A 127,867-nucleotide genomic window follows, 5' to 3' on the forward strand; every position below is an offset into this window, starting at 1 on the left:
GATGTTGAAAGGCGGAGAAGCGCATCCACCATTTTTGTCAGCTAAAAGTTGGTGTTCATTCATTCCTTGGTTTCTTTTTTCTTCTTCAATTTAATTCCCTGAAATTCTTCGATCCTTTTGATCCTCTCTCAAGTGCTTGAAGTGTCTCAGATCATTCAAACATTTAAAATTCTGATCCTTGGATCCTTGCGACCCTTAAAATTGATCGATCTATCAATTCGTTGCTCTATTTTTAATTTTTTTATTTTTCTGAATCCAGATTCGTCTGAATTTCTAAAATTATTTGGACCTACAATTCCTTCAACTTATTGGATTTAGATTGCTTATATTTCTCGAAGTCGTTAGATTCATTCCTTTGGGAATTATAAGACAAGAATTGCAGTAATTCCATTGAAAGACGTTGAAAGACTGAGACGCCGTTCCGCTGCTGCTAATTAAGAAAACTGACAAAACTATCCTGTTTTAGCACGGCGCATCCACCATTTTACTAATAAAAAAAAGCTATCGTCATGTTATTTTACAAATGGGTAACCTCTCGACATACATGTGCGGATATAATGTAAGTAGACAACTTTATGAGTCTCCAACTACTCTTCTATAAAATATCGCCAATAAAATTTGGAAACTGCAATAGACATTTAAAGCGCTTTACATCAAGAGCAAACAACCCTCGTCAGAATCTTAATAATAATCCACACATGGTGCCACCATTTCATCTTAATCTCAGATTTGAATGTCGATAAACCCCATCGGTGGGGAAGAACGATTTGTACGCCTTGGTAATAATCCTATTACAGGTGATGGAAAATGCGTCTTCTTATCTTCAGGATCGGAGTTTATGCAAAAACCTGCTTTTAGGTCCTCGGATTATGGCCACTTTGGGGAAAACTTAATCGATCCGAGTCATTTTTATGCTTTGTATACGCAGTATCCACAGATTAAGATACATTCGAAGAAGCGGCCATTATTTTTGATGTACTTACGTGAGGACATTTCAAACGGTTGTGTTATACAGCGAAAAGCGGTTTGATACCTTTGGAGGAATTAATAAGCGTTGAGTTTTCCCGATTGGAAACTTTGGCATCAGCTAAAAACGGAGGAAACATGTATTTTCGTTTCTCACAACTCGCTGAAATGACGTTTTCACACAGTCCTCGAGAGTATACACGAGATGAGCCCTATCTCTCATTCGTAAAAACTTCTAGACAGACATCCAGATGCTGATATCCCCAGAACTTTTATCTTAAACATTTTTATTCGATTTCGAACTCGACCCAGCTTTACACGTTTTGAAACGTTGCTCCAGGCGCTTAGAAATCAATTCCATAAAATCTGATAAAGGTACGCTTTGACCACAAACCGCGACTCGAGTATACCTAATATCCAACAATTAATTTGCTCATTGTGTTGTGTTTGTGTTTTGGTTATACGGCACATTTCGGAAGAGATTAATGTAATTTGCATTAACCTGGATGCATTATATGAACTCCTATGCAAATTGTTACGCTCGGTTATTCGAGGATTGTGTTTAATCTCATTTGAGACTACCGAAGCAGGTGTGGAATCGCTCCGCAAAAAATGTTAATAAACCGTGTAATTAATTTTCCCTAACTTAGGTTCCAATCATGCAAATACGTGCCACTGTCCTAGAAAGGTGTCGGAAGGGTTGCTATAAATCTTGATATTACAGAAGCTTGACAGGCTAGGAAGATTTAGTGCGAATTGTTACCTAGCGTAATTTCAGTTCAAGTATAAATTTTAGGAATTTGGAGCGAGGATGTAAAAATGTTAAATGGAGTTCAAATATGAATTACTTGACTGTTTTCCATATTAAAATCGCAGTTTCATTTGAAAACTGTCAGGATTTAATTTCATCCAGCGAAATTGATGCGAAGTTCGAGTTAAATGTCCCGAAAGTTACTTCAACTATTATTTTTGTTGCAGGGCAGTTTTTAGGTAGGTTAACCACCTTTTCTTTGTCACAAAACACATGACTGCTTTTCCCTACCGTTAAATATTTATCCCAGAACGAAGTAATTAAAAGAAAGTAAACATTTGAACAATCTAAGCAACATTTTAATTAAGTACACTTCTTTATTTTTCTTTCGCAGCTGCTTATGTCTCGCCTTACTCGCTACCTGAAAGCTCTCCGACTTTTTTATTCCATTAAAACTTTTCCGACATCAAATTGTTTCACCATAATTCCATTAAAAAATTTTAAACTGCTATATTATCTACTCGATGTTCTTTATTTGTTGCCCAATTTAATTTATCCATCAGCAGCCAATGTTTTAGAGTTATGCAGAAACTTGGAAATATTTCGGCAAAAATTTTAAAAGCTTTTTATCGTTGTCCGTAAAACAAATATCCTGAAGGGTGAGTTTTCCACACATAGCACACAAAAGAGATTTATCAAACTCCTCTAATTAATTTCTAAGTTGTAATCAATTTTAAGGCAGCCAGGGGCCGACATGTGTTTGCCCATTCAATTGCTCGCTGATATATTAGAACGGTTTCATTGGTCGAGCGTTTTTATCTATAGAGGTATTATGAATAAGAATTCCAGTCGTTCCATTTCAGCGAGACGTGTAAATTACGAAGCTCTTGACTAATTGGAACTTCCACTTCATCGTCATTAATAAACGGATTACTAAAATAGATTAATAATACAACGTGTCTGTCTTTTGTTAGAATTTCACTTCCCAAGCAACAACCTCTCATGTAATTTGGATGAGTCTCTGAAGGCTTTAAACGAGCAGTGTCAAGGACACGCCAATACAAAAATAGTGTCATATCGAGCTTCGTTTAATAATTTAAATAAGTAAACTTACCCAGACCTGAATATGGAATGAAATAAATGGAATTACATCTGCTTTAAATTCGAATGGCATTCGAGCTGGATTTTGTTGACTATGCAGATTTGGTGAACCTGCTATGCACGAATTTAATATTCTCAACTAATGTGCGTAGCACAAGTAAGCAAACTTACTTAATCGTCAAGATTTCTCCATCATCGTTTCAAGACGAATTTGAGTACAACGTGGATGTCTGAACAAATGTTTTCCAATTTCAATTAAGTTTAATTGTTGTACTCGCAAGACATTCTGATATTAAACTTGACAACAAGAATTTATTACCGAATCTTCGGTCCAATCGATTTTTAGAAGTGGTTTGTCCCTAAACCACACTTTTGTGTATTGTTGCTAACCAGATCGCAATTTATATCCTTCGAAGTTTCGCTTTCTCTGGCTTGAGCTTTATCACTTGAAAATCGGATTTTATTGCAAGGGTTTTTCACTTAGATCAAAGCCAAATTCGACCGACAGCACAAAATTGCTACAATTACTTTGCCAGATTTGCAAATACGGCCCCTATTCAATTACTGCAATCATTACAATTAAAACGGAATGGAATTAGATGTCTGAAATTATGAGCGATGGGAAGGAAGGCAGAAATTAATCTCGTGGAAAGAAATACTCTCCGAATTGTTAAAATGAAATGTGTGAGACATTCTTGAGATATTTGTATGCCAAATCGCAGGACACAAGAATGTAATAAAGCGCATTCGTAAATCAGCAGCCCGATAATTTATTGTTTTGTTCTACCATAATTATTTGAGAAGGAAAGAAGTTACTGACAGTAATTTATTGGAATAATAACTAGTGTCCATTATCCCGAGCATAAACATCTCACTAAAAGCAGTATTAACCATGGAAATAAGGTCAGTGATTTGACAATAAAAAGACAATAAAGTATTCAAGCTACAGTCACCACATAAAACGTTCTTGCAAAAGAAAATATTAATTTCCCTGAGGAAGAACTATTTCATATGAGAAGCGCCGCAAATATCAAATTAAGCTTAAACGAGTGCTCAAATTATGTGTTGGTTTTGATCGACCATCAGTATTATTTTAATCCACTTCTGAAAACAAAAGCATTGAATGTAACGTCAGACCAATTTCCGCCATCGTTTCGGTTTTGTTTATACCGAATTCAAAAATTTAATTTTTTTGAAAAACAATTATGGCTCAAACTATGTAAATTTATTCCGATCAATATTTAGCTTATTTCTAGAGCAAAAGTTAAGACAAAATTTTACGCAGAATCCAAATTTTAATGGTTAATTGGACATAACTCAGTCATTTGTTGCAATTTTGGGTAATTGGTTTTTATTTTCGAAATTTTTATTGCTTAATTTCTCGGAAACTAAAACAAAAAAAAATGCGGTTTTTGTCATCGTTTTTCCGCGCATTTGTTGCTTAAAATCCCTCTCAGATATTTACAATTTTATGGTCGATTAGATCTCGAGTTGATAGATCTGAAATTTAGCTCTGAGCGACAAACACGCCGACTATTTAATTCATTTAGCAGAAATGCTAAGATAATAATTCTTTATTTCCGACGTTTCCCTAAGCCGAATTTGTTGCCTCCAATTCCGAAATTTTAAACTGATATTCTGACATAATTAAACACGAAAATGAAAAGAATGACAGATAGAGCGCTAGGGATTTGTCTTAACCTGCGAAAGTAAAATTAATAAAGCAAAAAACTCCGTCTTGTTTTTGCTAATCTTCCTTGTTTTCTCACAAAAGGCAAGAAATTTGCTCTCATCACTCCCGTGGAAACATTTTTAATTTAACTCGCAAATGTCACATTAAGCAGCTTATTCGAACCAGAGGTAGGTGGTTTCAGGGAAGGTGTTCACAGCGTTTCAAACACCCATTCATGCAATAATGCAACTCCGCCGCGTCACACAGACTATCCTAATTGGTATTCTGCAGTGGTGTGTTACAGGAACAAAACACGAATGTCCAGCTAATGGAAACAATGTTGGTGTCGAAAAAAACAACGTTCTCAACTCAAGTTGGAAGTTTCAGCGAAATCGGCTATTGGTGCACTCCCCAAAAGTATTTGTATAGCGGAGAATATTTTACCCGAGTTGAACATGCAACCAATGTTTTCAGAGCTTAGATTTTTGTTTACAAGTGTAATGAAAATAGTCGGACGGTTGCGCTTTTCCTCCAGTAGAGTTTGGAAAGATTCTTGGGAATTCTAGCGCTGCAAATGTATTGATTATTTTAATTAAATCTCCTCTTTAATAATACATCAGCTGCTTAATACAAATTAAATTATAAATTGTCATTATTAAAATAAAGTGACCCGGCGCATCCACCATTTTTGAAAAACGTGTTTTTCACATATTTCGCTTGAACGTGGATATTCAATGAATAATTAGCAAGCTATGTATTTTACGATACCGTTCTAAATAATCAACACGACCAATTTTCGAATAATGTTTTATTCAACATTCACAAAGGAATAGCATTTAAGCTGAATTTCATTTTGCAGTATTTACCTTTATCTAATTTTAGATTTTGGTGAGTTTGTGTTATTTAATTTTAACTAACAGCACAAAGGAATTGAGAGCTAAAACAGTGAATAAAGAAACAGAATTTTAGAATATAATAAACTGTGAAACCAACCAGCAATGTTAACACCACGAAAATCTGCTATTTCTAGAAACTTTGAATTAAATTCACGACACACGTTATAATCACAACAGTTACAGAAAGCATTGAGTAAGTTTGCAGATGTCCACTTTTGATTAAAATAAATTACATCTAAATTCACTGCTCTTTAAATAAACCATTTGGTGTCAAGTCAGCAACGCATTTCAGTGATAATGCATGGCATCAACTCCTCGCTCTAATTAAGTAACACGACATCCGTCCTCATTTATCTCGGTTCAGCATAATGGTTATAAATAACAGCAAAGCAAAATTACAGCGTTTGAATCATTTTGGATGTACACTATTCTTGTTGCTTTCGAAATTACTAATTTCATGGTATTCAGCTACGATTAATTAAAGCATTCATTTATTAGTGTTTATATAACGTAAGCCATCATGCATGAGTTGTACTAAACGTACGCATTAAGCAAATATAAAATACTTTGTACGACCATGTAGCCCTGGACTAAACTCCCTGGTATAAAACTGAATAAAGAAATTTTAAGGCCAGTTATTTAAACCTTAATTTAGTTCTTTAGAAGTTAGAAGGCCGCCGCCATGTGTAACTTAATTGGGCACGTGGCGGTTCATAATCCAAACCTACACTTAGAGTGTATAAAAGCCTAAATTAGTTGGGTAGGAGCTTTCAAGTTGTAAATTTTTTATTAAAGCTCTCATTATACATGTAGGACCTCTAAAATCTTGAAACTGTGTCCTAACAATCCCATACAATTTCACACAAATTATTGTAGTTTTGTTTGGTTATAGCTCGTGTCAAATTTCACCCCAACTACAAATTGCTAATTATAAAACACGAGCTGCTATTAGAAACTAAAAACGAAGATAATTAAACTGTAATAAGTGTAAATAATAGGTTATTATACTTCGAGATAAGAAAATTACCTATTTATTTAACGAGAGCGAACAAAATGGTGGAGAAGCCGGGTAAACAACACCCTAACAATGTAATTTTTAGAAATACTCGTTCAAAATTCTTCTCAATGAAAAACTAAATCGTATTGCTTTAATAAAAAGTTTGGCCCGAATTTACTTAAAAGTACCGAAAATTTAAGAGATTCTATTTCAGCTCTGCAAAAACAAGAAAACAAATTTGATCTGTCCTCAAAGGAACATCATCAAGTAAAAAAAGCGCATCTACGGTGCTCCCTTGAGATGAAACGCAATTTGCAAGTTTATTTGCGATTAATTGAAGACGAGATTAACTTCATCAATTGACGTTGCATCTTCGGGGAATTTTCACCACGTGAGCTTAAAAACTAAATACCTAAGCAGCAAAAGTAAATGCCTGTTGAGCTTTAGTAGGTAAATCTTTAATCTATTATAAAGCTTACATGATTAAATGTCGGTAGTGTGTAATAACGGCGTGAGCGTCTGAATAGAGAAGTGGTAGTTTAAATTTTAAGACGTAATGAATCTGGGATGTCGAGCACTGAACCGAGCGTGCAGTAATAAAAGCAAATCTAAATAATTTTTCTGTGATCAAAATAGTTACCCACTCAATAATTAGAGCACCTGTTCATTAGTTTCGATAATTTTTGATGAAAATATTTACAAATCAAACATTATTGCCGAAACACGTTTTGGGTCTGTGGTCAAACAACCAAAAATCGTTGCACGAAACATTAATTTTCATGTTGTCTGTGAAAGCCTACACAGAACTGAACAAATTGGTTTCGCCACATTTGTTACGAATTAGTCTGCCAATCGGAAAAATTGCGTTTGGTCCGACTTTTGCATCTGTCAATAATAACACTCAGCCTCGCACCAGCGGGAAATAAACGGCATGCAGTTCTATTTGAGCGATTTCCGAGCGATTTTTAAACAGACAGAAAGATAAACTGTTAAAGAGACGAATTAATAACAAAACTGACCGAACACAATGTTGCACAGTTTAAGCACTTCTAAAATTAAATTCTCAGGAACAATAAACAGAGTTATTCATACTTACTAAAAGGTCAAATCTTAAACCGGGCGGGATTGTTTCATATAAGAATCAAGAAACAATAATATTTTCTTAATATATTAAAGACTATTAAAAACCGTTTATTATAAAACCGTAACCACTGGCATTTTGACACCATTTTCATTGCTATTTCCGTTGTTAAACATGACCCAATAAATTTAATGCAATTATTGAGCAATATACTAATCCACTACGGCACGTACACAACCTGTTGTTACAAACCAACACAGTTTATTGGTTTAACTAAATCACACTAGAAAATAAGAATGTGCAGTTCTATTTGAATTCCATGCATTACTCAATAATATGTTAATGAAATAGGAGACTAAAATAATTAAAGTTTAAATTAAACCGGTTAGGCTTTTATATGTAGAGTAATAAATGGAAACATTTTGAACAACCACCAAACTCTCAAAACATTCCTATTTAACATTTATTACGTTTCATATTATGCGAAAGTCAAATATAAAAGAAAATATTAATACGACTAGAATTAACGTTTTTAAGCGCACATGTTTTTTTCATATTCTCTGAATGCCAACTGGAAATGAGTCGTATTCCCACATTTTTGTCGGAGCTTATACTGATGGTGTTCAATCAAAAATGAAAATTTGCACTACACAGGCAGAATAAAACGTTTCAATGAGTTAAAAGTGCAATAAGATAAAAAACATATGTTCTGAGTGAGAGATAAAAACCTTAAAACTAAAATTAGTTTCAAAATTTTGGTGGATGCGCCGGGTCAAGCTGCTAATTATTATAAATTTTAATTTCTCGAAACCGCTTAATGCAAATAAGTCATTGCACGCTTCGCATTTACAATTTGTACAAACTATCGATTAACCTCACCAAGAAGCGAAATGTTGTTAGGTCTGAAACAAGTTTAAATCTTAATGTACTTTGGCAAACTCTCCTCGACTTGGTACCAAATGCTTCCATCAGATATCAAGTTGCAAATTATTAGCGTCTTGTTTAACTAAAAACAAATTGATTTAAAACCCTTCCATGAGTTATAAAATTACACTAACTCCATAAGTTCCGTAGTTAAATTATCAACAGGAAGCTGGAAACTATTTGATTCAAAGTAACTTAGCCTAATAAATTCGTCCGGCATGAATAAAATTGTTACATTCAAGTTGTAACTTAGTGGTCTCGTAAAAGTAATTCAGTCATAAAATTCAAATACCACTTTACTAACTTCAATATTTTACGTGCACTAGTTTATACTTGTCAATAAACTCCCACTATTTTAATTGAGGAGGAACCGGTCCTAACTAATATGAGATTGTTTTAACGATTTTCTGGCGCAATTTTGTCAAATTAATTCGCAGACTTCATCTAAGCGTGAAACAGGTAACTGACGCGGTTATTTCCGAGCACTTAATGAAGCAATTAGAAACATTTTCAATTTAAATTTCTTACCGACTTGAGGATATCATTTTGGGTTTAATTGCTCGCGCAGATTTTTGTAATATGAAGCTTTTAAAAACACTAACTTTGGCTAGGAATTTTGTTCGGACCTTTGTAACTGCAACAGGTATTAATTCAGGCACGTTAAATACCACTTCACGTAAATCCTTTCAAACAAAACCAGCTTTCCACAAACGAAATGTTGTAATTCCGCTACTATTTTTAAGACTCTAATTATTGCACTTTGACTTTTGTCCCGATCTATTTTTCAAAGAGCAATACAATTAACAAACATCCATTTGTATTTGTGTTATTTTTATTAGCCTTTGTAATTTTAATGAAGCAGACTTGCGTCACAGTCATTTGATGCCACTTGCTTAAAGAGCACAAAAACTTACATAAAATTTGTTTTTCTCAAATGTAGCAAACTTATTCCTCATATTTTATTACAGACTCATCCTTATAGATTATTTGTTTGAAATTGGAGTTCTTAAGACGAGCTCGTAATTGAATTCAGTTCACATTTCGTATTTACGAAACACGTTAGTTTCGCAATCAATTCTAAATCAATTTGTTTCAACAAGCGCTGTATTAAAACGTGAAACATCTTGTTAGTCGTTATTTGATTTAAAGCGCTCACTTTTACATACGACATAACAAAGTTTCATTTCGGTTTGATTTACTCATCGAAAATTTGAGATTGATTCCAGTTTGAACTGCTTTATTTTTCAACCAGCGGAGAGATAAATCAGTTTAGTGTAAAATTTCCATTTTGATTCACATAAATTGTATTAAAGAGACGAGAAATGAAACGAATCACACAATTAGGTGCAACCATGAAAGTGTATTGAAATTGGACTAGATTGTTTAATTACAGCAGATTCGGTGTAATCGTCAAATTGAAGTCTGAGAAATACCGAAATTGAGAGTAAAAACGAGGCCAATAAATCAATTAGGAGATGAAAGAGACGCGAAATTTGTCCTTCTGCAGATGATTAAAGAGAGAACGTTGATAAAACGCTGATTTACGCTGACCTAGAAAAACTTTAACGTGCGAGACAGGCACTCCAAGGTCGCAAAGTCTACATTTTTTTCTTGATCTTGGAGCTTTCAAATCAAAGATATAAAATCCAGAGATTTAGGACCCTAAAAACTTGTAAACATTTTGGAATCTGAAAAGAGAAATTAATATTATATAATTAAGAGAAATAAACTTACGAATTGTAAAAAATCTGGGAATTTGAAACAAATTTTGAGATTTTCAGTACTGATTTGTATTTCGTTTTTGTCAAAATATTAAAACAGTGTTTGTATCTGTTTGGATATTGCTTTTAACTTTTTTATTTTCTTCTTATACGACCAGAATTTTATATTTCCTGCTCTTAGAAACAATACAAACATGAAATATGCAATGTTCCAAAACTTTGTGGCATCTTTTAAAAGCTCTGTTTTGTCTTTCTCTACGGTAACCAACAAAATAGAGTGGAAACAAGACTGAGTTTACACAGGCAACAAAGACAATGACGATAACGATAACGATACTTTGTGTCCTTATTGTCAAAACTTTATTCAGGTGAAAATGTAGTTTGCTTAGAAAAATTGACTACATTTACATTATCGGAGCCTTACAAAATTTCACAACTTTGTATAAATTTCCACTCATCAGACTATCGAATTTAGCTGAAATTTAATCACATCTTGAAGAAAATATTTAAACCATGAAAAATTGTAGTTTGAAAAACGGAAACTTGAATACCAAACAAACCGAAACCAATTTTCTCAATTCATACGAGTTAATATGTCTTGTTAGTTTGTAAACAAGTCTACATTCAGCACAGTTGTTCAAGCAACACTGTCAATAACTATTAACAAACAAAACTATGTTCGAACGCTGAAAAGCCAATCAATAAATCTGTTAATAAACAAATACGTTTGTAATTAATTTAGGAGTGTCAAGCCGTTCGATTCTTTTCCCCCGAACTTGAATTTGCATGCTCTCGAAACTGGCGGACGAGTTTTTGTTTTTATGTAAATGATTTTAGGACGTGCATAGCAGTCGTCGACACTTCGAGTGCATTAATCTTAATAATACTATACACTACAAGGGTGCTTTTACATTTGTGTTGAAACTCAACACTGCTTTTAAAGTTTCAGGCACCAAGCAGAAACGACAGTTTGACTGAATTTTGAAACAATGATACAGAAGATTTCGTTCTATCACAACTTTCAAAATTAAAACCATAAAAACAATTTTTATCACGCGGAGACGCACTTACCAGGCAAAGGATGCTATGAATGAAAAACGTGTCATTTTAGCTCGAGAGCAGGTGTATATTAAATTTGCATAGAGCATTTATAAAACACGAAAGCTTTTTCCAGGGCATGATAATGCAATAACGAGCTTAAAATAGACATGTTTTATGCTACATTCTTTTCCGCAATCCAAGAATCAAATTAATCACCATTTTTCTCATCTCAACTGAGCTAAAAACACTGACGAGAATAAAGTGTAGATAGACAATGAAAAAACATCAATTTCCTTTGTGTGTCAGGTGAATATCTCGTTTCATATTATGGAAAAGTTATAAATTTCGGCTCTTGAATTTTTACGATCCGCGTTTATTTCGCGAAATACCGGAGATAACAAAATTGTTGCTTTCCTTGAGTGTTATCCATAATCAAAGCATTATACAATGGCAACCACAATCGTTAGTTAGCTCACAATCCTAACACAATATAGAACCGAATTAGGAGGATTATCTGATTTTGTGATCTAAAAAGACTCGGTGTGGTATCATTCTTTCGTTCCTTGCACGTCTTACGTGTCTGAAAGTTGAGCTTATAACTAATTAAAGGATAACTTACAAAATGTTTTTTTCATTTATTGTACCGCACAATTCTGTATTTTATTAGATTAGATCCGAGGTGGTCCTTCATTTATTCAATAAAAATTTATCACGGCGCAAACTTTTTGACGCCCTTTGGATATAAACCGTTCAAACTGCAGTTGAAAACTTCTAATTTGATAAACGGCGGTGGTCCATAAAAATTTATTATGCGATAAAAAAGAGATAATAACACTATCTGAAGTTAGCAATAAAGGCGGAATCCCAATAATTTCAGGGAAAATTTCAAATCAAACCCACAACAAATTTTATGAAACCCACAATACAAAATAGAGACGTTAAAGCTGAGTATAATTTCTCTAATAGTGGGTTTCATTTTCTGTGGTAAGCAGGCAGTTTATTTATGCTTAAGTATAATGGAAACTCCAGACAATTTAATGGCTGGTTTCATAAATTATAAAAAATCCGTACCGCAAATCCAGGGAACTTCCGAAAGAAAGGAAATGTTTCTATCTTCAGTCGTAAATAAACAACTGACACGGAAACTCTTCACGGATGTTGAAGTTACTGTTGCGAGTGGAAAACAACATTATCACGCTACACTAAAAGCGATTTGGAGTCATAGTTAGCTTTACCAAAAATGTGGATAAAACTAGCAGAATTTTTAAAATCGGGAAATATAATCGATAGACCTGATAAAAAGTAAAAGAAGCGTCACCCTTCCGAAAAAATGTCTCCGTAACCAAGTTAACATGGCGTCTCAATTCAGGCGCGAGTTCCCGTCGCATAAAAAATTTACTTAGTTTCGTGTCTTGGAAGTGAATAGTTGGAGGATTTCAATGAACGCTGAAAATAATGTGCGTCAGAAGCAGACTCATGAATAATATCACCAAAATCGGCTGTTTCAAAAGGTGTAAAAACCTTGTTTTAATTCAGGTCGCACAAAGACTCAAAGGTTTTTATACTATTAAAATGCTCAACGCAATTAGCATACCTAATCTAACGCAATAATATGAAAGTTCATTTATTAGCATATTTTCTAGAAACTCGTAAAATCCAATTCATCTAGAGCTAATTAAAAACAAGCGTTACTTATGTTGACTCGAATTTTACGTGTATTTTTCGCCCGATATAACAAGAAAAGCACGCAATTAAAACCCAGTTCCAATAAGAAAAATTAAGAGAAAGCACGTTCCACAAACAGTGCACAAAAATGCAAAAATTGTGATAAAAATAACATCAAATGTAGCTTTTAACATTCATTTGTCTAAATAAACAACAACTGAAATAAAATTTTATAGTTTCCCGCGATGTGCTAAGGTCACTTCCACGTTTAATAACTAATCTTACTTTCATAAAACTCATTACCAAAATAAATAGTACAGTTCCCTTTGAAAATATTTATCACTTTCTAAAAATGAGCGGCGTGAGGAAATCAAAGCTCGCTCTTCTCACCTAAGGCGCTAAATGTAGATGCAGATATCTCATTAGAAGTTTCGCTCCTCTATTCCAATTTAGGGTCTTAAGTTCATCAGCATATTAAAACAGCAACTCCCATCTTCGAACTTCCAATACCGCTCACCTCGACTTCGAAATTTGATCGGGAATTTTTCCGAAAACGTTCGAAATGTGTAGTTGTGATGGAATTATTCCACTTCCTTTATGTATCGACTCCTCACATTTGCGACGTCAATTTCTCAGCTTTATATATTGAAATGTCAACTTTGCAAATCCTTCATAAATGTGTAGATAGGAAAGACGTTATTCGAACACGATTTTTGTAAGTGACGAATAATATTAGCTTGTAGTGTTTCTGTTCATTGGGTTCTGGCATTCATCACCAGATTCCGATTTTCTGGAGATGAGTGAATTATGGGCTCTTAAACGGTGTATTGAATCGACTTCCAGCTCATCTAAAATGAATTATACAGGAAATTTTCCGATGGGGATAATTAACGGCGGCTTGGAAGAGACTTTATGTCTTTCTGAATCTGTTTTGAGGCAGAAATTTTAATTACTTTGTTGGTCCGAGTTCAAAATAGGTACCAATTAAAATTGAAACTGAAACAAATACTACCAAAAGTGTCTCTTTAGATATCAGTTTTTCAACATCGCCATCGTTAGATTGCTAATATAGCTCTAGTTTTTTTCATAGATTTACTCCTGATAACCTAATTAGTAAAGTTTTCTTCGTACAGCCTTTAATATCAACAAAGCTGACCTTTAAACAAGCAGAAACTATCAGCTCAGATTATATTGTCTGCTTGTTACATTCTCGATGGAGAATTAATTAACGCAGCTGCTAATAAAACAGTCACAATATTTAGGTACGCACAACAAAATTTATACAACCTCTCAGTAATTTCCTTTGTAAAAATCAAAGCCTCCATCCCCAGTTTCTCAAACCTAAAATAAAACACTTTTACTACCGTACACACTAGCCATTGTTTGTTATTATTTTTGGTCTGATACTCAACAAAGAGTATTACTTCACATTTTTCTTTTTATATCTGACAGCTGAAATAAAACTGCAGTTCCACAAGCAAACCTGAATGGGAGCAAATTCTTCGGTTCCATGCAAAACGGTCTTTACCGCATATGTTATCTTGGAGATCTCCTTGACCTAATCCGAATTGTTGGGTTTAATGAGGGGCTGTATTGGGTTCTGACAACTTTATTCAGTGTGTGTTCAATAACTTATGCCATAGTTTAAAGGTAATTGCATTAAACATTCAACAAACACGAATGTAACATGTTTCGGCACCTGGTTTAAATAGAAAATACGTTTCAAGAACTTTTAACGTCCGAAAGTGCAAAGTTTATATAGCAACACAGAAGTGTTTTGAAGTCTGTTAAAATTTTACTTGAGAAGTTAAAATCGCCTTTTTACGAGATGTTTACCGAATGTTGGGCCATCATTATTGTGTATTTGGTAAGCTGTAATATTTAGAAGAAGGAACTTCGAAATACCAAGTCTTAACAAGTTTGTTGTATTGAAATGGTGAAGGGTCGACAACTTTCCGTTTTATAACTCCTAAACAAAAGTAATTTCATAAATTTTAAGAGTCTTGTATGCGATAAAAAATCTGATTCATCAACTTGCAAACTTAAGAAATTTTCTGGAAAATAAAGTTTGTAATAAATTTAAAGCGAGTCCACCCCACCGTTCCCTGTAAGAGATGTTTATCTTATCGCTCCACTGTTGTAATTACTATGTAAATTAAAGTAACAAAAAACGGTTCATTTAATTTCAAAAAATAAATATTGACTCACCTCGCTGTCGCCTCAAGAGCTCAAAAATCGCATCGTAAATTCGCGCTGGTCTTTTCTCGTTCACGTGAAGTAAACGCAACGCGTATTTTCCCACAGGAAGTAGCGGTAGCACCCCAGTTTGCGATTCTACTGACAGATGGGATCAAGAATCCCAGTTTCATAGCTTCCCGGATTGTGTATGCGCAGACGTAGGGTTCTTCATAGGGCGGGTCATTCCCGTTAAATTTACAAATTTCAGGAAGACGAAGAAATAATTCCCTCACATAGATCCCGACGAGATTTAACGAAAATCAGCTCAACTCTTCAAGCATCGTTTTCTCTTTTAAATTAGCACATAAATTACCGAGCGCGAGACGAAGGGTCTCTCTTTTAATTACGTTAATTAACATCAAGTTTTGTTTATTTGTGTTTGCGAATCAATTCGCACAACAAAACAAACTTGTCGGGGTGTCCTCTATCGTTTAAGTTGTTTAGCTAAGTACACAAATATTTCCATTTAATCTAACTTCGTGAAAAGTCTGTAGGCGCGTTTATTGTTTCGATCTTATTAAAGTTAAATTTTCCTGGGTTGAATTCTAGGTTTAAACGTTGGGTTATAGATCATGTCGGCTAAAGTTGGAAATAACTTCCTTGTGAAACGAGCTTGTAGTCACAAACTCTGGGTAAAGGTAAATAGTTTCTTACCTGTAAAGCTAATGCAAATTTCATTTCAAGATGAAACGAGTTAAATATCGCCAAGTGTAAATTTGAGTCATGAAAATTTTAATTCTTGTTGCTTACGGATTTAATTCCTCTGCTAAACTTGGGCTTAGACAAATCGGATTTCCACCGGTCTGATTGCGCTTCTCTAGGCTTCATTTCAAAATATAAATTTGACTTGGTGCAAAGTTAGAAAAAAAAAAGTTAAAACAAGTTATATGTTATTTAAAGTGTTAATTTTCTCTAAAAATAACTACAAAGAACACATTAAAATTGTTAAAAAATGTAAAAAAAAAGAAAAATAAAATATAAAATCGCAGCAAACATTAGAAAGAGTGGCAAAAATTGTTTTGTATTTGATAAATGCTTGATAAATGAAAACCTATTCGTAAAATGTCTTAACATTTCCGAAGAAAAGCTTTGTAACCCATTAGAATAGAATCCTTTGAACATCAATGAAGATAGCAGTATGTATATTCATTACTCACACAAATAGTTATTAAATTACATTTTGGGTAACCTAATAGACTTAAGTTGTATTATTAATGAATAATGACACTCTCTGGAAGTCTTTACTTACCACCCAGAGACTCATTGTTCTCTTTTCAAAGAATTCCAAACAAAAGTTCATTAAACGAAGAATAATGTTAAAGAACCCAAGTTTGTTTCTTAATGTCCTTTTCAGCGACACATGAAGAGGACCCTACTTTGTTAATTAATCTGTGCTTTGCAAACTTTAATAAATTACCTATGGCCACACAAGCCCCGGTAAAGTATCGTAAAAATACAAAAATTTATTGCTGCGGATGTGTGGAATAAAACAAACCAATTTGAATTGATAACAATTACTTGTTATTGGAATGTTTTCGATTTGAATTCATATAAAATAGGAGTGTATGTAATAACATTGCGTTTAAAAAAATGTTTGTTTTTCAGGTAGAGTTTATACGTACGTTCAATTAATGCGACGCAACCGCAACTTCCCCAAACTCATTATCAACGGAAACGCTGTATCTTTGCGCTTCTGCTTCATCTATTTTCCGAAACTTTAAAGAAAAATTCTGTCATGTTCATATGATCCCCCGTCATTATATCGGTTTCTCAAAGCCTTGTATTAATTTTCGATTATCCAAGAGATTAATTCGCTAATTTCGATAAACATCAAGCCTATTCCTGATATTTTACCATCAGGTTTTTTCAGAAAATTGTAATTTAACTAAGAGACTTTTTGTACATGTTATGCAACCCGATGGGATTTATTCATTTAGGAAAAACATCTCAACGATAAAGAACTATAAACAAATTGAATGGTAAAACGTGACGCGGATACCAAAGAAACTATTTATTTTTTAATGAAAATAAACGACCGCTTAAAGTAAATCGATGAAGATTTGATTACGAAAGTTTCCATTGAAGTAAAATGAGTAAACACTTTGAGGTAAGTAAATTCGTAATCTTAGTTTTTAATTGAAATTGGAGTAGTTAAAAAAGATAAAACTTTTTTATGCTTTATCAGCATTTTTACTGGTAAAATCGCTTTAAAAAGTTTAACGACTTACCATTTTTGCCAATAACGGCCATACATTAAAATGTGATGAGTTTGCTTTATTATTTTATGTTCCATTATAAGTTCAGGGTAATGCCGAATAAAGGTAATTATAGATTTGAAATTAAATAGTCCCTCCTTTTTTATTCGTGTTTTTTTGGTTTATTGCTACATTTTTATTCTGATATAAACAAAAACATAAATTTACTGAACGCTAACAATTCTTTTTATTTTTAATGAATATTATACAAGCGCCAAGAATTAAAATTAGCAAAAATTAGTGAACGAAGAAAGATTCCAAACCATCAAAATTTCTCATCCAATAGATGGCACTACTCTTAGAGTCCATAAAGGAACCAACTTTATCGACTCATGTTTATTGCGTTGCCTACACATTGACAGTTTGACAGTTTGCACAGAAACAAACGTTTCTCGAATTGTCTCAAAAATCAATTGTGCAGTTTCAGTTAAAGTAAAGCCGAACAATGACTGAAAAGCCGAAATTGGATCTTGGCGTCTTGGAAGAAGACGACGAATTTGAAGAGTTTCCAGTCGAAGGTAAAGTTTGAGGTTATGTCGAGTGATTTGCAATAATTTCGTTGGTTATTTTCCAGACTGGACTGGAAAGGACAAAGATGAACAAGACATAAGTGTCTGGGAAGATAATTGGGAGGATGATAATGTTGAAGACGACTTTAACAAACAATTGAGGTTGGTAAAAACTATCCATTCCAGTGTCTAATCTTCCACTTTCAGAGCACAACTAGAAAAACAAACGGCAAAACCAGCAGCCAAGTAGACTCCTTTAAAAATGTTAAGTTAACTTGTAAGAAAACAAATATTTAATAAACGATTTTTTTCTAAATTTATTTAATACAAAACCCTAGAAATAGTCTGTATCAAATCTTTCAGATTCTGTTCTGGAGCCCACAGCACAAGAGAGCAGCGCTTGAATACTCCGCTCTTCACCGCTGCCATAAATATATCCATTAGCTTTGTCAATAGCGCTCTTCAGATTCAGCAAACTCTTCTCTGATTTCACATCTAATAAAACAAAAGAAACGAGACTGTAGTCCTGAATTAACTCAATCAAAGACGCGTTCAGTTTCTTGTATTTCTTGGTAAAAGGCTCGTCATCCAGGAGATCCAACAAATAATCCAAATTGAGGACGTCTGTATAAAAGTCGATGTTGAAGTCGAGTTTGTCGGCGTTTTTCTTGAGTAAATCAGCCTGAAATTTAAATTAGCGACACAAAACCTCCGAGAAATCCTCACCTTTGATAAAACGTTGACGTGAGGTAAAGCTATTTGCATCATTGTTGAGAGACTTAATAGAAGAGTTGAGATGAACTTGGCAGGATCTGAGCAATAATGAGAATCAACCATGTGAACAGCACACAAATGATATCCTAGTTTCTCCAGTTTCCCAAAGATTTTCTTAATAGAGCTGTGATGAGTGTAAAGTTCCACTTGACCTGGCATATCAAAAATTAAGTAGCTGTCTTTTATCTGCACCAGCTGGTTCAGCAACCAATCAAAATTCTCTTCCAAGTATTCCATGCAGTACATCAAAGCTCCATTGGGTCCAAGATTCAAAGTATCCATCACATCTTCAACAGTCACTAACTTCATTATATCAATAGCAGGACTGTAATTCATGTTTTCATTAGCTGGGTCCAAGTTTACAACTTCAACTTTTCTGTTAAGCTTCTCCTTGTAGAAATCATAAACTTTTCCGCAGTAAGTGGTCTTCCCAGACCCTGGAGGCCCTATGATGACCTGCCCAAAATGATTCTCAGCAACTTTAGTTCTCTTTGGCGCCAGCATCTTGCGAATAATTCCTGATTGCTTTAGCCACACCAATTATAGTGTCCCGTTCGTAATTCCTCAGGCTCAAAAACACAAGCACTTGCTTCCTTATATTCAGTTCTTTGGTTAAGAAGCGCGCTGCAGCTTCACCATAAATGTTGTCTTTCCCAAATAACTGGACCACGGAGTACACGGGCTCAGAAAGAGACAGTCCGTTTTCGGTGTGCTCCACACAGACACTGTATAAGTTGTACAGTTTTCCCAATTGAGTTGCGATGATCAGATTTTGATTCGTGAAAGTTCCAATAACGAATTCTGTGTGTTGACCGTTTACTTTCGCGGCGAAATTGAAAATGTTGGAGGTGTTGTCTGTTAGTGACAGAGAGTTAATTAGAGAGGACACTTCCATAGCGGCACATTACAGACACGAAAGTTGAATTCAATGACGACAATGACTCTTCAGAAAAATGGGGTTAGGTTGGAAACTACAGTAACTGTCATTTTGAGTTAGGCAACACATAATACACGAGGGTAAAATTTTATTTCTGTTTTTTCACATCTTTTTTAAAAGAGATTATCATTAAATTTTGTTTATTTTTAATTATGTTACTTTTAAATGTAGCTTATCCAAAATTTTAGGTTTAGAATAAAATAATTTACGCTGTTAAAAATGGTGGATGCGCCAGGATACCATCTATGACTTTGAAGTCAAGCGCTTTGCATTGTGTTTTAAATTCGTTACTGATGTAACTTTTGAGATAAAAATTCAAATACAAAAACAAAAACTACAATATAAAAGCAAAACCAATTTTTTATTAAATTATTACTAATATGTTATCTGCTCGAAATACAATAAAAGCTTAGTCACGGACCATGCGCTTAATTTTTCCATTCTCCACCAAACCCTTTTTTAAAAAGTTCAAAGAACGAAATAATGAAAATCCATGTTTGTCATTACTTGCCCATTATACGCTCCGATGTTCGTCAGTTTTTGCACAAAGATTCAAAGCCACTCTTTGCTGTAGTTCATCCTATCATGCAAATACCTGTAAAAAAGATGACGTAACCGTTTCGGTTGAGTGACTTAAATAACAATTCCCAACCATTTGTGAACCTTTCGTTATTTATTAAAGTGATGGACACCTATGTGGCTGCTGAACGCAGTGTTTGTGCGTCCAATTCCCATAGCAATTTCAGGCTAATGAAGGCAATTAAATTCATGTAGGGTAGGTTGTTCAGCGATTATTGTTTATGAATGTGATAACTCTTGCAATGAAATTCTAAAAATTTCAATAAAGCGCCCTGTAAGCACCATTCCTGAAAGTAGAATTCAATCGATCCGACGCTTGATGACGTCTTCCAGTAGAGGGGATGGCCAATGACGTCATGTCGTCTTTATACTAGTACAACTAAATGTCGAACAGATAGGGAGACGTCAATACCGCACTTTTTAAATCAGTGTATTTAGTTAATGTGAGATTTTTTGTATGAGTTGGGATAATAAAATCAAAAGAAATGTTTCGAAGTGCCGGAATTGTCTGCACTGCGGTTATATTCGGAATTATTGTAGTTGAATGTAAGTATATCTGTGTCTTTTACGAACTCCTCTAGTACCTACTTGATCATCGCATTAATTTTTGCGGTACGAATTATCAATGATTATGTAACGGATTGCCTCACCAAAAGGACTTCCGTGCTTGACGCAACAAAATCGATTTAACCTAAAACTAATTCTGTTTTTATTATTGGAAAAGGTCGATATTAAGGTAGGGAATAATGAGGATTGATGATATCACTGGTCAGAAAAACACTGGGTCTGCCCTTTAGTGTAGTTTCAAGTATGAGATCATTATTATTATCAAACCTGCCGGTCAAGCCCGATAACCCAAAGATGAACAAATCGATTCAAAAAGTCAGTTTGGTTAGTCACCGCTTTCATAATTAAATTATGTTCCTAAATCGCGTCCTCGACTACAACTAAAAGCACTTAAAATAATGGTATTAAGCCACAGCCAATCAATACAGCCGAAAGTTAATCAGCTTTGGAATATTATTAACAAACAAGTGAAAACGCGGCAGAAACCGTTCGATTAGAATGAAACTTTGCGTGATCATTTACAACTCATCCAAATTCATTTATTAGTCCGACCTTAAAACCCATTCGCGTTAAATCCAACAATAAATTGCCACCTTGACAGTGTACACGGTTGAATTATTCTAATATTACAAGAGAGAAGGTTTTATTACAACCTGTTTCATTAAAATTGAAACCTAAATACCAAATAACTACCCTTCTTTGCTCGAATTACCATTGTGATCGATAAAAAATGACTAGGGAACTAGAGTAGAACATCTTATATTTCGTTGGGTTCAACACCCTGTCCGGACTTAGTGGCGACACTGCTCCTTCGCATTAAGCCCTTGTACTGATCTTGTTCACTGGATTTTCCAAGGGTGATACTCACCCTTTGGAAATAAGCACGTGTTTAGGATTAATTTTATTGTACTCTTTTAAGGGTGTATCATTAACAGGTTTTTTCTTTAGGTAAGGCAAGACATGGAATGGGTCATTATGAAATCGAAAAATCCATCGAGTGCTACGAATGCAATTCAGAATATGATCCTAGGTGCGGTGATCCATTTGATCCCTACACTATAGGCAGAGTGAATTGTTCCATGAAGAGACCTTTAAATCACATTAAAGTTAAACCAACGCTTTGTAGAAAGACTGTTCAGAAAGGTAAGCAGCGGATTTAACTACATTGTTATTTAGGAATTAGCTGCATTTTGAAGGATCTTGTTATGGAGATTAACAACTAAAATCATAAAACATTTTTATGTCAACTCGTTGAGTCTAATACAAAGCGTTAATGGAATGGAATCCTGACTAAACACATTGCCCTGAATCATTTGCAATAAATTTTACGCTCCACTAAAATATTCAAATTGAATGAAATGTATCGGTCTCAGTGAATTAAATCTGGAGCACCGTAATTAAAACGTGATATTGTACCTGTTCAGATCAATATAATCAAGAATTGACGACGTCATACGAGAATCTCCTTGAAAATATTGCATGTCCAATCATCCAATACATTCGCTCCAATTATCCACTCATTTTGAATTCTTGCAAAAGAAACACTATATGTAGGCGATGGCTTTCACGCCGGAAGTTAAAAATCTGTACGGGTTTCAAAGAACAAGAGACTGTCGACGTTTCATCTTCTTGGAGAGATAAGCACTGTCAGCAACTAAACGACACCAGAGGCGAAACTCATCTGATTCTAATGTTTAGGAGCTGAGTTACCGTACTCATCTTTCTTTTGAAAAGTGGGGCAAACTTTCTTTGTCTTTGGCATCAACTGGTTTAACAGTAGGACATACTCAAATTCTTAGCATAAGCAAATTTTGCTGCTCTTTTTTCTGCATAGACAGTGATTCATGAGAAAATAAATGAGCTGATAAGTACTCATAAAAAAAACATAAAAAAGCCAGTTGCATGTCGACTATCGCTTTCATTGTGCTTATTTATATAAAAAAGTTCGTGTTAATGTAGGCAAGTTTGTCTTTTAAACTATGATTAATATCATTTTATTAATAAAAGAAATATAGGTTTAGTAGCGTAATTTCAGATAAATGAAGTAGAGTAAGTATAAAATTGTCCGAAAATCGCTAAATTAGACCTATTCAGATGGTAAAAGTCTATTCACTGATGATTTGTTTGTTCCACATTTTCTGAAGTCAGCATGCAAACACTTAGAGAACACAATTAAAGGTTTGTCTTTGTAAAAAAATTAAAAATTTATAGCATCTCTCTGTTTGCAAATAGTTAACTAACTAGACTAAACACTGTCAGTATACAATGTATCTAAACGTGTTTAGAACCTTCTAACTTGTCAGCCCTCATCATTAACTTAATTACATTTACATTTAACTTAAAAGGACTCCATTCTGACTACGTCTTCATTAATAAATTTTATAAAATAAATTCGTGTCGCTAACGCTTCTACTCGCTCAAAAAATGTTCACTTTTCGCACTTGTACCACTGTAATATCCACCAGCGATTAGGTTCCCTATTAGAAAAGTGGCCACTTATTTCTAAACTAAAATTGCCCCCAGAAGCTGAATATTAAGGCCGTTTTGCTCCACCAAATCAGAATTCAGAGATATTATTGAAAAATGATCCGTCGTTTAAAAATTCAAATTAAGTATTCAATGAATTTGTGGATGTCGCCGCCAACATTGTGGAGGTGTATTTAAAGTATCCAACGGACAAGAATATAAACAATTTCCAATGCAATTTTAAAATAGAATGACAAATGACATTTGTGCCAAACTTCCCTCGTGTCGGTAAAATAGACTGGTCCGTTTTTGATTCGAAAAATCGGGATATTTACCTTAATTTTACTTTTTTTCACTTGTGCCAGCACTGTAAACCTTGGGAACACTTTCATGGTAGTTTTGAACACTAAAATTCACTTTGGAACACTAAAAATTGCACTGTTTTCGGAAATTAAAACACCGGTGCTTCGAATCACGTCACATGCGAACTTTTCGATAGTTCCATGGCCGCCTCAAATAAAGTCTGACGCGGAATTTTTGCAATTTGAGTCTGGGGGAATTTGAGGTGTGAAAATTATTATTTTGTACGAACTTTGAGAGTTTAAGAAAATTTGAAAATACATTTAGGATGGATTTTGTTTTGAAATTTTATTTTGAACAAAATAAACAAACTAGAAAATTACTAGAAATTTAATTTTTTTGTAATGAAGTGGTTATTCAACGTTTATTCTACTGTAGAACATTAGTGAAATCAATAAGTCGTTACATAAATTTAAGTTTTCTTTATTCAATTGGTCAATAAGGTGTTGACTTGTAAATGAAATGAGGTGCTTTGCATTTTTAAAATCAAGTACCTAACAGTGGTAAAATAAATAAATGCATGTATGTAAATGAGATACATTTTTGATAACAATCGCGTGTCTGAATATTTAAAACTCTTTAAATCTAAAAAACCCGTTTATTCTGTCTGCAAAGTTTCAGACTCGTTTCGCAAAATGGTTCACTTCTTTCGCGACCATCTACCTTTCCTTGCGGTATGAAAATATTAATGTCCCCAAATGTCAAGGGGATATTAAGCTGTATTTACTCAAATGTCAGTACACACCATAATGGTGGAGTTATTCTCCAATTTTGGGTAGCGTGTGGGGCGGTAATCGATATTTCAAAGCCAACATGGCACCTCCACGTGCCAGTCACGTGCAGTAACATGTGCTCATTAATTCTGTGCTAAAAGACATGAACTCCTCTTACGTCGAAGCTAATTCAAGTTTTTCTTTCAGTTCAAGGAAATCTTCGGGTGATTCGAGGATGTGGGTACATTCCTGACGATAGAGACGACAAGGAGTGCGTCTTGAGAAGTGGAACTCACGATGTTCAAGTTAAATATTGTTCCTGTAAACACAGCCTCTGCAATACTGGAAGCTTCCAGTTTAGCTCTTCTAGAATAACTTTAGGAGCCACATTTTTGTTACTAACGAGGCTATTTTTAATGGCATAACTATAAAACGAGAGAGAAAAGGAATCATATTTTGTGAACACACCTTAAAGATAATTATTTTGGTAAAGGTAACACGCACAACGTTTTGTTACGAATCGATGAGTTATTTTTGGAGTGTAGTGTGTAAATAATGTAAGAGATCTAAGGTTGTCGACAAAATATGAAGCTATGCGCCTACTTTTGCCCGGAAAAATTTTTAGAAAAACTGCGGTACTATTTTGTTAGACAGAAAGAATCGATATCCTTCTGAAGCTAAGCTTGTAGATAAAAGACAGATTTTGAGTGTCGAGGCTAAGCTGCAAATACATTAGAGGAACGACTTTATCACCTGTTTCTGCGGGTGTTGTCCATTATTTTAGTGTAACATAGTCTTAACTGTATGGGTAATTTGTCTACTAAGAAAAATAGAAACTGCCATTCGGTTTGGTTTTTGAGAGTTTCCCGAAAGGAAATTCCGGCTCGGACATGGAGATATGGTAGCTACCTCTGATCACGATCAAATACATATCTATGTAGAAAGAGAAGTTTTTCCTTTTAGGAATCGCTCGTTTTATAGATATGGTCAAATGTGCAATCCAATACTGCAACGCTCTTGCAAATAAACCTTTGTTGAGTCACATGGATGTCATAAATTTCTACATGTTTCTTAATGATAAAAGGTGAAGAATGTGTTTAATATGCGTGAAACACTGCCAGTTTGGCCTGAAGTGCCATAATAGTCATCGCTTGTCCGCTAGGTTAAGTTCAAAGAAAGTCGTCTTATGAAGTGTAATTAGAATTGTTAAAATTGCACTAGGTCTAATATTGTAACTACGCTATGGTGTGTTGGAAGATTTATTTAAACAAAATTTCACATTAAAACACCGGCTCATTTTTTCTACACAAACATGACACTTGCTGTTTTCGAAATAAATTTCCAATACACTCATTATTATGCCTTTAACAAAAAAGAAAATGCTATTTACTTATAATAAGTGTACGCGTTTTATTTTCCTAAGTACAAAAAATGACATGAGCTATTCAGATTTAAATCTATTTATTATAAATGTAAATAAACCTTGTTTTGTAAATGACGAAATTTTAAAAAATATGCATGCTGTGAATAACAGTTTTTCTCTACTTTCAGAAAGGATATTTTAAATATAAAAGATGTTTAAATGTGTTTCTCGTGGAAACTGAGTACAGTGTATATAACGATATAATATACAATAATTGGATCTATTTGGGGTCATATTTTTTAAAGTATTAATTCTTGTGTTCAAAAATGCTGTGCACGCTGCTGTTTGTCATTGTACATGTTCTGTATGTCAAAATAGAATTCAAAATAAACATTGTTTCACCCAAGTTGCTTTGTTTGACCCGGCGCCTCCACCATACTTGCAAATTAAATATTGAAAACTGACCGTTTCCAGTTCAATTTTACTAATGCATTATCTTATCTGAATTAGTAATGAATGGGCTTGGAACGTGTAATACTCTTGTGACCGCTCGGGTAATAAAATTGTGGCATTTGTAACGATAAAATAAGACTCGTGAATAAGTAGGCATGTTTATTTTACAATCACAAAGTTTTATAAATATTGCTGTTCGTTAAGATTTAAAAAAATTTATACACAGTAGTAACAGTGTTTTCTAGAATAGAAAACGTCGTAAAATTCTATATGTACAAGTTGAGCTAATATCTATCATCCATTATAACAGATCACTCATTCGTTCTACAACTGATAATGACACAACTTACACAAATCATGCAAATTAAACTGGAAGATAACATAATCGCCATTGAACTAATGTAATAAGGATACGAAAAAATGTACACGTAAAAAAGTAATATACAAATATACACATAATTACAAACGAGTAAATAAAATATGAGCAAATAGTAAAGCAACATATTGCATACAATTTAAGTACAGGAATAGATAAATTGCACTTAACGATAAGCAAATGCAATAGTACGGTTGATATGAATTAAGTCGGATGCGTCGTTGAATTTACTTAAAAATATACATTTGTTTATAGTTAATATACAAAAAATATCTTTGGTATACTTATCTAAAATTTCCATTCATAACAAATTTATCTCTTTCGTTATTAACAATTTCAACTCTCGCCACGAAAAGCTGAGCTACCTCACAAAATATGCAATAAATGAAATAAATAAATTCTCCTAATAAGTAACAAAAACTGGAATGAGAGTAAAAAAAGAACACAGACATGTTTTACATATTATCTGGAAGCGCATAGATGATTAAATATTTTCTTCACAACGGCAGGTTTACTTTTCCAACAGTAAAAATAGTTTTCTAGACAACGAAATTTTGAAGTTAGCATAACACTGATTCGTAGAAATTTCGAAAGAATTGACATCTTAAAAATTGCGTCTGATCGACTCTTGATATGTACACTAATCTATAATATGAAAACCTGTCTCTCTTTCTCAAATACAAGTAATAAAAAATATTCTTTTCGTATATTGCACTGATAAATTGCATCAAGTCTCGATTTTGCCAAGTATTCATTGCTTTTGATATCAATATGATATGTGTAAGTTAACTATTCACTTGTATTTGTAGCTGTCGGATGAGTAGCAGGTTTGTAGTATTAAACTGTACGATCTGATTAAGTTTTAATCAATAATTCGGTCAATTAATTTAATTGTCTAGATAATGTACATTGAATTTCGGCGTAAAAATTCCTACCAAAAACAAGTAGTGAAAAAAATTTCGATTGATACAGTATTCAGTCTTCTCTTTTACAATTGAAACTTAGAAGTCACTAAAGTTCTGAGCACACTATACGTGCGTCGCCATAGTACCTCTCTTTATCGTTGCCATATTGGAATTTGGAACTATATATTGACTCGTTGGCGAGTTCGGTAGCCTCGTCACTTGCGGCACCGAACCGTTAGCACCGTTCGCAACCACTGTATTCGCTACATTCGCACTTGCAGTTATCATAGCACTAGAACTAGCTATCCGCGAGTTGTCCCTCGAGTAAGGGGGCGGCGCCGGTGTCGCCGCGGGGTTGGCGGTATTAGGCGTCGGCAGCCCCACGTTGGGGTTCCTCAAATACGGATTACCGTACGTAGCACTAAACCGTGGGTCTATAGACCCCATGCTTGGTAAACCCCCGTTGGGAATACTCTGCGGCGCCCCCATGTGTAGGTCGGACAAATCGCTCAGAGCCAAATTTTGACTTGACACTGGAATTTGGTGCGACTGCAGGGAATTAAGTTGTAAGCGCGTTGATTGTAGACTCTCCCTGCCGGGATCCAACGATGACGAAATCGGGGGCTGCATCATTGGGGGGTTGTAGTCACGGGAGTAATCTACGTATGGCACGTAACCGTTGTTGTTTTGGCCGTCCTGTAAAGAAGAATCATGAGAAACGAGGAGATATTAAACGGAAGGTTATTACTTTTGGGGGGAAGCTGGGTTCGGTGTAATCAGCAGAATATCTATAAATTTCTTGCCCTGAAACATTCACGGGGCCAGCTAAAGGTACACCTATTCTCGTTATTACAGACTCACTTCCTGTTTCTGACTCGGCCCCTGGAATATAATCCATATCACAATGTACGTTACTATTCGACGATCCCGTTCGGAGATCGAGTTTCAAGTCCGATATATTGGAACTTCGGTCGGATTCTTTGCATTGCTTTTCTATCGTATTGGCATCAGCTGGAAACATGCAGATCAGTTAGCGTTTACAACAAAGACAAGCAATAGTTTTGGTAACTGCTCCTCCGATTCTGCCAATTTCAGTGATTTGTGGAGCAGTTACGGAAACCATGACTTCTACTACTCACTTTCTGGAGGCGGCTTTTTCTTGCTCTGCTTCTGACACAAGAAAATAACCAAAATCACAATAAACAACAATATAACTAAAGCGACGACGCCGAAGATGATGATGAGTGAGGGTACGCTCTCTGAAAACAGAACTAGTTAGAAATAGAAGTCACCATTAAGGACGGAAACTCCATACTTTGCTGCATCAAATTGATTTCGACGACGTCGCTTCCATATGGATTAGTAACGCTGCAATTATACATTCCAAAGTGTTTCTCCTGAGACTCCCTTATTATCAATGTAGATTTGATACCCTCCGGAGAAGGATCTTCCAATATCGAATAATCCTGGTCATGCAGGTCGACTTCTCTCCCGTTGAAAGTCCACATGATTCGCTCCGGAGGCGGAATCGAGAAGATCGTGCACTCAACTCTAACATTATCGCCTTCGATGCCAAACTGAGTTCTATGGCTGACTATAGACGGAGGACCTTTGAGGTAAATTGTTGCATCCGCACCAATTTCCGGAAATCCGGGAACATGGGCTTTACAAAAATATCTTCCGGCAGTTTCTTGATCGACGCGTAAAGTTAAATTGGGGCTGTTGTGGATGATTCTCTTGTGCTTCTCATCATACCAAGATATCTCCGGAAAGGGATTACCATCCACGTCGCACGATAAGGTGACACTTACGCCAGAGTCGGCTTGGACAGAACGTGGTTTCGTCCGGAATTGTGGACCATCTGGAATTTATATAGCGTGTTAATGCTGTTTCGTTGCGTGGAATGAAATTGTTTATGGTTGGTTACTAGTGAATAAATTTATCAAAGTTTTATTGTTTCGCTCTGAAATATCGCCGGCGTTCGCACATATCGGGAAAATTTTGTACCAACCATCACAAAATAACAAATTTTGTGGGTCAAATCAGATAACACAAAACTCTAAAAACTGAAAAGCTTAAATGCGTGAGCGCGTGTACAGAACCCCAGGCAAAACATAAAGAGAATTAAGGCGTTTTTTGTAAAAAAAATACTCACAGCTAATGTCCAGCGTCTCGCTTTCTTCACTTTTGCCGACCACATTGTGGACTTCGCATTTCACAATGGCGTCGTGGTACTTCCTTGTGGCGTTTGGAATGAGCATTTCAGTCGTGTAGCCCCCAACTACAGGCTCGTCGTTCAAGAACCATCTGTAGGTTACATCGGAAGGATTTGCATCGGCGTGGCATCTCAACCTGACCTCTGCTCCTTCAGGAATCCTTCCGTTGGCAGATGCTCCGGAAATAATCGACACCGTGACTTTCGGAGCATACTTTACCTGTCAGGTCAAACAGTAAATTTAAAGAGTGTTCAAGTTGGTAGCGGTGCAATAGCACCCAGTAGGGTATTTATATTTAGAGTTAAACGAATTTTCCGATAGTAAAGTATTAAGGATGTCGCATCTAAAATTAAACGCTGTCGATTTGTAAAAATTGAACGTAATTTGTGAATTCCTCGATGCGGCACCTCCCACGGAACATTCATTTAAAACTACAAAAAGCAGTCCCGACGTCAGTAAGTTCAAAAACCCCACTGACCTCCAACTTCAATTTGGCCGATCTGTGCGTCCTCTCCGCCGTGTTCTGGGCTTGACACGTGAACGTGGTGTTATGATGGTTTTTTCTGGGCGTCAATTTCAGAATCGACTTCGCCGTGAATCTCTTCTCGTCCGACAGCTTCTCTACGATATATTCAATTCCGTCTGTTAGTACGTTTCCCAGACCATCAATCCACGTTATTTCCGATGCCGGCTTGCCGCCGTGACTTATGCACTCCAGTTCTATTTCCCTATCTTCCGTCGTGACCAGGTAATCCCCTTGCACGATCTTTGGGGGATCGGGGGGGACGAGCACCGTCACCTTAGCGAAGTGACTGCGAATCCCCGGCTGACCTAGGGGACCAGGCGACACTTGGCATTCGTATCTGGCGTCGTCGTCCAACATCACGGGGTAGATGTCCAGGGAATAGTCGCCTAAACAAAATCAAAAACTACTTCAGACAATCGAACGGCAAGAGAGTGACTGACGGAAACGGGAATTGAATAAAATGCCATTCGGACGGGCCAGAAAAACTTTAATAATTTCAATAGTAACGGCAGTAACGTGTTGAGAGCCAAAGTAAACATGGCGGAGTGTCTCGATAGAAACGGACCAAGTGATTGGCGCACCTACAACACGTAACGAGTTCATAAAAGGAGAGGCTTTATTACGGTCCTGCGAAAACGTTTTGTTCTACTGGGAATTCTAAAGGTTAATGCTTACCTACGTTTTAAGGGAAAGGTCTACAATTTTCTACAAATTGCTAAAAAGACACTGATATTAACTCTTCCCACTTCTTTTATGAGATACTGTTTTTTTACGACCTTCCGGATATTATGTTTTATCATTATTGGCTGGAGACACTAACACATTTTTATCCCTCTCCCAGAATCGTCGCCCATAAAAGCATCCCTCTTGACCAATCAGGCCCAAATGGTGTTTATTAAAATCCCCTGTTTAGGACAGCTTGCTTTAGACATTAAATCTGCACGTTCCCTTTTTACAGCCGTTGGGGAAAAATGAAGAAAATTAGACACTGACACACTAATGTGTATGATTAAAACGAAAATCGGGTTGTCTAAACACTTTTAATTTACCTCGCGTCCAAAGACGAGGCAAGATACATGGCATTTAAATAAGAGAGTTTGGTTTCCAGCACGCGAAACTTTGGAATTTTTATGCACCAGATGGCGTCGGCGGCCGTAAAAGTTTGCTTTGGAGGAATACTTCTCACCAGATTCTCCGGATAGCCCTAGGTGTGCTAACTTTTCGCCTAGAGTTCGTGATTTCGTTTGTGAGTGGTGTTTTCCATGAAAGGCGTTCCTTAACGGCAATATTTTCAGCGAGCCAACTTTGGATACATATATCAAAGTGCCTGCGGGAGAAGGAAGCAACTATCGCATTCCCGAAGGAGATATTACTTGAGTGTCCGGATCATACATACAGGGAACAACACGCCCGAGTCCTGCTTCGGAATAACCTACGACATAACAAGCAGAAGCACTCAAGTAGACTGTCCTGTGCAGATAACGGCCCTTGCGGACCACTCGGACAATTATGTCGTAAAAAATAACAGCGCCATGGTCTTGGCGGGTCAAATGATCGGTTGTTACCCCAATTTACGGCAAAAGATGATGAGTATTGGAGAATTGCTACATCCACTCGCTGAATTATGACGGTCTGATCGCGTTATCTCACGAGTAACTATATTAAGAAGACCTTAGCAACTTTAATGGAGAAATTTTATTACGACTTAAGTACACGCGAAGAATGTCGTTCATCCATGTAAGTGCTCGAATAAGTTTAATGGCACATTGCTGGGTTAATATCGCATATACATTGCTCAGTAATAACATTTTTCTACGTGTAACAGTTCGCTCTCTAAATAAACAGCGAAATGGATGGAGGATTCTGCAGACGACCACAACTCGAAATTTGAAACTGCAACTCCCAACTTTGGTCTCTGGAGGAATCACGATATTTTATCTCAATGTTGCGACTCTACGTATATAAAATTTCAAGAGAGATTAAACTGTCCACCTAACTTCATTAAACTACACTAACAGCTTCGTTGATTAACTCGATGAATGGAAACAGACCCGGCTGAGCTTTACACCAATATCTGCTTATAGACTAACGCAAATTTATCCTTGAAACACATGCATCTTTAATGTTGCAGAGTGTTGGTCCTAAGCTTTAAATCGCTCCTTGAGGAATGTCTCACTTCCTAATCTGGACGCTTAAAAAATTCAAACGACCAACTCAAGGTGTTTCAGTGACACTTAAACGGCCCCCTCAGGTGGTATTATGGCAACTAATTGTGACTAAAAGACCCCATAAAACTAAATCGATAAACCCCACAAATTTGAAATTGAATGTAGAAAAAATTCGTTTTTTATTTTATTAGTCTTCAAGACGTGCCTTTTATTATAATACGAACACTCTGAAAACAGAAGAAGGAAAAATATGAGACATATTAATTTCGGCGTGGCAGCAACACGGTGAGGTTTTGTCACAAGACCGATAAGATCCGAGTTCATTAGAGACCCCAGCAATTCGTTCAGAATGTCTTGATTCTTCCACTCGAATGTGTCGAGTGTCCCACCTCAGATTTATTAAAAGTTATGAATTTCCGGCCTTTTAGTGTTTTAACGTCAATGTAGAAATAATTGTAAAAGTCAGCGATGGCAGTTTTTCGATTTAATTTATGAAGGAGGCGCTCCAGAAACGCTTCTTTGACATTAGCTTGATTTGCTTTCTGCAACTCGAGCGCTGCAAAGGAGCTTATAGTAAGTGCAAAGCTGAAGAGACATGTATAATACTAAAAACAACTCATCGTGTAACTCTAAAAGCTCGGCTAAAAATACGCCCGGGATATGCAAGGCGTAAATACATTTAGTTCCTTCCGTTTTGCATTGACAGAATATAAATGCGCCCCAACTGAGACGATTTTCCATCCAACACGACAAACAAAACTTTCCGCGTAAAACCGTATCGAGAATTCTCGGAAATTTCAAATGAAGGTGTCAATGCTTATGTATTTTAGTAATTAGACGGAACTGTTCTAATTAACGTCGCACGAGGCGACCGGTAAACTTTAGCAGTCTAATATTTGTCGTGGAAATTAACAACACGTGTCCAAACGCCCTTCAAATCACAACTTTCTCAAGTTTGTTGACTTCATTGCTGTATATAAATATGGACTCAAGGAAATTACTCGGAAGTTGGGAATCCACGATATTTAAGTAGACGAAGTGATGACGATTAATCTCCGGAAACGGAGGCGGATGATCATCTCCAATGAAAAACTTACCTCCAACTTACGAGCAAGAAAACTACAAATTATTTTACGCAAAGAGCGTTGACAGCTTCGCCCTTTCAGAAAAGTTGCCGAGTTTACTTGGCTTCAGATAAATAAAGCCTGAGAAAGTCATCCAATATTTTCCTTCGTCCCACAAAAACTAGCCAGCGACCTCATAATTACTAAACCAAAAGGAGCAGCAACAAATGTAACTACTTAATTTAAGTCTTTTGAATGATCTGAATTGAAGCGGAATAAATGAAGACTGCTGGACACTACAATTGTAAGATTACAGAACGTGATCGTACAAACAATTCAGGCATGTCAAGTCTGGAGATTTTTCAAGATAAGATAAAAGACAGACAGCACACCGCGACTTTCGAAGAAAAATAAATACCAGAAGTTTATTCAAGCAAAATGGTTTTATAGCAGACAAGCAAAAATTGCAATTAAAATATCTCAGCAACTTTTATCAACACCGAGAGACAGGAAATACGCTCCTGCAAGATCTCTTAACATTCCATCTTCTATACCTTTAATTATTGTCTCCAGTGAAAAATATCTTTTTAATTGTGACTCGCTGAAGCGTACATTTGGTCACAACTAAACACTTCTGTGAATCTACAATTGTATCACTCTTCCCGAGCGGAAAAAATGAAAATTAGTTGTCACGATCGACACTCAACCTTTGTTCCAAATCAATACTTCGTAATTCATAATAATAGCTTCTTGCAATGGCTGGTAATTTGATATGTTGCCGGCAATCAATAGATGAATGATTGATGCTAGTGATAAGGAGTGGATCAATTTTTGTTAAATTAAAATGCACTTAACAAAACTAACTATTAGTTGTGGTATGTTAAATTGAACGTTTTTCTCGTGATGGATTTGTGGTTTTTCGATATTCTAATTTTGGTCGTTTTCCATGCTGCCTAAACCAAGAATGACTAAATGTAATAAAATGTGGCATGTCTCTGGTTAACGTCACGGGGGAAACATTTTAATGTATTTCAACTGTACGTAAATAATCTGAAACATAATTTTGAATCATCTAATGGATGTTTCATCAATTGCGATAGAAATATTTATGTCAGAATAAATATTTATCGGTTGCACTACTTCAAATTTACCGTTTGGAAATTATTCATCTAAGAGATGAGTTTTATCGGATAAATTCAATGCATTTAAATGTGTCGTGTTGCAACAATTTGTTTCCATTTCATTCTAAATTTCAAAAGCCTCTGTCAATGCGAAATAATTTTACAATGTTGGTAGTTTTGTGCGCAATCCAGTAGAAAAATAATCAACCGTGTTGTATTGATTTCTGCTTCGAGAATAGTTATGACTGCTGAAAAACCGGCACTTGACATTTTTCCAAGTTTTTTAAGTTTGCAGTGTACTTGACATTTTCCTTATCTCCGGAGGATTAACAGTAAAATAGTTCGTGTTAGTGTGTCGGTCCAAACACGCATTTCTTTAAAAATGCATTCGATTTAGGCCCGTCCGAGATTAAAATAGATTACAGTGCGTTATGAGGGTGATTGATCGCCCAAAATGACTCTCGTTAACGTCAAAGCTTAAATTGGTGGGAAATTTATGTGGTGCTCACCTTCTTCATCGCTGCCAATCATGGAGTACCTATCGAATCCGCTGAGATTCCTATGCGTGCCGAGTCCGAAATCGTCCTTGGTCCACTGCAGGATCCCGGTCTTGTCAATAACTCTGCAGGGCAGCGTGACCCTTGACCCAACAACTGCCGTTTGATCTTGGGGCTCCATCGCGAACTTTTGTTCGCGGATTTGCCCAGCTGCATTCACCAAACACAGACCGGCTATCCGCAGGAGAAGCAGCAGGAACTTGTGTGATGATGCCATCTTGATTGTCTTATTTTATCTCTGGAATGAAGGAAGACCCATTAACTTTGGAATTCTTTGAGTCGTATTGTTGTTCTTACAATAGGTGGGAACTTAATGGGGAAAACATTACTTAATTCAGGTAGTGATTTAAGTTTTTGTCTTCGGAACTTTCATTATGTTGTTCCAGACAAAACGAAATTCATTTCCAACGACAAATAAAACGCACAAGCCTGTAATCAGAAAGGTTTCCATAATGCTGATTCTATTTCCGAACCGATTGAACGGGAAAATGCTCCAAACAAACCGTTCATTACAGCTTCTCAGATTTAATAAATTTCAATTGCTTTTTACGCCCTATAAATACACTCGGCTCTTAAAAGTATAAAAGCCCCACATTCTCTCCGAATGAGAGCTTTCAGAAAGAAAATCCCACCGTTACATGGTACGTTTCACAGACAAAAACACCTTCAATGTTCATGAGCCATGTCTCTTCCATTGTCGCATTTAATCTGTACATATTGCACGTGCTAATTAAAATCACCCAGCTTTCAAGGATCCTTCGCCACGATCTAATCTTCTTAATCTTAGATCGGCTTTAAGGTAGCGGAAATAGACGCGTGTAGGGACGGAAACGGATATGCTAACGTCGCAACTAGACGCTGCAGGAACTCTATCTCGTGTAAACAAACGCTAAAAGCGTGCACGTGTCACTAATTGCTCAGATTACCACTAATTGCCATGCGACAGTTTGTTGTTTTGTTTAACAACGTCTACACAATATTCGCTCTTATGAAATTTTATCAAATTAATTCGAACTTAATAGGTTTTAAGCACCTAGTGCCCTTTGATTGCGTTATAATTAAAGTAAGAGAGAGCCGTCGCGGCATGTCATCAACCAACGAAAAAATCAAATTTACTGTAATTAGTTGTGACTGTACAGATTTGCCTCGAGTGAATGTGGCCAAAAGCTATATTAGCATAAAAGAACATGTTCTAATCAGAGCAGAATAATTATAGTCACTCTATAATAAGTTGGTCTGGTTTTTTGTTCGAGCTTTTAATTATAGTCGCGCAAATACAAAATATTACCCAGTAATATATTACAATACCGAACAAAGAATGTGGGTAACAGCTCAGGTGGTCGCAGGATTAAGAATGTTAATTGGTGTTGATAATTGTCAAGTTGAATCGATTTGGTATTATTTCCTTTACCGAAAATATTGCCAGATGTGGGAACCACTTATTGTCAAAGTAAAAAACAACTTTTTGCTACTGAAGAATCTCGAAATAATAGCGCGTAAAATTTGGGGCGTCCAGGTTTCGCCTCGAGTCAACTAATCATACTTAATGGAGTTATTTCATTTGAATTATTAGAAAATAAGCGTTGTTCTTACAAAAGATACTTAATCATAGTTTTTTTCAACGTCCAAATTGACACCAATAATGAAACTTGATGAATGAAAAGAAGAGATTAGACTGTTATGGTATGTGATCAAAATCCTAATAACAACCTTGGGTTTTAATAGGGCCCTGAAAAACTCCAAGCATGGATAATTCCCTAATTCAGTTTCAGACTCGCCACACATCCATTTTTCTTGAATATAACATCCACTGTCGGCGTACCCTCGTTTTGTCAATACCAATGTCCCGAGTTTCGATTCGACCAGTTCGAATCGCTTCAATTATGCAGTGAAGCGTTAAAGAATTTATTGAAGCTTGTTTTTACAAATCATTTTTCTTCTTTACCTTATCCATGACCGTTACGATTCCCATTTCGTTTCTGTCTTAGTCGAAATGTCTCTGGAGTTACAAAGAAAATCTAAATTAAACCAATTGGGGTTCGAGTGCAGCACGTGACGTTATTAAGAAATAAATTGACAATTGTCATTGATGGATATTGGCAATTCAGACCGGTTTATTTATTTTCACCATCTCGAAAAGAACACTCAAGTCTTGTTTTCAATTGTGTATTGCGAACACAATGAAAAATTTACATGTTCCATACAATTCACAATTCGGTAATACTCTGATATCGGAAGGGAAGTTGTTCATTCAATTAAAATTTTTACATCACGGCGAAATGTTTTTTTCCAACCTGGGTCAAGTAAAAAATTCCAGAATCTCCTTCAATATTTTGACTAATCGGCACGGTTGAAAGCTACTGTAATAAATCATCATTTGATCGATAAATTTGTAACTACTCGTTATTAACTTAGGGAAACTAATTTAAAATTATAGAGATAGCGATAAAACTTGATCTTTTATGATAAAGGATCAGTCACTATTAAAACTTTAAAAGAAGTCAATTTTTAGAGCCCGAAGCACGTCAAACAAAAATAGAAAATCTCGCCTGTCGCTGTTTGAAATGCCTCCAAGAAGTGCTCTCTGGGGGTGCCTGTAACTTGTCCTCGCTTAATGAGGAAACCGCAAAAATGATATACCAAAAGTGGTCTGGTCCTCTGGAGCGAACAAGGGCCGTGGTGGTGTCAGTAATTCAATAACCATCGGTATGGTGGTGGGTGCAGGAAAGAAGCATTGCATCGTCAACCACTGGAATCTTTAATTACGCGAAAATTCCGCTACCAATAGTGTACAGTCAGCTGTGACTAATTAATCAGATGTACAATTGAATTCCGCTTGTCTATTTAACAAACAGGAGAACATTCCTGTGGTGCCTAATCGAGATCTGTCCTCGCCGTGATGAAATATTGTTCCAGGAGCGATCCCAGGTGAAGAGCCCGTAATAATGGAAGTCATTTATTAGGAATTGTTTACATTGAGAGAGAGAAGGGTGACACTACAATTCTTGCTAGGTATACGTAAGGGAGCTCCATCGTTTGAGTAATGTCCGACTCACCTGTCAGTTTATGAAGAATGAGTCGTTTGTTACGGAATATTAATCGATCATTGAATTTCCTCCCTTCTGCGTCACTAGATAAGTTTATTTTAGAATACTTCCGCTATCATGAAACAAACCCCCTTTATAAGAGTGTTTTCATAGTAAACATTTCATGACGTTTAACTGGATAAAAGTAAATTTCTAAATGAAACATAAACACGTTCCTGGATCCTGTCGGTCTTTCATTAAATTTGCTACTGTACCTTCAATAGCGTCGGTAAAAAACTATTTTGTTATGTTAACAGACCCTTTTAGAGCTAGGGCGGATTTCTAGAGAAGATTTAAAATTTAATAACAATATTATTTCATATTTTTTATTCAAGCATGTCGAGAATTTCCCAACTTCGATATTAGTTATACGTCAAAACTCCCAGCGATGTTCGTTACCTCCAAATCAGGTATTTAGCATCAGTCTCATCAAATCGTTTCAATTCCCATCCGGCTCAAGGGCCCAAAAATATCGTAGCAATTTAAGTAGAAACCTTTTTAAGCTCATCGGCTTTCTTTCATTCGCAACGACATCAAAGAAATGTTTAATTTTCTATTGTATACTTTTTTTAGCTTCAATCCGCCTTGTTTGCAATTTGTATTGAAAAATCTGCATACACCCGCATTAAAAAACCAACACTCCATCCATTACATAATCCTCTCAAAAACTGGTAATTTGAATAATTTGCCATCAGAAACCAGCCTGCATTTTCGAAATCCATTTTTAGATACCGAATATCCGACATTCCTGCAGTCTATTATTTCAACAATTATACCAAACAAAGCAGTCCACATTTTCATGAAATAATTTGCATGGAAATACATTATTTATAGCATTTTTGGCATACACTTCATGTATCAAATGAATGGAATTTTAAAATTTTTCAACATGGATTTTCCACTTCTCTGGAGAAAACTGCGAATTGGCTTACACCTACGTGCTAATTTCCATCTGGGCCACGTTTTGTTGTGCAGTCGAAACCTCATGATTCGCTAAAAGCTGTGCTTGTTTGGAATACCCAGCACTTCTTGCGACCATAAACGGAATAATTGAGAACGGTGTCAATGGGAAACAAGCCACGGCTGGATACAAATTGAATTAAATAACGACCTGCCCAACAGTCGTCGCAGATGCTACAAGAAATTAAGGGTGTCGAGGAAAGATCATGAAAGACAAGTTCAAGAAAAACCAAACGGGAAACTGTTGCACTGAGGAATGCATGGTGCTTTAATTGTTGCGAATTAAGTTAAGCACGCCACTGGGCCGATGCAGCCGATGAATAATTCCGCTAAATTTTAGATGAAATATGAGCCCATATAATTAGAGTGGTGCTGACAAGGCTATTAAAGGGCTACAACCGTTACAATATCAAATTTTTGACCGAACCCCTTGAATGGAGTAATTTTAATTAAAACATAACTGACGCGTTCAAAGTGAAATAATTTGCAATCGACGTGATTACAAAATTCGTGGCCCTATAAATTCGGAAGGGTCAAGATTGGGACATGTCTAATGCATTTCCAATGGCAATAGTTTATAGAAAACCGTGAATCGTAGGCAAGGAGCAAGAGACAGTAATCGAACTGTCTAAAACGGTTTGAATTAAAGATGGTCCGATAGAGCTATTCTCGGGGAGAATCCTAAACAGTATTGATTTGCAAAAGTAGCCTTACCAGTTCGGATTACCTGCCACGCATACCCCATTGTTGACACAGGGCGAATTGTTTGCAGCAGGATCCGACGCAGCAAGCTTAAAATATGAGCTTAAGACCGCAGAGCAAAATTCGATTGGTTCAACCCCGGATCTTCCTAGTGATTAGTAATTTATTTAGTGGTATGACATTAGTCCTCTAGTTAACACCCAGTGCCGAAAATTTGGCTTTTGTTTAACGTATCGAAGGTCTTTGTGTAAACACCAGTTAATTACAGTCGACGCCACGACTGGACGAAGGCACCGGAGTGATCTATGCCTTACTTGTTGCTACTTCTGATCTTCGACGTTGAATTATTACACTTCGCGACTGCTCCAGACTATTTTGTTTTATAATAATGAGACCAGCTTTTTATAAGAGATCGATAATGTAATTACTCAGTGGATTCAGGCGTCCATGTGATTCATGGATGTCGACACTTGAGAACGTTCGACTTTTTATTAAAGCTCGAGGTTTAACGCCGAAGTAATTGTTAGACAACTTAAATGACGCTCATTTTACTATTTAAGTGTTTCTATGCCAATCAGCGTGCTCAGCCAAGTGCACATTGAAAGAGAAAATTAAAGCGCTCGACACTAACTCATAGTTGAACAACAGAACTTTTTAGAATAGAAATTGTTATTCAACTCCTTAAGCTAGGCATTATCGCTTTGACTCGTGTAGTTTTTCAGGAACGCAAACGCCAACATTTCCTATCTTTAGAATTTTTTTCAAAACGGTTTTATCCAGAAACGCCACCAATCAAATAATTAAATTAAATGATCTAGTAAATCAAACGGTTGTTTTCCACTGTAAACCAATTGCCACAATTATTGCATAAGCACAATCCATTTGACCACACTTTGCCTTACATTTTACATAATTTGTCTCTCACGCTTATCGATCCGTCGTTAATTGTATTAATTTCACTTTCACAAAGCTATTTAAGTCAAAGACGACACTGCTTATTTCTGTTGCTCATGGGTTTTATGAAACTTTAATCTAGATCAAATCAATACAGTATCAATAATAGCGGTGTCCTCGATTGACTTATGCGCTGACGACAGAAGGGAGCGAATTCGTACATTTATTTTTATATCGGTTTATAAAATTTGTTATTTTTGGTTTTTACACACGTCTATTGTGTATGCAGACGTATCGCATTTTACGTCAGTCAAACAAACAGAGAAATCAAAAGCTTTTATCGCCTTTCTGTGAAAAGTTTAATATTTACATTCCAGATCAAACTACTCAGTTACTTTTCAGTTACGGAGTTCGAAGTGACTATTTACATAATGGCAGGAAGAATAACAGGTCTGAAGAATCACTAAATCTGTGATATCTCGTGATTGTTTATTTGTAGCATTTTTCGATATAAAAATATTAATCTTTAATTAAACTGGATCAAACATGACAGTGGTTGTTTATTTTAGTTTGAAATGATTTGCTGTTTATTTATGCGTATTTGTCGAATTTATGATAAACAAACCACCCGTGCTTATATAAATATGCAAATTTCGAAATTACAATAGAAACAAAAATTTCATCAGAAAAATTAAATTATTTTCTCATTTGTTCTCGCTCCGGGACAATTTCTCATTTCATGTAGAAAAGCATTTTATTTTCCGCAGCAATTTTTATAATGAAAGGCAGTTTTTTAAGCTGTTCTTTTGTGTACTCTACATGAATCAATCTACATAACTTTCATTGTACACAAGGCAGATAAAAAAATCGTGTCTCAATATTAGTTTTCATGTGTATAGACAAGAAAATTTTCGATTGAACTCTGAGAGCGGAAAGTCTTATTTATTCATAATACAAGATTCAAATACGGACGACCAGGTAGTCGCTAAAAGAAAAACAGGATGCATCGAACATATAGGAAAATTCGAGCGGGTCGACTTGTTCGTTTTGCGATTCTTTCAGAATAAAAGATATTTTTAAAATTGCTTGTCCTGACAAGCGGACATTGTTTCTTCTCATTCCACCTTCCGGCAACATATGCACAAGGGATTGCTGCTCTATAACCATGTATTTGGTTCACGTTTTGATGTATTATTCTCGTCCACGAAACATCAATCCCATAAAAACCATGAATACCATAACTTTTATTGAAAGTACAACAAAGGAGTGCCGTTTTTCCATCCGCAAAATTGTTTGTCCTTTCAGTAATTAGCAAATGTAAATCTCTTTGAGAGCGTGTTAAAAACAGCTTCTCACACTTGGAATTTTAAAACGCAAAGTGGAATCGTAGTAACCCCAAGAAGCTCAAAGAAGCAAAAAATGTACCGCTTCCACTACATCATGCTTTTTGCTCCGAAGGGTCAGAATAACAAGGGAGCTACAACATGAGAGGCCGTGGTCCTGCATACTCCACGTTTTTTCCTGCAGCGATCAATGCACGTCGGTTTGGATTAAACTTGTACAAAAATAAACAAAACGGAAAGAAAGTTTTAAGCTTTAACGCGAAAGTTGTATAAGAACAAACTTCCCTGCAGCTGCCTAAACATTCCCAGTTATTTTTGTCCGAATTTATCAGCGGTCCCTGATATTTTCGCGAATTAATCATGATATCAGCCTTGCCTACATGCGGATGTGCGTGATGAATAAATCCAGTGAAATTTTTGCGTGACCAAAGTGTAAAGAGACAACTGCGTGAAGAGCGCGACTTTTTGCCATAGCGACCACCGGCAGTGGTTTTATTTAAATGCGGATAAAAATTAAGAAATATCACCGACCGGTACATTAATAATAATATTTATCGAGCCCAAAATCCCCAGAGGTGGTAATAAAATTAAGTTTTATTATTAATAACTGCCACACAATGCAGGATAAGTAATAGAAAAGACTGCCACGAGCTAAATAGATTGCGCTCCAACAATTCAGAAGACCCCTTTTAACTGATTGCAAGGATATTGGGAATACGGCCTTTATAATTAACTCGCTAAATACGATAGCGATAGGAGTGTATCAGGAGATGCAAACTTCATTGGGGACCACACCTCAGAAGCATAGGAGATGGTCGCACGAGCTTGCGGTGTGGTTTCCTGCTGTCGGGGGTAACATGGCGGACGAAATTATTAACGTATGAGGTGAAGTAGGTTCAAAATTAAACTACAGGAAATTCACACTGAGCCGAAAATAGCGACCATTTCCTCCCAAAGAAAAGGGGACTGACTTTATTGTTAAACCTCATTGAATTTGTTGACAAAAACCATGACATTTATTTCGATTTATCAGTTTCTTTAGAACAAAATTGCCCTCATTGTGGAAAGCGCCGAATTGCCGTATATGGAAAATATCCCATATATACGAATCGTTGTCATTATGATGCATGTTTTAGATGGCATATCAATCACTCGTGACAACAAAAAACCTAAGCACCTTTTTGCTCATTAAAAATTAATGCCACGTGCTTAATGAGTCTTTTGTGTAAGGTGAACTTGTTTCGCAGTGAAAATGCCTTAAATGGTTTTACCGTTAGTTTCATATTTGGCTGGTTTGTGAAGCAGTTTCAGGAGCTGAAATCTTTTGTTATCTGTTTGAATTAATTTAAAATTAAATTTAAATCCCTGAAACCGTAACTATGTGCGGATCAAATTAAAAGTTGGACATTAATTTAATTTTAATTTAATGAAGACAGCCCGCTCCATTGTATCATAATTGGGCTTTCGGAGAAATGACAGTTTATAACGTATGATGGCACAAACTTACGTTGGTCGCTTTACATTCATCACAGATTTAAAAGTCAACCGGATGGAATCATCGGTTTTTTTATCACGCCAGATTTATTAACACTTTTCCGTGTTAAATCTAGTGTAGGTGGAACGCAATTCGGGTCTTTTAAACATTTCGTCTGGATCTGATGATAATCTATACATTTCTGTTTTTGTATTGGCATCTGGATGTTATTTGAACTTAACGGGCGGATATAAACTCGATGAGATAAACAAGTCGCAAAACGGAATTAAATGTTGTTCAATTGGGGATTTGTTACAAAGTCGCAACGATATATCAAAAACCTTTTTAGGTAATAAAAAGTACGAAGGGAAAACTATAACAGTCGGAATATTTCTTCTTTACAGTCAGGCAGGCAATTTTCCTGCGATTTATTGGAAGAACAGCGTTCGGTGCCATTTTCACGTGTTATGTGCCACATTTTCATCGGTTCACATCCACAAATTCAATTCTTGCGATATTAAAAAAATTACTGTTGCAACTCCCAGTTGACTTTTATCCTCGTGATTCGAGCTGGAAATGTCACCGAATCTTTTTGTAAGACACTCACCTAATGTCCCCTTACACAGGAACAGTATATCTTGAGCCCTTGGAGGGCTTCTTCGAGACGACACATGTCCAAATAGAACCTCGGGGAACCATACCGGAAGTTCTGGTTTAAGCAAACTCCAAGAAGGGATTCTTGTTTTAATAGGTTATGCAGATAGATCCTAATGTACCAGGTGGTAAACTAATTTAGCCCCAATTAGCATCTACAGTCTCTCGCAATATTGACCGACGTAATTCTTTTTCTAATTAGTCTGGTGCTGCATCTTGATTAAACAACTTCTTCATTTCTGAGTCTTTATTGATATGTTTGTGCAGGTATGCCTACGTAGGTGGTGGTGTTTATGTTAGTGGCGTTCCTGCAAAGTCCGGGGTAATTAAATTCCGCAGGGAAATTTGAATAATTAAGGTGCGTCTAAAAAAACTTTGCTGAAAAGGTCTTAGCCGGTAAGAATGTCGGATAATGGTTTAAAATTTAATACATCGTAGTGAGCCGTTTGTTCAGGGGCGTACGTGTGACGGCTTAGCAGAGTCCCAAGGGGTAAACCGGAAATTGTGCGAGTTATTATGCGAAGCGGTTTACGCCCCTTCGCAGCGAAGGGTGAAACACAGCTATTGTTATATTGTCAGCACGCCATGACAGTAGATAGAAACGTCAGACATGGAATTCTGCATGTGTATTTTGAGTATCAATCGGCAGCTTTATGAAATTTAGATATGAAAAAAATTTTGGCTTCCGTTGAACTTTATATTTTATTCATTCTCGCAGAAATGTCATTCCATTTTTATGGCACCGTAAAGATGGCCAATTCGCTTTCTTGTTATCAATCGTTATTTTTGTCTAAACGTGACTTAAATACGAATCTGGACGCAAAGGGTGGAATTATGTGAGTAGGAAGAGAACTAGAAGAGTAATCTCTTGGATGTAGACACTGACGGTTCCAATTTATAGAAAGCCGATGCATCATTCTTTTGCCACTTTATTTATCTTTAGATTTCCTCGTCAACTTGTTTTAATTTCCTCGCTTTAAAGTTGTGAGCGCGGAATGTGAATAGGAATTTCATCCGGGAGAAAAACCGCGAACGTGTCAAAGCAATAAAAACACTAAAGTCTTTAGAGTTTCTGAAATTAGGCAAAGTATTCGTTACAAACTTAGGAAAATCAGTTTTTCAAATGAAATTAAGAGCCTTCAGAACTTCGGAAGTGTTTCAAACATTTCCCGACGCTCATTAACATTTAACCGGGTCCTATAATTGAATAAAAATGTCCTAATTAGAACAGACGCTTTATAATCGACTTTGGAATCGGCTAATTGAAAACATTATCACCTGGACAATCTCGGCGAAATCCCGACAATGTATTTAAATTAAACCGCATTCATTGGAATACATCTCGCTTAATTTCCAAATGTAAAGAAATTGTCATCAAAAGCCCGAAGACGAACTTCCGTCGCATTTCCCTCGCAACAATGCTTTTAGAAAAAGTAACAAACATTCGGCGATGTTGAAAACATGTGGCTTGAAATAAAAAACTTAAAGAACGCGGAAAACAACGCTGCCGTTAGTTGTGTAGTGCTCTCAAATCGGTTTGCACGAGAAGTGGAATGCATCAAAGAAGACTCGACAACAAAGAGCACATACACTACGTCTATTACATGTATGCGAAACGTTTTCAAAACCTCGAGAACTTATAGATTCATGGCTCATTGTGCAAGGTTTGTCTGGTAATGATGGAAACGTCATCGCCGTTCCAAACTTGATATTTTCATGCAGACTCTTATAACTTACCTAAATAATTGCTTTATTTCAGAGCATTTCAAGCGAGCGGTGCACAATCTTGGATGCAATTATGTTATCTGGAACAAAGCATAGTGCAATTAATTTTAACAACCGTAATGCCATTAAAAATTAAATCAAAACTTTCAAATGTCGTTTGTAATGAGCCGCGTCTCATATTTCACGAGCTCAATTCTTTTTGTTTCAGCACGATAACGCGTGATGCTCCTCTCGTTTCATAAGTATAAACTATTAACATCTTGCAAGTTAGAGACGTTTTGTCAGCACCGGCATGAATCACTCCTGGATTGCAGTACCTATTAAACGAGATAAATGTTATTCTGCCCAATGCTTCTCCCTTCTGTTTTCAGTCGAAATGTCCCTGTTTTATGCAGCAGCACATATAGCGGAAGATATGGATGACGTGATCTTCGAAATGAAACCTTCCAGCGGAAAATGCTCTAAACTGTTTCAAGCGCAAATATGTCAAACATAAAATTTAGTGTTTGTGTTGTAAAATATGTCGGCATTATGAATAAACGTTCTGATGATAACGACAAAGTGCACACAAAAGAACGTAAGTTCCCATTGAATTTGAAAATCAATATAGCGGCTGATATACAACAAAAGTACTGGGTGATAAAATACAAGGCGACGCCAAGGGTGGATCCTTAAATTTTTTCCCCGAGAAATTGCCGCCAATAAAGTACAAATAAAAAGGGCCCAAAAGGAAACAGCCGAGCCTACTCTGACTTTACCAAATTTTCACTTTGTGTTGATTTCATCGAAAGTTTTATTCTTAATTAGTTATAATCCCTCTAATTTGGCACGAAAAAGACGTTTCAGCGACCTGCTGAATTATTTGGCATGTTGTCGGAGGCACTGAATCTCTAAATGACCGCTGAGTGTATTAGATGGTACAATATGTATAAATCGTCGGACGAGTTTTCTCATGAGCCATCAAACGAACAATGTAGAAGCAAAACGACGCTTCAAATTTGCTTCATGCGACTCCATGGAATTTATCACAGCACTTTTATTGACCTTTCTGTTTTTAAACAGCCCCTCCAATTAATAACGTAAATTTTGATTCACGTTCTCTAAAAACTTTCCAAACAAAGTGCAAAGTAAGCCGCTTACATAATACGGGATGCAGGTGACTAAAGATGATGGATTATGAGCCTGGACAAGAAGGTAAGCGGACTTGTTTCAGCTCCACAGAATGCAAATAGCAATGAATATAATCCATTTATTGTCGTTATTATAATGGGTGTTCCACAAACTAAAGCTCGCACCGAAAAGCCAGCGCTGCTATTTTCGGGCGAATCAAAACAGGAATCTCTTCAAAAATGATGTACGCACAAATAAATTGAATTAAGTGAATCCTCCCCTTTATCAGCGAGGCAAAAAACACACGGAAAAGACAGTGCCGGAGTGTTTACACGTCTTGTTAAGGGAAGCAAAAGTGAAATATGGTGAAGCAAACGCGATAGCTTTTTTGGTTGTAAATCAAATTCAAGTTCTCATGCGTCTCCTGACTGGCCTAATCCAAGCTGACATTTTTTTCCAGAAGACGTCGGTTTTGCCCCAGACTTTGCAAAACGCAACTAGCGCCGGCGGTTAAACCGCACGTGTGTCAGTGCCTTAAATTAATCGGTTTAGCGCTGATGTGTAGCCGACACGTAACCGACTACAGTGACTAATCGGGTAAGGTGATTTATTATTGCACTGTTGTACTTAGTGTACAGCTTCATTAATGTATTATTAATCGCGATATGAAGTTAAATAATTCAGTTATAAATGTCGTTAGAATCGTGCATTAGCTGATACAGGTTCGCGCTGAAAATTTTATGAATTGGATGTAATTAATCATGATTTGGATGTTAAACGGGTGCGTGATGGGGCCACCGCGCAGAGTGCTGCATTTGATGGATTTTTTTCTGAGGAGCAGCCCGCGATATTAACCTTCCGACCTCAAAGAAATTTAATAATATCTTCAAGCCTTTGTTTTTGGCATTCATTTTGCACAAGTCTCTAATACTGCAACAATTCTGCTGGGTAAGCGGCATTTCTCGAGTAACGAATTACTTCCCTGCATAGTTTGAGGCAACATTTTAGAAGTCGTTTTAGAATTTAATTTTGAATTTGAACGTTTCGTCAAGTGTAAACAGGAAGGATTTCATATCGAGTAGGGCAAATGAACTGTGAGAATTGCATTGATTTCATTCGACTTCACTTCACAATCACCAGTCATCGTTTTCCAATTTTAATTTCGCGAAATGAATTTACATGCAATTTCGCTTGACCTCTTCAAACGGTTTGGAGGAAATCCGAGAAGGCATTCATTTGGAGCAGTTCGATACCGATTTGAAAATCCTTCAGCCTTTTGAGGTTTAGAACGAAGGATGAGAAACGACTCACGTTATAACTAATTCATTGCCATTTTGTGATTTGTATACGAATTTGAGATTCAAAAGGATTCTATTTCCTGAAATAAATTAAATCCTGGCCGGCGACAACTTTTGTGCTCCAACGAAAATTAACAATTTTAATTAACTTTGTGGATTATATTCTGTAAAAGACGACATTAATTCGTTATTATTACATTGACCGTTTCGGCTGAAATTGATATACACTTTAAAATAAAAATCCCACGAAGAGAACAAGTGAAGACACCAATTTTGTTGTCTTTTGAATCACGATCGTCCAAACAGCCCTATCATTTTCCCTTTATTACCAATTGATTTGTCTAAGATTCTATTAGCTTTCAGACGGCATTTAATCCGACTTCACATAATAAAACGTCGGTTGTCTGAAAGTTCGTGAGTCCACGTAGTGCGTACGATAATAGACCAATCTAACGTTCAACTTCTATTTTGTTCCAACTAAAGAAGATCACTATAATTTGTACGAGGTTTCGGAGCCAATAATCCGTGGTTTATAATTTAAATTTTTAATATGGATCCATGACTTTTATTCCTGTCATACGCGGCTTAATAGCCGTGTTAACATCCGTTCCTCCATTAAAAACGCACACAAAAACAATACACCACGATAAACATCTCTGTTATGTGGCACACTTGTAATGATTGTAATACGGAGATATAATTAAACGGAACTGTACATACGAGGTTCTTTTATTGTGCCGGCCACGTCGGATTAGCTACCGAACGGCAGGATTATTGCGTAAACTCTTGGTCGTTACAAAAATAGCTTCATTGTGGAGTAAGCATACGAGCATTATTAAACACCTCTGCTGTTCAACCCCCGACTGGAAACGTCTAACGACCGACCTTTCAAACGCCACTTTTCTAACAAAAAGGTCATCACCAATTTTTCCACCGCGAGATTAAACTCAAGAGTCGTTATCCAGAGACTAAATAAATATCAAATGTGGAAAAACGCTCCCCAAGATCCGACCCGAACTGTGTTTTGATCGTTAAAACTTGGTTTTGTTGGCTCGTCATTGTGTGCGGAGATTGCAAGTCCACATGTAATGCAGTTTGTAAAAGTGGCGTGTCCATTACCAACTTAAATCGAATATTCACGCCTGCTTGAACATGTGCGTGACTTAATGGAATTTTAAGAAAGAAAAGACCCATGCACAAAGGTTTGTGAAGTGATAATTATACACATCAAACGAAAAGTCAGACAAGGGTACATATCGACAAAAAATACACCGGGGGCGTGAATGTTTAATCTTTCGACACCAGAGATTTATTCGTTCAAGATTTTTCAACCACATGTGAAGGGAATAACTCCCATTTTTCCAGTCATAGACAGATTTTTCAATTAGGGATGTTCTGAATGGACTGGAACCATTAGCAAGTCAGCGTCCAATCCCAACGACTTAATTTATACCTATCATCAGCGATTTTATCTAAATCATCTTTTAGCTTTAATTAGATTACGCAAAAATGGTTGCCATACTTGGTATCATGTTGACGTCCATAATAGCACAGGTTCCAGTAATTGGAAAATAAATTATCACCGTCGACGTAGCGATTTTTATTTAATAAAACCACTTCTTGGACAAGGACTTATGTTACGAGCTGAGTCTGTTTCAATCTAAAATAAATTTTGACAATTCCTAGTTCGAAGAGCCTCTGGCTCCATTGCAAAATTGCAAAGCCATGCCTAATATCTCCATTTATTAGAGACCCGGAAACGAGGTAAGACCGTTTGACATTCCGACAGGATCTTGGGGATACATTAAAGTACAATAGTTCGATCGGAATACGTTCGTCCGTTCAGTGTTGCGCATTTACGGTGAATTTCGGCCAGGATTCGCTGTTCGTTTTCCAGCAGACATTTCAATCGGAATAGGGCTCGAGCTCATATATTCAGGTTAGGTTAGCTGCCCCTCTGATTTACTAGCTACAAAGCAGAGGTCTTCACTATATTTTCCAATGAACGGATTACGGATTGTATCGGACATGAACGGTCCATAATTTATCGTGTTTGTTCACTGAATCATTCGATGGGTGACAATTATCCGATACACCCATCATTTTTACTCTGGTTTTTACCAAGCCTTTTCCGTGTTTACAGAATTCCCGATTTTAATATTCCTCTGGAAATTGCACAAAAGCTGGGAGAAATAAATAAGAAAGGCTTCAACGTCGAGTTGATGCCTCCATATTCTTTTACATTTTTCAGAACTGAGGAAATTAAATATTTGAAACCGCCATTAATATTTCAATTATAATCTGAAAAAAGGCCCCTCCATTAACTTCTTTTATTAACTGTCGGGCATAATAAAACGGTTGAGAAGAGTATTTAATTTTTCTGCAACGAATGTCGGTATTGAACACAAACCAGCTCAGGCAATTGTCGCGTTAAGAATAGATACTACATCAAGTTGAAAATAGTTTTCCCCTGTTTCAACCACAGGGAAGTATTCCGTCATAAAGTACCGCCGTTTCCGAGTTTTACTTATAGTTCGAAAGAGAACTCGGAGCCAATGACTTACCAACGGAAGTAATCAGAACAATCCTACAATTTCCACAAATCAGCGGAAGTTGGATATAATTCGATTTTATTTCACCCCTGCTGAAACTAGCGCATTCTTGTGACTTTAATACAATTTCGCGATTACTTAACATGGAATTTCTATACTTCAATAGCCAAAATTTTAATAAAACCATTGTCTTGAAGCGATGCATCTCCGTCCTTTGAACAAAGCATTAAAAATGTAACACGGATTCTCGCTAGATTTTCTAGAAAACTTCTCCAAAACAGAATGTTTAATGTGACTTTTGTGGGATTCGTAAACAAGAGTGTTGTTTTGCTGCCCTGTTATTAAAATTCGACTATTGCCTGTTACGGATGTTTTAAACGTCCCAGGATGATTGGAACTGTTTAATTAACTACTTCAGGATTGTTAGCCAACTCTATAAATTTCGTAAATGCCTCCAAATTAATGTAACGATGTGTACAAGGGAATAAAGATCAGTATCATCAACAAAGTAATTTATTCGGAGACTTAAAATACGCCCGATCTGAGCATATCGTTCCGACAGTGGTAATTACACGTTCTTATCAGCGTAATTATTAAAAATAGAGGATAAATTCAAATTATAATCCTACGATCTTCGCTTCCAAAAAAAACATTTCACGACTAATCCTACTCGCGAAGGTGTCCCAAGATTATTATTATCAGTTAATTCCCCAGTTTCAAATTGAATTGTTGAATTCATTTCGGACCATTCATTGTAGCCAACGTGAAAACAAATTAAACTAATTTTCTCTTTGCGAGTAATAAGCGGAGTTGCAATACGAAATGATGGTGCACGGAATTTTAACTACTGCTTGTAATAACTGTTATTAAGTAAATTCGAAGCGTCCCGAAAATTCCTTAAAATCACAGGTGTGGAATGGGGGGACTTTGCATCATTAACATGTTCACGAACAGGAAATCGTCGCCAGCCACGTTTAAAATACACTGAAAGTTTTATCGGACGATTCCTATCGATTGAGAGGAAAAAAAATCAGTTTTCTTAAAAGTTCTACGTTTTCCTTTGACCTTTAGCACAACTGAAGATTCATCTTTAACAAAGCTGTCGTTTCCAGTAGATAATGCCGCTTTAGGTGAAAGGTAGACACAATAAATCTCGATTCAGATGTTTCTCAAACAATCCCCTAAATTAAACCGTTCAGGAAAAAATCCTCGACAAATGGACGCTGCTTTTTCGGTTGATAAAATGAAAACGGATTATACTTAAAGAGGATTAGTTTGATTTAATTTATATGGGAGTATTACGACGAAAAATATGGAAAGCTCATTGACGGAGCTTCATCGGTGAGTGTCTTCCTACAAATAATAAATAAAATGCTTCTGTCAATGTTGGTATAAATGGTCACATAATACGTCTGTTAATTGACAGGGACATCCATTAGGATATTACAGGACACAGTGTGCTAATTGAAAGCTGATTTCATCAGGTCCTTTGACAGGACAACGGCAACGTTGCCAACGAAGCGAACACGAGTCCGTATTGGTGCTCGAGGATTTTTAATAGCAACGAAAGAAATAACATCAAAGTTACTTTGTCTAAAACAATTACCTCAGTATCGGGTTTAGAAAGTTATAATCTTGAAATTTTCATTTTGTTAGGACGCCTTATAACAAGTTTTCCTGCATGAGATTATTAAAGTAACTTTAGAAATATCTCCTATATTTAATAAAAAGACGTCAAAAGTTTCGAGCCGAAACTTTGTGAATCAGTTCCTGATTAATATAAACGTTGTATCTGAAAGCTTCATAGTAAACAGCCGCATTATAATAAAGTTCAATCGCATTTTTTCCTGAGGGAGCGCGTCTAGAATCTTGTTGACTCAAAAACTTTGTTTGGACAAACTGACGGCTGGAGGTGCGAGCAGCAGATGTCGACTTTTCGCATTAAAAATTTTGTTTATTCCATCTTGTAATTATTCCACGTAAGATGCGTTTATATCAACGTTAATATGCGAGTACATTCGCTGAAACACACGATCAGTCATCCTGCTCCAGTCTTCCAGGTTTGCATATTAACAACGCGTCGAAACGTGAAAATTACCTAACGATTTTATGAATAATGCAAGACGAAGTGTTTCAATTATGCATTCATACAATGATACTAATATTTAGATATCTTTCCTAGATTCACTGCTTGCAAGACATGGATATAATGAATGTAGACAAAGTCTTATATTTCAACATGCTGTATGCACTTATTTCTTTGTCTCCGCGAACATAAACACCGCTGAAATATATTTAATGTCGCGCGCTACATGATATATTGTCAGCGTGCACTTTTAAATCCGAGATGCGATAGGAGCTCTACTGAAAGAATTTTTCAGGTTTAGTGGGTATTATCCGAGATACATACCTTCCACATAATGACGAATTGAGGAGGAAGCCTGCAACAAAGAAAAATTATTTCAATATGAATCCAAAAGCACATTGTAAATAGTAAAGAGGAATTTTTCAAAACTCGGACTGCAAACAATTCCTGCAAAACCGAAAACCCGACTCTTCCAGTTTACAATTTACGTCCTTTCAACAGTCCTCGTAAAATCAACACTGAAGACCCTCCAAAGACACATTTCCGGTTTGTTAAAGCTGCAGGTCTAAAGACTTAATTTAAAAAAGACAATTTAATCAGAGCCTATACATCAAGGGTTAAGTATGAAAGAAAAGCGCCTCGAAAGTTAATATTTATTTATCCTTTGTCTTGTTTTAATTATTCAGCTGCAGGAACCGGACCAACTCGGAATACTAAAACTACAAAACGAACTGTCGCCCGTTTAAATTACAAATTTTGTTTGTTTTAAAGCATCAAGGGTACCGGTAGAATGTAAAGTTTCAAGAATCCCCAAGACACAAAAATAAATAACACCTCGGAGAGAATGTACGGAAACTTGACGATGTTAAATTAATTCAAATATTTTTTTCAGTCAGAAACGTGGTGTAATAACATAAAAGTTTATTATTATGACCACTTCGACCCTGTTTTTGCGTCGTGTACTTGTAATGACACTTCGTGAACGGACGCTATTTTAAGAAAAACATGTTTGCAATTTTTTTCCACCGTGAAACAATAATGGGGCCGGTAATTAAATTTATTCATGTCATTGGAAGTGAAAAAACTCCCGTAAATCCAAACGAAAATATTTCTATGGTTGTTTTGTAAACATTGAAAGGTTTATATCGTTCAATCCTGCAAGAATTAAGCACAGATCGCTGCTCCCGCGCACTTCCTTGTTGTTGATACAAACCACTTCATACAGCTTGAAGCCAGAATTGAATAATTTTCGGATTTGGAGAATGTGTAACAAATAAACTCTGTGAAGCATCACATTTCTCGTGGCCATTTCCTCCACGCAATCTGCACTCACGCTAGCGTGAAAACGGGCCGATCTTCGAGAGAAAGAAGTCACACCAAGAGCCGCGATTACGTCCTCACGAGATTTTTCACTATTTATACGAGTGGGAGTCTGAATCGGAAAAATCGAATCATATTGTGATGGTACACAAATGTGAATTGCCCGGATGTCCGGTAAAAATGCCATCCGAGTCGATTTGTCGTGGCTTAGGCGAGGATTTGTGAAGCTTTCGTCGTTATTAATAACCTTAGAGGTGTAAGTTCAGTTGAAAACTACCTCTCTATTTCGATAAATTGTGATCATGGTTGAATAATTTAATGCATGATCGTCGATTTTTAAATCAGTCTGATTATTTCTGAAATAAATGGGATTAATTGGGATCGGTACTAATTCATCTTTTATTCATTTTTTGCACGAGTTCGTTATATTTTAAATTTTACAAAAAAGCGCTCTGACGTGAATAATTTTCAGAGAGGAAATTTTATTTGATTTTCCTGGTTTTTCTCGTGTGTACTGAGGTGAAATTATAAGTCTTGTGTACGTGGAGTATTTAAATATTTAAGCTCGAAAAAGGAGCAACTTCAAACGAATTGCGCGTTATTTTTCAGGTCGATAAACTTGTGTTGCCGCATTTTACACTACACCTGTAGTTACAGAGTTTTTTTTAATTAAAACCAAGTGGCATAGTAGTAATATGTCATAACTTATACAAATAGCTCCAAAAAGCTGCCAGGCGAGTTACAACTGGAACAACCAATTTCGCTTGGTTATTAAACATGTAAAACAGACCACCTTAGTCACTGCGACAAATTGATTTACCAGTAATCTCGCTTAAAGTGTAGGATAATGCTCCGGCTTTCGAGCTTTCAATCTTATCAAGTGCACTAAAAGATCTATTGTCATCCTAGAAAAATTTCTATTGTCCGAGCTATTATGACCAACGCACTACTTAGAGTGATTAGAAGTCGGATTTAATTTGTGACCTCGGTGAATCATTTTGAGATTAATACTCGAGAGTGGTGTTTCCATATTTGCTGGAAATATTAAATAAATGTTAAACTGGAGAAATTTAAATTACCAGTGTCAACAAATTCAGGCAAGCTTTACGAATTTGTTGAATGCGAGAACTCATTCAATTTTATTACATACGCAGGTAGCACCGAAAATTTCAACAAACTTTTAATCAATTCGCTTATAACGTGAAGTTTGCTAGGAATATAATCTACACTGTTTTATATCGTGTGATTTATGAAATTTCCATTCGCAGTGGCTTTGAGAAAAAATTCGTGTCGTAACCAACACCACCGCAGCAATTTTGACGTATGAAAACTAGATCTTCTTTATTTACGTTCGGATGGGTTCTGTCGTTTGTGGTCCACAATGACATGATCAAATTCTGAATCTCGAAGACCCACACATTTTTTACATTTTTGTTTAGGATGTCTAGATTGTTGAAGTTTGGCACCGAAAACCTCAAAATCCTGTATTTTCCACAGTTAAAAATAGAATTTCCATATATATTCATAAAGTATTGATCTTAAATATGAATTAAAAAGAGTCTATTAATTCCTTATTCTTATTTTATCAGATCAAGAAACTAAATTATCGGATTCCAATTTGCTTCTCATTAACTCTGTCTTTATAAAAGTCAGTGGAGAACTCAACCTTATTTTTCCTGCAGAGAATTTTTGTAGGCGCCAAATTTTGTGGCTTTGTGATTGGTCGTTCAGTTCCTGCGGAATGTCAAACAAGAACTGTCACATTTGTTAAATTGTAGGAATAAACATATTTTGCGATTACGTCTTGCCAGTTGCTTGTGAAGCCATCTATTAATCAAAAATGAGATGTATTCATTACAGGTATCTAACTTATCCCTTTGAATCTTGCGAATTTCTAAAATAGCTCTTTTGTAAATCGATAAATTCTATGCAGAAAAAATGACGTATAGAAGCACAAAAATTGTAAAATTATTTCCAGTTTAGTTAGAGAAAACAGTGAAACCGCTGCAAGCCAAGTCACTGTCACTTCTTGATTGCTATCCTTGTTAAAGCGTAGAATAACCATTTACCTATAATTATCCTGATACTAGATTACAGAAACTAGTTCAGAGAGAACGAGTCGTTTTCGGAAAAAACCGTTCACTTCAAGTCCAATTAATTCTCACATTTTACGACCTTTACTTGTTCTTTGGTTATCTATCGGCCAAATGGCGAGTTTGGCGCAGTCAAAGTATGATTTAGTGCAGTTTGGAGTTTAGAGCAAGCCATTTATTCTAAGCCACTTTAAAACAGGCGCTAGCCACACACGATTAAATGAACAAATGTATAGTGTCGTTTAGACAATAATTGACTTATTGTCTGGTGTAATGCCTAATATTCGGGTATAATGGAATAAAGCCGTATCGACTGCACACGTGTATTAGATGGGGGCTCTTTGTTTTATTTCCTTTCTACTGGTATTCCGTTTTATTCACGCGTATATGCGAAATTGGTGTAATGATTGTGGCGCTAACATAATCGCAACGCTAGCCCTACATTCATTCTACGATGGTGTCAGTGCCGGTGTTTACCGTTTATTACCAACTACAAAAGCAATTCTGACTCCCTGCATTAATGATCATCTGTTATAGTGCTCTACGCCTTATGTAACGTAACGTCGACAAGTTTTCACGGGGGTAGTCGTAAAACGAAACTCCATCTACCCCATTTCGAATCTCAACAATTATCATAAACGCACTGACCTAAATAATCCGTTTTATTTGAGACGCCCGACCGGAATTTTCACCAAGTATTTACACCCGTCAATTTTGAACTCAACTTTAATTTATCGCTTTCAATCCCGGAAACGTAAAATAAATCCGCAAACCTTGGCGGTAAAATAAAAGTGGTTAAAAAGGTGGCTATTAACCCATTCGTAGGCCATGTTCGCTGCGAAAATTGGGGGAAATGCAATATTTATTTGTGCAATTTTCCATTCGGAACGCGAACTTTACTACCCTCAGTGGATATATTACGACCTGGGCAATTTTCTAGTGGCGCATATGAGTACGCTGCGAAACAAGGCACGAATGAAAAAAGCTCTTCCTCTAATACTCTTAGAAATTTATAGATGCGCTTGATTACATTATTAGAGCGACTGTGTTTTGACAAGGGTCAACCATTAAATTTTCACACAGTTGCACGTAGCAAATTTAAATTTTGTTAGCCAACTCTAGAACTGAGAATCATTAGTAATTGTACCGAAAAGTTTCTCCCAACTCTTATATTTCGATGATTTAAGAGCCAAGACTGTTGCAAAATTGTGACACAGCTTTACGACTTTAGAATCGTAAAGTAATAGAAGTCAAGTGCTAAGTTAGTAATCTAAACAAAAAGACAAACCTGCAACTACAGTTATTGTAACCCACGTGCGCTTTATCTGGACCAAACGGTCACGCGTTTTCCTTTTAATTCGGTAAAAAAAATCAACAAAGAGACATCGTTAAAGTTAAAAACACTGCGCAGCACCTGACTACGACCTCCACTAATGAACAGAAATTGGCCATAACCGGTGACTCCGCAGTAAATCAGTTTGACCATTAATAAATGTTTTACAACATCATTACTTCGTGTCAACATTATAAAAGAAGAAAACTCTAAATTAGCATCTCGCGATTATAAAATATGCTTATATTCTATTAGCACCGTACGCAAATAAGTCGGCAGGTACTGAATATGGTAGTTTTTTAATGTCATGCGAAAAGTTAATTTTTTTAATGATACAAATCCGATGACCGAAGACTTAGCTAATAAAGTAATAAATCCAAACCGTGGGATTAAAATCCGTTATCTCCAACTATGCAAAAAATAACTCTGCTATATTAATAACAGATCAGTGGAGTGGCAATTAAATGAAACGACCCAAGAAAACAAGTTCTGATAATGTTATCCTTATACGCTCTGACATTTTTTCGACCTCTTACATCCGCAGAATGTTAACTGTTTACACAAAAGCCGTTGCCTGAAACCAGGTTTTAAGCAACAAAATTAGAACAACAAACAACAGTTTTACACGCAATAATTTTTTTACTAGAATTGAAAATGAAATTTCAGAGTCTAAAATTAATATTACAATTCTTGGAGTTTCTGATAAAGTGGAAAAACCGCAGCAATAAATACAAAAGTTCAGTACAATAGTGTGGAGCAAAACCACAATATTTCAAAAGTCGGTGGAAATAAAATATGCAAATTAAAAAGAACGACAAAATCCGTGGGGTTTTGGTGATCAAACAAACGAGTCTAACTCGAAATGCCAAAAATATGATGAATAATTGAAGTACACGCCATAATGAAGAATCGATAAACCGATGTAAACGAATTCTGACAGTGCATATCCATATTTTATAGAAAATTGTCGACAAATCGATCTAATTTCTAGTGATTAGTTTGCTCCAGCGCGGAATTACCGATACATTAGAAACACATCAACAAAAAACTAGATAACGAGTCCTGCGAAAATTCCAAGTTCTTCTGCTGATCGCTCAGCAATTATTAAATACCGCTCAATAGCTGCAATAAATTCTCCGTTAGAAAAAGCCCTCGGCTCCTGACGGTCTTTGTTTGTTCGCCATGAGCACATTAATCCATCAGCAGCACACAACACCAATGCATTCTTCATAAACTAATTGTAGACGTTAAATAATTCGATCAAACACAGAATCGACGGGTTTTTACCGCGGTTCGAGTTCCGGAATTTTCACACCAATCTATGGAAACAAAAAAGACCATTGGAGAAATTACCTTTGTTTTTGATCTGCAATGTGAAACTAGCTAAATCATTGCGTTGCCAACAATATCGCCACTTGAATCTGAATGGGTTTGCCTGTCCGTTGTAACCTATTTGTTTTTCGGATAACATTTCTAGTTTCAAAGGCTTTGTTTTTAAGGGCTCCATTGTTGCTCTGTCAGGTTATACTCGACTACTATACAGTGACGAGACAAATTTAGATCGTTATGACTGAAAGTGCTACAAGTCATTAATTTAAGGGTATATGTAATGATTGCCTATTAAGAAGCTCGAAAATACTACACAAAAGATACTTTAATTCGGTCAAAACGTCACGAGATAAATTCGTATTTCCACCAAACATTTAAAAGCTTCTTATTTTTAATGTACGCTTTAATATTTATAAAGAAGCCGTGACCATTTCGAATCCTCATCCAAATCTCTAAAGACGCACATAACTTGTGGGCAAAACTGCGGCAGGATATCTGTACAGACAATTAAAATGCATGTAATGCAAAAAATTGAAGTACTTGAAGTGATTAATAGTTCAGTTTGTTAACAAAGCACACGAACAATACAAAAACTGCACCGATGTACAGAGATTGACAGGTTTACCACCACTGTATTAAAGTGCTCGTCAAACAGAAGTGAGGGCTAGTTATAAAACCATTAAAAAACAGCTACCCTACAGCTAGTGCTAATATAATAAGCTAATCTTCTTTTAACTAGAGCGTACTTAACTATGCACTCGGAGAGAACATTCAATTATGCTCAAGCTGATAGCTTATAGTTAGATATAAAATGCTCCTAAAACGATTCCGAGAACTAGTTCGGATGATTATCCAAGTCTTGCCTGTCTCTAATAACAGTCTGTACGTAATTTTTTATGGTCTTATCCGAGACTTTTTACTACAAATCGTTATTTAGCAAGTCGTCATATTTAATATTTTAGTATCTGAAAGGTGTGCTGAGCTCTAAAGTATAATCAGTTTTAGTCACGCGACCCTAATTTTTCACTTTAAATTTTTAACAATTTCGGGGAATTTTACAGAAATTTTTCATTTTTTCCTAGGGCTCCGAAAAAATGCGAACTCCACACAACGTATGCGTCCCACACGCACGTTGCTAATTTAGAAATAAAAAATAATTAAAACCATAAACGAATTTATGGAAGCATTCCGAATCACTTTATCGTTGTCATAAATACTGGCAATATGATCCATTAAATGGAACGTAATACCGTCTAAACTAATTATTACTTAATCAAAAATTGTTATAAAGCTTCAGAGCTCGCAAATTTTTAATATCAGGGGTCACGAACCATTAATTTAGGGAATTAAAACATTATTAATGCTGCTTACGAGATTTATAAATCCTTAAAAATGTTACATCAAAACGAGAACAGCTGCTCGGGTTTTATTCGTTTTTTCATTCTAACACCCTACTGTTGTTCACTGTCATTTTATTGACCGTCGATGAATAAATCATACACGAAGATAATTGTATCTCATTCTGAAAATGAATGAGTACAGTTGGGGGTAGTATTTACCTTTCTGTACACATATTGATTCCATTTTCCCTTTATTCTTGGACTTTTTATCGTTTGCTCGCTCATATTGGTTCGGATGATGTCGTCATTCATCAAAAGTGGACATGAGCATTCTGTTACAAAGCGAACACCTTTTTGATAGCCCGTTTTTTATTCGACTTGTTATTTTATTCGATTTATTATTCGGTTTGATGAACAAAATACACAGACAAAATGATTCAAGACAAAATTCCTTCATTTTAGTCTAAAACCGCTCAGTTTCTAAAAGCCTTTGATTTGGTTTCCAATCCGTGGCAGAAAACGGTTGTTTCAATGACAATGTCCCTGTGGAGTTGTTGACCCTTCGTTACGTTTTTCCCAAAATAATTTTTGCAGGGTGTGTGCAATTGGCCATTGACAGCTCGGCAATTACAGAGTGAAATATCTCGGGATTTCCGTTTCATAAGTAGAAATTAGGTACGTTTTGACTTGAGTTATAGCAGAAAAGGTGTTGTAGCTTATTAGGGGCAGAACCTGCATTTGATATACATACATTTCGGAGTAACTTCTGGGTTCAGGAGATCACCCAAGGGTACTAGTCGGTTTAGATCTAAGTTGAGTGAAATTTTCAACTTTGATAATTGTGGGGCCAGCCCGATTAATCCGTCACATTACCTTTATCTGCATGTAGTGCTGCTTTAATTGAGTTTGTGTAAGGCACGATAATCCTCTTAACAACAAACTCATTGTTGTTACAGTTGCCGCAACATAGTCAATATAAAATTTCGTGCTAGTTAAAAAATAGTGCTCGAGCCTTGAAAAGCACGGCTTAAATAAAGCATACAAATGTCATGCAGTCAGTCGTTTTGTTCTTTTCCTCGTTGTGGCAACAATTTGCGGTTATATCCAACAATAATTGCTTGGCAATGTTTTTTGCGTGTATAAAAATGTGACGGCGCGCCAAGTAAAGAGCTTTAAATTATTTATTCTCTTTCAGCTGTACTTGAAGAGGGTGCATTTCAGAATCTTTGTCGCTCATTCAGCAGCAAGTTTAAATTAAGACCTTCCCATTTTTGCATATATTTTTTCTTTTTATGATCACGTCCGCGCTCCTTTGTTGCGGGGCTTGACTTGTGCATTCTGTTTATGGAATAAACTTTCGTAATCGTGCCTTTGGCACATAAACGTTTGTCTTTTAAATCACTCTTATCGAGTAGAAAAAGTCTGTTTGTTGCATTACGAATGCAAGAAAAACCCTTTCGTTTCGCTCATTGGCGTGAAAGCTGCGCAAGGTCGCGTTCTACTCCACCTACTACATATTAAACAGCCTCAAGCAACTACATGGAAGATAAAACCTATAAGCGACAATGAATTAGGTGGTAATTCCTCTAACATAATCAGAAGCGCTTTTACGCTACCATGAAATGTAAATTAACCAGGAATTAACCGTAGGTACATCAGGTAACGCCAAAATTAGCGAATAATGGCAGCTAAGCGAGAAGCACTGGTGTATAAAATTCCGCATATACACCCTAAAACTTCGTATCAATGCTAAGAGAAGAACAATTAACTTCCAAAGTACCCCAAGGCATCGATTTAAACCTCTTCTGTACTTAGAAAGCACCAACGAGATCGGAAATTCTGCGGTTTTCACGACTAGACGAAAAATTTGCGACTCTACCTCTTAATCAATATTTCACAATTTTGTACCACTTTAGAACAGAGATAAGCAGGTAAAGTAAAAATTATTCAGCTCAAAGGCAATTTAGTCTAGTTAGTCTTATCAAGATTCGCACTTAATGGGGCCGTGCGAATTAATAATCCCGTTTTCCCGTAAAACGGTTGTTATAAAAATTAATTCAAGCTATAGCATTCTGATAAATTAGAATTATTCTACAAAGAATCGCTCAACAGATTCAGGTGCATTTTGATAACAATAAAATGTAACTATTTAAAGATTTACAGTTTGTTTTACGTTCCGGCAGCCTATAAAATTTTTATAGTGAATAAAATGAGGGGAAAATTGCTTTTAACTATTTATATTTAGTAGATAGCATTTCGAAACATTCGAAGAGATCGCCATAAAGGAATATCCGAACGTTTTACAACCCTCCTAGATAAAATTGTTTTTAGGAATCAAATTTTGCACTTTACTCGCCGTTATTAACTGGCCACACTTTGTTTACCGACTCGGAGAATTTTCTCAAATCAAAAGGCTTTTTCTAGAAGACAGTAGTTGAAAGCCTTTTATTTCCGCAAAAGTAATAAAGCGATATTTCGCCGTTTCATAAAATACAAACCAGATTATTACACTTGGCAAACGCCGAAAACGATAAAATAAAATTCTAAATTGGTCTTTTTAGAACTGTCTATTCCTCTCAAGTTTAGAATAGTGCTTGTAATAAGAAATGTGGTAACTTCGAGGAGTGTTTTCAAGAGCCTCCACTAATCTCGAGCGGTAAAAAGTACTTCTGCAATAAACAGAAACTTGCACTCGAAAGGCGCCGTCAATCTTAACTGTTGCTCCCTCGAATGTGTTAAAATTCCAAATTTCCACAACGTAGTTCCAGGAGCAAAATTGCATTCCGGACGATATATCCAAGAACGCCAGTGATCAATCTTGGCTTATGCAACAAGCGTAACAGCTATGTATAACTGGTTACATACTTAATTTTCAGGCAGGCGGACTGAAAGCTTGTAATAATTACATGTTAACATTGTAACAAGGGTTAAAGTCGGTGCAGTGACCGCGAAAAGCTTATAATGAAAATGCAACCCTATGTACCCACCCTTTCACAACAGAGCGTTGATTGTAGAACTAAATACATTAGAGCCGAACATAATGTCCGACAGAGTAGTAAGTGGGTCTTTACAAACACATTTTCTCCAAATTTTGCTTTAGTGCACTTGCGGGTATTAGCGGTTTGACTAAAGCCGATTTTAAAGAACGCAGCTCTGAGTTATTTCTTCAGATTAGAGCGCTTGAAATTGCCAACAATGATCAATTCTGTCGGCAGTGAAATGCGATTTTGTTTGGTAACGAGTTCCAATTGCAGTTTAGTCCATTTAGACTTAATTAGGGTGGAAAAACAAAAGCAGACTCTGAATTAACAAGTCCCGAATTTCAGGCACCTACGCGCTGAATATCCGAATACCGTGTCCTGGGTGTGTAAATCTTACTTAAAACTTAAATATATTGCATACACACCACCCAACAATTTATTGGGCGGCGGACTGAATCTTAATTAGGCGATTAAAGAATTAAAGATTCATACATGCACCTGAAAAAGGACTAATGATTTTAAAAATTCCAAACCGCTACACCAATTAAATGTTACATTCTTAGCTCTAAAAAGATTAATGTTGGCGCATCTCGCCGATAAACTAGAAATATTTTATTAGATTTGTGTCGGGTTATGACGGGAATGTTAGTAGCTAGTTGTTATAAATTTAAAATACTCATGTTTTTTTGATGCGAGATTTTTTTGGACTGCGGTCGTTTTAAAGTGAGAATTTTTTATGTCTAATGAAAGAATGAAGATGATCTCATTTACAATTAATGTGGTAAAACCAAATATATGGCAATCAATATTATGAATTTTATATTTAGACAGTTTTCTAGTCACCAATAAAGTCAAACAGTTTACGTTCCGTTCATTCAAAGAAAATCCTCAAATACACACGAATCATCATAAAATATGAATTAAGCTAACTCAGTCCCAAATTGATTTCGAACCAAAATGAATACATTTCCGCTAAAATAGTTTTCATAGATATTATTTAATCGGATCAATGTTGCACAAAACCATCAATGGAATTATAGAATAAAAGTTATTGTTACAATATCGCAACCGAACAGCTCCTGAAAATAATCGAATCGATATCCTGATTACGGCATGGAACAAAGTGGGTGGAAGATGCCTGAATATTTTATTGTTTTAGAAGGGAACAAAATATCGGTGTTCAAAATCAACAATCATCAGATATGAAAATTGTTCGAATGGAATTCCTGGAATAAATTGATTATTCGATAATCTTTCTCCGGTATCTTTTAATTTAATTCGAGTGCGCTTTTCCAAAAGGTTTTACATTTGGGACGCCGTTGTTGCGGTAGTGTAAATAGCTAGCCATCATCCAAACTCGGAGCTTGTTTAGTCCACCACCGCAACGTACAAATTTCATTTGATTCATTTCCGCAATGCTTTTAAGCGCAGTGGACTCCGGCAAAAATACAGTTCGTAACATTTGTCAGTGTCTTCATTAAAATTTAAAGTAATTTTAAAAGTGCAGTGAAACAATGACGATTCTCAGAAACACCGTGACTAATTTTTAAACATGTTGGGCTCGTTTCGTCATAATTGTATTACCACGGACAAAGTTTGGGTGTTTTATCAAATTTTCTTTACGGTTTGGGTAAAAATTACACGTAGCAAAACTGGAGCGGACGCCCCATTACGGTGACCCTACGTGAATTGGGTTAATCTGTGGAAAATGGTTATTGTATCAAACTGTCTGTTATTACAATTGTCCCGTTAGGTCAACGAGCTTTTGTCTTCATTTTTACGAGCAGAGCTAATTTCTTGCTTGATGAGTCTTACATACACGAACAGTTTGTATCGATCACAACGTTAAAACATTCAAAAAGTTTAGATATAAACTCGAAAGAATGGGTACAGCCATTAAATAAAATATAGATATGCACATAAATAAAACATTTCGCTTTATATTTTGTATATTTCGTTATCTCGTGGGAACGTTACGTCATAATTTTCGCAGCTATTAAAGATAATCCGGGAATATTAGCCCAAAATAATTCCGCATTGGAGACACTAAAACCCCATTATAACGATGACCCCGTCAGCAACTTTTCCCGTGATCGCTGAAAAAGCGCCAACACACGGACGTTATGTTTTAATTAAAAAAATAGAGGGTGGAAAAACAGTAAATCAGAAAAGAATAATATTTTCACGCATATGATTCTGGTCAGGTGCTTATGGATCCCACCGAAGTTTGCTAAAAAAATAAGCGATAGAACAAAAATGAATTTTGAACGGGCCTTAATACCGACGGCTGTTTGTTCAAATATTAAGAGAAGCCATATTTATCTACTCAGGTCATAAAAAATCGCAAAAAGCGAGGATAAAATACCTCGTTCAATACACCAAAAGGTCAAAATTTTAGGATTTTCGTACAATGAAAGTTATTTGAAATCGACTGCTGACTAGGCAGATTTTTCAACAGGAGTTGGGGGTGATAATTTAATTTTTACCCCAACGTCGAAAAATATAAAAAAGAAATTTCTTTGGAATACACGAGTAGAAATGAACCAAAAAAGAAATTACTTCAGAACAACAAATAAATAAAAAAAAGATTCGATTTAATTTTAATCGATGTAATATTTCACATTCCGCTCCTATTACCCACTTCAATTTTTAATGCAATTGAGAAACTCGAAGGAATGAGAATTTCAAGTAACAAAGAAACTTCAATAACATATAAATTTCAGTTTTTATTAGTTCATAAAATTGCAATACTGCCTCAGAATGAGAAACTATTTAAATACATGTCGTTACCATCGACTTTATTTGGTTTGAATATCTTAAATATGACCGTAATTAATAGTAAATTTTATTTCTTTACTACTGTGCTTTAATTAATGATGCTTTCGAAATTTTAGCTGCAAGCAAATTTTGTCAAGCTTTCCAAAACAAGTTTTTTCGCAGGAAAATTGCAATCGATCGCTTTCAGAGTTCAGGTTAACATTAGAAAATCGGCTTCTAAATTTTTAAAGCAGCAAAGTTTGTTCTGAATTAGTATTTAAATAAATCACAAAAGGAAAAGTTGACATGGAGCCGAGCTTCTATATTTGGATTTTGTTGTTAAACCGCCAGAATATCACCTTTCTAGACATGTGCCAGTCCCGGAAATAAAGCACGAATTCCCTTTTTAGATAATTCTTCACTTAAATCGCTCCAGTATTGCTTTAGTTGAGTTATTTAAATTTTCATTTAATTCACTTTGACGACAGAATTTTCAGTTTCAGTTTCGATTGTCTCTATAAGAAAACAATTTCAGTTATTTTTGACAATGCTATTTCGAGATTGTCTAGACTCTGAATTAAACACTGGGTTTCGCTGTAAACTAGCAGAGCTTTTTCTAACATTTTAGTGAAATATTTTCATGTGTTAATTTGCTATTCGTATTTCGTATTTTATGGTGGCGGTGCGTGTCGCGGTGTTTCGATCGCATCAAGATTACACGTTGATAATGAAAAAGCTCCGGTGAAGGAAAAGCAGAGCTTTAAAAATTTTCAGGCTGGAGATTGGCGCGACCGGAATCGTCCAGCTTTAGCATTGTTGGCAGCTTCCGCAGCTTACGTCTAATTGACAAAAACAATCTCCGAAGGAAGCTAAACTCGACGTTCACGAATTTTTCAGTCACGAAACTGTTTCAGCACCGATAAGACTAAATGTCAGTGAATAATGAGCTTCGGTGGTGGTACTTACAGAATGAAAGAAAAATCCGAAAGAGAACTAACACAATATTGACACCAAAAGGCACAGAAAGTGACACAATATCACAGTAATTGAACACACTAAAACAAATTGTAACACAGGGCCACTAGGAGGTGAGATCGTATCCTGCTGAAAAAGCTCAAAAGTTCGATGAAAAAACTGAAATCCTGGATGCTTTGCATGAATAGTTTGAGTGCGTAACTGGACACCACGACACGGGGATTTTTTCAGCAGGTGCTGAAAATCGCGTGTGGACGTGCGTACAGCAGTGACGTTCACTCCGCAGCAGTTCGGAGGCGACTGGTTGTGAACCAGTCGAGAGTCAGTAGCGAACTGACGACTGGTTCCCTTCCAGGACTCCGGTAGAAAGAGACAGACCGACTCTAATCAATCATCATAGAAAGAGAAGAGCGGTGCACGTAATTATACGGGAATCAGAAACAACCTTCTTGTAGAGTCGGATCAAGTAGCGCTCTACACTGTTAGTGAGATTGTTGAGACTTGACAAAGGGTGAAACCTGGTTTAATTAGTATAATTAGTTTGACCCTATCTCTGCCTTTTTTACCCCAGAGCTGCGGTTCCAAACTTCATGCACCTGTGATGAATTGGAGCGGATCAAACTTTCGCAACGATCGGAGAATCTAAATAAAATAGTCCGGGATCTATTTCCCCATATTTTCCAAACGCTTCGTTCCATAAACGTGACTTTTACTCATCATTAAAAACTCATTATTCAAATTCTGTAATTATATTTCAGGCAGGGTCCCTTTGAAAAAAGTAAATAGTTGACGGGAACATCATAAACGTCGTCTACAAAAAATTATGATTTTTGGAGATCGTTCTGGTGGTGAATATATTAATTTTTTTCCTCGACGGATCGAAGTTTTCAGTTAGGAGCTTTAAACTTGGAGCAATTTTCAAACTTAATAACTTGGAGTAGTGTCACATTGCTTTACTTCTGCTGTGAGCCAAGCACTATGGAGTTTGCAGCGGATGGATAAATTACCTTTTTGTGAATAAACTTTTATCCTAAGATCGACTCTGTTACGGCTTATCTGACTTTTATTTACGAAACGTTTCGCTGCTATCACGATTTTACTTTTTTTTTATCTGAGAAATCAACTTCAGTTAATGTAGAGGGGTTACTGCTGGATTAAATGGTAATTTCAGAATACAATTGAGTCTCCTTGTAAAATCAGAGAAAAGCTCTGTTGTTGCACGTCCCTTTTCTGCCATGAGCAACATATGGGCGACATTTTATCAATCATCTTGAACGGTTTTTTTTCAATTAGAACATATTGATACCGTCTGTTTTGGAAAAACACATTTCAATCTATAATGCACTTACGACAAAAGCATGGAAAAAAATAATCAATATTGGCGATAAGATTTCATCTACGCGACCCTTTTCGATGCATTTTTATTCCAACTTTGTTCAAAAGAAAGTTTGTTGCTCTAATGAGTTCGATGGATCGATGCAAACTTTGTTCCAAGATGTACTTCGTCATAATCTCCCGAGTTGAGAAATAAGAAGAGTCTGCATGCGCTAGTTTTTTCACACGCTATAAATTTCTCGTGTTATAATTACTAATTCGATATACAATGCGCGTTTCGAAACGATTTTAAATTTTCGGCGTTAAAATAATGGTATCCTACATTACTATGATTAACATTAATAGGAAAGTAATCTTTTGCCTAAAGTCACATTGTTAATAAGTATAATTTAATTTCAACGACGATAAAGAGTGATTATTATAAATCATTTTTAGTAACAAGGAGCCTTAGGGCCCTTGCATTAATTAAGTTTCAAATTTAAAGAGTGAGGATTTATTAACAATTTATTTTTTAATATAAAATAATTCATTAAAATGTTGAACTCGTTATTCTAAACGAGGTTGTGCAAAACACGAGTGATACCGATCAAACGTTTCCACTCGAAATGAAAACATCTGAAATAATGGGCGCACTTTTTTAATAATTTGTTAACTAGTTTTGCGATCTTATCTCGATTAAAAATTACAGAATAAATTTGCTTATTTGTTTTATTAATTACGACGATCGCGGGTCTATTTGTACCAATTTTTCTTCGCCGAGAGCCCGAAATTTCTTATCAGATGTTCATATTTTAAAACTTGTGTCTTAATCACTGAACTGTTAATAAAATCAAACGACAATTCTGTGAAAACTCGTGATGAAACGCCATAAGACTATTTTTAAACCGAGCGCTACACACACCATTTGACCGCACTTTGTGAATTAAAAAAACAGATTTATGTAATTTCTAATTACGCTATTCACGCACAAGCGGGAGGAATCCGTAAAAGTGAAAGCTGAAAGCTTCACCAGTCCATTTGAGTTGAAAAACATCTCCGTTGTCCACTTGAATAATCAAAGAAGCTCCTCAAATCTCGGAGCACGATATTTTATTTCATTTTATTTAACGGCATGGATCCATACCTGGATTAAACTTTGATCTCCAAAAACAATCTCTTCCAGTCCACCGCTTCAAGAGTCGACGAGGGCGCAGGTTAAGAAGTAAAAGATTTTATCTGTAATTGGCAAAGTTGGTAAAATATGCCGTAAATAAATTAGAGTGGCGCACTATCTCAATTTCAAAGAGAAGTCACACTAATTAACCGGTTTATCGCTTACCCGCGACGTTTCGACACTGACAGAATCGCCTTCAAGGTCGGTAGCCCCGATAGATCTTTTGATTCGAAGTTTTGGAGCGTGACGCGAAGAAATGAAGCTTAAAAATTATTTATTTAAATTATTTTTTCGGATGCGCTTGGGGAGCATGCAGGTTTTCCACAATGAGCTCCCAATTTGGATTCACCTGGCACGAAAAGTGTCAAACGAACTCGTTTGTTAGCAGCATTTGCGTTTTCCCCATTCTCAGAGCGTTCGTAAGACAAAAAAACGCATAAATAATTAATTCGACCACACATGGGAAACACTTGCGCTCTTCCATATTTCGTATTTTTTATTTGACGGAATTGTGAGCGCTTGAATAATGAAAAGAACCATACCTGCCCTTAAAAACGTTTAATTATGTACATAATATTACCGTTTTCTGCGCCGGAAAGAAAAGGATTTTGGCGCCTTAGCTAGATATGCGCGAGGTATCTAACCTGGGACGTTAATAGCCGTTATTTATAGCATAGGACAGGTTCAGGTTTATAGTTCTCGTTCTGGTACAAATAATGTAAAATTACTCGTTCGAATTGTTCCGAAGACATTTCCGTTTGATCGGTGAAACGAATCAGCGCCCATGTAATTAAACCCGAAATATGTAAAGTCGTGTGGAGTAACTACATTTTTAAACGACGTCATGGTGGGATCGTTTAGAAAGAAGCAGTTTTGTTCGAACGCCCCTTACTGGGGTAAGCGTATTATTATGTCGTTAAAATTTGCATGAAAATTTTACTTACCTTCCGCTTATGAAACTGTTTGAGACCGCATCTGTAATGAACAAAACGAAAACATTAACCATTTTCGTAAAAAATCCACGGGAGAAATTATCTAGCTCCCTTGGTTCTGTATATCATGGCTATTACATTCTTTCTTAAGTATGTTGGGATTTATGTGTTTCACTTTTATAGTTTTTATCAAAAAAGCTTTTATTCCATGATCTACTCAGTTTATTACAGTTGAGCTCCATTGTAAGGTTGGAGTAAAGAGGTTCAGAAAATAAATTGCAAGAGAGTTGTGATCACTAGAAAATTTTTCAAAGAACCGACAATGCCATTTTATACTTTAACAGAATCACCACTGTCAAAGCAAGCTCAGGAGAAGCTATCTGACAAAATAGTTTTATGAACTTAAAAATTCGTTTTACAGAAAATGTAAAGATCCGTTCTTTGACTTTATAATGAAGCCGAACTAGTAGAAAGTTTTTTCTATCTGGATCAAAACCGGGATAAAGGAATATCATTAATAACTACTGAAGTATTAGAAAACTTAGTTCTGCAACTTACAAACGGAGTCTTTGAAATTGATTATATTTAATATCAATACTTTCAACGGAATTTAATAAATTGTTCGTAGAAGCGTTTTCACATCACAACAGCGAACGATTTCATTAAAATTCTCACACATAACGGTAATTGGGGGTTAGTCGATCGGAAAAGAGAAGGAATTTCCTGTAACGTGAAAAGAACATTTTTGACGAGAATATGAGAGCAAGGAAAAAAATTCAGTAAAATAAACAAATTTTTAGGCGATCTTAACTAAAATGTTAATTTTCAGATCTCAAATGCGGACGAAAAATGACCCTTTTCTGGCCGCTTTCATTTTTGTCCGTCCTAGGGTTACGTTATCCATCGTTAATTTTTTAAATTACATCAAGATACCGACATTACCTCCAACTTTATAATTATTTGGGTAAAATCCAATCGTCAAACAGCTGTAAAGTGCAACAAAGACTTGTTGAATTATTGCAAATGAACATGTCCTCTAGTTCATACAAATTGTGAAGCTATACATGCAGAAATTGCAAATGTAAATAAAGAAAATATAAACTTTTCTGAGGAATTCATAAATAATTACAATTCAAAAAGTGTCATTTCGCCCTCGCCTTCTTTCTGCCCTCGGCTGTCGCCTCGGTCAATAAAATAAGGCTCGGCCAAAAAAAAACACTTTTTGGCCTTGGTGCACAAATAACTATTATTTATCCTTAATAAGATGATAAGAAACCAAATTGTATTTTTTCAACTTTATGAAAAATTTTATTTTTTTTTTCTGTAACATTTTTCCAGTTAATTCAATTAGCATAGGTTAAAGTGTCGCTATTTTGTGATAGAAACAGTGCTGTCATAAATTTGGCGTGCTCGTTTCAGGTTCTGAATCTCTGTGAAAATCTCTGTAATAGTTTCAGTGAACTGCTGGACGACTGTAATAAAATCATCGATTTATTTCCTGACGAGAATAATATTTTGCGGTTTTGTTATAAAGGTAAAATAATCACAATGACAGATATATATGAAAAGGAATGGCCACAAGCAGAAATTATTAGATACAGTACTGCAGACAGTATTTTTTATCTAGAAATTACATGTCAGATGCAGTGCCCTATAGCATTTGTCTTCATAAATATCAGAAAATATACTTTGAGCTATCTATGCAATAGTGATTTCTTTAAAACCTCCAGTGAACACAACACAGCTGCTCCAGGTTTAGATGTCACGATTCCTATCTTCGAAACAAACAATCGATCCATTGAAGTGTTTAATTAATTTTTGTCACAAGAAGGAAGGTGTGAAAGATCCGCCCCAAATCGTACCATCTCCAAGAAAGCCGCTTAATTAAAATTTTCAAAGTTAAAAGTTGACACGTACAAATCACCGCTGTCAGCACCGGAGGAGTAACCATCACTACGTCATCCGACTCCGGTGAAGATTTAAACAAATTCACACGCATTAAGAATCCTGACGCGGAAACCTTGAGGAATAATTTACGTATCCGCGGTTTAGCAGTGTAGCCTTAAAAATCGAAGCCACCGATAAAAAACAATGAATCTGGACCAATGGCGATGAGGAGCTGAGACAGGTGGCAGCCGCTTGCTAGATTCCTGTTCGGTGTTTATAATCACTGTACCGGACCAGACAGGTTATAGTGAACTCACCGCTTTATCACACAGGTGTATCCATTCAAGTTGATGGGCCAACTTGTTGCCCACAAGGTAAAATAGTGCTTTTACAATGTCATGTTAATGGCAGGGTGGCCAACCTGATTTTCGGTGATGCCAACTCAGCCGCAGTGCTTGGACAACGCTTGCATGGACCATGAGTAAAAAACTAGCATCTCGGTTCATTGATAAGTTTTGCTGCGGTTCCACTCTCCCCTGTTCCCGAACAGTATTGTCCATTCGAAGAATAAAAAAGGTAAACAAATTCGGCAAGTCACAGCCGATGACGGTGAGAATTAACCGCTCGGCAAAAAACCGAAGGGTTAGCAATTCCGCTTTTTCGATTTTCATTCGTGTCCAAGTTGCTCGGTTGATTCCCTTCGATTTGTTCCAATCATACAAACATAATGACGGTAAGTTTATGTGAGGAACTGGATAACGGCGTTTCGGTCATGCCGTTTTATGGGCAAAGTTGTTAATGCCAATGGGAATTAGAGGTTTCATTTGGAAACGAGCTTTTTTAAAATTATATGGCTTTTTTTAACGTCCGTGTTGCAACTGTGGGGTAGACGTAATTATTATACTTGAGAATCACGGTTTTTTATGGGGCTTCGTTTTAACTTTGGAGCAGGTAGCTGGGTCCTGGCGATATAATAAAATATCAAAATAATAATGTTTATGGAAAGATGGGGAAAGAGCTTTGTGGTTGGATGGATTTTAAAGTATGTTTACCTTCGAGAGTTACGTAACGAACTCACAAATTACTTGTCACGAATCAATCGTTGCTTTTATAGTTATAAAATCAGTTATCATTCCGGATTATGAGAAAATAAAATAACCATAAATGTTAATAACGGTATGATTTGCCTTTTATGCCTTTATCGTTCCAGACCATTAACATTTGCAGTAAAAACCTACCCACCTTTTTAATTGTTAGAAACCTCTAAACGCTGCATTTTTAAACAATCTAACTAGTTATTCAGTTAAAAAACAACATAAATATATATTACCTACTACACAATAGTGAAAGAAGTTTTACAGAGTGGACTAACCAGTGCACCTGTGTTGTTTATGCAGTAATAAACCGCAAGTATTTTTTAACACAGAGAGATTAAATTACTTACAGTTATCATAACGCTAAGAACATAATTAAAATGTCATACTGAAAATAAATCATATTTTTTAGAATATTAATTACAGGATTTTCTTTTACTCTCATAATTTCCACATTACCTTTTCCAATTAATTAATAGCAATTTAATTTTCTTGCTTCCGTACTGAGTCAGGGGTCTACAAGAAAATAGACACTCAATCCCGAAAGATTAATGTTTGTAGAAACAACATATTGAAGTAGCAGGAAATTTAAATGCTGCGTAAGAACACATCTATTTTGAATCGAATCCAACCTAAATGGGCACCCCGAAAACTTAACATTACTGACTAAAAATAGCCCCCTTAAATAAAACATTTACCAGAAATAATCAAATTTAGATGAGTCAGAGGGTGCATGACGAGACTATAAAGTATTAATCACATGACTTGCGTGTTGACTCTAGGTACAACCCTCCGCCTCATTCTTTGTGCCTGTAAGCAAATTCAGCAAACATTTTTATTACGCAGCTTTAATAAATTCACCGCGACGAACGAGTCATACTCGTACGACGTGTTAATGTAACGCGAGTAAAGTTAATCAAATGTGTGCTTCACCTGTACCAGATTACACCCAAGCCCACTGAAATCCGGTACGAAGACCGAGAAACCTTAGTTGACGCAAAAAAACGATTTAAAATTAAATATTTACGGATGGATCAGCATGACGGGATTAACATAAAAATTGAGATGGCGAGTGGAAAAAATTATTTGAACATGGTGTATAATTATCAGCATCTAATAGTGGTTTTATTGTAAGTAATTTTGTAGCTTGAAACATCTAATTACTTTAATTATACTCGATGGACAATTACACGGTAAAGTATCCAGAAAATTACTCATTTTGTAGCATTCATTCTTAACATAGGAGCTGTTATGAATTTTATAGGTCCGATCCAAATTCTAATCAACATTATGACGAGGTGATGGCTTGTTTTTATTGTTGGGCTTAAGCTTAATAATTTCTTCATTTAGTGTAATCAGCCGGCGATTAAGTTTTTGTGGCCCCAAACACAGAATTAATTTTAATTTGGGCTCCACTCCATATCCTTTAATTAAAATTTTCACTTAACAAAAAATACAAGCGTCTAATTCAATTACAGCTCCAAAAAGCATTCCAGGTGGTCCTGCTTCGCTCAAGAAGTATACAAGTACAATAATTGGAAACTAATTAAATATAATTTACAACGTGAGAGTATACATTATTAATGACAATTATCACAAAAATTCAACACTGTAAATCATAAAAAGGTGACTTAATCCTTGCAAGTATTTACTTTATTACGTGTAGAAACTAATTAATAACAGTTCATTAGCGCAAAGTACACCAAACGAGCATGCATAAATTAACCGCTTAGTGAAAGACATATTTTGACACATGAATACGTTTTGGAAATTCTTATATTGTTAGTTAGACTACCAAAGTAATTCCCTATAATTTGTAGAGATTAAAAAAGTGGCTTTAGCTCGACTCGGGGTAAATTAATTACACCTAATCGGCAGTTTACCTGAATGCGTTGTCTCTTTCGATTCTGATTAAAGACAGTCTAAAAGATTATTATCAATGATGAAACTCCTAACTAAATACTCTAACTTTTGTAATTCATGCAAATTTATGTAAAATATGTGAGATATTTTCGATTCGTTTTTACAATAAAATACCACTAAACAAGTAATTGGACGACGAGTAGCTAGAGCCGCCAATTACTACGTAAGAAAATTATAATTAGCTAGGCAAATGAGCTTGTTGTTCCTCGTGCACTTGCAATTCCTTCAACACTTCACAAGCGAGATCGATAATAATTTATTTAATTAAATCTTAATTAATCTGAAGCAAATGATTGATCTAAGGTTCTGCTATAGCAGGTTTTAAAATCTTTCGTTATAACGAATCACCGGAAGTCTAAAATTGTTCCAAAGCAAAAAACATAATGACGTATTTTAATCGAAAGATAGGAGAACACAATCGAATAAATGTTCTGTTATTACAGTGCATTAGAAATTGCATCTCGCTATTTCCTCCTCAATTGTTAAATTGTGCGGTAACGTGAAGATACATTTGCAAAAAGCCATTTATGAAGAGCGCAGTTTGCGACCGCCTAGAGAGCCAAATTTCGAGGACGTCTACCACTGCTAAAAACTAAAACTGGTTAGATAGCAAAAAATTTGATATACCATCGAGAGTTTCATAAGGCAAAAAAAGCATTCCTACACACTGAATCTCTCCTAGTTCAACGTCGTTTTCATGTTAAACTGTGACAGCTTTACAGTTTGAAAGAAATAATCCGCAAGGTTCTTCCAAGGTTGCATTCTGATATTCGATAATGTACAAATTATTCCACAAAATGTAAATTCGTACTGTTTATCACAAAATGACTTAATTTGCATCTGAAATTTGAACCGTGCATCCATGAATCGTTAACGCAACTTTAACTAATTGTGAAATTATCAACATTTCGTTAAATTTACTTTCATTTTTCGACGTCGGAGATTACGTTCCACAGTAGCTCTTCAGCTGTCCTGTGCTCAGTAAAATGCTGAGCATTTAGTCAAGAATTTTTAAATTGGATTCGAAAAGTAGCGGTACACGTTGCTAATACTTTTATAAAAAATTATCAATTTTTAACATCAGAACCATTAACTCATTATCAATTAATGTATTTACACTAGGAGCTGAAAGACTTTGTGCCCTCTGGTGGAACTAAATTAAATTTTTATAATATTTTCAAATCTTAATTGGAAACTCCGCAATTGTGTTGTTGCGGAGGACAAGGCAAACAGTTATTATGTATAATGAAGAAAACTTATTATTTTCTCATCGTAATTGGAAGATATATTCCCATGAGAAATCACCACAAAATAAATGTGTTTCAAACCGAATTAACCAATATCGATTGCTGCTCCTCAAAATAGAACTTTTGTGTTTAGTATGAAGGCTTCATTAAAATCCCATTACTCCCCACAAGTACATCATTTTAATTGTTCCATTTTTTCTCACCTTGGTCCGAAAGATTTTGGGATTTTTGACGTTATCTATGAGAGTAAAATAATGAGACTAATTTACTCAAACAAGACAAATTTGAAATTTGAATCGATCTTTGATAAGAGATAGATGGATTCAATTAAAAAAACGTGTTCCGAAGTTCTTTATCGATGCATGGATGTTTATAATATCAGTACAAATTCGAAAGCAAAGAAACGTCTTTAGAGTTTCCTGTTCACTGTGTAATGCGGTAATTATCTCACTGTGAATACGTCGACTTGAAAAGAGTTCTTTGAAAGAAACGCTTTTGGAGGTTTGCGAAGCCTTTTTAATTACTTCTTCACTAAAACTTTCAAAAACTGTCAAAATATCCATGTTAAAATCTAGCTGATCTACATCTGAAACAGGTTTAACTTTGACGGTCAGATACTTTGTAGATTAAAACTTTGTGCATTTGCCAGCACTTGCGAAGTTGTTAGGAACTTCTTCCATTTTTGTTTTGTTAACTTTTGTTAGGTGGGTAGCAAATGCAGTTAATCTGTTGGCATTTAAGCTAAGTATTGTAATATAAGTAGAAACATTGCAGACAATGTTACCGAATTCGAACATAATACAGCCGCGATCAAGCCCAGAACTTTCCATGACACATAAACAGCAGTTTGCACCTGCTTCGGATCTCAAATAATTTACCAGCAAAGATAGCTGTCAAAGGAGATTTGTTTCAAGCGGAAATAATCCTTATTGCCAACGAAATACGTCCACAACCATGCACCTGCCTGCATCCGTATTAAATCTGGCGATTAGGCGATTTTAGTCCTTAGCGTCCTCCGCAAAAGACGAAAGAAGCTGAATTCGAGTGAAATTTGACATACATTGTAGACCTTATAAACAAAGACAGTGATTGCCTATTTCCTGTACGATGGTCACGTTAAATACCTCCCTACAAAGGGTTCGTTTAATATAAAAAGAGATTTGATTTACCTACCTACGCGAACCACCTGTTCTTTCAGATTTCGTAAGTTTCAAACATATGTCTTAGGGTTGATGAAAATCGGATTTTAGGCTTTATGGTCCGTTTTTTTTTCCGGAGAGCTGATTTATTATTCACGTGCGACGTGCACAAATTAATTTTTGAGTCATCATTGTCGACCCCGGCTGGTGACTAACTAAAAATTAATTGAACGTTAGCTCAGCTACCCTTAAATTAAGGGCTTCTGAAAGGGGTGAGTTTATTGCCAATAAACAGTCACTCCAGGTAAGGTGTTAGATTTACGGTTTTTAATCACATCATCAAAATTAAATTATTTCCTATATTACAAACTCATCTTTTAACATGTGTAAAGCCTTGGAAACAGCAACAAGTTTGACGCAACGTGGTCTTATTAAGAGTTTATGTTTTATTGAAATGCCAAATTACCGTTAATTTAAATTTGGCGTGCAGAAACCACATCAAAACTCAATTTTACACAAGTCCAGTGACTTTTTTCGACGCTGGTTACATCAACTTTTCCCCAGGAAAATCTATATAGCTCTAATACGAATAATTAATTAGTAATTACACTGAAGGAAAAGACTTTGTACAAATTTAATGATAATTACTGGTTTCTAACAGTGTATTTGATCTATTAATTAGATCGTGAGTAGGAGTAGGTATACATGTTAAAAGCTTCATTGAAATCGGAAAATCCATCGTGGAAAGTGTACCAAGTTCTCACGAATAATCACAAGACTACTGTTAAGATCTTGTAAATTTATATACATAATACCTATAGCTGGAATATCATGCAACAAGTCAAATTCAAAGACAACTCTTTGTGTGTGGGTGTACTAAAATGAAACTTCCAATCTCTCCCCAAATTAAATTACTTTAATAATTTTAAATTACATCGAGATTTTGCTTTGAACTTGCAACTATATGATCGCGCTGTAATAAAATCGCAATTACATTTTCACATGCGAATGAACAAAAATGATAGATGACCCAACGATACGTGTTAAATTGTCGCCTTTAACTTTCCATTCCTCGAATTTCCCTGTATAATAAACTCGTGTTCATTCGAAATAAAATAACCAAGTTTAATCTGAATTTAATAACTAGTTCGGGTACACCTTTCCATTTCGGCGAAGCAAACGTAGAAATCTGATCAAGTCGAAATTTTTGTTCTTTTGCGGCAGAGAGTATTAATTAAAACCAAATAAGCTATCGAATTTAGTCAAAATTGACTCAATGTAGTTTAAATTAGGTAGGTTAGTGCAAATAAAAATCAGTTTTAATTGCTTTTAATTATCTGATAGAGCCTCGGTTTTTCAATCTGGAAGCGATTTGATTGGTTCAGTGTTTTAATTAAATTCGGCGTACAGTGCTTGGGGTGATGGCGCCAGTCTTAGTTTCTAAAGAAGACAGAATTGAGAAAATCATAATTTGTGATGAGTCTAGGTGGCACTTAATTCCATAGCGGTGTAGTGGCTACATATTAAACCACCGAAAACATAGTTTCTTTCAAGAAGCTGATTATTTGAGATAATGGCTCTTCTCCGCTGCTGTCACTCATAACAAAAGTGTTCGAGAGATTATCAAGTTGTCCCAATGAATGAGATCCGTTTTCTCCTGTTATTTAGTTCTTGTTTGGTTCTGGACATTGTCAAGGATACAAAACTCTTTTGTTACGCTACAATACGATTTTTAACTGCTATTTGGCGATTCAGACCCTCTCAAAAGGTGTCGGTTTGACGTATCATAGTTCCTTATTTTATCACTTCATAAAAATGTTGTAATTCAGATTAATTTATTAATTATAATATGGCAATAAACAAATCGAACCAGTCCCAAACGTTAACTGACATTACTAATCAGTGCAATTTTCAGGCAAATGCCCCCAGGGTTATGACTCTGAAGGTTAATTTAATTAATAATGACATTAAATTAAAATAATATTTTAAATTAATTACCGTTACTCTATGCATTTATTACACCAAACCCATATTTGGTAATTTTAAATTGTTAATGTTAAAATGTAAATTCAGTTCACCTGGAAATAAATATTTATTATATGGGAGCACATTTAATTTATGTTATGAATAAAAAAAAATGTAAATAATATTGCGTTATACTGAAATGAATGTAATACAATATTTTATCCAAAACACCTATTAATTGCGCTTTATACCTAAAATAATGTCAAACAACTATTATATTTGGTTTATTTAAAATACAGTGAATTTTTACGATTTTGCATTCTTTGTGGATTTACAATGCGCGAATATGCAAATAAATTAATCTGAAACACGTTTGGAATCTTTTCTATTCTCTTGTTTGGTAAAATTTCCAGGAGACACGAAATTGGAATGCATTTCCAAACCACATTTTACTATTTGTTCGCGACGGACTTGACTGCTCTCACTTTTTTCAAAAGTGCAATAGAAGTGCAATTTAATTGTTACCGCAGATGTTCCCACTGTGTCTTTGACATGGAGACCAAGGTTTCCGCAAAAACGTGCGAATTCTTGCAACTTTACTTTCAATTATGTTTCTCGTAATCGATTCATTTAACAAAATCGACTCGGTTATGCTCAAAGGCTTTGCGGAATCATTAAAAACTCCCATTCCCTGGATATTTTTTATGTAGAAATAAAATGTAGATTGTATACCCATAAGTGGCAAAGTTTCTCGTATAAGCGTAACATCTGTATAAAAGGAAACTTTCCCTTTAAATATTTCTGTGGATGCAGAAAAAGCGTTCCGACGTCGGCTTCCACGTGGAGTCTCCCTCTATGATTCATCAGACACTTCCTTTCTCCCTCTTTTCTCTTTTCATCACAAGCGAAATTAACTTTAAACCCCTGACTTGGTGTGCTATCTATAAATAGTCCAAGCAAAGCCAAGCGGGTTAACCCCCTTGCCATAATTTCGCATGATAGATACGAAGATGTGAGTCAGATGTAGAGAATAGGGTTGGGAACACGAAAATACTATTTACGAGAGTTTAGGAGGTGATGAGTTTACCGGCTATAAAAAGAACGGCAGAAAAAAATCTTTGATGTTTGATATTCACCATAAAAGAACGGGTATTACCATTGGTGAATAATTCTGTTGTTTGCAAGCACTGTCCTTTATCTTCTCCACCCTCGTTCATGTTGCTACTTATTTATTTATTTCTTGGTTAGGGACTGCAGCGAGTAAATCTTAATTTAGTGCTTTATTACTTGTTATTTTTCTTTTATAGTTAGTTCCAGAGCTATTTCCTCCGTTCTACATTAGACAGAAGTTCCTGGATCGTAAAACGTAAGTCAACGTCAAATATTGGTTCACCTCAAATCGCCAGTAAAACAGTCATTAATATTTCATGCCCCACTTTACTATGGAAATATCATAGCGATAAAAAAATAAACTTAAAATCCATCGAGAAAGGTCACTATAGATTTAATTAAATATGTACGATCGACACGTCTTTCATTCATGCCGTAAATAAAATCAACAATGAACACATCTATCAGTTTTTGTTAACCAACCGGGAGCTGATTGCTCGTTCATTATGATACATCCAACACACTGTATGTATGTCTGTAATAAACATACGTGTACACGCGAATACCGACATATTATATCTCGGCGTTAAGTTAAATAGTTTTTCTCCTCGTAATTACTACTGCAAGTAAAAGATTGCTGTTGGCATGTTAAATTGTCAATGTTCTGTTACTGGGGTATCAAAGCAGCCGCTGGCTCCTTTCTCACAGTGGCGTCTTCGTTGGGAGTTTTTCATGCTGTCTTGTGGTCTGAGATAATAATTGTCGCTCAAACATTGTGCCGATAATGGAAACAACAGTTAGCTTTAAATGCAAGTACAAGTTGTTATTAAACGGGAATTTCTCGCTACTTGTACTGCACAGTTACACGCAACAAATTAACGAAATTTCTTTTACAGTTGTTTCGCCTTTTGACATGTTTTAAAGATTGGAACAAGACAACATTATTTGCGTTTTGTTCGTTTTAATCGTTCCCTGAGATCTTAGAAAAAATGTAAATTCACCGTGTATAATTACAACAAAAAGGTGCTTTCAAGCAATTTACATCTGTAATGCAGCGATATATTCAAACCTTTCAGTGGTTTAACAAGAAGTGACACTCTTTAAATATTTTTGTAGAGTTAACTATGAACCTGGCCAACCTTTACAAATGTCATTCAAAGGGCGGTTCAATTTTAAACTTGGAGGACATAGACAGGAAATCTGTTTTAGACAGAGCGGTGCCGTAAATTAAGTCCTTTTTTTTAAGTGAAATGACGTGCGGGGGTTTTTAAAATATGAATGAACCGAATGTCAGCATTGAAAGACTGGACTGGTTCAGCTCGTAAAAATGAAAAATTCCCACCAGTGGCACATTCCCGATCTTTTATTCTCTACAATTCGTTTTGAGCTAAATAAAGACAGAGTTTTGGTCCCATGGAGATTTTTTCCGGAATGAATTGTACACAGATTATAAGAACAAAAGACCGTACGTCATTGGCGCTCTGTTTTTGGAGTAATTAAGGGAAAATGTGGCGTCATCTATCATTTTTCACACCGCAAAATGGGGTGGATAATAATCTCGACCGAAATTAGGTCGCTTTCATTTTTCTTTAAAAAATGTGATTGATTTCGATATTTTAAACTCCGGAGTAAAAACACCGGAATAGTTTCAATTTGATTTAAATTATTGACGGGATAAAACATGATAATACGCTCAATTAGTAATCCAGCCCTGAAATAATTCAACTTTAATTATTTTCGCACATCACTAGTCGGATGATGTGAATATTGAATCAGAAACGGTCCTGTCCATTTTAATGACACAACGTCGATATTCGTTTAAAATTAGAAGTAGTCGCAATTAATGAAAACTTTTATTTCAGATATCCGACAAGTTACATTCTATGAGAACCATCAACAGAGAAAGTTGCATGAATTAATATTAAAGTTGCAGAAAATTATTGTCGCTAAAACAGGTTAACACGCAAAAGGCAAGAATACTGGTTCGACTAGAAGCACTTGATCTCTCAGGATGCAAGATGAGAAAAATTTATCCAATCAACCTCTAGAAAGACGCTGAACGGTTTTCGTTGCCGTAAAAACTGGGATCTGGAAATATGTAATTAACGATTTTTTGAGAAATGCAAAAAGAGGGTAATCTAAGCGGATCATCTCGTCCTGATTAAAATCTCTTTTTGTTTTGTCCAGAAATTCTTGTTAATTAGAGCTAAAACGCTGAAAAATTTAAATGAGGCTTGTATTAATTTTGAAAATTCTCTGCGATCACTATTTCGGAAATGCGTGATTTTACAAGATTCGAATAACAAGCTAATGAGATGGGAAAAAGTCTTGACACCTTTGATTTTTTTGGTCGGACTCTAATGACTTGGCTGCTCTTGGTTAAAATATCTGATTCCACATAAGGGGTGCCATTTTTATAAGTTCGTCAACCCCATTTCCTGCCTTCCCCTAGCTCACACCTTCGGGGAGATACGTAAAACCATCTCACAATCCCTTTATGGAAAGGATTACTTTGTATAATTGAGAATTATTATAATACTCTGGATTGAGGACAAATTCAAAACCCTAATCTCTAGAACAAATTTGACGATGACGTTTTGCTTTGATCCTGCCTTTTGCTTTGTTGAATAATTGATGGTAGTTATTTCCAAAAGAGAATATTTTTGACTAATTTGATCTGCTACTAGAAGTATTCTCTCTTTTAAGACATTTTTGATGGAACTTCCATTACAATCGTTACTTAATTTAAATAAATTGTAGATAATGTCGTTTTGTCACAAAAGAATGCCTCTATTGTCGAGGAATTAATTATCCTTTAAAAGTGCTTAAAATTGCATGCAGTAAATTCTCCGCTGTTCCTAATTCAGCGACCAACAACTTAGAGCGGGACAATTCCTTATTGTGTACCCGAATATTTTAATCTTTTTATTTCCCATCAGGCGGGTAAGGAATTGGGGCGGATTCGCGGAGTCGGTAGGAGGATTTGCTTAAAATTCCTAAATACTGGTTTACACTATTCAGGCCGAAATACGTCTCAGGAATTTTTGATAATAAGTTTGTGCGCCAGCGAGGAGGCAATTATCGGAAATAAAAGAGAAAAATCCACCTGGAAAACAGAGCTTGACTAAAATAACTTTAGAAATTAGAACAAATTTAGTCTGCTTCTCCGAAAAGGACAACTCCGAAGACATGACCTCTCAAGTCCATTCCCAAAAGACCCATTGAATCTGTCAACCTTCACCGTTTCTAGCACGTGTCGTGTAACTCTGCAGCACTGACTTGTGAACACGGATATTGAAATGCCACTTAAACTTTCTATCAAATTCGCAAGTGATTCACGGAACCAATTTGTGCAGTGCAAAGACATTTATTGATATAAATGTGCTTCATATTAGTTGTACACAATCTTCTTGCAAGCCACACGACACGTAGACCGAACTAGCTATCGACCCAAGAAACTATGCAGTGCTTCAACTTTGCCCTCACGAAACTTCTCGACTCATCTGATCAACATTATTCTCAGAGAAGGAAGAGTTTTTGAGCTTCCTTATAATCAAAAGAATGTTGCTACTTTACCTAGAAAATTAAATCTGCAAGTTCTCCGAGAGAAAAATCCTGAAGGAAAATAATGGTGCAACAGCAAACATGTTGAAATTAGTTTTGCAGAACTTTAACTAGCCGAAAGTCTAGAAACTGCAACATGACGAATATTCAATTCGACATTCATAAATAATTCGGACTGTGAGTTATAGTTGAAGTATACGATCCGTTGAAACAATGGTAAAACATGTTTGTCTCATGCTTTGTAGTTTGTTTCTCTTTTCCGTTCGTATTCTCCATGCAAATATTATACGATGAATAAAATAAATACGATTTTCTCTCTACAGGGATTTATGTTGGAGGTGATTAACAGCGTCCTCTAATTTCACAAAGAAATTTGTTTTAAAGGCAAAAATATAGAATCTGCATGGTTAACGTTCCGGACAGTTTTGCATATTTTTAATTAACAGTGCATTGCCGACGAATTTAAAATAAAGCCGCAACATGCAACGCGAAAATTAAATCCGCATAACACAATTCATTTTTTTGCTTTATAAAATATTTCATGTATGGTTACGTACTCGCAAACTTAATTTTGTGTTTGCACACTTTGTGAGTCGCTCTGATATAAAAGGTATACCAATATCCGTGACCGAAAAGAATCAATATACCTCTCAACCTAAGAATATTATTTGACAAAGGAAGGTAGCGGTAAAGTCGAGATCAATATCGAACCATCGTATAATTTATTTTCGTATTATATAAAAATATTTTCTCTGAATATTCCAATAGGAAATATTTATTGGAATCGGCATGCTTTCGGATAATGAGACTATTTTTAGTGTGACGACCGCAAATTTCTAGTGTGGGTGAATAATTGCAAACTATTTTCATCCTTCTGTACTGACGGATATATCATTTTCATACCAAGTCGCTGCGAGTTGAAAATTTATTAGAACGGACTGAATTACATTCGTTGCAGTATGAAAATAAATTAATGTTTTGTCTAGATAAAATTAGACGTTCGTCAGAGTCTGAAGACATTTAGACGCCAGTTTCATAAATTGTCAAATTAAAAAATTGTAGCCCCGTTGAGTTGTGTGGTCAATGTTTCTTACTTAGCGTCATTAATAATGAGGCTAATTGCCCCACAAGTGCACACAACAATAGTAACTAAAAAAGTTCAAAGGCGAAACACTAAAAATCAAGATGGTAATTACCGAGCTTAAATTGATTACATTTTAATGTGTGAACCTCGTCACTTGTTAAAACGTGCCGTCAGATTAGAAAATTAATTAAAAACTTCCAACGTAATGTATAAATTAGTGAAATACACTTTTCCTAGATTTTTCGCCCACTCGTTTATTCCAAACGGTTTGAAAGTTTTTCGCTTAAAATGTTAGCTACCACCTTAATTGAAAAAAGTTTCCGTTCTAATTATAGGCATCGTGGCGACGAAAAATTTTGTCGAATCATGACAGGTTGTCCCTTAACGCCCTCAAAAGATTCCGCGGATTTTTGTTCATTAAAATATTCAATTTGTAAACAGACGAGGTAATCGGCACTACTTACAGGATTCTTCCGATGTTGCAATCAGTTTCGTTGTCGTTCGTTCGAAGATTGCAATTTAAACCCCGAAACGTTCACTCCGAAAAGATACTGGCACGTTTTATTTTTTAGTGTCCCCTTTCCAAAAACAACGGGTGAACGACTTGGAAGTTTAAAATGTACTAACTAAAAATATACCCAGACACATTCACTAAGGCTCGTTTAGAATCGCCATTACCGTTCGCTCTAAACTTACGTGTTTTGACTTTGATCGGGGGTTGCTAAAATTAGTTCCAATCGGCGTATCGAGAGTTTTTGAGTGAAATTTTCCGGTTTAAATTTAGACGCGGAATTACTTGCAAGTTCATGGATTCCGCAGATAAGCGAAGAGAGGAAACGACCGCAATTTGCGGTAGTGATATAAACATAAAATAGTCCAAATTCTGGTTTATTTCTAGATCGAGGTGATAAAAAGACAATCCTCAACAGCAGCTAAATTCTAAACAAGTCAAAAGAATTCGATAACTTTCGTTGCAGTGCGCAGTGCAGTCTAGCTGCAATATTACGGATTTACCTAGAATATTCATATTTTCGATGCACGAACGAAAATTTAAAAAAGAGAACTGTAGTAACTAAGTGAATTATGTTTCTGTTTCAAAAATGAATATAACGCGCCGAACGTAATTGCATCTAGTATTTAGCAACGTGCGCTAACTTCATTAAAACGATGACTGAAACTTGTTCATCAACCACGAGAACAATATTTTACAAATAAATAATGTGGAAACTAACAAATTCTCGTTGCGCTGCTACCGCCACTCCATCCAATTTTAAAATAAGCAAAGTCATGCAGAAATTTCACATACATTGATTTTATTATCATTCAAACTTTATGGGCGAAAGCCGAAGATTTCAACAGCCAGAACTGTAAAAATAACCTGATTTATAGCTGGTATCAAGACTGTTCTAATATAAAAAGACATGAAACAAAAGAAGTGGTGAAATGTCAACAATACTAGTCCATTCGTTGCACACTTAAATCTAATTAATTTGGAACCAGGCTTTGGACTGTCGACGGTTGCTATCCAATAATCGGTTTAAGCGACTTTCCACTTTCTAAAATTTTGTCGCTTAATTATGAAAAGCTTTGTCTGATATAATTGGTTGTCTAAAAAAATTATCACGGCCATTTATCAGATTTAATGGTTGAAATTTGTTAATCGACTCAGGAAACTGCTATTCCTGTCGACGAAAAAATTCTCTTTCACGCGTCGCGATAGTTATTTTTTTAATATTTCCAGAAATGAAGAGTTGTCATGTCGTCGAATTTGTCACGGTTAAAAACGCTGAAAATTCCTATTTTTGATGAAATTTAAAACTCGAAACGTTTTTATTACTCTGTGATAAATGTAAATTTATTTGATTGCATTCGTACCGTTGTAATAAAAAGGGGTGCGTTATGAAATATTTTTGATAAACATTCCGATAGTATCTAGTATTGGTATGTCAAAACGTGAAAATGCCCTAAAGGATTACATTTGAATATTTATTGGTCGTAAAATAGACCTGCATCTATTATAATAACCGTGACAAAGGTTTTGTGGAAAAACTTTTTTTCTGCTAATTGCCAATGTTGGAGTAGATATTTGACTTCAAACACTGGCACAAATTCGTAATATATGCCCCGAAGCCTCATTCATACGACAGGAAAGGGCAGTGCATTATTACAATTGATTCAATATCCCGTCGTAGAATTGCAGAACCCATTCTCCATAATAACGTTACAAATTACAGCCATCAGATTCTATAAATTTCTGTTATAATGTTCTAGAACGCCAATATCAAAATTTCTCGCTGATATTCATTGGCAGTGCCCCAGACACTATTTGCAGACTGAGAATAAGGCTTACAGCTTTATAGAACTTAATATAGTCGGAGATATTGCCTAAAGCACACAGCGATAAAACGAGATTTAGAAAAACTTCTGAAAACTAATCGGAGCATTACCACTATAAAGCTACTTGTATGCACAAGCTCAGTGACTTACTAGCTCCCTGGAATTTACGATGCGCTTGAGTTTTATGCAAACTCAACTCGACTTTGATTTCTGATAATATTTGCATTTTATAGGAAAAATGTAGCGTAATTTGTTATTCAAGCGGCGCCAAATTTATCTGTACACAAAGCTGAGGCGACATTTTTTAATTAAGCGACCAGCACGTTTTGATGCTTAAATTATTACCTTCTACCACGTCAGATTTCCAAAAAAATCAATTCAATACGAATAATGCAATGGTATTAAAATGTATGTGCTCAAATCTGCCAACTCGTATCTAAGGTGAAACATGGAAACATTTCAAGACTACATAACTACATTTGCGAACATTTAAAAAATGCATAAACGGTGCAATAAATAACTAATATTTACAAGAGTCAGAGATCTGTAGTCTTGATCAATGATCATTTACCATGCAAATTGGAATTAAATATTTGCTTATTTATATGTTCCAATTCATTGAGTTCTGATACGGTTTAGTTAACTTTCATTTAATTTTTCATAGAAAATGCACCTACGTGGCAGCGCTTACAGTTGTAATGTAACATAAATTTTCATTACGATATTCAGGTGACTGAGGACCAAACATTAAAATTTATGATACCAAGTACGTACCAAGTCAGTGAATAAAGTTTGTTAATTAAATTATGGACAAAGCTGTAAACTGTAAATCTCACGAGAATGCCCACTTCACAATGCTCCTGAAATAAGACTGGAAAAAGCGTCTTCCTTATTTTTCATAAGAGTAACGATAACGGTGTTGTTCCAAGATTTTTTCATTGTTGGAAATTCCAGTTTTCGTGTAATATCAATAATTTCTCTGTTGAGAACGAGACCGTTGACATTATTGTAACTGAGAATGTGATGGTTATGAGAGAGGCGCAGCCATCAGAGAGAGTACTAAAGCAAAATAACCATTAGTCGGATGCCGGATTCAAAGAAGTAAAAAGAACGTGTTATTAAAGCCCCCAATAAACCATCCTGAGTGTCTTCGTGCAAGTTCTGAATCCGAACCCCTATGCACTTGTCAATTAGAAGTGAAAACGTGCTCTAGTGCACGTATGGCTCATGAAGAGGCTTTTGTGTCGATTATAATTGCAAAGTCACAAGCCTGACTTGTAATTATAGGTATCTGGAATGTTTGTATTGTACGACTGCGTCCCAATTGAAAATAATAGCCCCAATATCTTTCCTCTATAGCTTTTAAATGGATTCTTCAAAGCGCCATTGTTGATCAATACGAAATTGGTAGCTTTCAAATTAATTACATCCACAGACAACCACATCTTAACTAAATGGACAAAAATAAAAAACAAATGTGAAGCCGTATCATCAAAAATTAGTGATGCCGTTAAAATCCACCGTTACATCTTATTATATACAGCGAATTCAATTTAGCAAAGGTAAAAACAAGTCCTGCTAAAGAACAAAGTACACATGTTTGTTTGAAGAACAGGATGTATTGAAAGCTTCAGTATTATTTCCTTAACTGGGTGCATGTGTGTGAATAATAGAGTCACGTTTATTACATTCATATTTATTTACTTTTTAAACAGCCAGATGAACAAACATCAATGTGACGCAAACATGAAAGTCACAGACATGAAAATATTGATACTGCCTGCTAATTTTCTTTGTTGGTGGTAAATTTGCATTTTCATTCGGAAATGATGCGAAAGAACTGCCCAGTCATGGCTATTGCTCATCAAAAACTGATTCTGTTTGATTACTTAATCACGATTTTTTCGGACCGAACAACCATGCAACTGATGCAGAAAACAATATCCGATACTTTAAATTTAAATAGAGAGCTTCCATTCGAAACGAACTACTCTAATTCTTGTCGATTGAAATCGTATTAGAATCGATCGGTTTCTTCATGCTAAAAAACAAACTCTCAGAAAATCCTTCTAAATACTCGTACATATTAAATTCAAGTGTAAACAGACATCAAAAAATAAAGTGGAGGACCAGTAATCTCCAAATTAATCAAAGCTATTAAAATTATAAGTATCAAGCTGTAAATCTAAACAGTCACAAGCATCATATTTCGTAGATGTAGTTTAACTTAGTTATAAAGCAATGTGGCTCACAATAAAAATTTTAGTATCATAAACTTTGTGTTGGAAGAAATATCTTTAAGTTTAATTATGCTATTATTTTTCATGCTGTAGAGATGAAAGTTTATTATCATTTTAATGCAGAACATACGTAGCTTAAATTTGAGTGAACTTACCTCTTGTGAGTCGTATCTAAAACAAAAAATGAGCAAAGTTAATCAAGCTGCAGATACTAAAATTTTATTTTACAGAAAGTTTTCCCGTCATTATAAACTTGATACTGTTGCAATATATTATGTATACTTTCACGAGGATATCTCTTCTATGAACAGAACTCTAATGAGATTTGTTAAACTAGATGTTATGTTTGGTAGTGACGTTTAATATTTTCATATTTTTAACTTGAATTTCTTCGGATTTTCGTGTACTGAAAGTTAAACTAAAGTCGTTAATTACGCTGATACGGCCTCTGATAAAACCGTATTACGCTCGTTTTCATTGTTTGCTTCATTTTGTAAGCCTTGATCTATAATTATCTATCGAACCCTACCTTTAATTTTCAATCATTTGTATTTCTTGATTATATACATGAACTTTAAAATTGCAACCATTTATATAAGTAATCCGGTGCAAGTGATTGGCAGTGACTGCTATTTAACATCATATTTATCGACAAAACATTTTAAGCAAGGCCATTTTGCTAACAATAAATCATTTAATGCATCACGACTAACAAATTAAGTCTAATTAGTGGAAATAGAATTCTAACACAGACGTTAAAAGAATGTTGATAATTCAATTGTCTCCAGACTACTTCATTGAGAAAATTGATCAAGTAAATTGTAGAAACTGACATGACAGGTGGATTTACCTTATTTATCCAAATTACAGTTTAAATACATGGCGGACAATTTGTTTTGAATGTTTCATTTTATTGGTCGCTAAATTCAGTTTACAATAATGATGGAGTACACTGATGTCAGCATGCAAATAATTACCGGATATGACCGATTAAAATTGTATGCAGTTCCACTCAAGCTACACGTCAAGAATTGCCAATTCAAGTAAATAATAAAAGAGCGCCTTACAAATTGACATAGGCGAATAGTGCAAATGAATTTTTAACCAACAGTGTGGGTCCTCTAAAAATGTATCGACTCGTTAATCACGTAATATATTAATCGACGATTTTAATTAAGTAATTACCGGTTCTTTTTCACTAAGCAAAAGAACGAAATATTTAAAAGCATCAACCCGAAATAAATTACAATCAAAATTCCATTAACTGAGTAAACAAATTCTACGAAATGAAATTAAGAATAAATTGGATCAAAACGGAGATCTTAAAGTCCGAGCCATTCGTTCTACTTAATTAAAATGTATCGGTAGTTTCGTGGATTTATCGGAAAGCGATGTTGTGTCTGCTACGAGACGAACTTATCAAGTTTAGATTTGATAACTTTCCTACCCTCAAGCCATAAAGACATTAAAAAGCCGACAAAGTCCGCGTGAGATATGCCTCCTGTTTCTAACATCGCCCAGGGACGCAGATTAGACTGGCTGAAAACACGAAAAAAATGTTTCCACTGGTAATCTATGGGTCTCGGCAGGTGTTTTTTCAGTCTGAAACTCGGGCAAACTCCCGCCGCCCCCACACAAAGTACTCCACGCGGAATGAGCCACATTTGGATCACATTATGAGCCCAATTTCGTTTTTTTCACAAACTTCCAGCTAACTAAGAAAACCAAATATCACTAAAGAAGGAATGAAGACCAAGTTTCGGTGTTACACCAATACAGTTTTAGAAAATAAAGCGAGAAAATTAATTGAACAAAAAAATCGAAATTGCAATATAATTATTCAGCTGCTGAAAGCACATGCACATTCATTTATAACGCCCTGCTAAGGGTTGAAACATAAAGAAACTAATAATTATTAAGCATTACCCGTCTAATTGTAAAACGGGTGCTTTCAAATAAATCTTCATTAGTTGCTTGAATTGAATGACTGATTGATCGATCAGTGTTCTGGTACGATCCATCATAAGTTGAAAGTTGTCTATTCAAAACTAAGATTTCAGCATAATTCCAGGAATATTCATTAAGAAAGTTGTAGACTATGGCTACTACCTTTCTCCGAAAATCGAGTTTCATCGCATAAATATAAATGAGTTTAAGTTTACGGGTCACAACTGTAATCAATTATTCAAAGAGATTATAGATTAAATGTAGGTGGATTGTTTTTTGATTGTCTAGGGAATATTAAAGTGAATAGTGGAAAAAGTGACCTACTTGTCAAACCGAAAATCCACAGGTAAAGTCCTGAAATTTCTGTTTATTTTCGGAATACTGGATAATGCAGGACTGGATTAAAATACACGTTTGACATTTAAATTTAATTTGAAAATAAGCAAACGGCGGTCCCTTCACCTTAATCTTGCGGAGAATTAACTAGCAATTTTGTTGAGAATTTGAATTTTATCCGAGAGGAAATTCTCTTTTTCAGGTTTCATAAAACATGAATGAAACAACATATTTCATTTTCAAAGAGCGAAAAAAATAAAAAGCAGGAATCTACATACATATGTGAGTTTTCACGATATTACGTAAAAATACTTCTGAAAAAATTACTTTACACCGTATTCATGTATTCCGAGTGATAATGCATTTGTAATCGATCGGAGCTTGACATTTCTAAGCAGCCTTCCACTTCAATCACCCCAGGGAATACTTCAGACCTAATAATTGAAAAATTAATAACAAACTTCGTTCAACAGACACATGAAGGTTACAGGAAATAGGTGTGAAGTGACACATTTACTACTCAAATTGATTTTTTTCCGCGATTCCTAGAAATCCAGATTCCCGTTGATAACTTAATAACATGTGAAGCAAAATTATAGAGGATTTTTCAGATGGAATTTTCTCAGTAAAGACTGCCGCTCTCTTTGAAGACAAAAAGTAAGATTCTGGAAACACGGACGATCGCCTCGTTAAGTTTTTTCTTCGGTAAACACCGAGGTACAGATGTCGTTTTTCAGCACGTAAAGTTAATTGCCGCTACGATGTATCAACTTTCATTGTCGTGTTTATATTTTGTTGATTTAAAAGTCGGGTTTAAACGTATTTATCATTCTGTCGGTACAGTCGGACATAAAATAATTTTATGTCGAATAAAAAAGATATCAAATTAGGTTTCTTTGGAAGATAATACGTTGTGATGTTAGTTTATGGTTTCCTGTTAAGACTTCTATTAATTTTTTGTCGGACACCGCGGTCTTCGTGCAACAATATATGAATTTCTAATGGCCGGACAAAAACTCCTGCGACAAAAGCATAATCGAGGGTAATTAAGTCCCGGAAAAATATAAAGTCCGAGATAAATCGCTGATACATTGACCGTGCACCGTAAGAAATTATCTTTTCATTATTTGATTACAAAAGGCTCCGGAGGGCGAAATTTATGTAGCGGGATAATATCTGTTTTTTTAACCGTTTGAAAAGTGAAATTCACCGTTTGAATTTATCGCTCCTACTGGAAAAGTCAATAAAGTGAAATAAACCGAGTACACTTGCAACAAATTTGCACGTGAAGTTGACATTTAAGCGAAATTTATTGGACACACCCTTGCGTATAAAAATTCCTGGAAGCGGCTTGCACCAGAGCTTTTATAAGATACACTCAGGGACAATGTTGCCAGGGGAAGACCCTGGAATGTAATAATCTTTTGCTCTGTGCGTGCTCGACATGTACCGATAATGTGTCCCAATAAATTCGCCTCGGGAGCAAAACGCGATTAATGTAATTTTGAAATTAGTGAGGTCTTGATCACGGTTACCACATAAATAACTAAAATGTCGACACATTGCTGACAATATTTTGCTGTCATACGAGTTTCACTTCTTGAATTTTAATATGTGGCACGGCACTGCCGCTTTAATTGAGTCGTGTTAAATGGAATGTGACAAATAGTGACAAATATTTAGTTCGAGTTTAATTTGAACAGCAAATTTTTACAGAGAAAACAAAATGATCGAAAATAAGACTCGTTGACAATAACATTTTAATTAACGGCTGTCCCGGTCGAATTTCGACGAAAAATTCCGCGGATTTTTCGGACGGAAAATGATGGCATACTTTTCATTTATTATTGAATATTACAATTGTCTGGAAAATCTGGTAGCTCACAATTGTATTTCACCAACAAAGTAACAAAGAACTGCTAAATTTACGGTGTGTACAGTGGCTTTTACGGTGGCTTTTTAATAGACATTGTAAAAGTTATTGCCTTATTTTCAAAGGGTACTACATTAGTTTAAGAATGTGTAAATTTATGATCATACGTTATCAAAGTCAAACCATTGTTAGAACATAACAGCGACAAAGAGTGCAACGTTTTGCTCGAGCTTTTCAGTGAGATATGGTCATAATTTTATGAATATGTCCAAGAACGTGTAATTTTATCGATGATCGATGTTCCTTGAAGATTATAGAGCGAAGAAGTGGTGTAATAACGTTACCCGACAAAATAAGAAATGCGACAAACATGTTTTACAGCCTCCTTGACGCACAAGAAAATTCGCGGACAAGGACTCTTCTGGAGCTACAAATACACATCTTGAGCAGCTTTGGAAAAATCCGGCACGACCGGAAATGACAAGCTCGAAAAAATCGTGTCAGGTGTTTTGATGTGCATAATATGAAGATTTCAGAACTTGTTTTCGGACCTCAATATTTAAATACGTTTGGAGCGAAATTAAGGATAATCTTCTCTAATCGCTAGTGGAGATTAGAGAGCAAACCGCGGAATAAAACGGACATTCCCGTGCCCACAGTAGCCTATAATGAATATTTAATAAAATTTAGTCTACCGAAAATTTATTAGACCAAAAGGATGTGTGGCTTCGTTACGAAACAATATAAAAAATTTATGTTAAAACCGATTGCCTGCCGACCGCCCTCATTAAGGTATAAATATTCGAAATTATTAAAATAATGACACTTGATTATGATTGGAAGAAGGAAGAGATACATTCTGTCGGTGTGGTCTGGGCGTTAAACAGGATTAGTGGCGGCAATATGGGCTTTCAAGAAGTCATTTCTTATTCAAACAAAAGAACTGTTTAAGAGATTACAGCCGCGTTGTTTCCGTTTTCTATTTTTGCTCATATTAAAGCTGCACTAACAAGAGAAACAGTTTGATATTTTCAATTACGACTCGGACACGTGACTCTGAGGTTAATTGCTTTGAGCAGCTCCTCTCTTAGCTTAAATGAAGTGAGCACATACGAGTCATTTAAATAAACAATCTTGTAACTGCGGTTGAAGTGCTAATTAAACACAAAACAAAAATCTTGCGATAACACTTAAATTTGTTTGCGGTTGCATAAAAGCAAAATCAAATCGGAGCAGTATGCGTGTCAAAAGCTGTTTCACTGTAAATAATTGCCGCGATGAATATTAATATAATAATTTTGCATTTTAATGCGCTTTGTTTTTGCATTGGAATGGGTGTTGCAACAGTCGTACTGCAAAAATGTTTCATGTGTTCACCACGATATTCTGGTGTCGAAAATGGTCAAATTTGCATTTTCAGTATCCCTTACGTGTCGGATTAAAATGCGCTTGCAAATTCTAGTTAAAAAATAGAAGAAACTTGCCCGCATGTAAATACAACATGTATCTAAATGGATAAATCTGCGTTTCCCACGACCCCGACCAAACATATTAATAACATAACACACAATTCCCGATCTCAAATGGGGTCGTCTTCCTGTCCCATTCATTTCTCAGCCTCGAATGAACTAACGAGGTGGAGTCGTTCGAAAACGATCAGGAAATACAGTAGTTCAAAGACTGAATTTAGAAGACCTTAACTTAATGTGTCTGCATACCTTGGGGTCCTGCTACCCATATGGCCGAAAGCGTCTGGAACGACGGGTTATTTTTATCTCCAAGTGTTTTTACTCATGTTTTTTCTTTTATATCTCATCACCCCTCGTTTCATATTACAGTTTTTTTATTATACCGCCTTCAGATTGGACAGGCGGTCTAAATCGGCTAATAGAGGACTTTTATGACCTAATTTAATATCAGTGAAGTCAGGTAGACAGATCGTATCGCATAATACATTCAGGTTTCGTGCATTTGTTAATTTTCTACTTTGATTTTATCGCCTGTTGTCTATTAATGTCATATAATATCAGGGGCGTCGTGACAACATCTGATTTATTGCGGTTCAATACATGTAAACAAGTTACTGCCGGGAATAAAAAATACCAGGAAATTATCCTGACATGTAATTGCGCAAGGATTAATCCAAGTAATATATGGCCTGCAAACTTAATTTTTATTTCATTCTTGGTTCTGTGGCAATGCTGCAGCTCCTTGAACGCAGCACAAAAAACGTAAAAATCGGGAAAAGTCATTATTCCTCAAAGGTACCAACGTGCGTGACTGAAGATATTTATTACCATTAAGACACCCTACAAAAAAAAACAAGTTACAGAGGAAATGTATGTTTTGTAAGACAATTATAGTTTATATTGCTTTATAAATGCAGTGACCCGAAAAAGTATTAGCTACGAACATACTTATCTCGTTATTAAAGTTCTTAGTGGGTTCTTAAGAGTTTTAATGCCAGATTTTATACCTCTGTCTAATGGAAATAAACGTTTGGAATAAGAAGTTCCTTGATAAAATCTTCTTACTGGCTGTAAAAACTGTTTGTTAGCTTCATCCAAATATCGATCGATACATTGCTAGGATTTTAAGCCGGTTTTACGTTTTTTTGGCTTTCATGCTAGAATTATGAAATTCTGAAAATTCTGGTTATTACTTTCATTACGTTTTTAGTAGGAACCTTGTAAATATTTCAGATTTTTTAAAATTTCTAGGATGCTTAGTTTTGATGTTCTTTTTTGGTTCCTCAGCTTTCAAAGCATCTGATGAGTCCCTACAAAAATCTAAACAAAAACATGTCAAAGAAACAATGATTCACGAGCAAAGATTCTAAATTAAAAAAACAGCAAATTAAACTAGCATTACTAAAAACATAATAGAAAAAATTTGACCTAAATGAGTCCAAAATTAAGGTAATACCTAAAATCAATTAAATTTGAACAAAATTAAAGCAAATCGGTCCAAAATTAGTCTAATTTTTAAGCGGCATAATTAGGAATAAGTTTCTTCAAATACTTAATTAAATTAAATCGAAAACACCACGATTTTCAGATAATTATAATTAAAAAAGTTGCTGAATTATAAAACTTTGTCACTGGGTGAAAGAACTTTTTAAACAATCTTAAATTCATTTCTGTAATTATTTGTCAGAAACCCTTACCGGATTATTAAAATTTGAAATTGAAATGAACTCTTTAAAGATACAACAAAATTGAAAACAGCCTGACAACCCCAGAGTTTCATTTAACTGGTTTTCACTAGTTTCTAGAAAAGACATGATTTTATTAATCGCTCACCTTTTATTCATACAAAACGTGAACAAAAAGTGGATGAAAAAGCAAAACCTTTTAGCCTCAAAGATCGATAATGTTCCCTTGAGAATATTTTAATAATAAAAGTTGTTTTAATAAAACTGCCTTTAAGTCAGCTTCAATTTCCTTCGTCGCTGGTTCCGATAAAATGAATGCGTAGATGGAAAAATAAAAACAGGCAAATAAAATTGAAAAACACTGGTTGTACTCGTAGTGGCAGACACATCATAAATGGACAGCATGCTATTAATTAAAATTGCAAAAAAGTAGATCGGTACACCTGTGTTACCAACTACGCGAATTATCAAGTTTCTCGAAGAGCAACTTTTTAAAGAAAAGAGCTATTTTTTGGTTTGGAAGTGATTATCTAATGGGTTTAGCGCAAACATCAATAAACAATAGACTTCTAATAATGATTAGTGGTCAAAATTATTACCCCCAATGAAGTGCTGTCTTTAAACAAAGCGACATTATCAAATGATTGAAACACCGCGGCTTGAAACTTTTATAAGCAGATTAATAACTCGAGCTTCTATTTTTAAAGTAAAACCACTGCAACCGACTCATTTTAGTTTTGTGCGTATTAATTATTGAAACCTTTACGACATTGTTCATTAATTATTTCTGAGCTAATGCATTCCTCCCAAAGGCAGCTGGAGCTGTGGATGTAGGTTAATAACGTCATTTTCATGACGTATTTCGCAACGTAGTGAAAGCTACCAAAAAGTTCCCAAAATAGGTTGCACCTGCCGTCGAAGAATTCAACAAGATTTCGAACCAGGCAACCTAATCACGGTACTGAATATAAATCAAACAATTACGGCTTGCAATAATCCATAACGTCATCAATTCCGAAAGTGATGAGTTGAAATTGATGAGGGATAATCCGTTTTCCTCTTAAAGTCTGATTATGCGATAAGGTGACACTTGGAGATGCGTAGTGGTCTCAGTGAAAAGGGTGCTATCTGCTTAATTTGGAGCCAGCTGTTCTATAATCTTAATTATTTTCCCACCTTCTGCTGGATTACCCTTGAACGGCATCTGATTACTTGATGAAAGGATATCTAACCGAGAATATGCAATAATGTCGAGTACGCAAATTTAGTGCACTTAATCGACCTGATAAAAGTCTGGGTGATATAATTAAAAGTAAATTGCGTTCGTATGTGCACGGATTAGTGCTTGTGTTCTCACTTAATTAAAAACGTTAACACGGATGGGTGACTTTTATGAGGTGTTGCTGCATTGTAAGGCTCTATCGGAAGATCAAAATTAGTTGTTTATGTACATTATGAATTGTTTGATTAATTGAGGTATTACTCGCAAGTTGTTTGTTTTTGAAATTGGCATGTGGAGAACACACTCTTTACACAACTTCCTGCGAGACAGAAGACAATTACCCACATATTTTTTCATCCAATATTTTCAACGGCAGCATAATTAGCGTTTAAATAAACATTAAAACAAATTCCAGGAACACTTTAGCAGTGCACTGAAAGCATTTCAAATTCTCCGGTTGTGCTAATGGTTAAAACCAAATTCCTCAGTTAAATGAAGAACAGGCTTACATCGCACTGGTTATACTGCTAAAAATGCAAAGTCTGTAAAAAATCTTGTTTTGATATCGCATCCTCCACATTAAAATCATTTTTATCCACTCGGAAACTTCTGAAAATGTTGTCAGATCTTTAAAGACATGCAGGGTCTACCACGTTGCTGACAATTAGCATTCATATCACATATCACACTATTGTAAAGCTTGTTTAATGAAGCCTCTGACATATTTATGCAAAATACTTATCATTTTACGAATCTAAAGAGTTTACTGAAGTGTTCGAACGGGTTCAAGGTGTGTTCCTGATATTTTATGGATCAACGAAACTGTATCTTCAAAATAAAAAGAGATTTTTATTGTTTGACGGGATTGCGGATTTTCATAATTGGTGATACGATGACAGTCGATGAGACATATTTTCGCATTTTTATTGGGGTTTTTCTAGCCGTTTCTGATCCGTTGTCTCCTGCACTTTCAATGTTTTCTTCCATTACAATTTAGTGCGTTTTAAATCTTTTAGATTTGAATCTTAACGACAGAGGCTATAACAATATGTGTATTTAAAGAAAATTTAGTATAGATTGCTACGGTATTGGTATGATAATTCCCTTACAGGAGCGGCACCATTTACACTGTGATAAATTCAAATTGTAGAGGAGTCCACCTTGGGACCATAAAAAGGGACAAAGTAAGAAAAATTGAGTTACCAACTGGGTTCCTGCTGGGTTAATCTGTTTTTCTAAGGTTGTTGTGATTGGAGTTTTGTGGAAACAAATGCCGGTATGTTTTTCTGTATAAATAGAACCGGCACTAATTATATTTATATTAACAAATGATCGATTGGCATCACTATTACTAACATAAGAAATTTAATTTAAAAAAAAAAAAAACGATAGAAATACTTTGAGTTTTGGAATTTTTCTTTCTCGAAACGTGTCTTGGATAATTTATTTGTATTAAACTAGAAGATAGATTTGCATATAAAGTATCCTTTTATTAAAACTCATTGTTTATGGCAGATACAAGTGAAAGCAACAACAATAAACGTTTTTCTATCCCTGTATTAGGTGTGCTAGTATATTACAGAACCCATTTTTCAAAACGTCATTGTATGTGGGTGCGCAAAATTGATTCACAAAGAATTCCATTTCCATATCTGTTGGCACGAAAAAACTGCCAACTATTAATACAATACATCATAGGTAAATTTTTCCGCCTACTTCTTATGATTAATTAGCGCAGCACGTACTTGCTTAAGGCATTTGTCCTTAGCAGACAACATTACATAGTAGCAAATATTACTTATTCATGACTTCCATAAAAGTGGCATGAAAAGATAAAAATGGCGGTATTGTTTCGAAAGTATGATTACTATAGTCTGAGAACATTATGACATTTTCAGTAAAACCAATTGCAATTTGCTTGATGGCCCGACTGATCCAGGAAAAGCCGTTTCGTATGCACGCGATATGTGAAAGAATTTAATTTAAAAAGAGGCGAAGCTAATTCCGCTTTCGTGGCTTTGATGATTTAATATTAGTCTGGTACATTGTTGTGGTATCAGCCATTTTCCGTATCCCTTATTTTAACACCCCTGCTGTAATATATCATAAAATATGAGCGATAGTGAGAGGAATAAAAATCAGGAAACAAGGAATCAGATTCATAAATTGCTACACTAATATAATAGCTGAGTCAGGGAAGAGCTGCGCGTCCGGTTCACCCCCATCTCTCTGCTGCATCTTTTAATTGTTTCATAATTCGTTTTTATGTGGCCCTTAGGGGTTAGAAATGTGTTCCGAGTCCGACCCAGAAAGCAACGATAAATTAATATTAATACGAATCCGCAATATAATATGCAGATGCTATCTCGTAATGCAATAAAGAAATTTTATTTTAACGTTATATGGTTCGTTTTTTCTTAGTTAGTTGTTGGCCTCATGTTGTGTCGTAAATCTGAGTCGTGTACCCTCGAGGGTGAATATTTATCAGTTATCTTTTAGGATATTCGCAGCACTACTCTGTGTATCTTATGAGTTGCTATCATTTACACTCTATTTTTAAGATCATCCCCTCGGATTCTTCTCTTATCGCATAAGTTAGTTGCATTGTTGCATAAGAAAGCCTCATTTTAAACTCAATCCGCCCTCTATGCCACGCAAGCAAAAACTTTACCCCACCACACGTCATTTTGCCGTTTATTACCACATTCAAAGAATGATTTATTGCTGCCATACTGGGCTTGAATTCGTTGTAATCTTTATTGACTTTATTACCGCTAAATTATGTTGTGTTTTGGGCTCAATGATCCATCATAATCATATTAATGAGATGTATACGCACTGTGTGTGTTTCTTTTTCCTTTCAATAAACAAGCTTCTATTGCAGCGCAGATCACCTGAAATTGCTTGACCTCGGGCTAATATATGGAAGATAATAGATAGACAGTTAATTAAATTGAGATGTTGCTACAGAACTTCGTGATTCACTTTTTTCACAGGATACGTCCAACTTCTAACCTGTGATTGCTAAATTTCAGTTCCGCTCCGATTCATTCAGGATAGGCTTATGTTATTATCGAAGATCTTCGCATTTATAATTAGACGATATTTTTAGCAAAATTTAAAACCACTTAGAAAATTGCCCATGATAAGATCAAAGTGGTATCAAAGCAATTATCTCTTGCATATTAATAACAAAAATACTGTTGTAGTGGCTTTGCACATTACAAAAATAGACATTGCTCGTATTTGCGTACATAGTAAATTAGATTTTACTAAAATATTAATTAATTAATTAGGTCAAATGTTTCCGAATTGGATATGTTGCAATTAACAATTTCATTCTAAAATAAACTTTGCTTAAATATGAATATTTTAATTATAAATTACAAAACCATTAAACATTCAATATCAAAACAAGCTAACGCAATTTGTTGATTAAATTTTAAAGAGAATATGTATTGTATTAATAAATTAAAAGTAGCTAATAGTTTTACAATTGCAGGGTGTACAACAAAAACAAAAGCTTCACGTTTGCTGATGCTTCCTTGGTTTTGAAATTCAAAAGCAGCAGTTATAATTTTGTAATTTAGTAATTCTCGTTAAGCTTGACCAATTTGGTTTATGAGCAAAAAGTGAGATAGATTAGAAAACAGAGGCTGCAATTTCCGAGCCTTGGAACTTTTTCTGATAATTTTCATCTCATAAGTACATCCTGTTATGCAAACAAGATAAAACTGCAAACAATTAACACCTATCCTCTCTGTTTGAAGGCCTTGAAATCGTTAAAACATCGATAAAGACGTTGAAGTTCCAGGTCCCAACAGGTCGTTACCGCCCCCTTGGAATAATGATCTCATTTCGTTCCCTTCTAAAATATTTCATAACAACTATAAGAAACAGTCCCGCAACCTGCCTCTACTCATTTGAAGATTTCGATGAATTCTTTAGATAAGAGGAAACAAAACCTAATTAGAATAGCCTCTTTTGAGTGACTTCAAGTTCAAAATCGAGAAAATTTGAACTCGCGCTATTTCAACGATCTAGTTTATTTCCTATCAGCGCTATCGATCTGAAGATCTTTTAACTAGATGAGTATGAGCATGGTCTTTGAATTTCACGCCAAGTACCCTGCCAGATCGGCACCCAAAATCAAAAGAATACTTCCTTTTAATTATCCGTTTAAAATTGTTGTTATAATTAGATCAGAAATAAAGATAAACGCATTGTCCAGTGTGAGTTACTGCCATAATTTAATTTCATTGCAACCTGCGTCGATAACAATCATCAATTAACATCACCTATGACGTACACTTTGCATCTACCTCTAGGAACTAATGTAAGATGTGATCAATTCCTTTCTGATACTTATTACGTTGTCGTCCGGCGTCTCCGACAACATGTTTGATTGCAATGCATCGTTTGATGTCAAGACAATAATTTTAATTGTGAAACGCTGGAAACGATAACTTGTTAAAAATAATCTCGATCAGGTTAGGTCGGTGTTTTCAAGACTGACCAGTTTATAACCGCATCCGCAACTTCTTAGCACTGTGAAGGCTTCTGGTTGGGAGACGGAGACAGAACCTGCTGCCATTTGTTCGAGTTGGAAGAAGACAAATATCCGTGTCACCGGTTGTTGTCCTCTTTCGTTCACTGCAGTTGGATTCATTACTCACGGCATTAACAGAACGCAGTTATGTGTGACGTCCTGTTCAAATTGATTCTGCATTGGCTAAAGCTTAAATAAATGAAGTATTAATTACTGACTTCTGTTCAAGCGAGGAGCGTTCTGTGGCGAAGGTTTTGCTAATAATACGCCGTGAACTTAAATTACTAAAGCTCAACGAGTATATTAGCATTTTTTTGATCGAAAATATTTCAAATTACGCTCGGGATCCTATCAGCAGGTGCATAAGACGATTTTATGATTTCAGAGATGCAAAAGGAGGAATTAAGAGTAATTTTAAGTAGCAATTAAGATTCTTTTGGATTGAAAAAATTCGAGACATCCCAAGAAAACCTTTGGAATAAAAAAAGCATGAATAAGCTAACAAATAAAGAAAACTAAGAGCTCCAAGTTGTTTGAAGATTATACAACTGATAAGAGATTGGTGGCATCTTTTTTTTCTTCTTTTCCTCTGCTTATCCCCGCAGAAAATGGTTTTATTGCTTCTAAATTATAGTTTGTGGTTACCACTTTTATAGACACATCTCTGATCCTAAGAAGCGTGGTAATTGGGGCGGTGAAAGAAATAGTACATCCATGTCACTTTAGCCGGTAGTTATCGATTAAATGCGTGCCCAATAATTTGGACAAGATTAAGTTTTTGATTTTCAATTTATCACCACAGCAGAAAATTATACCTTCCAACTCGGTTCACACATTTTTCCCATCGCATAGTTGGATTAAAACTAGATCTAGTATCGACGCTCTGAAAAATCCTCTGCCCAGTTACGAACGCCCTGTGATTTATACAGATTCGAGTTACGTACACGCTATAATTTAACAAAGGCAGTTAATTGTTGGGACACGCTATAATTAATTAAATATCGATGTTGATAGATTTTGATAGTTCGGCACCTAAGGGCATTGACGCTGCGTATCCGGCGAACGACAGTTTTATAAACTACAATTAAAATGTTTTGTTGAGCTCTTTGTGGTAGCAAGAATCTATTGTATAGTGGCCTCAAACAAATGTCGGTGCAGCGTATTTCATTTAATTATAGGTTTATAGGGGCCATCAAAGCGCACAAATACTTAATAAACGTTCAAGCCTTTTATTCACTGACTTCTCGTATTGTGCATTTACTATTTTGCTACTGGCAATCGGTAAACTGCTGTAATTACGAGGGGCGACTGACAGGTGTCTGATTACATAACTGCTATCGCTGTACCAATCCGCCCACATTTTATATCTTCAACCACCCCCGATTTAGACGCGGTCATTTGCTTCGAAATCTCCGAGATTCCGAGACGCCCATTATGGAATCGAATAACGTTTCATCTTCTGGTATTAATCAATTAATCGGTGCACTCATCTATTCAAGGTGCAGTCATTTAACACTTCAAAATGGTGATGCGAAAATTCATGTAATTTTCAAAAATGTGAAATTGCAGTGCTAAATCCGCGCAACGTATAATTTTTAGGAGAAGTCTACAAATTTATGATATTGGACGTAGCATTAGGCGCTGCTATAGAAGTTTATGACTTGTACTTGCACGCTTTCTTGTAGTACAATCAAAAAATGAGCTGCCGAACAGCTTTACATTAATCTCTTGTATATTGTATTAACAGCTTCGTTAAAACAGTTTTGTTATTTGTTTACAAAAGTTCATGAATTTTCTAGTGAATATCATTACTTTCAGTTCGTTGGTTCGTTTTTAACGTGCATTTAACACACCAATTACGTTAAACATAATTATAAAGCACTGAAAACTGACGTTATTAATATCGGAACGAAACATGTTTTGTTTATATTTTTAAAACTTTTATTTTCACAAGCAGATTAGTGCTTGTTATTCACATGTGAAGCCGCAACGGAATTTCAAACTTGCGTTAATTAAATTTATTTAAAAATGAGAGATTTGCAAGCAAGTTGCAACAGAACTTTGCCATTTGCATTGCTTCTTTTGTTTGATATTTTTCTATTAACTTCAGAGTTTTAAATAAGAGATGTCCGCCTGGCCTTATTTTTTATCATGGAAACACCCGGTACGTACTATTTATTATAGTAGTAATAACAATAATGCAAAGTGCAGTATTTACAATTTATATAGTGCTTCCGTAATTAGAAGTTTAATGTTTTAATAAAAATTCAGGAAAACTGTAATTAAAATTCACGCCAAGTCTGTAATCCCCTCCCAACTTTCTCAAAAATGTAACTGAAATTTACAAAGCGCATTTCACGCCTGTTTCGTTACATTTTGTGACGCATAATCGATTTCATTTTTATTTCAATAGCAGCTGCAACAGAATAAACGAAGCAAAGAAGTTTGAAGCTCAAGTGTTATTGACATCTTATCTTTTGTGTGGAGGCTTGTGCAAATAGAGCTGGTTTGCTAATATGAGTTACAAATTAAGAGGCCTTTAAACAAACAGGTTATAACAGAACGCAGCACTGTACAAATTGCACGACTGACAACTTGTGTTCTTGTTATTTACAATAAAAAGCTCGACTTATTTGCGTTATCATTACTTCAAGAGTGTTAGGTGCACAACTTGTTAACAAGGTGGAAAACATGACCGTCAGGTGTCCAATGTCGAAGTTTGAGAGGCAACCCTTTTACACTGGTATGAAGGTGAAAATAAATAATTAGGTAATGAAAGGAGAAAAATTGTACACTTTAAACTTTGGTTGTGCTTCACCTAAATTTATCCATTGTGAGTCGACTTTGCTATAACTTTTCTAGAAGAGTTTTCAAGAAAATTTTACTTAAAGCTCAACCAAACTGAAAAGGATTTCCCAGAGGTGAATGATGTTAAATCTTTATCGCCTTAAACTATTTCATTGAAATTATGTTACTCGGTGCAATAGAATATCACTGAAAGCCCTCCTCTTTTCAGGAAGCGAATAAACATTTCACATTACATTGTGCAAACTGTAAATAATAAATATGTTATTGTTATTGCAGCTACGGATAAACTTGTCAGGACTGTTTGAATTATTCTGTTACTGTTATTTTCCGTGTTATGAACCCACTTTAGCTATAAATGTGGCATCCATTATTTACGTTTACGAACGAGTTTCACATATTCAATGGGACTACTTACATGATGATTGTAGAAAAACACGTCACTGCTGTGGATCGAAGAGGAAAGGATGCAGCAGAACCATCTGTAACAAAAGGGTAATGAGAAATCTGCTCCTTCACTCTATGATAACCTAGTTAAGACATCACAAATTTAATGTGGAGTATCAGTCTTAGATGATTTTTCAACTATTCTTGATCAGTTAATTATAAAAATTGCTCGTCATCAATTACAAATTTGTTAAATTAATTGGAAAGTCAAAAGAAATTACTTAGTCCATGAGTTTGCACAAATAGTACCTATTTTGGTCGTTTTAATGACTTCGAGGTAGACCCACGTATCTCTTTATCTCCAGTTTCCTGATTCTGTTATTTTAAATTTATGTATTACAAGTAAAATCCCTAAAAACTCACATTATACGACTAACTTAATCTGAATGAAATTTTTGCATAATTTACATATTTATTTTTTTAGGAATTGCCCGAAAGCGAATTTTCCCCGTTTTACGAAAACTTGAATATGGTACGAAATTATTCCGCGAGAGCGACAATTAAAATAATAAAAACAACGAAAAAGTTACAATTAAATGCAGGATATGACCACAGTCGCAGCCGTCCAAACAAACAGCAAAAACGTTTAATTGATGGAGTCCATTAGTGTTGTTCGTTCCTGCTTTGACCGGCTGTGTGTCAATTATATACTGCATTACTTAAGTGGTCATCCACTTACAAGTTACATTTTTATCTCGACCATTATTACGGTCTTTACAAAAGTAAAGTTTCACTACACCTCTGGTTCCTTCTTTTTCTACGTCGAAGAACAGCGCTAATGACAATTATGACGTGGAGAGATTTCCTGCAAAGAGCCCATTAAAAAGTGGACCTGTTTCGCTGCGGGCTTTAGTTCCGTGTATCATCTAACCGTGCGGAACATTTACGATTTGTTGATAGAAAGCAAGCTTGATTGTGGATAATTGAATTATTCTTTATCGCTGTCGACGAAAGCACAAATTAGGTGATCCAGTAATATTCATAAAAGTCTCGGAAGACGAAATTTTTTTAACAAGGTCTTGTTAGAGAGAAATTCCTGCTTTTATAACGAAACTTTGTCCATTAAGATGCCACCCACTCGAAAATATTTTGATAGAGATTGGCAGCTTCATTCAAATTCAGATCAATAATTAAATGTAATTTCTTTGCTTAATTATTTTTTTACAAGCATTCTTTTCGGGATACTCATTACTAAAAGCAGCTGGAATTCCTAAATAGGTAATAATTGGAGACGTGGGCAGCGTGAACGAGCGAAATTCCATTAATTACCTTAAGCGGGCTATTTTAATTTTAAGGTACCGAGAAGCGGGTGGCAATTTTTCATGTACTAATTCTTCAGTATAAAAACAAATCGTTGTTAATCTAGAACAATCAATATTTATTATTTTTTTATCCGTCGATTAAATAGTATGACTCCAGCTGGCCTAGTCTCCACAAAATCAGTTGATTGTCTCACATAATCATAATCAGTTATATGGGGGTACATTTATGAGGTCGTTCGCTCGCCTAATTGACCCATTCAATCACAAAATCAGAATAGTCACAGTGATAATTTTCTAAATTATTATTGCCAGCTCAAACTGGGCGGTAGCTATTTTTAAATATCTGAACTAGTTAATCTTACTTCACAAATCCACGTCAGGAATCCTGTTTTAATAATGTTTTCAGGAATTATGCATATTGAAGTGGTGGTAATCAGCGAAATAATCGATAAGTTTGCATGTTACTACTGTAATTTAATGGTTTGGTTTTATTTAAACTGTACATCTTACTCAGAAAAGATTAACCTTCATGTAAATTTTAAAGTTAGTCGTTAAAACGATCGAAATCGTAGACAAATCCCATTATGGATGACGCCGTGTTTCCGGCTGATCGAGTCGATCTTTTAGGCACAAAATATGTGGTAATTTTTTTCAAGTACCCCAATTTGTGACCTTTAACATCAATCAATATAGATGACATGTTAAAATATTAAAAGAGATGGTCCCAATCACTTGGAATAACTCAGCTAAAGTAAATAGTTTTAAATATACATCAATCGTTATTTGCCAGCAAGACAGAGTAATTAAAAGTCAATAATGTGAAAAATTCTGTAGTCCAGACACTTTTCCCTCATTTTTAATAGACTCACTGTTACAAAATCAATATTTGTGTTACAGTTACTCGTGTGTGCAATAAATTTGCAGTGTTTCATCAAAATGGGCGGGTATCGTTAACGTGCTCACTAATCACCGAACCAGAGAGAATAGTGCTACAGTGGTGTACAAGTTAATTTGGACAAAGTTGCAACGTGCAAACATTTAGTAGATAGCTATTCTTTGAACTTTAGCAATGGCAGTTCAATACAAAAAAACAGTGTTCCTGGAATATGTCAGATCAGCAAGGATTAATAATATAAGAAATGCAGCGTCTCAATATTGACGTCCTGCAGGATGCAACAGAGCAAAATGGCTCGATCCTGAGAAAAGTATTGTGTTTCTTTATGTGTATTCTTGATAGAATCAAAATGACGTGTTCAACGAAGAGGAGTAATGGATAAAGTTGAGCGAAAGAATGTTATGAGCAAGAGCTTTTTTAAGAGAGGGTCACGCTGAACTATTAGGACCCTGACGCGACCTGAAAACTTAATAACTATTGAACAATGAATAAAAATTCTAACAATGCTAAAATATTTACGAGAGCCAAATTGTTATTGAACGGATATTCAAAAAACTATAAAGAATTTGAAAAATCAAAAGACCACAAGGATAAACTGATTTAAAAGAACCAAAAATTTAAAAATCTCAATCTTCTTAGAAAATCTGCTGGATTTAGAAATATTTGAAGAATATCAGGAAATCGAAGGATCTTCAAAAACCTAAGAAAACTGAAGAAAAATGTGAAGAAATACAAACATTTACAGAATAACGCAGGAATTGCAATAGTTTAAAATCGTAAATTTTGCCGTTTGGTCGTAGACAAATACCAGAAATTCCTTGCTGTGCCCAAATTTTATATGAATTACACAGCTTGTATGTTAATTCTGTGACATTAATTTAATTACGGGTTACATTATGTATGCACGTATGTGTTCTTATAATAAACATTCAATATGTATACAATAGTAAACTGTTTAATTGTGTGATATGTAGAGTACGTACACATAGCAGCAAACAGCTGCTAAACAAAAAACTAAAATAAAGTCACATCTGCATTACAGCATTATCTTACCTTCATAATAAGAGGTTAACGATACAAAAAATGAATCTCCAAGATCAGTAATTAGCAAGGCTAACGACAGTTTCTTGACGTTGAAACTTTGGACGCTTTCTCAGGAAAAAAGATTTACAGTTCACTTTTGAAATTACAGGCTGTTATCTTAAAGGTTTCATTTGAGGTACTTCTTACTTATTAAACAAATTACCGTTTTAAACGTAACGAGCAAACAAATTGAATGAAATCTGCATGGCTCGGATTTTCACGTCGTAAAGAGAAGTGCATGTTTAAAATCCTCTGAAAAGCTACAAGCGAAAGTGTGCAGGAGCTTTGATTTTTTAACAGCATAATTACTGTTTGCTCAAGAAAATCGCCAAGCAACAATTTTTTTTAGCTGCATTGCTTCAATTATGCCCGCAGCTGCTTGTGGTTTGTATATCCTCGATTTGATTTTATAAATGTAAGAAAGAGGAATAGCCTCCGTTGGATGTGACAGTGTTCAGCGATTTCAGTTTCTTGGAAAACGAGAGGGAATATAATCTTGCTGGCGGGATTGAGAGCATTCACTTGAAGTGTTGACAGTCACAGATCGTGACGTCATTATAGGCGATCAATCTCCTGCTGATGCCTCTCTCTTGTCATTTGTAAAAACACTATAGTCGGTGGCAACGTATAAGAAGCGATAACGTTTGAAGACAATTTTTTCTTACGATGTCGATTAACGAGGATTTCTTCCACGTTCGTGTCAAATCCATGGCGCGTTTCAAAGCCGACAATCAGACTTTGAAGTCGTTAAATCGAAGCTACCACCTCTATTTTTTAGAGTGACAAATTATAGATTCTGCTAGAAGGAATTGGATTTCTTGATTTATTGTTAACTAGAAAAGTCGAACAGACGTTTTTAAAGGGTGCGAAAAAGAAAAGCGCGTCAGCGAACAGACGTTTTCTTATTTGTTAGAAATGATAGATACGAGATTTGGGGCGATGGAACTAATTTTCCAGTTGAGAATAATAGCTGCATCATATTAATGCCATGACAGGTAACTATGTTGGCAAAGTTGGAAATTTCAATATTAGGACTAAACTTCATATGGGTGCTTTGGGACCCACTATGTTATTTAATGTGTCTAGACATTTAATGGAACCGCATTTCAGCAGGAGCGATTCAGTGGAATATTTTTAGAATTAAATTATAAATACTGCTATTGCAATAGTGATTATCATTTTGCATCAAGAATTACTAACTGTGACTATTACACGTAGCATTCAAGTCTCGGGTGTCTTATAAATTCCTCCATGGCGAATCATGAAGAATATGAATTTGCGGCTTATCTTGACGAGATCCAGTTAAGAATTACAAAGTTGACCTTCCGCTAAGCAAACATTTCCGCGTTACTGCCATCAGTTTTTCAAAGAAAATAGGCGCTCGTATATTCTTGCATCAATATTTTTCAATTTCCAAGTGAAGTGGAAGAAGTGTTTGTCTTTAATGTCAGTGTCCGTTGTCAAAGACATTGGCGTATTTTATTAATCGTTCACTTGAGATACCTGTGTTGGTCATTGAACTCTTCCAGTAGCCACCGGAATCGGTCACCTATTTGCGCTCTGCTCTACTGATTCATCACAATACCTTTGGCCAGACGTGCCAAGAAGACCGTAAAGACGACACTTGACGGTGTCAAATCGAGTTTCCAGCATCCAGCAGAAGTTTCTTTACAATCTCACCCTCTATTTATTATTTATCAAACGGTTTACATACGCAAATGGCTTTCTTTAAACCAATCACGCTCACGAAATTGTTTCCAAGTCGACCTCAAAGGAATAGGCTGCTGAAATAAATTTAAATTGGAAACAGTGTTTTTGAAGACTGTTATGTTGGCAACGAACATGAAATAAGTTTCTTGATTGGAGACGTTTCCTTAAATAAAAGGGGCTGTCTGGGTACCGGATGGATGCTCCTGTTAAAGTGACTTATTCATCATCTCCATCTCGACGCATTTAAGGTGAAGCTCGGATGATTTCACTTGTAATTTTACAACTTGAGTGTCGTACAGGATGTGCTTAACTGCACTACAGATGCTACCAAGTTTAAGAGCGTGCTTTGACTGCCTTTAATGTAACATTCGACATTTTGGTCAACTGCATTAAATTGACGTGGGCTGGCTCTGTAATGTAGTGAAACGGTTTTAACAGGTAGTGCAACCAGGGAATACAAATGTACAAGACAAATAAACTTGCTCCACAGAAATTGACTTGCAAAAGACACGAAAAACATTTTAAATATGCAACAGGATCTTCAGTCCTGCTAGGATTGAGAAAATTTTAGATTCTCAAATTTTCTCTTCTGTTGCATACATTTTTAAGCGATTGTCTTTTTTGAGAATCTTTAAATAAAATTGATGTCTCAGATTCCTCAAAAGTTTGATCTTTCTTTCATTTTTGTTTAGAACCTTTGGTTGACTTGATTCAATTAACACCTTGTGTATCTTTTATTTTTGGCAAATAAAAATTAATGTAGCTTTGTTTGAATTAGCAATTTTAAGTTAAGCTTAAGAAAACCTAAAAGAACGAACTTAAAGTTCTATAAAATGTAGACACAAAAACGCTACAACTTTTCGCACGTTGGCTGGCTTTTATAAATCCAGTAAATTCCAGTTTCCATAAAATTTTAAACAAATTTAATAGACTAAAGTTACCATGAAACACACGTTTTGTTCATAAACATGTCTTCACATTTTATAAAACCGTCGTAAGTGACCCAAACAAATTGAATAGATACCGGAATTTTTCCGGATCAATTTCTTGGTCGTCAAAGTTTTCTTAAGATCCGGTATGTAATGTGGAGCCGAGTGGAGTTACGAACTTGGTTAATTACATGTTGAAATAGTTAACAAACCGAGCTTTGCTTATACACCTACGAAGTAAATGATTGCATGTACCCTTATAAAGTCGATGTATTTAACAAACTAATTTCCCTATCTAAATGGGTTCTCGGTCTTCTTGAATAATTTAGTTGCCCTTCTATAAGTTGTAAAACTATCAATCAAGGATTTTTTCTAAGTTTACAACTAAATAATTACCGAAGCGTCCACTTAAAAACTAAATCAGGTGATGATCAATTAAATAAATCTCTAACAGTTCACTTACGGAGTGGTCATGACGATGTCTCTAATTAATATTATCTCTGATCCGACAGACGGGCCATAGAATATTTGATAAATTTTAAAACCGATTAGAAGACCATAAACTGTAAAGACTTAATTTCTTTGGGAAGATTTTATCAGCTATTTTATTGTTGCTATTAAATTCTTGGAGAATTTTTATGTTTAAAATACATGTGTCACTTGACCTGAATCTTTTTATCGAATCCCGATTCGGAACTATTAAGCAGCTTAACATACCTGGACTCAAAAGTGTAAACAAGTTGATTTTATGAACCGTTACAGTAAATTTCAACGAATCTGACGTTAAAGAAAAAATATTGTGGGTGTCCTAACTAGTTTAAAAATTAGTTTATGGGTGAGAGATCCTTTGAGATAAAAATTCTTTATCGCCCGTTTAATTTGAATCAAAAAGTCCGCACTTTTAGCGTTAATTGGAAAACAATATTCCTGTCGGAATGTCGCCAACCTCGTTAAATATTTCAGATCCCGTAAAAATCCTTATCAATATGAGAAACGCAGTCGGATCTTTAATTTTAAAATATTTCCTTAAATCGATGGGACAAAATATTTGAGATTAAATTTCATCGCATTTTGCCTACGAATAAAAGCCACATTTTTATGTAAATTGATGCGCGATGTTTATGCAAATCGAAATCCATAATAGTTGATGCACACATTTATTCTTACGGCAATTCCGAAATACAACACATCGAAAATATCTTAATCATAAAGCAAACATGTAAATTAAGTGTTTACGTAACAACACCCGCAGTGCTGAAATTCATGTTCAAATTTCTCAATTTAATAAAAGTAAAAAAACGGGAAAACATTAGACCGTGTCGTCACGTACAAAAGATCTGCACAACTGACATGAAACAGTATCGAGATTATGGAACAGTCGTGCCAACAGATTTATCTGTACCTGAGCTACAAGCAAAACAGTGTAAATGACAAAAAAGAACTGGCAAAAGAAGACCGGTTTTTAGTACTTTGGATTGACAAATCAGTGCTTTGCCTAAAAAGGGCATCGCGACGCCGCTTGAATAACAAACGACGCCACAAGAAGCTATCCAACTCGTCGGCGCGCTCCCCGAATTATGTAGTTTTGTGTAAAATAAATCCAGGGCTTGGATATTCGGGTATTTATAGAGATATTTTCTGTTTGCGCTAACGAACAGACTCAGAATGGAAAGCTTTTTGTCCCTGTTTATAATCTAAGCTCTTTTTGATGTGCTTGGAGTTTTTTACAGATTTCATTATAGGATAAAAGTGCCATGAAATTTGCAATTAGGTTTGAATAACGTGCGAAAACATTGTTTTGTATTATTTGTTTAAATCCATCAGCTTTTTACCCTCCTGCAAGCCGACTGGAATAATGGAATTACAAATTATCGATTTGATTTTTTCCTAATTTAGGCTTTCCCGAGTTGAATTGAAAACAACTTAGTGGAAATTAAAATCTGGTAAGAAATATGTGTTGTAATTCTCTGAATATTTGAATTTAATTTCACCGTTTCCATATATGGCAGCTAATGTGTTTCCGGGTTGCCTCACTCGTGCATGTAATTGTAGACCTTGCAAACTTTTTTCGGCTTGTCTAGGTTTTATTATTAACTCGTGCACCTGGTTAACGCTCTTAAAAGTTGCATTTTCCTTTTATGCTTAATATCCTTCCAAAGAACGTGCTACGTAGGTGAGTGCATGGGGGCCATAAATGCCCGTTTTATGCAAAATTACGAAGAAGAAAACGGTGTTTTTCATGCTGAAATAAATAGTGCCCACCTGTATGTATTTACATATAAAATGCATAATTGCATGTTGGCAAAAACTTGAGTGAAACCGCTGCACCACTTTTGATTCCATAATAAAGCCATTAACACTCTGTAACACATAATTTTTAACATTTTTTGTAGCGACCTGGATGTCAGATTTGGAGACATTTCGCATTCATTCATCTCGAGATCGTTATTTCAGTTGGGGCCACGGAAAACCTGCTCAAGAAAGCTCGCATTACGTGGGAGTTTTGTAACGGTAGTCCAAAAATATTCCAATTTGTGTTGTGATGTTGTGGTATGTTTACGTAATGTAGATTAAAAGGGCCTGTGAAAGATATATGATTTTAAAACGTTTAATCGTTTGATATATTATGTGCCAACCATTTCACCAAGATAGTGATTTATAGTGAATTTTTGACCCGGCTCACATCACATATGGTACGAGGTGACGTGATTTAAAAGCGGGAAGAAGTAATATATCGGCTTTTGCGGCCCATCACCGCACCTTGCGGAATTAATTTGCAATGAAGAAATATGATTATAAAATTTATTTTTATTATTATTTATCTCGGTTTATCAGATTGGAATGCCGCTCTACAAATATTTCATCTCGTGCTGCAATCGTAAATTTTCTATTTTTGGTAGAATTGAACCGTGACCTGAAATTAAAAAATACCCGTCCTCTGGTGTAGCGTCAACGATGCGGCAAAACTTTCGAAAAATTATAACCATCCATCACACGATGTGTTGAATTTCGACCATAAACCCTTGCGGTTTCATACAATAAGTTATAAATGGTTAAAACTTGCTCGCTTCGTTAATTAAACCGAAATTGTGAATATTTCCTAGCAGAGTCCTCATGCTTCGATAATAGTAAGCCGGCACGCAACTAAACTTATAATTTGGCGAGGATTTTATGATTTGAGGGGATTCCAGACGTACTTCGCTTATGGGAAATGCAATTTAAAGTTATAACAAAATATCTCGAGAACCAAGTGAATTTTTTTGATGATTTTTTTATGAAAGCTGTAAGTTTAAATGGTTTTCGGTTTTCTCAATCAAATTCGGTCGATATCTCGCTTATTTGTGGAAAGAATTTAAATCATTTGTGCTCATTTTACGCAGAATTTCAGTCTAAATTATGTGCTATTCTTTAACGCAGGTTCACAAAAAATTGAGTTAGAAGTGTTTAAAGTTGCGGATAGCAAATTTTTAGTTCCAAAATGTACGGATGCGGTTTTACTATCGTTTTTCTCGCGCCTTTTTACCTAAAAATCCGAATTCAAAAATTTTATATTTTTTTTCAATTTAGAAGATCTTTTATTATTGGAGCAAACTTAAGTTATGTGAAAAATTGAAACCTTCTTGAAATGCAAGTTTTCCAACTTTGACGGTCCGATCGACCATGCAACAACCAATGTCAACTGAAACTTGTGCAGTTTTCAATTCTATCGTTTGCTTTCGAACAAAATCCCCGGTTTTTAGAACCAGCCACGAGTAATATGTATAGTTTAAAGTTGCTCATAAACTCATATATTTGTTAAAATGGCCCGTGGACCCATCCCATTAAAATTACTGATGTTATTTCATTATTTATTATAACTCGGTTCCAATATCCCTTTCGAACTACTTTGCCGTGTAATAAACTTCATATTACACGAATGCCCGTTAAATTATTCATTCGTTTCGTGCGCTAGTTGGACAATTAATTATTCATAACGTTGTACATTTTTTCGTGGCGGATTGTTCGAGTTTTAATTTGTTGCTCCAATATTCTCGTTATCGAATTGACGAATTCTCGCCCGGATCGAGGAGATTTTTGCGGGGCTAAATAAACAACGCGGTGTAATGGATCTTGGTTGTTTGCAAATCGAAAGCCGTATAGAAGATTTATAATGTGAACATGGTATGATTTTCTGAAATTTTCTCATCAGTCTATTGATAGCTAGGACCATAATTCACCAAAGTTCTGTATCAGAATTGGACTCAAGGCGTAGTTTCCTTACTTTTAACGAGTAGCTTAATTTACCGTCCGAAAAACAATTGCTTGAGGGCAGTGTAGGCTGCTCTAACATTTCTACAAGTATTGTCCATATTTAAGCTTTGAAGGGTAAAATCTCATCTTGAGAGACCGGAGCTGGAGATGCCTATATTTGATTTCCATTGAATGAAATTTCGGTGGTGGAATGATATGTGCGATAATATTGACAGTAGAAATCAGGTGGTTGTAATCTGTCAGGTCGAAATTGGTTCGGCTTTCGTTTGACATCGTTAAATTCGTGACAACTTAATTCTCTCCATAAGGCCACATGACAAGCATTGGAGATTTCAATTTTGTTCTAATATTTCCTAAGTAGATCCATTGCACGGCTGTCGAATTATTTTACCATTTGAAAAACAATCCATTCGCAAAGCGCACGGAAAACAATTTTGACAAGTGCGATAAATCAAAATCGCACTTGTATTTTATGTGGAAACTTCACATCTTTTCGACACCTGTCAGAGAGATATCCATCTATCACCAACATACGTTTGGAACCGTCAATGCATACCAAATGCCTATACAAGCGATCGCGCTAAAAGCTTTTCCTTTATTTGGACATATTCGATTTTCATGTCCACATATTATTACAGAGCACATACACAATACAAACATGTTTCGAGGTGCCCTCATAAAAATTTGTCAATACCCATTGGGCTGCAATCAATTTCGAAGATAAACGCGATTCGGGATGATCTTCAGAATTATTAAATGGTGATTGAATTAAATTATGCGGCGCCACAAGAATTCATCTGATAAGTTCGAAACTTGTTTCTCTATCAGAAAATACAATCGTAGAAACAAGAGCGGCACAATAGCAGTAGCTCTCACCTCACGTTACGAGTTTTATGGCCTTTAAAAACCAGAAGACGTAATTTTAATTCTTAAAAAATCTACTCTTAAGCTCCTCCGGCCAAGACCACCTTCGGCTAACAGAATTTACTCAGTTGGTTAGGAAATAACTTTACATACAAACGTGGTTTTGAGCTCAGTGTGAATGAAATCAAAGCAAAGCTGTTGATAATGTGTTAGGTGAGAAGTTCTCCAGAGTAGTATCTCTATTACGGTTATTATTTCTTCAGGAAGTTATTCGAGAAATTGGATAATTTAGCAGATGGTTTCATAAAGAGAAAAATTTGAGCTTGGGGTCAAATATAAGGGTTAACTCGCAACACGAAACTCGTCTCTACACTCACTTTATTTCATAACAAGCTGCTTATATGTCGGATGTCACATGAGAATTGGCTAAAACAACAAGAGTGTTTGCAGTCATGATTAAACTAGGATTCAGGTAGTCGCCGCTAAAACATAAACAAATTTATATTCCAGAAAAATTCAGGACGTGTGCCGTTGCTTCCCGAAACGCTGGAAAAAGGAGGAACAAACATAAAAATGGTGATGATTTAAAAAGGGATGTTTGACGTTCTCATATCTGGCGTTAATTCCAGAGCGAGGGTTTTTGAATCTACACGCACAAGTTTTCACGAAATTCAGTAACGGACTTTTAATTTTTAATTTATGAATGGATCAAGCGCATTGAAAGGATGAGCATAATTTCGACCTTTTGAAGTATTTGATAAAGAAGGATACAAAATACTTGTAGAATCGGAGGTAGAATCAAGCGAAGAATCTAGAGAAGAGAAAATTTGCAATGATCTGAAAAATCAAGGGAAATGGAGCCTGTTGAAAGTTTTGAAGCATCTGACATGGGAAATTTGACAAGGATCAGGATTAGATAAAACCAACAAAAGTACAAAAGAAAAACGAAACAATTAATTGATTTGTAGGATTATATTTGACATTGTTTTAAATTTGATTTCGTATTTAGATGCTTTTCGAACAAACCATTAAACTAGTTTAATTATTCAATAATAAAATTTTATTGTTTTCCCTTTAGTGCCCAATTCTTGCATAACAAATTTATGCATGATGTACCTATATAGTTTATTGGGTCAGAAAGTTTACGAGTATGTTTACATAGTTCTGCAAGCAATGAAGTTTTCATATCCAAAATTACCCGATCAGAATGACGCTCGTAGTTTTAAGAGTTTCGTGTTTAAACACATTTCGGAAGCTATTCATTAAATTGGTGTATCAAAACATGACTCACAAATTATACTTTCATGTCTGAATCCAAATGAATAGGATTTATTACTCCGAGGATAAATAATTTGCTTCTCTCTCGAGAGATTAGGACTGTTTTCGCCTCCGAATTAAAACCGTCAAATGAATCTCGTTTGTTGGCGCCATGTTACGCAACACCCAAAGGAAAGGATTCGTCTTTATGAAATTTTATATAAAATTTCTCTCTGATGTTGCACAAAAATATCACTTCCTTGGTGTCCTTAAAAGGACAATTTTACCTCGAGCGACTACTCATTATTTCTAATTGTGTTTATAATGCCAAAATCATTGTGTAACCAATTTGGTCTTAACTTACACTTTCGCTTTTACTCCCACGGATTTTCGCACGATGGACGGAAGCTAATTTCCTAAGCTTTCAGCACACGAAAATGTTACATTTATAGGCATGGTATTTACCTGAAAGCAAAATTTTACGCTTAATTTATCACGTTATCAAAATTTGCTTGAGACTGAAAGTTTCCTTTGTGATGACCGAAGCTATAATTATGAACATTTATGTAAATATAATTACCAAACTTCACTTTCTGATATGCAAATTCATGAAAAAATTTGCAAACGTTGTTTTTAAAACCATCGGAAACGTTGTTTTTCAGCCAAAGAATCTTAAGGTTAACGAAATCTTCTTCATACAATTTTTTGAGTTTAATTAATTCAGACTAATGAACATTCGTGTTTAGCTTCTAATTAACTTTGACTAATGATTTTTTTATATCAACGTTTGTTTCAATTACCCACTTCCTAACCTGGAGCATTTCATTTCGTGAGGTTATAACTTTGACAATTAATTGCGTGTAATGTTAAATCTTACGGAACAAAATGAGAGAAAATTTAGAATACAAAGCCTCTGTTTCTGTGAGGCCGCTTTGTAATAAATTATTTTTGGGTTTCTTGTTACAGCATCTGATTTGTTATTTAAAATATTTTCAGCTGATGAAAAGTATGCGTCGGGAACATCGTCAGAGGTTGTACTTTGGTTGCTCAGCTGTAAATTATAAAAGTCGTAACACTCACGGTTTTAGTGATAAATGGTGCAATTTAAATAAATAAATAGATAGATAAATGGGCGCCGCGTTGTTCAAAATTGTAGGTGTTACCCAAAGCAAGGATTAAAACTAGACCTAGTGATTTAAACTCGACTTTGATCGAGAGTTGTTTCTTGAAGAATAAATTGGAACAGGGAGCTTTTGTCATTGATCGCAAAGTGCCCTCCAGCTCTAATCTGATCAAACTTGTACATTAATAATGTAGTTAGTTACTTCTATTGATTAATAAATAAAGAGAATAAGTAATGTAATTTTGTAACACAATCTTGATTGGAAACTGATCCATAAAGCGTATGTCAAAACAAGGCCACATTAACCTTAATTCAACTTCGCCGTTCTATTTTTGTGACAGTGTGTACCTTTGTAAACAGGTTGTGTGTTACATCACCGTTTATGGATCAATTTTTTAATTTTGACTGAAATCTCTCATTAAACTACAAGTTTTATTGCTGCAGCTGCCTCGAAACCACTTTTCCAATGCGTGGAAATCTTCCCAAAAAGAATAACGTCGGAAAATAATTAAAAAAGAATTAGCAGATTGATTCATAGCGTAACTTAGTAATTGGTTTGCGTGCCGTAATGCTTCGCCCTTTTCAAAAGAACCATTTCAACCTTACGTCAATCAAAATGATAGTCACTGACGCGGTTAAATTATTAGAGTGTGATAATTGTGATTGATAGTGAGAAATGTTTTACTTTTATAATATCTCTTGTCACTGTCAAGATTTGAGCATAGTGAAGTCGTCCAGATCAACCTGTTGGACATGGAAACAATCTGCAGCAATAAATTAAAAATGTTTGATATGCGTTTGCTTGCTGTTTGGTTCACCACATTTAAATGCATACAATCCAAACTATGAAAACATGTTGGAACATGATAAATTCCATTGTCCCTATATCGTTCATTTTCCTGAAATTTTGGCAAGTTTACGGATTTTAGTTACACATCATTTAATGTGCAGTTGACTGGTTTATTCTGTACGTTCGTTCTTTCTATCCACGATCCAACAAGCTGTTGGCCTGCGGCGTAACCGCATCCGGGCACATGTTTTTGCCGGAGCGCAATGCTCGACTGTCACCCTTTTGCTACCGTCCCTGTAACCAAATCATAAGCTAACATAGAATCAGGGACGATGCGCTGTAGGACTAAGGGGTAATTTTCATACACCTGTAAACAATAATGTAAAATTAATACATAATATAACTTGCAAATAGCTCGATTAATATTCATCACATTCAGCATAAATCATTGATTTGCAGTGGAGTATTTTAGTCGATATGAATTTGGATGGGGTTGAGCGTATGCCACCTGACTCTGTTACTACAACAATATTATTATAACTCGGGGAGGGACAGATCTTAGAGGAGAGGCTTCCGTTGGAAAGTTTCTATCTTGATTCAACAACATCTTGTTAATTGACGGTTTCCTATTACATTATCGAGATGTGCATGAGAGCAGTGTAAAGAGGTACAAGCTGTTGGGAGAAAATTAGTGACGAGTTTCAAAAACATACGGCTTTTATACCATTCCAAGAACACCGTTAATTAGTTATATTTTTACGAATTCAGTGATTAATGACTAATTAATGCGCAGTGATGTAATATTATGATTATTACTTAGTTTATGACCGGACTCAATAATGAGGCATTTAATTTCTGTGAAATAGATCTTAGCTACCGTTACAACAAAGCGAATGTGGGTTTCTCTTATAAATTTATTATTCATGGAGGCAAAGTTTTACAACTTACAGCTCAGTGTAATATAATAACAAGTTACTAGTTCCAGTTTTTGCTCTAGTAACCAATTCAGCGACTCCAACAGGGCTCACCTCAAACCACAAAGAGACTCGTTTTCATGTTTATTGAATAAAAGTCTCATTTTATGGGGATCTATGATTACTTGCAGTTGAAAGCATTATGATTGTATTACTGATTGAAACCTTCATACGTTGTATTGATGATTAATGTTCTTTAAAGCTTGTTTGATTGAATTACATCTTCAATATCGAGATTGATCATACAACATAAATTACACAGGCGTTGAAAGTACTGTTTATTTTTATCACTTTCTGTGCAAATGGAAGGAAACCAAAAAAATTTATGTTAGCATAATCAGCACTTACAATACTGGCTACTGAACATGATATTAAATCAGTGCTGTACTCATCACGTCTGACATTATCGACGGAAGTTGTTTTTTGAATCAGCAGCTAATGGCGTTGCCTTACAACTCCGACGATTTATATACAAATTAAGTAAATTCACATCAAAGGAAATTACCTGTTTAGTAATCGCCGAGAAAATTCACATCCTCAATAAAGAATTAATTTTTTTTAAATGACAAAGCGCAAACTTAATCCCAACTGAATACCACAACAATGTTTACATTTCATTAGCCGCAATGGAGGTGCGATCTTAATTATACCGTTTATTTCTTTGTTTGCTCAATTCCGCCTCTACCAACATTGTAGGTAAAGAAAATAGAAAAGCTTCATTATGGTAGAAAAACATATTTCGATGCCATAATTTAATTCCATGCTCTGTTTCTAAAATAACAATCTTTGTGATGGTTTTCCAGCGGCAGGTGATCTTTACCAATCCTCTAAGTTTTAACAGGCTTTATAAAACGCGATTAAACTTTTAAATAATGCCGACTCTTATTATTTACGATGTCATAAAATTATAGTAAAAGGACGTCTATTTATACCAGGCTAGAGAAAGGCGAGAAATATTTTTCCACAATTGCCTTGCACTCAAACACTTGCATCACGAAATCCAGGTCAAAATTATTATCACTTTCCGCTTCTGCAAACGAAAATGTGGACTCAGTTTATAATAATTCTGATTTATAGTACGGGTGAAACTCCCATGATGTTTCGGCTCAATTGTGTAATGATAATAAATCAGCGTGTACCATCAGATTTACAGTTTATAATAAGAGAGTAATGCATTACATGTTTGTTTATCTGATATTTATTTTTAGAATGTGCATGTTTTTGGGAAAGTCCAAATAAACTTTACGCCACATTGTCATTGTGAGTAAATAAACAGAAATTTTGATAACATCCAATCAAAGTGTGAACTTAATTGATCTGTAGAAGGTCCAAATTTGGATGCACATACAGTGCAAGTAATTATAAGAGAGCTGAAACGATTTCTGCATCCTTCATGTCGTAAAAACTCCTGCTTCTATTATTAGAAGCTAAGAACCTGAGCTAAATACAGACATCAATAGAAAGAAAACGTTTCATTTCTTAAGCTAGAAGTAATAAGGAGCTTCCTGGGGCTCATCGGACTAAAAAGGATAGCCTGATTGAGAATATCCTGATGTGGTATTAACTGCAGAGGCTGCATTTTCTTTGTAACACAAATTACGAGGTAGTAAAATTTCTAATCATCCATGTGCGATATTAAAAAATTAAGTTGCGTAAATCCGCTAATTAGTTAATTTCAAAGCGGCTATTTATTTGGCCATCACCGCACTGGATTTAGTTTTTGCGATCCAAAAAGGTAGAGTGGAATGTTTGAAAATTAATTACCGAAATAACGCCATCGAAAAACATGCTTAAATGAAATCCGGTTTTTTCCTCTTCCTGTTCTTGCTCGAAATTGCCGATATTCACGCTCGCTAAATAAAAGTGCGATTTTTATAATTGATGGCAATTTCACTAGTTACGTGAAAATATGTACATGTAACGAGAATAAAACAATTCCAGTGAAAATAAAGGAAGGATCATTATCCTCGGCACAGAGATCTCAACCGGCAATTTATTGGAGACCACACGTGTGGAGAGAAAGTCAAGTGTGAACTTTTTTGTTCCTAGACGCAATTAATTGGCAATTAATTGTAATTACGCTGATCATCGCGTTTTATGAATGGAGGAATCAGTGGCGTTAGACTCGAGATTAGTGGTACATAGATCATTTTTAATTTACAATGTTGTGAGAACAAACGAGGACTTAATTAGTACAGTGATTCATTTACTGAACTAATGATGCATTGGGTGGTATGATAAAGCAGTGCTTGTTTGTTACAAAAAATTCAACGTCAGCCTGCACAAATTTGGAGCTTTCAGAACCGTCTTCTTGATGTTCGTGTGAAAAACCCAGAAAATCCCTAAAATATGCATGGCGGTGTACACAGCGGTGGCTTTAATTTAGTTTATGCGCGCAAGATGGCAGCACCCTTTTAACAATGCCGTTAAGGCAACAACCCTCACTCCATTTACTATAAATTGCGGTGAACTATTAACCTCTGGTGGTACAAGCAACAACTAACATTAGTATTTATTTGTTTGTAATCTCTCCATACGGTGCGTGTTGCGCTAAAGAAGCCCTCTTCACATTGGGGCACAGAGACGACCTGCTCTCTGCTTTATCAATTATTCCTTTCCCCGTGAAATTACTGGGGTTATCTCTTCGCGTTTCTTGTTTATCTAGCCGACTGTATTTATCTTGAAGCCCTTTGTTAGGCCTTCAGAGCCCTGCTCCTAGCTACTTCGCACAAAAGATGTCGTTACGAGCAGAACCTTGTGTGAGGTGCATTTGTTTTCATTAAATTAAGGCATTACGAGTGAAACGAGTTTTTCTTATGGAGATTTTTAGTTTTATTAGAAAATATGCGACGGGCTGTCTCAACTCGTTTTCCCACTTCTTCATTAATTGAACTCGCTCTGACATTGAACGCGTATTGCAAAAAATTAATTCATCATAACGGAGATGTCTGCGAGTGTGTTATAAGGAAATTGCACTTTTATACAAGTAATGAGCAGTTTTTATGTACGCTGAATTATGGCGATGCACTTCTGAAATATAATTATCAAAAAGGACGAGTTGATACTAATGCTATAATAGCGGTTTTAATGCGTTTTTCCAATATTAACGACTTAATCGCCTCAGCTTATGTCCTACATGTCGGCTATTACGTTTTGATGGCAAAGTTATCCAATACGAAAAACTAATTTGCATTTCACTGTGCTTGTTTTTAGATATTGAAATGGCTAACTAAATTATCGTAAAATTTCAGAGTGTGGAGCTGCAAAGCTCCGTTAACGTGATCTCTCTCATTAAAACTTTTATATAATTATTGCAAATTTAAGAGGTTATCCAAGTTGGAATTAACAAGACTGTTGAAACTGCTGAAACTTTTTCAATGATTTTTCAATCTATCTGCTACAGTGTGAAAAAAATTGTGTACACAAATAATAATTAAAAAGTTTAAGAAGAATTCGTTTTTAACGATCGTAATTAGCCTCTATTAATTGCACAGTCTTTCTGAACCAAATAAAATATAATAAAAAATATAAAATCAAAGCGTAAAGATTCGCTTATTTGTAAAAAAAAAGTTGCAGCCTCGTCACTCTCTGCAAAATTATCTTTCATCGAAATAAGAAGAGAAATTTAACAATGATTTTAAATTTCGCACCTGCTGCTGTCCCAACAAACAGCCAGTTGACAGAATTACAGTGTAACGTTCTAAATGCCTGAGAGCCATTCTTACTCGCTTTTTCTCTGTATTTATTTTATCGCAATAATTTATCTAAGCTGGGTAGTTGGAACGGGTGATTTATAGTGCATTAGATTAATGGGAAACAAAATAAATATTAATAAATTGTTAAAGACTTTTCATGTTCTGTGCCCACACCGTGTAATTATATTAAATGTTTAAATGAAGGAAGTCAAGGATTTCTTGGTATAAAATGCACGTTCTATTGCGGTAATAATTTAGTGAAAATTATACTTTTTACCGTGTGCAATTGAATTAGCCGCACCTTTCGAAATTGTCACATTTTTCCTCAATCAATTAAGAGCAATTTCTGTCAGTACGACCGGTTCAAAGTCAAACTGCGTCTGTCATCACAATAACGAGCAGGAAATACCCGAGTCGATTTTGTAACAGCAGGAAGATGGTAACGACATTGTTCAGCGTCTCGAAGTGCATGAAATTCCTAACAATATACTTCTTAAATTACCAAATTGTGGGCACGGAAGCTCGAGTAATTTGTATAAACGATATCTTTTATTACGCGTAATAAAGCAAATTTAGTCACTATTAATAGAATTGAAAAGCGTCCTAGTTCTCCAGTCTGCTGAGCAAATTTACATTTGATTCGATTTTAAAATAAAAAACAACGTATTCAAGCTCGTTTTATATTTTCTACAAATTCCCGGCGTGATCCGTCTTTGACCGCAACATCAAATATCACGAGCTGAGAAAGCTGATGCTGCGGAACTTGGGATAAAAGCGTCAAAAATGAACAGCTTTTTTCTTTTATTAGATTGGCAGTGTGTTGGAATTATTGATTAGTGATTCCAGGGCTTTACGTCGAGACTTATTCAAATAGAAATGAAAATGTAAGAAATGAGAGAAACTTCGCGGTTATGAAGAGTATATTCAATTTCGCGTTTTGTTGTCAGTTGGAAAAATCTTGTCAAATTAGATTGGTTGAGCTACAAGTGTAACAATTAATTCCATGCAAAACGCTTTGTTTGTAACTGTCATAATTTGGAATTGTGGTGTAACGGACATCATATGAAGTAATTCTCTTCATCCCGTGAATCGTGTTTGATTAATCGCAGCAAACATGAAATCCCTCCAAGATAATTTCAAATTAATTGAAACCGATTATGATTCAAACATAGCATCTATTGGAAAGTAGGTATCTGTTTCCGGGTCTGTCGATAAGCGTTCCACTCGTCTATATTCACTTCATTAAATCGAGCGCTATAAAATCAACCTAGTAATTCAATTAGACCCAAAGTATATTCCGCATAGCTGAAACTTCTATCTCATTTGGTCCTCTTCCTTATCACTGGATAAGATTAAGTGTTCCTGGTTATCTAGCTAATTGAAAGTGGACTCGATACTGTTCTCCTGCCTTATCATGTGTTCTCTTCGTTGCCAATAGGTCTTTTGTAAAAGGGAAAGAGGATACTTGTCCGCTGCAGGATATTTACATGACTGCAGTGTGCGACGACCCTTGCCACTTCCAGATAATGCTCCTACATATCTCAGGAGATTCGCAGATCAACTACTTTGGGTATACATTCCGCTCTAATGGTATCATTTATTTCCAAATTGATTACATTTTACTACATTGTTAGCATTTCGTTCGAAACCGGGGCCCATCTTTTCGGTTTAAGCGGAGGGATGAAGCTGTTAAAATGGGATGAAAATTAATGCTAAAGTTCTAAAATCCCTCAGGGAAGGCAATCACTCTGATGTGGAAAACATTCAACAAACGCTGTAAACTATACAAAATTGCCAGTGAAATTGATACGAAGGAAAAATTGGTGATATCGAAAATATTATCATAAACGTAAAATGAATGTTTCATTTTCTATTATAAAGTGAATCTTTTACCAATCATAAAACTATTTTCAAACAGAATTTTTAATAACGTTTTTGTTGATTTTCCAACAATCCTACTCTGTTTGCAGTACTCTAATAAAATATGCAAGAATTGGTATCGACGCAAGTCGTTCTACCATTTTATTGAGCTGGAATAAATGGATTAATTTATTATTGGTGAATTTTAAAGTCATAATGCATTCGCGGTTTTATTCTGGAATTAATGCAATTTGAATATTAGCTTCCATATTAATTTAATGTAATAGAATAGAATAATTAAATGTGGTTCGCAATCATAATAATATAAAATTACTCAGCTATGCTTCACAAAATCAGTTTTTCCACATTTCAATTCGACAGCAGCATTCCAATTTATTTCAATCCAAGATTCAAGTGTCTTTCCTGTGAGAATCTCATCACGAATCATTAAATAAAAAAGATCCTTTAAGAGTCTGACCGAGTTAACCAACATTGTGTGAACTCGACCCATTTCTAAAAATAAAATTCTTGTTTAGTCACTAAATGCATTAGAATTGTGCGTGAGACAGAATAGCTATTTAAATCAATTTCTTGGTTAAACACAATCTTTCGCTTCATGCTTTCGGTAGTTAAATAGTACGAGCAATTAAGTTAAACGTTTTTAAATTGCTGAATCATTTTTCAATGTAGTTTTTGCTGCGCCAATGTTATAATCGTGGGTTGATAGGACAAGTTCCAGGTAAAAATTAATTTTTGGTTTCGCCGCAGTGGAGGGTATTTAAAAAATAAATTGCAAAATAAGATAATTATTGTTCTCGAAACTAAATACATAGTCTACTTGTTTTGTTCGAAGTAGA

The 127,867-nt window shown here is 35.4% G+C and overlaps 4 protein-coding genes across 7 annotated transcripts; 2 read left to right on the forward strand and 2 right to left on the reverse strand.

Annotated features, from left to right (window-relative positions):
- Positions 1–17,638: 17,638 nt before the first annotated feature.
- Sem1 (Suppressor of exocyst mutations 1) lies at positions 17,639–18,133 on the forward strand. Its single transcript, XM_088030775.1, has 3 exons — positions 17,639–17,826; positions 17,883–17,979; positions 18,025–18,133. The coding sequence occupies exons 1-3, from the start codon at positions 17,754–17,756 to the stop codon at positions 18,065–18,067; spliced, it is 213 nt and encodes a 70-aa protein (XP_087886901.1). The 5' UTR covers positions 17,639–17,753; the 3' UTR covers positions 18,068–18,133.
- On the reverse strand, positions 18,110–19,183 carry LOC148179623 (GPN-loop GTPase 2). The gene is made up of 2 exons (XM_088030774.1): positions 18,544–19,183; positions 18,110–18,499 (listed from the first exon to the last, which is right to left on the reverse strand). Exons 1-2 carry the CDS (start codon positions 19,093–19,095, stop codon positions 18,152–18,154), a joined length of 900 nt encoding a protein of 299 aa, XP_087886900.1. The 5' UTR covers positions 19,096–19,183; the 3' UTR covers positions 18,110–18,151.
- A 1,252-nt stretch (positions 19,184–20,435) lies between these two features.
- On the forward strand, positions 20,436–25,982 carry LOC148179624 (UPAR/Ly6 domain-containing protein crok-like). The gene is made up of 3 exons (XM_088029317.1): positions 20,436–20,653; positions 21,623–21,817; positions 24,421–25,982. Exons 1-3 carry the CDS (start codon positions 20,593–20,595, stop codon positions 24,636–24,638), a joined length of 474 nt encoding a protein of 157 aa, XP_087885443.1. The 5' UTR covers positions 20,436–20,592; the 3' UTR covers positions 24,639–25,982.
- A 1,451-nt stretch (positions 25,983–27,433) lies between these two features.
- Positions 27,434–86,025, reverse strand: rst (irregular chiasm C-roughest). Of its 4 annotated transcripts, XM_088050849.1 has the most exons (11): positions 85,872–86,025; positions 53,171–53,201; positions 45,813–45,880; positions 34,915–35,200; positions 30,005–30,438; positions 29,466–29,745; positions 28,626–29,171; positions 28,450–28,581; positions 28,172–28,321; positions 28,059–28,114; positions 27,434–28,006 (listed from the first exon to the last, which is right to left on the reverse strand). In XM_088050849.1, the coding sequence occupies exons 4-11, from the start codon at positions 35,177–35,179 to the stop codon at positions 27,434–27,436; spliced, it is 2,436 nt and encodes an 811-aa protein (XP_087906975.1). In that variant the 5' UTR covers positions 35,180–35,200; positions 45,813–45,880; positions 53,171–53,201; positions 85,872–86,025. The 4 variants fall into 4 exon arrangements, with proteins under 4 accessions (XP_087906975.1, XP_087906973.1, XP_087906974.1 ...); XM_088050847.1 differs by having other exon boundaries at positions 28,059–28,321; positions 28,450–28,569; XM_088050848.1 differs by having other exon boundaries at positions 28,059–28,303.
- Between the last annotated feature and the right edge of the window lie 41,842 nt (positions 86,026–127,867).

Source organism: Gnatocerus cornutus, chromosome 2 (genome assembly GCF_029298725.1).
Source record: "Gnatocerus cornutus isolate USDA-ARS CGAHR chromosome 2, icGnaCorn1.1, whole genome shotgun sequence".
In the NCBI taxonomy this organism is placed as follows: Eukaryota; Metazoa; Arthropoda; class Insecta; order Coleoptera; family Tenebrionidae; genus Gnatocerus; species Gnatocerus cornutus.

Bases quoted from the DNA above. Each gene is read 5' to 3' on its own strand.
- Sem1 (XM_088030775.1), top strand. From the start codon at position 17,754: ATGACTGAAAAGCCGAAATTGGATCTTGGCGTCTTGGAAGAAGACGAC. The intron at 17,827-17,882 runs GTAAAGTTTGAG...GTTATTTTCCAG, and splicing joins TGAAGAGTTTCCAGTCGAAG to ACTGGACTGGAAAGGACAAA. The intron at 17,980-18,024 runs GTTGGTAAAAAC...TTCCACTTTCAG, and splicing joins GACTTTAACAAACAATTGAG to AGCACAACTAGAAAAACAAA.
- LOC148179623 (XM_088030774.1), bottom strand. From the start codon at position 19,095: ATGCTGGCGCCAAAGAGAACTAAAGTTGCTGAGAATCATTTTGGGCAG. The intron at 18,500-18,543 runs GTGAGGATTTCT...TTTAAATTTCAG, and splicing joins ACGTCAACGTTTTATCAAAG to GCTGATTTACTCAAGAAAAA.
- LOC148179624 (XM_088029317.1), top strand. From the start codon at position 20,593: ATGTTTCGAAGTGCCGGAATTGTCTGCACTGCGGTTATATTCGGAATT. The intron at 20,654-21,622 runs GTAAGTATATCT...TTTTTTCTTTAG, and splicing joins CGGAATTATTGTAGTTGAAT to GTAAGGCAAGACATGGAATG. The intron at 21,818-24,420 runs GTAAGCAGCGGA...TTTTTCTTTCAG, and splicing joins TAGAAAGACTGTTCAGAAAG to TTCAAGGAAATCTTCGGGTG.
- rst (XM_088050846.1), bottom strand. From the start codon at position 35,179: ATGGCATCATCACACAAGTTCCTGCTGCTTCTCCTGCGGATAGCCGGT. The intron at 30,439-34,914 runs GTGAGCACCACA...GATTTTGTTTAG, and splicing joins GATTGGCAGCGATGAAGAAG to GCGACTATTCCCTGGACATC. The intron at 29,172-29,465 runs GTGAGTATTTTT...TATAAATTCCAG, and splicing joins CGAGACGCTGGACATTAGCT to ATGGTCCACAATTCCGGACG.